At 37.4% G+C, this 144,179-nt stretch overlaps 8 protein-coding genes across 22 annotated transcripts in view; 5 read left to right on the top strand and 3 right to left on the bottom strand.

Annotated features, from left to right (window-relative positions):
- The window catches only part of clcn2a (chloride channel, voltage-sensitive 2a), a 66,135-nt gene extending 29,398 nt beyond the window's left edge, over window positions 1-36,737 (bottom strand). Inside the window, exons 1-2 of one of the 3 annotated variants that reach the window (XM_052549008.1) lie at window positions 36,234-36,737; window positions 3,807-3,960 (exon numbers count right to left, since the gene is read on the bottom strand). In XM_052549008.1, coding sequence (XP_052404968.1) covers window positions 3,807-3,960 — 154 coding nt within the window. In that variant the 5' untranslated portion in view covers window positions 36,234-36,737. Of the gene's footprint in view, window positions 1-3,806; window positions 3,961-29,074; window positions 29,479-36,233 lie in introns of those variants that run through there. The other 2 variants (XM_052549007.1, XM_052549009.1) reach the window with 2 other exon arrangements.
- Window positions 36,738-38,701: 1,964 nt separating this feature from the next.
- On the top strand, window positions 38,702-49,785 carry thpo (thrombopoietin). The gene is made up of 5 exons (XM_052547479.1): window positions 38,702-38,954; window positions 43,828-43,958; window positions 45,079-45,165; window positions 45,276-45,440; window positions 47,517-49,785. The coding sequence occupies exons 1-5, from the start codon at window positions 38,822-38,824 to the stop codon at window positions 47,658-47,660; spliced, it is 660 nt and encodes a 219-aa protein (XP_052403439.1). The 5' UTR covers window positions 38,702-38,821; the 3' UTR covers window positions 47,661-49,785.
- A 3,329-nt stretch (window positions 49,786-53,114) lies between these two features.
- On the top strand, window positions 53,115-76,840 carry LOC127950481 (zinc finger FYVE domain-containing protein 9). Of its 6 annotated transcripts, none has more exons than XR_008152475.1 (20): window positions 53,148-53,517; window positions 59,096-59,195; window positions 60,274-60,375; window positions 61,287-62,737; window positions 63,718-63,817; window positions 64,007-64,183; window positions 65,927-66,090; window positions 66,241-66,370; window positions 66,592-66,714; window positions 67,476-67,631; window positions 69,125-69,349; window positions 69,860-69,942; window positions 70,041-70,145; window positions 70,521-70,734; window positions 70,865-70,945; window positions 71,161-71,323; window positions 71,979-72,084; window positions 72,335-72,511; window positions 73,241-74,109; window positions 76,227-76,840. XR_008152475.1 is itself a non-coding variant. In XM_052547563.1 (19 exons), exons 3-19 carry the CDS (start codon window positions 60,306-60,308, stop codon window positions 73,400-73,402), a joined length of 3,624 nt encoding a protein of 1,207 aa, XP_052403523.1. In that variant the 5' UTR covers window positions 53,115-53,517; window positions 59,096-59,195; window positions 60,274-60,305; the 3' UTR covers window positions 73,403-76,840. The 6 variants fall into 6 exon arrangements, 4 of the variants coding, with proteins under 4 accessions (XP_052403523.1, XP_052403522.1, XP_052403521.1 ...); XR_008152476.1 differs by having other exon boundaries at window positions 53,150-53,517; window positions 70,521-70,671; XM_052547563.1 differs by having other exon boundaries at window positions 53,115-53,517; window positions 70,521-70,671; window positions 73,241-76,840.
- LOC127950482 (coiled-coil and C2 domain-containing protein 1B) lies at window positions 76,780-93,563 on the bottom strand. Of its 6 annotated transcripts, none has more exons than XM_052547566.1 (27): window positions 93,443-93,563; window positions 93,171-93,269; window positions 92,874-92,989; window positions 92,462-92,603; window positions 91,422-91,522; window positions 91,212-91,325; window positions 90,903-91,040; window positions 90,505-90,808; window positions 89,472-89,602; window positions 88,756-88,834; window positions 88,583-88,639; window positions 88,335-88,477; window positions 88,049-88,121; window positions 86,885-87,036; window positions 86,672-86,801; window positions 86,381-86,553; window positions 86,162-86,287; window positions 83,269-83,327; window positions 83,059-83,175; window positions 82,820-82,893; window positions 82,677-82,735; window positions 82,542-82,593; window positions 81,050-81,149; window positions 80,742-80,832; window positions 80,450-80,572; window positions 79,247-79,283; window positions 78,449-79,166 (listed from the first exon to the last, which is right to left on the bottom strand). In XM_052547566.1, exons 3-26 carry the CDS (start codon window positions 92,937-92,939, stop codon window positions 79,272-79,274), a joined length of 2,616 nt encoding a protein of 871 aa, XP_052403526.1. In that variant the 5' UTR covers window positions 92,940-92,989; window positions 93,171-93,269; window positions 93,443-93,563; the 3' UTR covers window positions 78,449-79,166; window positions 79,247-79,271. The 6 variants fall into 6 exon arrangements, with proteins under 6 accessions (XP_052403532.1, XP_052403526.1, XP_052403531.1 ...); XM_052547571.1 differs by having other exon boundaries at window positions 86,897-87,036; XM_052547569.1 differs by having other exon boundaries at window positions 88,335-88,474.
- Window positions 93,564-96,723: 3,160 nt separating this feature from the next.
- LOC127951585 (cell division cycle protein 20 homolog) lies at window positions 96,724-100,215 on the top strand. 2 transcript variants are annotated; one of them, XM_052549565.1, is made up of 11 exons: window positions 96,724-96,900; window positions 97,201-97,415; window positions 97,497-97,642; window positions 97,850-97,946; window positions 98,066-98,191; window positions 98,293-98,489; window positions 98,699-98,793; window positions 98,872-99,097; window positions 99,213-99,338; window positions 99,417-99,534; window positions 99,638-100,215. In XM_052549565.1, exons 2-11 carry the CDS (start codon window positions 97,226-97,228, stop codon window positions 99,796-99,798), a joined length of 1,482 nt encoding a protein of 493 aa, XP_052405525.1. In that variant the 5' UTR covers window positions 96,724-96,900; window positions 97,201-97,225; the 3' UTR covers window positions 99,799-100,215. The 2 variants fall into 2 exon arrangements, with proteins under 2 accessions (XP_052405525.1, XP_052405526.1); XM_052549566.1 differs by having other exon boundaries at window positions 96,735-96,900; window positions 97,497-97,639.
- A 653-nt stretch (window positions 100,216-100,868) lies between these two features.
- Window positions 100,869-110,607, bottom strand: LOC127951586 (elongation of very long chain fatty acids protein 1). Of its 2 annotated transcripts, none has more exons than XM_052549568.1 (8): window positions 110,360-110,607; window positions 104,709-104,800; window positions 104,306-104,496; window positions 103,725-103,805; window positions 103,369-103,425; window positions 103,086-103,191; window positions 102,686-102,825; window positions 100,869-101,529 (listed from the first exon to the last, which is right to left on the bottom strand). In XM_052549568.1, exons 2-8 carry the CDS (start codon window positions 104,767-104,769, stop codon window positions 101,218-101,220), a joined length of 948 nt encoding a protein of 315 aa, XP_052405528.1. In that variant the 5' UTR covers window positions 104,770-104,800; window positions 110,360-110,607; the 3' UTR covers window positions 100,869-101,217. The 2 variants fall into 2 exon arrangements, with proteins under 2 accessions (XP_052405528.1, XP_052405527.1); XM_052549567.1 differs by lacking the exon at window positions 110,360-110,607 and adding an exon at window positions 106,271-106,569.
- A 5,537-nt stretch (window positions 110,608-116,144) lies between these two features.
- On the top strand, window positions 116,145-127,797 carry LOC127951668 (kinocilin-like). Its single transcript, XM_052549681.1, has 5 exons — window positions 116,145-116,881; window positions 121,135-121,203; window positions 121,906-121,983; window positions 126,646-126,745; window positions 127,559-127,797. The coding sequence occupies exons 1-5, from the start codon at window positions 116,734-116,736 to the stop codon at window positions 127,632-127,634; spliced, it is 471 nt and encodes a 156-aa protein (XP_052405641.1). The 5' UTR covers window positions 116,145-116,733; the 3' UTR covers window positions 127,635-127,797.
- Window positions 127,798-132,111: 4,314 nt separating this feature from the next.
- Window positions 132,112-136,646, top strand: LOC127950632 (transmembrane protein 275-like). The gene is made up of 2 exons (XM_052547791.1): window positions 132,112-132,464; window positions 133,575-136,646. The coding sequence occupies exon 2, from the start codon at window positions 133,690-133,692 to the stop codon at window positions 134,347-134,349; it is 660 nt and encodes a 219-aa protein (XP_052403751.1). The 5' UTR covers window positions 132,112-132,464; window positions 133,575-133,689; the 3' UTR covers window positions 134,350-136,646.
- The last annotated feature ends 7,533 nt before the right edge of the window (window positions 136,647-144,179 follow it).

The raw sequence follows: 144,179 nt of genomic DNA, 5'->3' as shown, positions 1-144,179 counted from the left end.
AACCAGGAGGTAAAACGCCACATCTGCAAGTGTCTGACCATATCCTGTCTCACTGAACTGCCTCAAATACAGTTTATGCATAGGCAGAGCGTGAACAACCCTTGTCAGAACAGCAGTCAGTTTTTTTAATTATGCCCTCTGTGGGGTCTGTCTCCCATAATTCAGGTCCGAAAATCCCCTAAACTATGTATAACTTTAACAAATAGAGGAAAAAATCATTTTCATGTAGGGTTTCATCAACCACAAAAGTTCGATTAATCAGAGCACAAACAGAAGTCATGAGATCGGAGGGAGGTTACCATAGCAAAGGCTGCTTGATCGCTGTCTGGGAACATTGACAAAGCATAAGTACTATCATTATTTTTGTCATTTATGTTTTCTTTAAAGTCACCAAAAAAATAAAAGATTGCAAAATACTGGAATTTTGGAGTTTTTTTTAAATAAATAATTTATTGGTACAAGTCATTATATTTTTATTCATGTATCCTTCTAATTTTTAATCAAAATAACTTTCCCGACCTCTGTGTGATGACATCTCTTCTGTGATGATATGTGCAAGGCCTGACAATAATCCTTCATCTCCCTGTGACTTACATGAGAATGCATTAACAACGATCCAATCAAGTCTCATTTAAGTAACTGTTTCACTCAGAAATACGAAAAAACTTCCAGTTCATGCTGATTTTAAAAAGTATGACATTAAGAATTGAATTTAATAATTATCATACTAATATCAGCATCCAAAAAACAAAACATACTGGTGACCAGTGATGCTGGGATGTGCTAGATCAGTGAGGTCTGGGGCCCACTAGTTGGCCTTTGCAAACTTCCAAGGAGTCCCCAATAGTTTTGGCCGATATGCTTAACTGTTATATCCTCCTATCGTCATCCTGTGAGATCGCAGATACACAATATTATCATGCTAATTTAATTAGTTACTTATTTTCATTGCCGGAGATTGAACCAACTCTAGCATAAGGCCAAAAGCAGCCTAATGTTTTAATTTGACTGAATTTGTATTATAACAATAATAATAATAATAATAATAAACATTGTAAGTTACTAATTAGAATGGTTGCACTTTATTTTACAGTACGTGTACTAACATGTACTTATAGTGTACTTACAGTGTATTTATCTAAGAAAATTCTGGTAATACAAGGTAACTACATGGGGTAGGGTTAGGTTTAGGGGTAGGTTCAGGGTTAGTACCTAGTTATTACATAGTTATTGTTATAATTATAATAAGTACATAGTATGTACATGAGGAACAGGACTGTAAAATAAAGTGCTACCATTATAATGCTTAAAGTTTTAAACAGCAGCTACAGAGAACGAGCAAAGAATGGGTTAGGGGTGCGCCCGAAGTGTGAATCAAATAACGTGTTCTACTGAGCCACTAAAATGTTTGCCGCATGCTTACGGTAGCCTGTGGCATTACAGTACATGAAAGTTCACTTACCACATACACAGAGTAAGGAGAAATGTCAGGACGATTGGCGAATGATTTGCAGATCCTGAGCACCAATGACAAACATCTAATCTTGTCAAATGGATGGTTAGTACTGCTGCTCTTTGTGATCGCAAAATCGAATCGGACGCGTCTGACAAAAGACAATGATGAATAAAGTCATAGTTTTTGCTATTTTTGGACCAAAATGTATTTTCGATGCTTCAAAAAATTCTAACTGATCCTCTGATGTCACATGGACTACTTTGATGATGTTTTTCTTACCTTTCTGGACACGGACAGTATACCGTACACAGAGTTTTAATGGAGGGATTGAGAGCTATCGGACTAAATCTAAAATATCTTAAACTGTGTCCCGAAGATAAACGGAGGTCTCACGGGTTTGGAACAACATGTGGGTGAGTTATCAATGACATAATTTTGATAATTGGGTGAACTAACCCTTTAAGCACACTTCCATATTTGAGCTCAGATTATAAAAAGAAAAAACAATGTATTATGTATTACTTGATGTCTTAACCAATTGATGTGTTTCTTACTATACACCTCCTGTAATTTCAAGTCATTCAGATAATTACACACTGAGATATGGCTCTCCATGTCTTCACACTGTCTGGCAGCCTTTTGGAAAGCTGTCTGAAAACTTTCACCAAAAGAGGAGCCTCTTAAATGTGAAATCTTGTCATTTTAATAAATATTACATGAAATTTATCAAAATTATTGCTGCTCCAATTAAGCTCAGTGTGCTCTCTTTAAGCTCTTCCACATTGAACATCTATGTGAATACTTCATAAACAGACTTTGCATTTAAACTGATAGTTGTCACTTTAAGTTAATCTTTATAAAATGGTTAATGCATTTATTTTAAAAATTTTAAGATTAAATAATCTAGACGTAATTATAGTTTATACCCAAAGATGAAATGGCATGTCATACATTCAAGTAAGGAGCATTCAGAAACCTGTCATATCTGTCCAAGAAAAAAGCAACTAAAGGCTGGAATAAACCATATGACTTTTAAAATTTGAACAGATTTTTAAAACACCAGTGCATGATGTGATCCTCAGTCGTTTACTGTATGCTGGCCAGTGTTCCTTTATGACTATTTACAAGCCACAAAGGAAAACTGGGCATCATACACTAGATGACTGAGGACAGCCATGAGCGGAATTCCAGAAAATAAACCGTAGAACTTTGACCAATGAAAGGACAGTTTACTCGAACGGGACTTGTACTACCAATTTTGGTCCGTTTAAAAACTTTGCCATGTGAAAGTGAACTGCACCAAGAATAAAAAGCAACACTGGAATAATTTGAATCCCTGTTTTGGAACAAAGCAATCAATCTACAGGTGTGAAAGCATTTGAATTTAAATCTTTTCATTTGAAAAGTTTTTAATTTGTGGTGCCGTCTAATATTATATTCTTTGCAAACAGCGACAACTTCATTGCAGATAAAACACACCGGCTTTGCATTTACAAAACTAGGTAGGATGAACACATAATTGTGTTTCTATTCTTCTTTGTATTTGTGAGTGTAAAAGTAGGCTAAGTCAAAAATTTATAACAATAAGTTAGGCTCCATTGTGTAACAAGCTAATTAAAATGATACACATTTATTATTCACAACATGGAAACAGGAAATAAAACATAGTTCGTTAAGAGCATGACTCAAAACATTAATGGGCTTATTCAAGTCCTCTTTCATTTTCGAGTTATTTTTACCCCATTTATTACCAAGGCGGTCTGTATTGCAAGTTGGTAAATGAGGATAGCTACTTGTCAGGTTACGTGTCACTACTCTGCTTTATTAATTTATCCAGTTTAAAACCTGGACACCACCACACAAATGTTGCTTTTTTTAAATGACTGTCCTACTACAGGATTAAACACAGAGTAACAGCTTACTACCAGTTACAAAAGACACTGTAACAGTCTTTCATATGCAAATCAAGTTTCATTTTTTTATCAATTAATTTCTTAAAGTATCATTTCATCATATTGTGGCCCGTCATCTAGTAGCACATTTTTTTTGGCCCGATGCCAAACTTATTGCCGACCCATGTTCTACTGCAACTGATTCCATGTGGGCCTGCACAAGACTGTAGATGCATCAGCCTTACTCAGCCCAAGTAAAGCTCAGATCTTGAGTCAAATCCTTCCCACTTATCTCCAGCATCAGTCAGACCTAATCCCCAATCCCAGCATCTTCTCACTTACTCTTTTGCCTCCTGCCCTTTGCGACCCTTTTCCTCTTTCGATCTCTGCTGCCGTTCATCCGCCAGCAGACCAGCCAGCAAACAGTTGGAACACACGTATGTATGCAACACACCCACCTTGACACTTGGCACACGGGTCCTTCTCATACTCCAGCAGTTCTGGAGCCTGGCCGCGTACACTGGTGCTCCTCCGCAGCGCTCCATCCTCACGCAGACGAGCTGCCTCTTCTTTGGCATAGGCCCCCAACTCCTGTGTATAGCGTCCATACATCTGAAAAGTGAGAATGAAGATTTTACCTGGGAAAGAAATGAAGGGAAACCAAGCCGAGAAGTGCTTCACTGAAATAATGTGCAACCTAACAGTCTGTTAAGAAGCCCATCAAATAAATGAAGGTAGACTGATAGAGGTTCCTGTCCCTGAATATGATTCCTGAAACATTAAGCTACCATGCTTCATCGCAGTGGTGCTATTTGTGATATTTATATTTAAAGAAATATTTTTTTCTTCACTGGAGTCATGTGGATTACTGAAATGGTTTTATAAGCTATTTGGACTCTCATTCGGACAGATGAGATCCACTGCAAATGAGCTATTGCTGAAGTGATGTATTAGTAATTTTTGAAAAATCTGTTCCAATGAAGATTTCCAGAGGGTGTTTAATTCTCAGCAAATTTTCAGTTGTGGGTAAGCTATTCCTTTAAGCATCCACATTTGACATAATTGGACCATGGAAATTATTCAGTCACTCATATTCCTTTGGGAAAAGTTGACCTAAGATTTGATTTGAGCTCTTATATACAAGACCACAGAGCTATTGTTTATGTTCTTGTTGTCCCAAGCACATGTTCTTCAGTCTTTTATGCAGGGCTGTAACTTCTATAGTTCCTGTGAGCATTTTCGTGATGTCTTTTACTAAGGCTCTGTCCACCTAGCCTTTGCTCTGTCCAATAAAGTTTAGCTCCAACCCTAATTAAACACACCTGAACAAGCTAATCAAGGTCTTACTAGGCATAGTAGAAACTTCCAGGCACCAGAACTTGAACACCTTGACAAACAATTTGCTGAAAAAAGTTCTGAACAGATTCACAGTTCTTACACATTTTTGCCACATAGTTTACTTTTCTTCTAGGAATGTTCAGTGCTTTGGAAATTTCCTACATACTTGCCCCGAGTGCAATTTTATATGTACCTTGACGCAGTTGGGCTTTGAAAGTGCCTTTGCCCTGTTGACGTAATGTTTCTTTAGAACTGCATAGAGATGCTCCCACACAGACCCAGGTGTGTTTTTTTTTTATTCATGCACCTCATACCTCAGATGCAGATACACAGATTCCAGTTAGATCATGGTGCAATTTCTGTGTGGTCCCATTGCTTAGATCAGTAATAATTTAGCTGTTAAAGCATTGGTTTCAAACTCAGTTCCTGGAGGGCCACAGCTCTGCACAGTTTAGTTCCAACCCTAATCAAACTCATCTGATCCAGATTATCAAGGTCTTCAGGATTACTAGAAACTTCCAAGCATGTGTGATTTGGAGCAATTTGGAGCTAAACTCTGTAAAGCTGTGGCCCTCCAGAAATTGAGTTTGAGACCACTGTGTGGTAAATGTGTCACTAAATAATTGTTCATTAAATTATTTTTATGGCATGGCAACTAATGGCTTGTCTTTTCAGTGGCTACGCTTACATAGACATCAGCATTCTACTATTATGAAAAAGGTGTTTACAGTAGTTGCTTGAAGAATATATGCTTTCATGTTCTCGTTTTACATGTTAGAGTACATAGTTTGATTAATGGCGCACGTCATTATGTCCCCAGACGACGCCATCTGACGTCACGTTCAGATTATCATCTATCAACATACAGTTTGTCTTCGTTATGGGTAATGGGTGTTTCATTTAAATTTGACAAAACATTAAAATGCTATTATATTATTTGCCATGCTATGCAAACAGACAATGGCATTGTTGTGGATCTGTGCTCCTTAATTTGTCGTCAAACGGCTGCCCACTGCCATATGTGTGTCCAGTTGCAAAATGCGGCAAAAAGTCCTACACAATGGTAATAATGTGATTAAAGGATTAGTTCACCCAGTAATGAAAATTAAACCATAAATTACTCACCCTGAAGCCATCCTAGGTCAGACGAATCCAGTCTGAGTTATTTTAAAAATTGTCTTTGACCTTTCAAGCTATTTGATGCCACTTTGTTGGTGTTGCGCATTAGTCTTTGAGAATATTAATAAAAGGCGCATCGACTGAAAAAAAGTGTCTATAGTTTGTGTTTTTGTAAGATGAATATCAATATTCAAAATGTAATAACTACTTTAATCTTGCTTGCTCTCACAGTTGTAAATGAAGCAGTTCTAGGGGAATGACGTCAGGTCAGCTTTGCATATGCGCCGCTCAGGAGGGACGCAGGAAGAAATGCAGCAGAGAGATCAAAACAAAACAATGATGACTAAATAGAAGTACAAAATGAGGATTTATAAAGAATTTTGGAGGATTTCGTTATAAACCAGGAGGAGACTGGTTTTGCTTTGCTAAACTTTACTTCATTTACTCCTGGTAACAAACGTCATTCCATTTTACTGCTTCCATTTTACAACAGTGAGCGCAAGCTGGATTAAAGTGATTATTACGTGATTATTATTATTATCGTGATTTTTACGTGATTATTATTATTATCTTACAAAAATTCATTGATTCGCTACAGAAGGGCTTTGTTCAGCCCCTGGAGCTATGTGAGACACTTTTTTTAATGGATGCGCTTTTTATTCAAATTCTCTTGGACTGATGCAGCACAACATCCACTGAGTGGCATTAAATGGCTTGAAAGATCAAAGACAATTTAAAAATGACTCCGACTCGATTAGTCTGAAAGAAGAAAGACATATACACCTAGGATGACTTTAAGGTGAGTAATTTATGGCCTAAATTTTTGGGTTAACTAACCCAAAAGGGGATGTACATGTACTGCATTTCGATAATGATACTAAAATAGGAATATTCCACATGTCTTAATTTGGTTTATGTTTTCTTCGAGTATGACTTTAGCCAGATTAAGGCATTCAAAAGTCTTTGTTTACATGGTAGATTCGTAATCAGAGTATTGTCTTATATTTTTTATTGTCAGAATATTTTTGTCCATGTAAACGTACTGAGTGACTCGGCTACTAAACTGATTTGTTTACATTTACATTTAGTCGTTTAGCAGGCTTACAAATGAGGATAATGGATGCAATCAAAATCAACGAAAGAGCACTGATATGCAAGTGCTATAACAAGTCTCAGCTTAATGCAGAACATGTAGCTGTCAGACTCTGTCCCGTGTTTTGTGTATGTTCCTTCTCCCTGATTGTTTGATGTGTTCCAGGTGTCTTGTTATTAGTTATCTTCCTCACCTGTCTGCCCCTCATTATCTGCCCTATTTAGTTCTAGCCCGTTCGGTTCTCCCTTGTCTGCTGGTATATGTCAACCTGTGTTTGTCTTCCATAATCTATGGAAATAAAGTTATAGCATTGTCCAGTGTCTCCTCATCCGTCCCTTTCTGCAGGAGAGTAAGCGTGCAAGTTTTTTGTTATTCTATATTTATTATATATAATAAAAACAGACAGAATAGAGAAAGCTAGTGTTTTTTGTAAAGAAAATAACTAGAATAGGGAGTGCTAGAGTTAGAGGGTCAAATAAAGATGTGTGAGATGTAAAGAGATGTGTTTGGAGCCAATTCTTGAAGATGGCTAAGAATGAGTTGGGCAGGAAATTCCACAAGGAGGGAACATTTAATTTAAAGTCTGTGAAAGTGATTTTGTGCATCTTTGGGCACAATAAGGTAGAGGGCAGTGGAGTCTAGAGGGCAAGTTTGTAAAGGGGTGCAGAGCCCAGTAGTGTCATGTCCATTCAGATTTCTGAGCCAGGTGGATTTTAAATACAGCTTCCAAAAGCCAAAAATTGCCAAATTGTATATTTGATAAAATCACACCAGTGTGATTAGAACGTTCAATGTGGCACAGCATCAGCTGCTAAATTCAAATCTGTGTTCACTGGCTGGTGCTGAGCCAGAGACAGATGTGTTTGTACAGCGCTGCATTATAAACAATCACACACGATTTTGAATGCAATGGCCAATCAGAGGCGTTCAGATGAGTCATCGCTGAAACGCAGTGTTTTATTCACTTGCTCGCTGACTGCTGGCAATTTCTCTCATCAAAAACAACAAAGTGCAGATGTGCATACGAATGTAAGATATTCATCTCACAGTGTAAACAGCCTCAGTGATTTTAATGGGAGTTTTTGAGAGTGCCTTAACTCTGTCTAGACTGAATGAAAATGTTCTTTGATAATATACATGTTCTTTGCTCTCTGTAAAATGGAAGTATTATAATTAACTTAAAATATTGTTATTAAATTCACATTAAATACAAAGTCAGTCATATTAAAAGTATTTTATGGGATGACACCCATATCTGGTACTTAAGTAAAAAGTCAGGGTTTTATATGTAGTTAATAAATAACACTATTAGTCTACTTTGCCCATCACCATTTATTGATCAAATAACAATCTATAAAGGTGCAAAACGCATTTACTTATATTTGAGAAACAAGATATTTCCTGATATAGTTAACATGGAAATATCTTGAATAAAATAAATAAATAAAACATAAGCCTATATCAGTTATACAGTGCTATCGTGGTTGCGGTCTGTCACATGACAAGCATGACTCCATCCCTCCCCCACACGTGCACCCTCAAAAATCATGAGTACATGAAGCCCTTGGCAGAGCCAGTGGTGGTTTTGTAGCCAAATATCAATGCCTTAAATTTTAAGCAAGCAGCTATTGGTAGCCAGTGCAAATTCATAAACAGAGGTGTGTGACATGCATTCTTTTTGGCTCATTAAAAATTAATCTTGCTGGACTAATTGTAAAGGTTTGACAGAACTGTCTGGAAGACCTGCCATTGAAGAGAGCATTGCAATAGCCCAGCCTGGAAAGAACAAGAGCTTGAACAAGGAGTTGTGTTGCATGTTCTGAAAGAAAGGGCCTGATCTTCTTAATGTTGAATACAGCAAATCTGCAGGACCGGGCAGTTTTAGCAATGTGGTTCTAAGAAAGTTATCTAATCATCAATCACAACTCCAAGGTTTCTGGCTGTTTTTGAAGGATTTATGGTTGATGCCTAACTGGATGGTGAAATTGTGATGAAATTAAGGGTTTGATGGATCCACAAGGAGTACTGTCTTGGCAAGGTTGAGTTCAAGGTGATGGTCTTTCATCCAGCACTTGGTTGAACACAGCTCGCTCAAGTGTTTTTGCAATGAAAGGAAGAAGATAATTAAATGTTCAAAATAAATTTGTTCAAAGATAACTCATTCAGCAACAAAGCAAGTAATGTGAATGAGTTATTGAATCACTTACTTAACCATTTATTTAAAAAACACAATTTCATTCAGGAATGATGCACCACTACAGTAATTTTGCTTGTGTTATATTCCTAATTATAGGCCTACTAATAGTAGTACTTACAGTTTTATACTATGCTCTGCCTGCTTTGTCATGTGCAGTGCTTCAGGGATGAGTACACATTCTATAATGCAAGAATAGTCTTTTACTTTTTCCTTTTTGATTTTCAACTACCTTGGAAAGTTTCAATCAAACATTATCGTGTTATTCATCCCTGTGCCGGTTGGTTTGGGTCAACTATACAAATACTTCTGTAAAAAAAGGATTCTGGAAAAGAGTATGTGTTCGCTATATCTGTCATTTTAAGGAGAAGAAGACGACAAAGAAAAAGAAAAGATTAATTGTATAGCTTTTTCTAAGCATCTGGATAGGATGTGCACTTCTATTCTCCCAGGGCTCTACACATTAAAGTTAACAGTGTCAGAAACAGTGCTGGTGTTACACAGAGATACACGACCGCAATACACCATCAGAATTTAAACTACTTTCACATTTTACTGCATTGAGCTGATATACACTAGTGTCAAACAGTGAGAATCAAGTAGTTTAAAAGAGCATGGTTTACTCGATGAATGATATTCCATACAAGTTCAGTTCTAAAACTATTTTTTAAACTAAAACATTTTCCAACCACTCTGGTGCCAATGCATATTTCATTATTCAATAAAGTAGTTACAGATTACTGCACACAGACCCATGAGACAATAGCAAACTGAAATCTATATCTCGCCCAACTCAATTTACTTCTCGCTTGCTGCATATAGCCACAGTCATATCACCCTGCAACCCAAGACTGCTTCTCCACTGAAGTTAAGCAGGTTTGAGCCTGGTCAGTACCTGGATGGGAGACCTCCTGGGAAAACTAGGTTGCTGCTGGAAGAGGTGTTAGTGTGGCCAGTAGGGGGGGCTCACCCTGTGGTCTGCGTGGGTCCTAATCCCCCAGTATAGTGACGGGGAAACTGTACTGTCAAAAAGCGGATTAGACATTAAACTGCAGATGAGACATTAAACTGAGGTCCTGACTCTCTGTGGTCATTAAAAATCCCATGGCACTTCTCGTAAAAAGAAGGAGTGTCCTGGCCAAAAACTGCCCTCCCCTGGCATTCGTCAAACATGTTCTCCTGATAATCCCCACCCTATGAATCTCTCTCCTCTCCACCTGTAGCTGGTGTATGGTGAGTGCACTGCCGCTGTTGTCCTGTGGATGCTGCTCACTGTTGAGGAGAGAACCCCCCCCCCCCCCACATGATTGTAAAGCGCTTTCTCTTTGTGAAAATTTCAATGTTACTTGCCGTTTCTTTGTAATTATTTGTGAAATTTGTGAAAATTTTATCAAAGGAAATTCTACACTGATGTGTATTCAGTGGGTTTGGCGACGTTCCATTTTGGATCCTGACTGGTGATCTGATTAATGTTTCAATCAATTTTACAATTTTCTTTTACACAAGAAGTTTGGGAATCAGTTCTTTCAGCAAATCAATTGCGAATTCGCAATAATGCTTTGAACAGATTTTTTACCCCCAGCTGAATTTCTATTACATCATATTCAACTGTATCATCCTGACACGATTTTGTCCTCCGATAATAAAAAAGATCCTCATGTGTGGGTGACGTAAGGGGGTATTTTGAGCCCATCCCACCCATTGTAACCCTGTCCTCTGCCTTTCCCTATTCCTTTCTTCTCCCATCCCTCGTTCTTACAGTCAGCTGCTCCCACACAGGCACATGCCCACGGCTCTAAAGATGGAGAGACAGGGATATTGGCAGGTCCGTTGTGTAGCGCCACAATCCCTCTCTCCCACTCCCTCCTCCTGTTTCTCCCTCTCTCTCTGTTCTATAAACACACGGCGCTCTGATCTGAGGAGCTCAGCAGCCAGCGGCACATTGAGATGAGCATCACGATTCCAGCAGACTCTCTCTTCGCTCGCATGAGCAGGTGCAGCTGGTAGAGAGAAAGCAAAGCAGCCCGGCACAGATTGATCCGCACCCTCCTCTTCCTCCTCTGCTCCGTCTGCCTCGTTTCACACAACCTTTGCACTCCTTTGTCACTCATTCAAAACATCTACCCACCTGAAGCCTTTGTCCAACTAGCGATGCCTAATCGCACCAAGTCATCGTCTTCATCGGCCCAATTAAACTCTCCCATTATTTACTAACAGAGTGACATTTAACCTTAGCAACACAAGCTGTCACATTCAATGACCTGCTGCAACCAATCAGATTGCACGGCCGATATGTGATGCTCCTATTGTAGGTAAGCTCCTGACCTCTCCCAGAAATTCGGAAAAGGGTTAATGTGGCGAGCTGTGAAAAAGAAGGTTTGCCCAACAGACGCTGCCTCATCAAATCAAGCTCAATCCCGCTAACACTTCAGAGCATACTTAATCGATACAATATGCCTCTAAAGTGTTCCCCTTCAGTATCCTAGCGGTCAAACAGACCAAGAAGGGCACTGCACACGCTACACACCTCCGCCCTGTCACTGAGCAGTTATTGGGCAAACGGGGAACGTTTATCTATTCTTCACACAGCTGGTACTAGAAGTCAGATCTGAGAGTGCTGTTTTCACTTGCAACTGATCAATAACTGGAGTAATGGTTATAGACATGACCATATTGCTTTTTTTTGCCGTATCTATTATCTCTTTGACACATACAATCAGCATGTGATTAGAAAGGTCAGTGTTTCTCATTATCACTAGCAAACTATCATGGCAGTGCCCAAGCCCATTATAGATCAACTAACATCAGCTAATGTGTTTACACTACAAAATAGATTAATTTACAAGTATTTGATAATCTCGATACCTGATATGATATAATGTAGTTAACAAGTTTGTGAAAACGTTGCATAAAAAGGAAACATCAAATAAAAACCAGTCATACAGCGCTATTGCTGCTGTGATGTGTCATGTAACAAGCTTAAAATAATAAAGTTAAAAAAATGATAAATAACTGTCAGATTTAAGAACTCATGTCGATAGCTCAGCTTTGAAATGTATGTGTGAAAGGTTTAACTGATTTAAAAATTACATTAATAATTTAGGGATGGGCGATTATATAACGGTAGACCTGATTTTGAAATTTTTCAACTGGTAGAGATTTTCCACTATAGTCTCTATGGCGGTTACTAGCTCACATGATGTTGTTGTGCGTCATGAAAATGTAATGTTTGCACATTTTTTTTTGTTTTAGAAACAAGTGATGTTAAGCCATTGAAAAGCAATCGGCAGCGAGAGACAGTCTGAGAGACAGTCTCTGAGCACTGTCAGAGAGGCATGTTCATGTAAAGACAGTGCTCATATAAAGAGAGGGAGTAGTTATTTTTGACATTTTAAAGGCCTTGAACTGTTAAATACACACACTTGTATGTGTCAAAATGCTCGTCTTTGCAAGTATCCTCATTTAGGTCTTAAGTGAAAGCAAACAACTGAAAAAGAAAATGTGTTAACAAAAAACAAAAGGAGCCACAAAAGCCAGAACCAATGGCGTAAAGGGTATTTCGTAGTGATAATGCATGTTATCGCGCAAATCTTTTACCAGGTGTTTAGAAAGCAGATCAATGTTCGCGACAAAAAAAATATCTGCAAACTGTAATGAAGCAGAGATCAGTCAGCTTCTCACTTTCTGCGCTGAAGTTGAGATCGTTCACCAGATTAAGTGAAAGTTAGCGTTCCTAGCGTGTCTTTACGGGATCTTTACGGGTTGTGTGTGAACACACGCACATATTCCGGGTAATCACTGGCAGTGTAAAAGGGGCAAATTCTAGCGACCTGGGAACAATTGCCAGGACACATTACCCATGTATTTTCCAGAATGGCACTGTGAAAGGGGCTAAAGTTTGGCCAACTGGAGCAGACTCTTTACTTCAGGATAGGTTTCAATACATGGACTGAAGTATATTTGCTTCTCAGCCTGCCTTTTGCTTTCACACGGACATTGATATCTATACCTCCTCTGTACTGGATTACATCAACACCACCACTGACAGTGTTACAACAGAGTGTAACAGAAATGAGTCGAACCAGACAAATTAAAGAGTCTATCAAAGCTGTGTTGAACACGAGCCGAATTCCTCAGGAAGTCATAAAACATTCTGTGCCACAAGTCCCAAGGAAGATAACCAACCAACCAACTTTCAGCTTTCAACATTAACACCACTAGAACAATTATTTACAATTTCAATTCGAAGAAGAGAAATTTGGTGTCAAATATGAGTTAAACACTTCCATTGACTTCCCCCCACCTAGAAGACCAAACTGAAATTCCTAAGGGGGAAGGGGCTTTAAACCTCTGTCTTCACAGAACATCTCTTTGTCATGAGAATGGCAAAGAAACATGTATATGGACCAGAATGAACTCAAAAAGACTTATAAATGAATCAGTCCATCGCTTCACTCCATATTCAGGGTTCTAAATTAAAATTAAAAAGTGTTAATTAAAACTTACTAGCCAGTTTGGCTGGTGATGCATGACATGAGGTTCTGTTCTCGATCATTTATCCCCCTGGCAGCACTTCCTACATTTCCCATGAACACTGTGCTGTAATGCTACGTGATGACGTTTCATATGCTCATTGGCTGCACGCAGTTTGCAGTGAAACCAGCACGAAAAAACATGGAAACGAATAGCGTCCATCAGAAAACACAAGGAAGAAGAATGAATGGAGCCAGAGCAGGGAGCATAGACTGAAAGAGGAAAGAGTTAGCTATTAAAGAAAAAAAATTAAGATTAAACTAAATGTGGCGGTGGCTGGGACAGATTTCTGGGGGCGAAAAGAGGAACGAGGCAGGGGATGAGGATATTACGGAGAGCCCCGCACATCACCTGTAGGAGAAAAAAAATCAATCCGTGACGACGGTTTTGCAATCCGTCCCCTCAGTTTATAAACCGTACTCACAAATTCATAAACTGTTCCCTCGGTTTAACAAATTGTACCCACAAATTCATAATCCGTGCGCACACTTTCACAATCCATTCCCTCGGATTTGTATTTGTAAACTGACACGCATTTGTAGCTCCGCCCCCACCGGCAGATTCATTTCTGTTTATTAAACATTATTTTTCATAGTATCCAATGAGTCCACGATCAGCATTCACAAATAGTCTTCTTTTTAGCGTTTATTTTAATAGTGATTATTATATTAATCACCAATAGGATAAGACACAGCCGCCTGTGTTTTATGACCAAAAAAAAAAACGCTAAAAAGAAAAAGAAAATAAGGGTAAAAAGCAATACAAAACAAATAATATGCCGGTTATGTTTTCATTCCTTTTCTCTCTAACTGAATGCAATGTTATTTTCGGCCTCATTATTTATTAAAAACATTAACAGTGAAACATGCATCTAATTCCGGCAGGTGGGGTGGATGGAGCTTAGTATAATAAAATAAAATAAAAAATAAGTCTTCATGCATGTTAAGAAAGAATTGTAGACAAGCATTTACAAAACTGTCAAAGTTTATTTAAAAATAAAGCAATTCATGAATTATTTTCTTGTAATCATTTATTTAGCCTACAAATTAAAATGATAAAAATAACTTTATTTTTATTTTTATCATTATTATATATTATTATACAGGTTATGCATAAGAATCTTTTATCCAAAACAATTTACAACAGGAACAGGAAAAAACAGGAAAAATTTACTCCAGAGTTAGTCACAATGCCAGGTTTATTGTACAATAAACAATAATCAATAATCAGTTGCTATTATAAGATTATTCCTTTATTATTATGAAACCTATTCCACATAATAATAGTCAATAAAACTGTATGTTAACAGGAGCTTGCTGCATGAATCCGTGAGTACGGTTTACAGATCCGTGGGAACGTATTGCGAAAGTGTGCGCATGGATTATGAATTTGTGGGTACGGATTCAAAAACCGAGGGTACGGTTTACAAAAACTGAGCGCACGGATTGGAAATTCGTGGGCACAATTTGTTAAACCAAGGTAACATTTTATGAATTCGTGAGTACGGTTTACAAACTGATGTTTTTCATGCCAACAATGTTAATAAAATGATCAAATGCATTTAGTGGCACTCATAATTTGTTATTTTTACCGGAAAAAAAAAATGGCTAGTGGAAATTCTGATTGGCTGGTAACTTTAGAAAGTTACCAGCCACATTGGCTGGTGATCAAAAAAGTTAATTTAGAACCCTGTCCATATTCATTTATGTGTAACCCACACATTTGACTATCATGTTATAATCACTTATTGTGTATGGTTTTTTTAATAACTATGGTATAGCTTAATGATTCATAATCGTGTTTGGTATGTGTGTGATCGAAATTTTCTTGCTTGATATTGTCCTGACAATCATTTATTTGTCAAATATATCATAACCTGGTAATAGGAATCATGTCCAAAATTAGACCCTTCAAGGCAGGAAAATTCGGACCACATGCTTGGTAAGATAAACATATGATTTATGATACCCCCTAGCCAAGACAATATCTGATTGGTCAAGACAACATTTGAGGTGTGGCCAACAGGCCAGTTTAAATACCTAGGACACCATAAAATCTTTGCTTTTAGTCTCTAGCTATGCTGCTGCTATTAGCCATGCCAACTTTTAGTTCTAGCCTTGCTTGTGCCATCAGTCATGCCTGCCCTTAGCTTTTAGCTTGTAGCTTTGCTACCTAGCTTTAGCTTCTCTAGCCATGCTGTTTAGTCATCACTGTTCTTTGAGCGCGGTTCCAGCGTGCTTCGGCCTGCAAGCCTGCTGCTACTTAGCCACGATGAGAAGGAACACAACCTTGTCTCGTCAAACTTTACTTCTTTTCTTTTCCGTTTGAGAGTTTAGTGTTCTGAGTTAAGTTTTGTAACGTCGAGTCTCCGACGCCTGACCTCGGATGCCCGATCAACTTCAACCAGCGCACACGACTCTGCACTTTCAGCCAACGCCCAACAACCACGGGCTTCCCAAGACGTCACTTCAGCGACTGAACTTCCAGCCAATCAACGACCTCGGGATAGCCCTTTCACCGACACTCCTTTTTCACAGGAGACGCAAGTAACTTTACCTCCAGACTCTGACCTTTACTGGGGTATCTAATATAATTTTAACCTCACTGAGGAACTCAATGCGAGCGCTAATTAAGTGATTGATGGTTGTTCATGTCTATGCAATTTAATGTATTGCTGTAAACTTGGGATTCCATATTTCCATTCTCTTAAACTCCTCTTTCCCTAACTTTCGATCTTCCTGCAACTTGTATGAATGTGTGAGTTCATGCGTTTATGTGTTAGATTAGTTTATATGTCTTAGATTTATCTAATAAAGCCTTATTCATATTGAAAAGAGAAGTATCTTGTGTTTTGTGCTTACAAGTTAATGTCTTAAACTGCCGATCTTGTTACTGTGCTAATTGATAGTGTTTTCACTATAGTTTGGATATTAGTATCCAGCGCAGATTTGATGTTAAACGGCTAGTTCACTGAATCGCAGGGCGTCTCAGTGACCAGCCGTGAAACAGTGATTCTGTTCAAATTCCCTTTAAAATCTTAAATGATTCCCTTTGAGCTAAATTGACCTGTTTCCGTTACAAGAGAAACAGATCACAACATACCATGATCAGAATCCATGGATGAACAAGGAAGTGCGACTCCTGATGAAAGCCCACAACACTCCCTTCAGGTCAGATAATGCTCAGGCCTACAGCAAATCCAGGACTAACCTCAGGAGGGGCATCAAAAAGGCCAAGTACTGCTACAAGCTAAATGCAAAGGAACACTTTTCAAACTCTGACCCCCGACGCATGTGGCAAGGCATCCAGGTCATCAGTGACTACAAGCCAAGCAACTCCACTCCAACGGTCACAGACGTCTCCTTCCTTAATGACCTAAATAACTTTTATACTCGCATTTACTTCACTTTTTTTTTTTTTTACTTTTTTTTATTTAACACTGTCATTCCCTCCAAGCTAACCACAAACCTTGGAGACCTGGACATTAACACCTCCCTCTGGAACTGGATTATGAACTTTCTGACTAACAGACCTCAGCATAGCATATTTAGGTCAGCCCACACCTGCTCAAACACCATCACACTCAACACTAGCGTACCACAGGGCTGTTCGTTGAACCCATTCCTCTGCTCCCTGTACACCCACGACTGTAAGCCTGTGCATGGATCCAACTCCATCATTAAGTTTGCAGATGACACTGTGGTGATGGCCTCATCATAGACAACGCCTACTGGGAGGATGTACAGCACCTGGCTGCATGGTGCGCTGACAACAACCTGCTCCTTAACACCAGTAAGACAAAGAAGCTCATTGGGGACAACAGGAAGAAGAAAGGAAGCATGCATGACCCCCACCACATCAATGGTTGATGGGATGGTTGTTGAACGTGTCTCCAGCTTCAAGTTCCTGAGAACCACCATCTCTGAGGATCTTTCTTGGACCACAAACACTTCCAGCTTGGTCAAGAAGGCTCACCAGCACCTCTTCTTCCTCAGGACACTGAAGAAGAACCAGTTGTCTTTAGCCATCCTGGTGAACTTCTACTGGTGTGTGATCGAGAACATCTTGACCAGTTGTATGACAGTCTGGTATGGGAACTGCTCATTTGCTGACCGCAAGGCACTGTAGAGGGTGGTGAAAACCACCCAACGCATCACAGGACACCACTTCATGCAATTGAGGACATCCAGAGAAAATGCTGTCAACGTCGAGCTCTCAGTATTCTTAAGGACTCCTGTCACCCTGAACACAGACTGTTTAACCTCCTGCTCTTTGGGAGGCCTCATCTCTACATCTGGTTTACAACAACAACAAAAAACAGTTACACTTGTTATTACTTGCACTACTGTCTGATCATTCATAGAGAATATTGAAAAATCTATTTGCACACTGGAATATTTTTCTATGCACTTTTTTAATGTCCATTGCACTAGTGTAAATAATGTTCATATGTTCATAGATTTTCTGCATATAGTGTAGAGCTGTAATCGGGCCTTAAAAGTCAGGCCTGACAGGACCCGAGCCCGACAGGTTTCGGCCCGAGCCCGACAAGTACATTTTGATTGACAGCTTTTTTAAAGCCCGAACCCGTTTACAGCCCGACATTATTCAAATGTGCGAACGCACACAGCTCTTTTGCCTTTTTTCAACAATGAGTAATTTATTCATGTTTTAACATAATTTACTCATAACTAACGTAGACTAGACCACTTGGAAGTTGGAATAAAGAAATAAAATAGGTCCTCTGTGACATCGTAACATCTCAGCATTCAAGACATAGGCTCATTTAACCTATAAATAGACCAACGCACCAATAAATCGAATCATTTAAAAAAAAATTAATTAAGATAAATTTTAAATTAAGATGGCAATAACGAAATTAAGATAAAGGCTCCACCGGATTTGCTTTATTTAATAAAATAATGCCAACATTAGCGTAAATACTCTGTCAACATTATGCATTTAAGACTCAGTGAATATTTAGTTATTTGAAAAACCTTTACTCACAGAGATTAGGCTCGGTCTACATGTTTTTGTGGAGGAAAATGATTGAATCCACTGTAGATGTCTTCAGCATGTTCCTGCACTCACTGATGGTGCATCATTATTCACTCATTATTCTCATTATAAGCATGGTCAAAACTTTTCCACACCTCAGAGTTTGCTTTAGTTGCTGGTGCAACCAAAACATAATCACCAGAGGCAAGCCTCCGTTACACCTGCTCAGCATTCATTTTCGCATCTTTCTCGCACTAATTGAAACGCATCACATGACCGCTCGTTTACCTCGCAAACCGGAGCGCAAGCCCGAGCCCGGCCCGAGCCCGCGTAAGATGATAGAAATTAAGCCCGAACCCGACCGAACCCGTCGGGTCCCATCGGGTTCGGGGCAAAGATCTTCAGCTCTAATATAGTGTACATACACTTATTACACATTCCATCTGTATAATATTTTCATAGTACACCTATCTGTATATCACGCTGATAGTATCTAAAAATTTGTAAATTAGTGTATGTCTATAGTACTGCCTTATCTGTATATTTATTGTACATTTGTAACATATTGTGGACACTGTATATCCTGTACTTACTGCTTATTGCACTTCTGGTTAGATGCTAACTGCATTTCGTTGCCTTGTACCTTACATGTGCAATGACAATTAAGTTTAATCTAATCTAATCTAATTTTAAGCAAAAGTAACTATATTGTGATATATTGTTACCTTGAAATAAAATGATTCATAAAATGATATAAGATTATGGTTATATTGCCCATCCCTAATGCTGTTCATTTCAGCCTGATCTCACAGTCAAAACGTACATATTTAGACGTAAATTAAAACTGTCCAATACGTATGTGCCTTTACGTATTTACAGTGTCATTTACTTATTATCTGGACGTAATTACAGGTTCGATACGTATCGAAATTTACGTAAAAACAACCTCAAATACGTACAGATAGAACGTGTTCTCTGACCAGTCAGTTATTCATAGAAATTTGCTCATGAAGCTGCTTTTCAATGCATAATTGGTAATTTTTTTAAATATTTATGTATATTTTCCCTTTTTATGATTTTTTTTTTTGATAAATGTAAGATCTCTATACCTCATCCGAACCTAAACCTACCCATTTTATACAGAATGTTAAAAGAATAAAACATAAAACACAATTTTAGTAAAAATATAACATTAAAACTTTTTTTGAGCCACTAACGTTAATCTTACACCTACCCCTAAACCTACCCATAACAATTTCTTAAAACTACATAACGTTACTGTTATAAATAACGTTAAACAAATAACAGACAAACAAACATGACGTTAATCATTTATTGTTTTGCGAAAAAATATCAAAAGTGGTACCAAAAGTAGTTCAAATGATAATGAGTTCCAGTCGCAGTCCTCTCTGGAGGTAATAGTTTTTATAGGGTACAGAGCAGAATTTAATTTATTAATCCGTGAAATTATGAATCTGTCTTCTCTCCGTGAAGGCACACCCAAGCGCAGTACTGATTTAAAATGTCTATCAACTGAAAAACGACATGTCGCAATCTGTGACGAATTATGTGAGAACCAATGAGAGTTCGATATCAGTGCCGTAAACAATGACGTAACGTTCCTGTGACGCACTGGCGATATTTTCAAATTTGAATCATAACGAGCGCGGGCTGTGACGGACGCAAACATTCATTTCAAACATCTGGATTCTAAAGATATGGAGTACAGCAAACAAATAAAATGGATGTGATTTGTAATTTTATGCTGTGCTTTTGTGTATCTATGGTTTGCAGCACGCACAGAAATGTTATTCCTATTAAGTAGATGAGTAAACTGCTTTCAATAAATTCAATAAAAAACATTTATTGATATGACAATTAAATACAACATATTTAAATCATTAAAGCCATGATTTTAATATTAAATACATGGGAATTCATATAAATTTGCACTTTACGTTAGATTACGTTTTTTTAGCTGCTAACACGTAAGTATTTGTACGTTTTACTGCTATAAATACGTCTTAAATTGTACGTTTTTATGTGCATGAAAACGTAAGTAAATGTACGTGTGGTAGAACCACATTTAATGTAAAAATACACACGTATACTCATGAGATCACGTTGTTCATTTTGATAACTGGCGAAAGTAAATAAAATAAATACATAAACATTTGTCTAAATCAAAGTCACGTGGTGGACCTAATAGTGGCCTGCAATCCCAAGGAAGTACCATGGAATGTGTAAATTTTTCCTCATTATCAAGGACACTAACTGACCTGTACATTTAATGGTACACAGCGAGCAAGTATGTTAAACAACAACAACAAAACAACCTACAGATACAAAATCTAAGGAGGGTTTCAGGTGAATATGAGTGGCCTGTGGCAAAGATCTCTCTAAAGGGTTTTGGAGTGTAAATGCACCCTGTTACCACTTCTGCCTCAGAGCCTCTAGCCAGCCACCTGAGAGCATCAAGTGCCCAGTTCTGCGTCGCTAAGGCAGGTGTGGCACTCCACTGTAAGTTAAATGGAACATTATATCCACCACAATGATAGATTTCTGTATACTGCAGGACATTTGCTGTCCTTCATGATTGCTCCTTGTCAGACTGTGCAATATGACCCCATTGAGATCTTGTGCGATGCCCACAGCAGACTGTGTGACATCTTTTATGTCAATTGTGCGATGTGCATCTTAGCTAAGACTGGTTATGATTGACAGCCATGACTGGGCGTTTTACAGTCCCCATCACATTCTGACATCCTCATTGACACGCAAAATTGAAATGGGCTGCTCAAACAAAAGCAAGCTGTTTTTTTATTTTATTCAAAGTGTCTGGAGTCTGTGGCTATGCTAAATAAGATGTCATTCTTCACACCAGACACCAGAGATAATTTTGATGGTATAAAAATAACTCAAGGGGCTACAAGACATTTGTGTTAAGCCTATCATATAAACAAGTATTTTCAACTAAACGTCTCTCTCTCTTTCTCTCTCTGCCTCTTCTGGTCTCTATCCACACACACACACACACAGATAACGTCATCAATTGCTGTGCTCCAATTGGTTCTTCATTTGATGGGTGTCACAAGAGTAGTCACACTGGAGAAATGTGCCCCACATATTTTAACATTACCAGAACCCAGTAAGAGAAGAATCATCACAATTAATTGTTCATCACTGACCATGTCACATTAAGTCTGCAGATTCTGCATTAAAACTTCCTTTTTTTTACTATGTGAACATTTTCTCAGTAAGCAAAAACATGGCAAAAATTCTAGAATGGTGAAATAAAAAGAACGCATACACCCAAAAAAAATAAAAAAAATAAAAATACAAACATTTTCTGAGTAATAGTATTGTTTTTAGTAAAACACATCTAAACATCTAAACGTGTTATTTTGAAAGCAAACTTTTGTAAAATAATAATAATAATATAAAATATTATCTCAGTTATTTATGTGATAAGAAAAATTAATTCGATTTTTTTAACCTTTGTTTGTTTAACATTGGTGCTGTTAGCACTATGCTCTACCTGTCTACCAGCTGGGCTACCAGAACATAGTTCACAAACACTCTGATTAGGATGATCAAAAACAAATGTTGATGCCATGAAAATTATTTAAATGAAAAAAGGGGGTTTTGTCACGTACCGTCACGTAAATGAAAAACACTCATATTAGGCCAATAAAAACAAATGTTTAAAAATCTGGTGTCAATGCAAATGCTTAAATTTTTTTGAAAGAGGTCTGCATTTATTTAATCAAATATACAGTAAAAACAATAATAATGACGGGTACATATTGTTATAGTATATATTGTTGTAATACATATTTTTCATAGGCTATAACATTAAAATTTAATTTATTAATTTATTTAATTTATTTGAATTTTAGGCAGCCATTGCTCAAGTCTTCAGTGTCACATGGTCCTTCAGAAATTATTTTAATATGCTGATTTTGGTTTCAAGAAAGTTGTGCTGCTTAATATTTTTCAGGAATCTGTGATGAACAGAAAGTTTGAAACAGCAATTATTAGTAAAACGATGACTTGACTCTCACTTTTTGCAAACCAAATGGCTCCTCTGTGAATAAAAGTAAACATTTCTTTAAATAATAATAATAATAATCATTTTATTTTGTTGTTATAACAAGGTGGACACTTTTCTCAAGATCTTACCATAAACTATAACCTACCTCAGCTTTTGGCTTAAAAAGAATGTAATCTAATTTTGCACATATTCTTGATAGCTTTTTATCAAGCCTTTCTTGCCCCTATGTCACATCTCTACACGCAAGCTTATTAAGATATTGCACAAGTTTTAGCTCCTCCATGTCACACCTTCTTCAATATATATAAGGTAAAGGTAGAGAAAAGACTATTGAATTGGATTAGCATTTAGCAGAGCCAGAAGATGGATAAAAACAACCTCTGTAAGCAACCACAGATCCTCTTGTATCCTAAAACATATCTTCTAAGAAGAAAAAAAGAATCAAGGCATTGATCCCATTACACTAATGACTCTTCTGCATTCCAGCACACCTGATGTGGACTGATTTGACACTGAGCCAGAATGAAGAATATTAAAGAATTGTGTTATATCTTTACCAGAGGTGTTGTATTAAATTATAGTGGTTGAGGGCCAAATGGTGTTTCAGATGCTTGGACGGAGATCATGCGACTAAAAGCTGATGTGAGATTAAACTGCCTTCTTTAATCCATTTTGCAATCAGGTTGATATGGCTGTCATTAGAGCTGTTGCCTGGCCTGCTTAAGATTATTCATTGCTTCATTTGAGAAAAAAAATAATAAATGGGGAAGTCAAATAAACTTGGTGAGTGATGAATAGCATATCTATTTGGCATATCATTTATCCAAGAGCATATGAACACTGCTGATCAATTTACGTGCATGCATGACCAAACCGCAGACAGTACCACTGGCTGTTAGAGACTTCCCACCACAACCTCGCTCTTGCCCATGTTTTGTGGGTAAAGTGAGGTCATTAGCATCTTCCTGCTTTAGTGAATGCACCATAAAGATCCCTTAGCGGTGCTAAAAGTGTAATCACATGTCTTTGACTCCATGCACCATGCTGGAGATGTGTGGGGAGGCTGATGTCACACCGTAGGACTTGTATCCTCTGCACATCTACAGACTTTGATCTTATCAGTGGCCAAAAATCCTACCCCCCTTGATGGAGGACATTGGAAAGCTGTCTAAACATCTGTTCTTGTATATCCTCAATGCTGAAACACACACTGAAAGGTCAAAACCAAGAGTCATATATCTTGGCTGCTAAAGGCGGGGTTTAAAGGGACAGTTCATAAAAAAATGAAAAGCATAATTTACTCACTTATGGCGCTTTTCCAATGTGTGGTATGACTTGGTGCGGCAAGGCTCGGTTTGTGTTTCCACTGCAGTTTAGTATCGCTTTTAGTGTGGGTGGGACTATTTATATGTTGTTATAGTTGCGCCACCTCTACTGCAGTTTATTTTATTCCGCATCACCCCCATAGACTGTCGCCCCTTCAGGCTAATCAAAAGAATCAATAGCTGGGTTTCCATCCAAAGTTGCAAATTTAACTAATGCGCAAAATTGAAATATTGCATAAAACATTTGTGAATAAGCACCGTTTCCATCTAATGAGTCAAAGAGAACAAAATCCTCACTTCCTGATAGAACTGGCACTATATATTACTAAGAAAACATGGAAAAGCCACTGAATGTAATCATTTTCATATATACTCAGATCGAGCAGACGAAAAACTAAATGAATGAGTCATTACTTTAGGAAGTGGATGCCTGCTGTTTGGGATTGCAGTCATGTAACAGTTCGGGGAGGCAATTAAACAAAAATACTATGATGACATGGATTAATGCGTATTGGAGATGCGAACCGTTTAAAACGATTCAGTTCGATTTGGTGAACTGGTTCAAAAAGATCCGGTTACATCGGATGATTCGTTCGCGAACCGGATATCACAAACTGCTTTGTTTTGAACTCTCTCCCACAACAGACACGGAAGAGAAGACAATGCTGAATAAAGTATTGTAGTTTTTGCTGTTTTTGGACCAAAATGTATTTTCGATGCTTCAAAAAATTCTAACTGACCCTCTGATGTCACATGGACTACTTTGATGATGTTTTTCTTACCTTTCTGGACATGGACAGTAGACCGTACACACAGCTTCAATGGAGGGACTGAGAGCTCTCGGACTTAATCTAAAATATCTTAAACTGTGTTCCGAAGATAAACGGAGGTCTCACGGGTTTGGAACAACATGAGGGTAGTTCATGAGTTATTAATGACATAATTTTGCTATTTGGGTGAACTATCCCTTTCAGTGTCACAACATCCTTCAGAAATCATTCTATAATATACAGTCGTGGCCAAAAGTTTTGAGAATTATATAAATATTGGAAATTGGAAAAGTTGCTGCTTAAGTTTTTATAATAGCAATTTGCATATACTCCAGAATGTTATAAAGAGTGATCAAATGAATTGCATAGTGCTTCTTTGCCATGAAAATTAAATTAATCCCAAAAAAACCTTTCCACTGCATTTCATTGCTGTCATTAAAGGATCTGCTGAGATCATTTCAGTAATCGTCTTGTTAACTCAGGTGAGAATGTTGACGAGCACAAGGCTGGAGATCATTATGTCAGGCTGATTGGGTTAGAATGGCAGAATTGACATGTTAAAATGAGGCTGATGCTTGAAATCATTGTTCTTCCATTGTTAACCATGGTGACCTGCAAAGAAACGTGTGCAGCCATCATTGCGTTGCATAAAAATGGCTTCACAGGCAAGGATATTGTGGCTACTAAGATTGCACCTAAATCAACAATTTATAGGATCATCAAGAACTTCAAGGAAAGAGGTTCAATTCTTGTAAAGAAGGCTTCAGGGCGTCCACGAAAGTCCGGCAAGCGCCAGGATCGTCTCCTAAAGAGGATTCAGCTGCGGCATCGAAGTGCCACCAGTGCAGAGCTTGCTCAGGAATGGAAGCAGGCAGGTGTGAGCGAATCTGCACGCACAGTGAGGCGAAGACTTCTTGAAGCCTGGTGTCAAGAAGGGCAGCAAAGAAGCCTTCTCTCCAAAAAAAAAAACATCAGGGACAGACTGATCTTCTGCAGAAAGTATAGTGAATGGACTGCTGAGGACTGGGGCAAAATTATATTCTCAGATGAAGCCCCTTTCCGATTGTTTGGGGCATCTGGAAAAAGGCTTGTCCGGAGAAGAAAAGGTGAGCGCTACCATCAGTCCTGTGTCATGCCAACAGTAAAGCATCCTGACACCATTCATGTGTGGGGTTGCTTCTCATCCAAGGGAGTGGGCTCACTCACAATTCTGCCCAAAAACACAGCCATGAATAAAGAATGGTACCAAAACACCCTCCAACAGCAACTTCTTCCAACAATCCAACAACATTTTGGTGAAGAACAATGCATTTTCCAGCACGATGGAGCACCGTGCCATAAGTGATAACGAAGTGGCTCGGGGACCAGAATGTTGAAATTTTGGGTCCATGGCCTGGAAACTCCCCAGATCTTAATCCCATTGAGAACTTCTGGTCAATCCTCAAGAGGCAGGTGGACAAACAAAAAAAAACAGCTAATTCTGACAAACTCCAAGAAGTCATTATGAAAGAATGGGTTGCTATCAGTCAGGATTTGGCCCAGAAGTTGATTGAGAGCATGTCCAGTCGAATTGCAGAGGTCCTGAAAAAGAAGGGCCAACACTGCAAATACTGACTCTTTGCATAAATGTCATTTAATTGTCTATAAAAGCCTTTGAAACGTATGAAGTGCTTGTAATTATATTTCAGTACATCACAGAAACAACTGAAACAAAGATCTAAAAGCAGTTTAGCAGCAAACTTTTTGAAAACTAATATTTATGTAATTCTCAAAACTTTTGGCCACGACTTTTGATAGTGCTAAAAAATTGTATTATCACATTTATTTTTATTTTTTTTGTGAAACTGCAATCAATTTTTATAGGATTTTTTGATGAATGGATAGTTCAAAAGAACAACATTTACTTAAAATTGTAATGTCCTGTACCATCACTATCACTTTTGATAAATTTATTTATTTAAAAGAAAAGAAAAGAAAAAAAAAATGTACTGACCCCAAATTTTTCAACGACAGAGTAAAGCTTATTTATGTTCTTTTTTTCCAATTTATCTCTTCGGCAGTCCCCAACCACTTTCTTCGCATTGAAATAAACATCAGACCACTTCACAAAGGAAAAAAGAAATATGGAATGACACGAGGGTGAGTAAATAATGGCAAAATGTATTTGTCATCACTTGTCACTTCTGGGTGAACTATTCCTTTAATTGCCACTGCTCTTGTAGTCCTGACTAATGTCTTCTCTGACTCAACCAATTTCACCAGCACACTCAAACCCTATTTTACTCAATCCATCTTTCGGCAGTACCTTCAATTTATCCATCCTCTCAGACAAGTAAACAGCCACTGATGCGATTTTCCATTGAAATACAGTGCCCCTGCTTTCCGCCACTGTCACCTGTCTGTAATCTCTACTCAACTCTTATCCAGCTCTCATATGTAAACCCCTGCAAGGGCTGCAGCATTTCAGCTAGAGATGGCAGACAGATTTTTGATGGATTGAATGCTGCCAATGACCAGACAGGGTGATAACAGAGACTCTCCACCGGTCCATGCAGTTGGTGCACAGTGACATAGAGGAGTGATGTGAGCTAACACTAGGAGGAAAGTGTCCTCAGGCATGCTATTTTTGCCAAAAGCTTGAGCGAAACATATCTGACCTGGCTCTCGAAGAAGCATAAACGTAAGTTTCATGGTTCTATCCCTTCTTCCAAACAATTCAGAAAAATCTTCCAAAGGTACTGCCAGCAAGTGCAGATGAGAAGCTTGAGAGAAATAGATTCTTTGAAAGGAGCGGGGGGGAAATTGCAAATAGTGCGGGTATGTGCAATTGTGAGCTGCAAGATACAAAAGGCCACTGAAGAGCAGACTCACTGCACTTGTGATGCCCTCAACTGCAAGACAATTTGAAAAGGTCTTTAGAAACGATAATATTGCCAGTACAATCACATGAGTTTCAGTGCAAACACGAATCACTGATCAAGGCCAGATTTCTTAAAACTGACAATATTGAGTATCATATTTGAGCATTTAGACTCGGAAAATGTGAGTCACAAAAGCATAAGCACTGCGATATCCCAGGAGAAATTCAATTAATAGACAACAAAATGCAGAGAGTGAGCTTGTGCGCATACTGAAAGAAAAACAAACACGGCATGGAAAAAACACACATCACAGACTAATCCTCCTTTGGCCAAATTTGTCCAGACAGACTCGTGCCTGGCAGACAGTGCAGAGAAGCACGTTGTGAGGACAGTAAATGATAAAAACACCAATCAGAACGAGCACAACCCCTGGTCAAAGGAAAAGGTGTTGAGAGAGGGAATGAAATCATGAGTCTCCAGCCACCATTTTGTATAGTGCTGTATCGATCCTCTTGCCGATAAGGAAAAGCAGGGCCGGAAAAAAATGTCCCAGTTTCATTCATCACACACATAGATGCCGAGGAACACATCGTCTGGCCCTGCAGGGAGAAAGGGTGCACGGAAATAGCCTGAACTCAAAAAGACAAGATATGAACGCAACACATGGATCCGAGTGCGGCCACTTCACGCCTACCTTCATTATGCAAACACATTTGTCATAACAGTGCATAAAAACTTGCTCAGATAGATGGATGCTAGTGGGAGGGGAGAACCAGGGAGTTGTGGCGCAGAATGAAGAGACTGTTCCCCAAACCGACTGTTTGAACATGTCCTTCTCCAGTTCTCCTTCTCTTCATATCTGCCTGAATATAGAGATATCCCTGTCAAATGCTCCAGGGTACAGCTGTCAATCATCATGTGACAGAAAGGGGTGGGTGGGGGTGACTGGTGTATGAGTCCATTAATATTCAGAGTGGATCTACATTTAGTCCACAAGTGCAGGAGCAGAAGTAGGAGGGGCACTAGAGGGATGAAACAGGGATGAAGGGGGGACTTTGATGATGCCCTTAAACTTGAAATGTGGATGAACTCATGATGCAAATGATGCTATTAGTTATGCCTCAAATGTTATTGTGGACTCTGCAGACTTGAATTACCTCCTATATCAACAAACAAATTACTTAATTAGCTGGAAACGCATAGAAGTTTGTTACAAATGACAAGCAACACACAATAAATGAAATATCAACAGGATTTTTCATAGCAGGCCAACAATAATTTCATTCTCGCTATTCAACTTACGTTTTAGCGTCGAATTAAGCAATTCAAAGGGTGATTTCGTTCAAAATTAAAATAAACCCAGAACTTTACACTCACTCAGTCGCACTTTTACGCATAAAACGAAATAAAAAAAGAATGACGTTCACAGCATTATGCTCACCAGAGTTTGCTGATACTGAAGCACGCGCTGAGGGGCTCGGTCTCGCGCCATAACCGTGTATACAGCGGGAATTAAATATTTAAACGCTATACGGTATTCCCAAAAGCCTCAAGACCACCTCTGCATCACCGTGACGCAATTCAACAAGCAGCATGAACGGAGTAACAGGTCCTTGTCCGCAAAATACAGCCCAGCAGCAGCCTATGCAGCTGTCGAATGAACTCTTCCCTCTTCCCGCGCGCGCACGGCAACATATGCCATAACGCGCTGGAAACCCACTTTGTGTGGGAAGACAGGGGTTACTACACTTCATACCTGTTGACTCGATTGTCAAAAATCAATGGATATATTTTCTACCGCTGTGTGAGTAATCGCTATTTTGCTCTACCGTGAACTCAAGCACTTAACGCGTAGATTACGCATGCCAGGCTGTGTTATGACTAAGTTTTAATGACCCGAGGCAGGAACAGATATGTTTTCAGTTTATCATGCAAAGATTTGTTATTTACAATGAGAAAAAAAAACCCTTAAATGGATACTCAAAGTGCTGAATTATTTTCTGTTGAAATTGGGATGCACCTGTTACCCTTCAAAATGAACTGATATGGAATGACAAAGAACATCTTCACTATGAAAGCCTGTTGAGAGCCAATGGGCAGTTCATAACACCGCTCATTAATATTACAGTAAATACTAAATATAGATGCAAACTTGAAATGCATAGGATGCACAGGCCCACAAGCACCAACAGCTCAAAGGCTTCATGGGATGAAAGACAGAATTCCTTGGAGAGAGAGAAAGAAACCAATAGGTTGTTAAACAGCTTTCCCTACAGAGGCAGAGACTGGTAGGCTGCTTTTGTGCTCAGTAACAGGTCTTCTGCCAGCTCAGGGAACAGCAGGGGTACAGGCTGGGATGAAATATGAATGTATCACTGTGAATTCTGACAGTTTTCTTGCAACACTGCAGTGTTTTTGTGTACAAGTGTATGAGCTCTCTCTCTCCTCCATGCATGCTCATGCATACAGAACTCAAAATCACTGTCCTCATAAATACTGATAGAAACAACTTGTTTTTGTGTTTGCAGCTGTCATCAAAAAGATCATTGCAAAGTCAAATCTCGTAATATTGCTATTGCTAATGTCGCTGGTTAACAGGTTTTCACAGACACTGTTCCTTAAAGTTATAGTCCTCCCAAAAAGGTAACAGTTCTGTCATTATTTATTCACTGTAATGTTGTTCTGCAGATATTTTGAAACAAAACAGAAGAAAACAAAAAGTTTTTGTCCATACCATTAAAACTCAATGTAGTCCAATGTTGTTTAAATCACTACTTCTTCAAAATGTCTTATTGAAGGAAATTAATTTTAAGATTAGTAGTAAATAAACAGACCTAATGTATTTGTGGCTTCATACATCCGACTGCACTGTGCAGCCCCCTTAACTTAACCTATGTTTGTGCACAAAGGCTCCATCATGTGGTATGGACAGGTGAGCATCCCTACCCATTTGCATTTCTTTGAATTGGGTGTTCCAACGCCCTCAGCACTAACACACTGACCCAATTTAATGCATATCTTCAACAAAACTTTCTGAATATTCTTTTAATGAATTGTTGAAGCCCAAAAGAGCTCAAAAGCATGGAAGCACATGGGTAGCAAAATTAATTTTGAAATGTAATTTGCAATGCACAATGACAATGCAATATGTAAAATGGCAATGCATGTCTGTATTTAATTCCTATACACATGTGCAATGTATAGTGTAAAATGAAAATGAAAATTCAATTATAAAATGTATATTTGCCATTTCCTACAATAGCTTTAATATGTAAATTAAAAACATTTTAACCCTTTATAAGTTGCAAAATGAAAGTGAAAATGTATTACCCAAATTGATTAGATGTTTAAAATAGCAGATTGTAGATTAATCATTTTTCCTAAATGCATTTACTTACGGGTAGCAAACTTGGGTTTGCATTTTCATTGTGATACCGCGTTATAATTGTAGCAAAATGCAGTGTGAATTTCAAAATGCATTCTGAGCCAAAGGTGTTGCAAAATGGTAATTTGGTCAACCCAAAATGGTCTTTTATGTTTCTTAAATGCATTGACACTTACACTTAAGAGGTCTGAATTGCATTTTCATTAAACACCCTGTGATTAGTAGACTAGTCAATGGATTTAAAAATGCATTCTTAGCTGATCACACCCCACAACCTGTCAATCATTACATCAAGGCGGGGCTCGGCAACAAGATGCACAATTGGTCAATATTCACTGTTAACCAAACCCTCAACATTTCTCACTGTTTACACTCCAATTGATGCACATAAGCAAACAGACGGTGCAATTCTACACTCAGGCCTATTTACTTGCCACTTTACTGTGGCTACACCATCCAGAAAAGTCTGAAAGACATCGTCAAGATAGTCCATATGCCATTAGTTGTTCAACCGTAATGTTATGAAGTGACAACAATACTTTTTGTATTTCAGCCACGCCACAAGGATACGTTTTCTACGTATATTTACACTGTTTGTTGAATTGTTGAATAAAGTCGTTATTCTTGTTTTATTCGCTGCAAAAAATATTGTCGTCGCTTAATAATGTTATGGTTGAACCACTGATGTATCCCTTTAAGATCTCTCGGTCTGTTTACACTCTGGTTGATGCCTATAACCATACAGAAAACGCAATTCATGCTTGCCCCAGATGACAGTTAACCAGTCCAATCTAGACGCAGCTGTCACAGAACATGCCACAGCCAAAGACAGATAAATGTGATTTATTAATATTTTTTAAATAATCGCGGTGTCCGGTGGCTGCTCTTGAGACAGGTGCATGACATGTAGGTGCCATGGAACACACACTACATTACGGATTAAAAGAGAGCAACATTATATAATGTAAGGTGGTAAATAAGTGTAACGTTAGAATTGCACTATTTACTCACATGCATCACTCGCCATGCAGACAGTGAGATGTGCAACACACCTGCAATGCTTAGGTGCTCGGAGAGACGTGATCCATTATAGGAGAAGAATAGTAGGCTATAGTGGCAAATAGGTAAAAGCGTAGAATTTGCTTATCATCAATTTCATCAGAGTGTAAACAGAAAGAGATGTTTTGGCAGGTAAAAAGCATTTGGTTAATTGTGAATTTTGACCTATTGTGCATCTTGTTGCCAAGCCCTGCCTTGATGTAATGATTGACAGGTTGGGGGCTTGATCAGCTCGGAATGCATTATCAAATCCACATTGACTTTACATTAGAGTGACCATATTTTAGTTTTTCAAAAAGAGGATATGGGGCGGGGCTTCATCTAACCGTATACATAGCAAGATTTTTGGTTTGCTTATTTAGTTTTTTAAATAAATAAAAAGAAAACAAGTAAATAATAATAATAAAAGAATGGGGAATGCTAGTGTTAGAGGGTAATTTTTAAATAAAAATAAAACAGAAGTCAACAGAACAGAAAAAGAATACGTAATGCTAGAGTAAGAAGGTCATTATTTATAATAAATGAAAAGGAAATAAGAAGAAATAAGAATTCTAGTGTTACAGTCTATTCGTTTTTTTTATAAATAAAACAAGTAGTTAGAATAGAAATAAAAAAAGAGTGCAAATGTTAGAGGGTCAAGTTTTTTTAATAATAATAATAATAATAAAAAAAACAAGGAGATAAAATTAGAAGTAGATTAGAACCAGGAGGGAACAGTTTATCTAGAAGTCCATGAAAGTTTTATCATAGGTAGAATGGAAAATGTTAAAATACATGCAAGTCCAGTAAATGTAATTTATGCAATATGTCAAAACTTTAACTCACTTGGGAAAATCAACCCATGGCAACAGTCTGAAAGGAAAACAATTCTGAAAAAGTCGGACTTGGCAACCCTGCATCCAACAAGAACTGCTGGAGTCAGATTTGACTGATCACAGGTCAAGAATAAGGAGAGATGACTGACGAGACTCTGGCTGAGAATTTGCTGCTCAACAGATCCTGAGCTCATTGAAAAATATCTGATATTCTAAGATATGCTCCCTTTACACAGAGTGTGTGTGATTGAGAAATCGAAAGTGAAAGTAAACAGGGTAATTGCTCATTCCAAAATATTTAAATACACTGCATCCTGAGACTGGCTCCCTGACGTGCCACAATTATACACAATATTAGAATGATTAAAGGTCCCGTTTTTTGCACTTTTTTGAAGCTTTGATTGTGTTTACAGTGTTCAATATCACATGTGTTCATGTTTCGCATGTAAAAAAAACACAGTATTTTTCACACAATTCACCTATCTGTATACCGCTGTTTTCACTGTCTCAAAAACAGGCTGATGACTTCCTTGTTCTATAAAGTCCCTCCTTCAGAAATACGTACCGCGTTCTGATTAGGCCAGCGGTTCCTGTGTCGTGATTCAACAGCAGCTGAGCGCAGGCTGACCTCCTGGAAATGCGATTGGACTAGCTTTGAGAAGCAAGTTGGCAGGAGCATGTGCTGGAGATGTACTTATAATCACAGGAGTGTTTTTACTAACGAGATTCGCATGAAAATCGCATTCGTTTTTTTTGCACAGTTCTAACATCTAGTTAACAAAGCTTAACAGCGTTGCCCTTTGTGTAGTAAGTTACAGAAACTGTTAAACGCACCAACTTACAACTTACGCACCAAAATACACTCACCGGTTGTGGTCCCTAAACAACGCCTTCTCCAGACAAGGAGGGAACTGCTCCATCTTTCAAGAATAATCTTTTTGCGAATCCGGCATTAAACTGATTGAGATTGAGGAAGTTGTCCTCAGCAAGCTGTCCTCAGCAAAATGTGCTTCACATAGTTTTACATGTGGATTATAATTTTCGGGAACCGAGTTAAACATCAATTGTAACCATTAATCTCCAAATACAGCGTCCCTGGGAAGCCCAAACAAAGATGATTGGACTCAGAGATGAAAATAACAACGTTTCAATGACATGGCAAACACAAACGCAGCTATTCCTTTTCTCCGTCGGAGCCCAACAAGAACACATCCCCTTTTTGTGAATACATGTGGGAGGAGGTTTGTCAAAACACTGTTTTAGTGATGTCATTACTGCAGGAACTAGAGGGATGTAGTCCAAATGGGTCGTTTGTTGTAGGCGAATTCTGTTAAATAAAATATCTCGCTTGGCATTGAACTTTGAGCTTTAGAATTTTACAGATATTATTTATACTCTAACAACAACATTACACACTAACTAAAGTTTAAAACATGGGATCACAAAGAAGGGGACCTTTAAAGGCGTGGACAAGAATATCGCCGGAGCGAAACACGTTGTGGGAGCAGGCGACAATGGTCAGAGATTCAGTGGGAGCGGGATTAAGAACAAAGCCAAATCCCGCACATTTTGGGCAATTAAGAAATCCCAGACAGACACATTTTTGTAGGTCCAAAACGAGGACATATGGTCTTTGGTCACCCTACATTATCGCGGGGGAAATTTAAAAAAAATGCAATTTAGATGTTTTAAGTGTAGGTGTCAGTGCATTTAAGAAAATGAAAAGACATCACTATTTTGCTACAACTTTGGCTCAGAATGCATTAAAAAAATTCACAATGCATTTTGCTACAATTATCATGCGGTATCACGATGAAAATGCAATCCCATCATTAAAATGACATTTCAATTATAATTTTGCTACAGTTTTTGCTTGGTCATGATAAACATATCTAGTCAACTTGAGTAATACAATTACATTTTCATTTTGCAATCTATAAAGCATTAAAATATAATTTTAATTTATTTATTGGATTGTCATTTTGCATATTACATTTCAAAATGAATTTTGCTATGCTTTCAAAAGAACATCTTGTTCATTGACTATTTAAATATGGGTCTGGGTCGATATTAGATTAAATAGAAGTATTGCTATCCCAGACAGGGAATAAGTCCCAGTGTGCATAAAACTCAATAGCATGTGGCTCTTTTCTGCTCTGCCAAAATGGTTTTAGCTCATCCAAAATTCTAAGAGTTTAAATACATTCAGGTTGGAAATACACTGTATTTGGTGATTTGAAAAGACAAATAATGAACAAATGCTATAAAAGCAAATTATTTTTTTAAACTACACAGTTAACTAATGAACAAGTTATTTGCATATACAATAAAATTATTTAAATAAAAGTAATTCATTATATATAATTTCCCTGTAGAACACAAAAATTTTTTTTTTATATATTTACTGTGTTACATTAGTGTCATGTGAGTTACCCTGATGGTGTTTTGTGTTTGGGCAACACTGTGGTCTGTTATTATTAGTCACTGTTGCTTTTTAAGTCAACTTTAAGTCACCATGTGGCCTTCCAGTGTACCATTTGTATCTCATTAGCACATTACAACAAACAGATTAAACATCAGATAGGTTATTATAACACATATAGCTGAATGGCATACAGTATACACTTAGAAACAGTGAGTTTGGTCACCAAAAGGCCATCCTGTGATGCTTGTAATACAGACATTTTTACCATAAATTTAGTGCGTGCATAGTTTTTTTAATCAATCTTGAATTGATAGCTATTTATCAACTCTACATGATACCAAATCAATCAAGTTGGGAGATAAAGTTTCTCTCCAAGTTCTGAGATTTTTCCCTCTCCTGAATGTGAAGTGTACTCTTCAATTTCCAATTTCAACAGAGTTTGTCTCCCAAGTGAATGCAGAGGTGAGATATCGATTTCTGTTTTAAATTATGTAGATGCGAATATAAATATATCTTGCGCTTCAGGTTACTCCAACTCTAAGAAAGGACCTTGAAGGGACATCGGATATAAACGACTGAATCCACAGGGTGTCTTGAGAGCAATATAGAACATCATCTTACATAGAGTCGGTCTGACCAAATGTTGCCTATTTGTCCTCATTAGAGGATCTAGATGAGAGAATCAGGCGGGTGTTCAACTCCCTGCCCGAATAACACTGTGCCCTTGAGGTCCACAAGACAACCAAGTCGATTAAATGCCCCTCGGAATAAGAATACCATGCAAAAGCTTCAAAAAGGCGAACGGGTTGTTCTGATGGCAGTTGAGTGACTTCTGGCGCGCTTTAAGAGCGCAGTTTATCGGCAGCAATATTGGACATCTTAACAGGTTGCTATTTCGTCTTTGGCGGCTACTTACATTTTTCCGCGCCGGCTTTTAGTCTTGGTAAGAGCTCCTCTTGAACGCAACAGTCCAAACGTCACCTACGCCGCTCCATTTAATGACGCAAAAATGTAAGAAATCCCCACACAATTAAAGAACGAAATCAGTATCGATTAATGACGTCGGTGCTCTTCGGTCCCAATTGTTCGTCTAGACGATCGAGATACTTTCTGTGTAATTGTCCTCGCCGGTGAATTGGCAGTGCCCTGTTGCTGATGCCTCTCGCTCGCCTTTGAATTCGCCTCAGACTGGAAGCTAAACTTCAAAAAAAGCCAAGCGCGTCCATTAAAACATACTTGTCGGTGTTAATGCATCACCTAAAGCTTTGGATTAGTGAGCACTGCACGCGCTGATAGGTAAAAGAGTAATTAAGCCGGCAGAGCCTGGGGCGCGTGCACTGGCCAGGAATTGATTCTGTGATGCAATGCGGGTTCCGTCACTGGTTTAGTTATTGCGGGTTGACTCCACTTCTGTTCCTATTGCCTGTCACTAATGCCGTGTGATGGCGCATTTGTCTTCATCAGTGTATTGTGCCGATGTCATTTTGATAGAATGTTAAGTTTGAAAGTGCTTAAATGCGTTTCAGTTAGTTAAACTAATGATCTATCTATCTATCTATCTATCTATCTATCTATCTATCTATCTATCTATCTATCTATCTATCTATCTATCTTCAAAGGGGAAGATGATCTATCTACCATGGGATGAAGAAACCAGTTACCATCCAGATGTCCAATCATCCATCTATCTATCTATCTATCTATCTATCTATCTATCTATCTATCTATCTATCTATCTATCTATCTATCTATCTATCTATCTATCTGTCTGTCTGTCTGTCTGTCTGTCTGTCTATCTATCTATCTATCTATCTATCTATCTATCTATCATGGGATGTATACATATATGAAACCAGTTACCATCCATCCATCCATCCATCCATCCATCCATCTATCTATCTATCTATCTATCTATCTATCTATCTATCTATCTATCTATCTATCTATCTATCTATCTATCTATCTATCTATCTATCTATCTATCTATCTATCTATAAAAGGGTAGAAAGATGATATGGAACACGTTTCACATTTGTGTGGTGTTGCAATCATTACTGATGGTGTTCCAAGCTTGTCGTGATCGCAGCGACTCCAAGGTTTGCAGACAAGTCTTTTGCTCTATCCTGATTTTTCACAGCTGTGACTTGTGGGCTGCTGCAGGGTGACTGAGTGGAAGATTGTTTCTGCACTGCGAAAGAGAGAGGGTGTTGAGATCCTCTAATTTCAGTGTAAGCTAATGTTCAGAGCAAACATGCTCTCGTATTTAAACATAACTATCACCATTCTGGTTTAGTGTTCACATTTGCAGCAAATAAACAGTGAATGCACTATGATCTCTTCATGTTTACAACAGCTCACCAAATCCAAAGACAACAGGTCTTTTTTAGGAAGATATACCTGTTTTTACCTGTTTTTACCTATACCTGTATATTTCTGCAAACACGTCTGTGCATGCATTTGAATAGTATAGCCATACAGGTGACAGGTCTTGTACTAAGACTGAAAAATGTTAAATGAAAGTACTGCTGAAGCTCATTTTAGTCGTGAGTGTGTGTGTGTGTGTGTGTGTGTGTGTGTGTGTGTGTGTGTTTAATCTGGCAAAATAATTATGTTGGAGCTGAATAAAACAAATATTTCTGATAACTCGCAAAGGGACAGAGACACCAGAAGGCTGGTCATGAAAGTAGGCCGTCTGAGCAAACTCATTCAGCTCTGCTGATTCATACACACACCTGCTTTCTATAAGCCCTTGAACACTTAAAAACACAGAGATCCCGTTAAACATGTTTGTATCATTATGTTACAGTCCAAATAGATATACTGATTACACCTTTTGTTGCCATCAATCTGTCTTATTACACACTGGATCATATACAATTTTATATTATTCTGTGATATTAATAAGTACATTAAATATTTTAAGAGTAATATCGTTACAGGTGGTGACTTTTGCACCACTTTGATTTTACTCACAAACAGGGACAATTTCAGCTTTGTGGGTTGACATTTTCAAATGTAATGCATACTGTAAATGTACATGTGACAGTAAATAGAATACTGTACTTGTGCACAATGACATATTTATACACATAAATTCAAGAAAACAGCAAATATTTACTAGCACACTTAATAAAAAATATTATAAGTAAAATATGAAGTGTGAATATGTGTGGAGGTAAATAAATGAAGGAATCCAAACAAAGCATGTCCTACTGAATGTGGCAATCCACTGAAAGCAGCAGACTGGTCACATTATGAAATATTAACCTGAACAAACTTTTGTTTGTTCGGCCTACCTAAGTCTGTTAAAAAATTGTTTTATTTATTTAGAATTGCATCAGTATCTAGCTACAACCCTAAGGGTTACCCTCACTTTTTATTTTGGCTTCGGTGTGCAGTGACTCACTACAGGGACGTCGGGGCATGTTTGAGACGAGATAACAAACGTCCCAGCCGGGAAAGGAAGATTCATCAGTCAAAAAGTGTGGGGGCGATGCATTGCAAATGGTGAATGTAGTCAATATTGCAGGAGCGCACATCTCGGTGGGCGTTTTCGCGTTACTTCTTCAAAAAAGACATTCTCCAATGGAAAGCAACGCAAAAGAAGAGCTCTCATGTTGTAACGGCATGGATTTAAGTAAGTACGCATGAATGACTGCTTCCTTTTACAGAACTGTTCGTGAAGATTGTTAGCTGCTTTTAAAACACTTTCTCTATAAAAAAAAAGTATTTATAAAGTGCTGATAAATTTGAGTTTTGGGTCTGGTCAAATAAACCTATTGTGTATAAACCTATTTTCTAGTAATGACTAGCTATTTTGCACGGGTGACATGCAGATTATTTTAAAACTTCAGCTAAAATGGTCATTATAATGCAGAATAAATGCATATAATGCATATAATGCGGTACTGATTCATTTATTTTTAACTAGCAAATCTAGATCAAGTGAAACGTGACTCTGTTGTACGTCATCTCATCTTTTTGCTGTATATCATTCACCAGTTCTAATGTTTTCGTTTTGGAATTGTAGACTCCAGGGCACGTATTCACAAAACATTTTAGGCTATCTTTTCAGTGATCACTTACCATTATTTATCACTAAGAGATCTCCTAAATAGCAGTAAACGTTTTTAGCTAGGATTTTACTCTAAAGCTGCTGAGACAAACTTTTACTAGAGAAGTCTTAAAGGGATAGTTCACCCAAAAATAAAAATTTGATGTTAATCTGCTTACCCCCAGGACATCCAAGATGTTGGTGACATTGTTATTTCAGTAGAACACAAACAAAGACTTTTAACTCAGATTGTTGCAGTATGTCAGTCATATTATGTAAGTGGGTGGGAATAACGGCTTTGAGAGTAAAAATGTGATGATACATTGCTGTGTAAAGACACAAAACAATCAGCCGGACATTTTATCCTACCTGTCAGATTGTCCTACCAAGGTTTGTTGCGCATGTGCACATCAATATCACATACTTTACAACAATATTTAATGTATCTGCATTATTGTTAGGGTAGGTTAGGGTTGGGGTTGGCATAGAGTAATAAAACACAATCTCATAGGTAGGGGGAAAAATATTGTTGGTTTCCTGTAGCTTTATCCCTTCTAGCTACAACCTCAAATATAACACATAACTAGGAGTGTCAATGGTCCACTTAAGAGATAGGTGGCGGTAATGCACTTATAGGTCTGCAGTCATAAATAAAGCAAGAAGAAGAAGAAGACTAGGGCTGGCATAAACGATTAATTTTTAAACAATTAATCTAGCAAAAATTTTTTCGATGCATCGATTAATCTAATGATTATTTTTTTCAGACCGCTTCGATTTAGATTATCTCCCCATTAATTGACTACTAACAATTTATACATGTTGATTTACATATCTGAATGAAAAAAACATGAATTCCTTAACATTGCAATATATGTTGATTGCTCTTAAAATTACAAAATAAAAGACTGACTAAGAATGCATTACTTTGCACTTGTATAGAGATAGCATTCAATAAAACCTTGAAGCCTTGAAAACACATAGCTTACTGAAACAAGCTTGCTGAACACATAGGGCCTAGCTTACTGAAAAAAGTTATTCTTTCAATTGAAAATAACAACTACTTGATGTCTAGCATTCAATAAAAAGGTCACCCAAAATACTTGTTTAGAGCAATTAAAAGAATACAGTAACCAATGTAAACTTGAGGGCTTTAAGCTAATACAGAGAGTGCTTTTCAAAAAAAAAATAATAATAATACAATTAACAGTGGGAGCCAGCAGCCTGTCATGGAGAAAAAAAATCTCGGAATGCTCCGCGTGAAACTTTGACGTTCCGCCCTTTTTCAATGGTGTCTAATGATTTTGGTTAATATGCACGAGGGAGAGAGAGAGAGAGAGAGAGAGAGCAAGACAGCGCTCCTCTAGTTTGAAGACTGTGAGTGCGGAAACGCGCGTGAAACTTCGGTGTTTCGCCCTTTTTCTATCGTGTTTAATGATTTTGATTAATAAGCACAAGAGAGAGAAAGAGCAAGAAGCGCTCATGTTGTTTGAAGACTGTGAGTGCGCGCGCAGCCGGGGCTCTCTCTCGTACGCGCCCTGTCAGGCATCACTCACCGATCAAATAAGGCTTTGACAGCCGCCAAAGAAAAAGATCAATGCAGAAAAACCCCTGGATTGGTTATATAACGTTAGACAGAATGTTGATCCCGCCATCGCGTATATTCAGCGCACATAAGGTAAACGTTTTGCAAAGTTTTTTAGAGAAATAAAAACAGGTCGACGAATCGATTCGTATATTTTGCGTCGAGGTATTTTTTTCGTCGACGTCATCGATGACCTCGACGCGTTGTCCCAGCCCTAAAGAAGACGTGTCAGACATCGGCTGTTGAGAACGCGCTCAGGATGTGCTCAGGACAGTTTGGAAAAAAAACTATAGGTCACTTTCTTGCACAGACTGATCGATTTGTGTCTTTACACATCAATGTATTGTCACAAGCCGCAGGATTTAATTTGGTTTTCTTTGTGTATGTTTGTTTGACTCTCAAAGCCTTGATTCCAATCCACTTACATTATATGACTGACTGACAGGAAAGGTTTGAGATAAAAATCTTAATTTTTGTTCTACCGAAGAAATCTATCAGTAAATAAACATCAAATTTAAATTTTTGGGTGAACTATCCCTTTAAGCTAAGAGAAAAGGCAGAGTTGACCTCATAGCTATGGATGATGCTTACTAACTATTCACGTAGTAATTGGCTGAGGGGGAGGGGTCTCTGTCAGAGATTTATGTTCTCATATTCAAATAAAGATTTAAAAATAAAAATTTTAATTGCCACATTCAAATAAATAAATATTTTTAAATGCATGATAAGTGTCACTTATTAAACAAGAATTTGTTCTTCTTATTGTCAGCCTCTTACATGTAGGCTATGCTTCATGTAAAGAATTAGTGGATTTATGCATATAAACAGCCTCTTAATTAACAGAGCAATTAATCATGGCTGATAGTACGACATGACATGCAAAAAAAAAAAACTGATTGCAAAACCAGCTATTACTTCTTGCGCAACTGGTTTATGAAAACAAGGATTTGATCTAATGAAAATCTGGAGTTGGGAAAACCGCCAAAACCAAACTGCCAGCACCAGCCATTTTTACTATAATTTGGGGTTTGGTTTAGTGACTTTGAAGTCCTCTTCACTAATCCAAATGTTTCACAGATTTATGAGCTATATTTAGCACTAAAATTCTTTGTAAAATACTAAATAGAAAAATAGAGAAAAATAAAAATTTAGGAATCCTAAATTTAGGACTGACACAGCCATATTTTTATGTTATGAGCTAATTTTAGCTTTAAGATGTTTTGTGAATATGGGCCCTGAACTTCTACCCACCAGGTACAGGATGTCAATGTAGCATCAGGTTGACGACGGACATGACGGTGGACAGACTTTGCATTTTGGTTGAGAATGAAATTAGTCAGTATTTGCCGTCAGTTTGACGTTGACTTAACGTTGGTTTTTGGGTACACAACCTGAAAACAACAAATACCAGCATCAGCTGAAATCGGTATTGGACACTGACCAAATTAAATTTGACATTACACGTTAAATTGACATAGAATTTTCGTCACCTGACGTTGTGTGCCTTCTGGTTGGCATCTGTTAATTGGTTTATTCTACCTGTCGGTCTATACATACATTAAAATAATTACTTTTTATTAAATTTGTTAACTATTTTGAGTAACTTGCAATGAACTCGAATTAATATTTAAAACACTAAAGTAGGTTACTGTAGCACTGGTGTACTGCCATGGGCAAAGCTACACGCCTAACCTGATTTTACCAAGTGAGACATGTTCCTGGGACAACATCGTTGTTGACCCTGGAACAACATTGTGATTAACCAATCAGATTTGAAGAACCAGTTTATAGATTTTGTGAAGTTTATGCTTAAAATCAGTGTTTGGTGCTTGTACATCAGTGTCATTCATCTATCATCTCCTCTGATTTTAGGGATTACTCATGGTTAAGGTTAGGTTTAGGTGTAGGGATATGGTTAAGAATATATTTTTGGAGTAAAATGTTGTTCCAGGGTCAACATAATATGTTGACCTAGGAACACATCGGACTTGGCAAAATCAGGACGTGCAAGCTACACATAAGCATTATCCAACTTATAGTAGTGGGCGTGGCCTACCTGATATTGCGACTGGTCTTTCTCATCATATGTAGTAAATTTAAAATTGTTTGTAGCAATAGTTTTTACCATTTACTGCACTTTGTTCTTCTTCTAATTGTTTACCTATAGCGGCTAATGAATGAGAAGTCACAGAAAATAGCTTACTTGCAAAATAAGATGCATAGAAGTAAAAATCTCATTCATTTTCTCCATTGGGCAATTGATTTCTAACAGTAGCTTGTAAACCTGGAGGCAACAAGTTTGTTAATCAATGACATATGCTTTTGTTAAAGTTATCAGCTGTATATTCAATCTTTAAATCAATAGTTTTATATTTATCCATTGTTTTAATTTGGTGTCTTCAGTGATTCATGGAATTGTTGTTCTTTCAATCATTAAAGCCCTCATTAAAGTACACATACCACATCTTTTTGTCTGATTTTCAATTACTTTTTTGCTTAAAATCATCGACTACTCACAGCTGATTGGTTTGGTTCGTGGCTTACACCTTTTTAATGAAGACTTTAATGTCTTACTAATGAAAATACTTCCGGAATCAAGGTTTTTGAAAAAGTGGACGTGCTGTTGCACTTTACTATAGAAAAATATTTGACCACTCAGTGCCGCCGCCAATCATAAATCAAATATTAAAGAGAGCCATTTCATGTGACTATTAACTTTTGATTTAATAATTTTATAATGTAATCATGTAAATGTAGTTATCGGAAAGTGTTATTGAGTATTGCACATTTGTGACTTTATTCATCATTGTATTCCCCAGAGTTACATAATGCATTCCAGACTCACATTTTCCCATTGGATTGTTTGTCTTATAGGAGTGCTGGTAGTAGTGTTCAGCATGGTTGCCTCTGAACTGTCTCACGTTCACACTAGACCAATTGACTTTGTGTGTGACAGTGAGGCCAGAAGAATGATGAACAAGGTGAAGGACTTACAAGTGGAAATGGTAAGAAATCTACTTCAGATGTTCTTTTACTTCCAGTCTTTTTTTCTATTTTTTTAAAGACCCATTTATACCAAGAACGATAACTATAATGATAACTATATCAGTGTCCACACCAATGCTATACAATAATGTTGTGTTTATAAGCACAGTCTGCAGTTGTGTCATTTTCCACTTTAAATGCTTGATCTCTTTAAAGCAGGATCGATTCTGATTGGCTGTTCTGATGTTTTTACCATTCATCAGCTAGAAAAAAGAAAAACATTTAGAAAGTGATTCCAGTGATATCATTACTCTATGCTGCTATCGTTATAGATATCCTCTTTGGTGTAAAATGGGTCTTTTCGATGTTTTTCTGTGGCCCAATGTTTAAATTCTTAGCTTAGCTTATACCATAGTAACTCATGAGAGATCATTACAAGGACAGCCGAGCCATTTTATTTGAGCACAAGGTCTGAAAGATATTCATCTGACTTGAACTGGCGTTCCAGGAGACTATATTTTTTGGCAATTGAATAAGGCTATAAAAGTAAGGCTATAAAATAAAATATAATTTTCAAGTCACCACCATATATCTGTGTTTATGTTAGTAAAAAGGGAACCCTAGGGTTGTGGGTTCGAATCTCGGGCCGGCAATAACACGACTTACGTGAACTTGAGCAAGGCATCGAACCCCCAACTGCTCCCCGGGCGCAGCAGCATACATGGCTGCCCACTGCTCCGGGTGTGTGTTCACAGTGTGTGTGTGTGTGTGTTCACTGCTCTGTGTGTGTGCACTTTGGATGGGTTAAATGCAGAGCACGAATTCTGAGTATGGGTCACCAATAAAAAAACTGCAAGAATCAATACCAAGTTACTCTTTTCCCATTAATAGCTAAGCCTCATTAGATGTTTGCATGCTACACTTCACTTCATAGGTATCTTTAAGTCTACCTATTTGCATGTTAACTGTCTGGCTTGATTCTCTACTGTCTTTTCCGTATTGGCACCATCCATTCTCTTTTTGACTTGACTCTGTGTATGTTTGACATTTTGCCTCACTCTGGCTCCTCAGCATCTACATCTCTGCTTGTCTATCCACTGGTGAGACATTTGAAAGGCTGTGTTTTCACTCCCTTTACAGGTAGTCTGCAGTGCTGTTGATGCTCTGCCGTCTGATATTAAATTACCATGCATCAGAATTCACAAAGCAACCTGGGAGAGAAAATCAGTGAGTCGTTCAATGCAACCCACTCCCACACACTCCCTCCATTACAGCATCAACCCACTCATGCTGCTCTCGGGCTCACACTCTTTGAGACACCTGTGTTTGTGTTCCAGGTGCATGAGCAGAGGGCTGAGATCCTGCTGTCTTTGGGGACTCTAGCGCAGGATGTGCGGTCTGCCAGGACACTCAGCCAACCTGGCTGTGGACTCACTCTGCTGGAGCGCTTGGAGCACAGTATCAACAACTACTTGCACGTAGTAAGACTACTCCACATTGAGGTGAGGACAACCAGTTCAACCTTGTGCTGCAGCTCAGATAGATATCGGCACAAAGATTTACAGCATGCAGACAGATTGCGAGCCTCTTGAGGAAATCACTCACTAAGGAGCAGATATTGACTTGCAGAATGAAGAATGAGGGCATAGGATTTACCACAGGACTGACTACAGCATCTGACCTCACAAAAATAAATACATCTTAAAATAGAGTCTACTGTATATGCACTGCATTATGCAAAAATATAAATAGTCAACAATCAATCAATAAATATATAACAATTCAAAAGAAAAATATATAATTATTCAAATAATAATTTAATAATTACAATAAATGCAGTAATGGCAGGCCACATCAAATATATATATATATATATATATATATATATATATATATATATATATATTATAAAAATAATATGTATAATAATAGCTAGCTAAGTACTACATAGGCTGTGTCCAAATTCAGGGTCTGCATCCTCCTTAGGATCCTTCCTACCCGGTTGAAGGAGGATGGGTCCTCCGACGACCGCAAAAACCGGAAGTCGGTGTTTGTGAATTTGGACAGCCTACCCTTCTTTCAGTTCCCTCCCTTAACCGTTGCTCATATCCTGTCGCCTAGCAACCGTGACAGCGCCAAGCAAGACGCCGGTGAAGAGCTCATCGTTCTCTCCCCGGAGCTTTATAAACACTTCTGTCTGCTCTTTCGTCCTTAGAAGCGTTAAAACAGCTTCAATCACTAACAAATAAGCTGTGTGTAAGGGGATATTCACACAGGCAGTAAGGAAGAAGCTAGTTTACAAAAGTAAACGTTTTTTTTTTTACATATACACGTACACATGTAAAAAAAATGCTTAACGCTAAAACAAAATGCCTAACTAGAAAACCACTGAAAATATATCTTTTTGAAAAGCCAGTTTTTAAAAAACATCGAAAATAATACTCCTCCCCCACTCCGCTACCGCTCGCTTCGTCCTGCCGAAAAGAATTATGGGATAGGTAGGACGCGAAAGGATCCATCACACCCATCCTTCGAATTCGGGGAAAAGGAGGACGCATTTGTGGGCCGCATTTGAAGGATCCTACGAATTTGGACAGCCTTCGTCGCGGCGCTGTGACGTAACATCCTTCAAATGCGTCCTCCGAAGGATGTAGACCCTGAATTTGGACACAGCTATAGTTTTGTAATATTGAGCTAGTATTATAAATATTGTTTTTGTTGATTATTATTTTTTTTTATTTAACACATTACATTTCAAAATGTAATATATTAATTAGCAAATGTAACATAGTAATTTAATTACTAATAGGAAATAATGGGAAACAAAAATATTTTTTATGATAAATTATTTATTTATGTATCATATTTAATTATCATATTTATTTAATCTTATGACAATTGTAATTGTTGATTCAAAACTAATAGGCTTATAATGTATTGTAATATAATGTGATCACATTTATGTAATTTTATTTTTATATTATACAACAAGTGAACAGGTGACAGTAAAGGGGGAAAAAATTACTTGGAAATTTTTTTAGCTTAAAGACGTAAATGGAGTTTTCCCCATATGTGGATGTGGCTGTGTACTATTTAGCTATCAATGAAAATATCCTGCCTTCCCGGAATCTTTGTTGATTTGTCACGTCATCTTGGTGACTTTGAGTCCATGTGACCTGTGCCTTCCTTCCCCAGGAAAGAAGGGAAGATAGCGACATATTTTACCAGTGAGAATGATGGGAACACGGTGCTCTCTGAAGTGCATTACAGCATGCCCCGCTGATAAAATATACATACCGCCACTCCACGATTAAAGCACGTACTGTGGGGAGATGCCGGACTGCAGTTTTTTGCTTATTTCTGAATGATGTATTTGCAAAACATAATTAACCTACTTCTTGTGAGAATCAAAGCTGGTGTTTTCAGTGAGCTCAGCGATGACCCAGTAATCTTCCAAAGTAGCTCAGTCATTTTCGTCCGTAAAAATCCTTTCTGTTTTTCCCTGCTTCAACAAGCTATGACTATTTTAAGCTCAACCACCTTTTTCCTTATCTGTCCATCTTTGTCTCATCCAACAGGGGGAGCAGGTAGGGCCCCAGGCAGAGCTATGTCTGGGTCGGCCCTCTAAGGATTTGGGTTTGGTGTTGAAGCACTTTGGGTTTCTGCTAACTGGCAAGCTGGAGTGGCTCATTGCAGAGATGGCAAAGGGGTGCAAGGACTGAAAGACTGACTTCTAATCTTGTATAATGGGACCAGACAGGCCCAATCGATTTTAACAATGGTCCAACTTCAAGACAATGGTGGGCCATGCACTTTGCCAGAGATCAGAGACTTACTGAGGAGAAAGTACATGATCCATAAACGACAACACTGTGCCATCTGCTGGATCATAGCTGAACTGACTCACCTGTTGAGAGGCACCTACTGAACTTTTAAAACAGACCAACTGTTCTGAACTGAATACAGTTTCTGGTGAGTGCTTATATATCACAGATTCTATTTATTTATTTTATAGCCTGCATGAAGGTTGCATTGACTCTACATGGTGTGATAGCACATGGAAGATAACTGTGACAGAATGTGTGACAATGCGGAGGTAGTGCGGTGCACACACAGGAAGGGACACTTTATCTATACACTCCAGGTTATAATTATCACATGTTTGTGTATATAATACATTTTGTGTAAAAATACTATTTACAATATTTTGTAAAAAACAACAACTTGTAATTAATCCAAAGATTAAGACATAACAGAGTCAAAGCATCAGTGACCAAAATATTTAAGAAAATATTTTAATATATTCTCTTTTAAATATGTTTTTTTTTCTCCTCTCTTGTAATGTTATCCACATTTTGTAAAATGTATCTCTTGTAAGAGTTTTTTTTTTTTAATGTACATATCTAAATATTTAAATATATTTTCATTTAATTTGTGTTGTGGATTCTGAACTCAGAATTTAGCTTTGAAATGTACAGTATGTATCTGTAGTGTATGCACTATACATACAGTTTTACTGCAGTGGATTTACTAGTAGAAAACATACAATACTGTTCAGAAATTTGGAGAAATAGTCAGAAATATAAAAAAAAGGACTTTCATTCGGCAAGGTCACATTAAATTGATCGAATGTGAACGCAAAGACGTTTATAATATTACAAAAGATTTCAAATAAATGCTTCTTTTGAACATTATTCGTCAAAGAAAAATGCATCACATTTTACATAAAACTATAAAGCAACAGCATATCAGCATATTAGAATGTATTTTCTGAAGGATTGTATGAAACTGAAGACAGGCTGAAAATTAAGCTTTGACATTAAAGGAAAGATTACATTTTAAAATATATTAAGTGGAACATAGTTATTTTAAATCGTAACAATATGTCACATTATTTACATATTTATTTTACTAATTTTACCTCACCAATTCACAAGAAGCCATGAGTCAGAGAGTCATGGGAAAATCTCATCTTCTGGACTCATCCCATATCTAAAGAGAAGGCAACTATTTTAATTTATGCCTATTTATTATAGGGATTGTGCTATGCTTTTGCTGGTTTAGCTGAATGGGTCCTGGTCGGGTTATGATGGTTCAAGAAATGACAACCAAGAAATGACAACAATCTATAGTTTATTGTTCTAGATTTATCTTTACTTTATATCATTCCATGAGCTCTCAAATGATGAGCAGGAGAAATTTAAAGTGAAGACCCTAATGTGTAAATCATGTAACAGATTCCAGTCTCAGACACAAAATGAGCTGTAGAGAGAACATCAGGGAGAGCTTGTGACTGATTGTGCAATACAATAGCTGACAGATTGGTAGGAACTTTGAATATGAATATAGAATCTGCTAAAAGACTTCTTTGGTGATCAAAAGAGACCCTTTTAAAATCAGATATTTGAATTTGGGGACAAAAGCCCAACTCGGTTAATTAGTCCATGTATGAGATGATTAACTTTGAATGTTAATGGAATACTATGTAAAATGTCTTCATTATATGCAGTCATCATCACTAAGTATTGATTCTAGAAGTCTGCACAAAAACCTTTCAAACCTGGAGGACTTTGGCTGTGTCATCCGAACCCCCTTGACTTAAAATATTTACTAAAGTCCTGAGATTTTAAATGATTATTTCTATTATTTAACAACACATTAATCACATTACAATTTTTTTTATCTTTTCATGTTTTATTTAGCTTATTTTAAAACTTTTTATTGTTTTAATTTGACATTTTAATTATTATCTTTTCAACTCTACAGTTCTTTCATTGCCCTAACCTGATGTAATCTACTGTTTAATGAAATTGATGATGTTGACAACAAAGAATAGAATATATTTTCTTTCTCTTTCTCTCTCTCTTTTTTATCAATTTAGTAAACAACAATCCCATTCAAATCTATGTTAGGTCAAAAGTAGAAATCAAAAAGTAATCAGAATACATTTCCTAATATGTGTAAACCAACAGGTTACATTATTAAATATAAATATTATGAATATTACAAATATTTGAAAGGTTTTATATTCTCTGTCCTCATAGGGCAAGCAAAAATTAGGTCCATGTAACATTATCTTGAAAATCTATGTGCTGAATATGTTATTGTAGTGACGTTTCTGATTAATATCATATAGGCATTTACCTCCAACAGTTTAATTATAGTTCGGAACATTGCTCTTGAAAGCCTGCTTTATGAATGCAAAGTTTGTTTAATATTGTTTAATTTTTTGTTTTGTTTAATATGTTTAATAGAAGTTTAATTTCTGCCATCATTTTGGGTTTTTCCAATGTAGACATTCTGCCATCAAATTCTCTATCAATTTCTTTAATATTTTAATATTGTGTGTCATGTGAATCTCAGTTGATTCACACCTGGCATCTAATTCTTTATTTTTGGATATAATAATACAATCCAGCTCTATGCAATTTTGTATAAGTGTCTTGAAAGAGCCTATGTCACTCACACCTTCCTATTTTACTAATTGCAAAGATTTATGCCTTACAAGTTAAACACGTTTATTTATTTGCTTATTTAGTTGAAGAAAAGTCAGTAAGTTCAGCGGAGTGAAAATGCAATATAATAAGTTATATTGTCAGAGAGTGACTACATTACATGCATACTCCATAAAGAAACACATTAGGATAATTATGTTCTTTCTTTTTTTTTTTTTTTTTTTTTTTAAGTTTAAAAATTATTAAAAGAAGAACATATAGTGTGCATAAATATGCTTGTGTACTTCACGCAGTGAACGCTTGGGGTCGCTCTAGAGAGACCCTGAGTGAAATTAAATTAATGTTAATAGTTCATGAATATTAATCGTTTTATGTTGACGTTGCTTGATTACTTTCCTGGAGCATCCAATCACTTAAGCTCCAATATGGAGGAATTCTGTAATAAAATTTCCGAAAATAACTTGCACAGTGTGATATTTTTCCTCTAGTTGTGTACTTACAATATCTCAAAAGTCTCCAAAGATTTTTTTATTTCAGAGAAATTCCGATTTTAAATAACTGGCCGTCCCAGAAAAGAAATGTCGCCTCTCAGTGACGCAATATCCGCTCTATACTTTTTTTCCGGTGTAGACCAGTGCTGAGTCCAAATTAGCATACTATCCATCCTAAATAGTATGCGAAACTAGAATTAGTATGTCCCAAATCGTAGTATGTTGAAAAGAGTATTCCAAAGATACCCGGATGGTCTACTATTTCTGGTTAGAATTCGAAGTGCAGATCAATGCGCACTCTAAGTGCTAATATTGCCCACAACCCATTGCGTGCGGGAGGGAGGAGCTTTGCGATGGCTTTGCGGTGATGTAAACATGGCAGCAGGATGCAGCAGCGGAGATGCGCCCTCAGCTTTTAAGTGTAAGAATTCAAATGTTTAACCCTAATTAAAGTTATATTTTATTTCGTTACACACATTGCACATGAACGTCAGAACCAGCCGCCTCACAAACGACCTGCGTTTGGTTCTACGATGACGCAGCCCTGCTTCTTCACTCCTCAACTTGGTAGAAGAACACATTGTAAAATGTATTGCGAAAAAAAACGATGAGGAAAAAAAGATGGGAATAGTAAATAAAATTTTATTAGACATAAAGAATGAATGAAACGTTAACAGTTGTGGTGTGCGTAACTAGGCAACCACGTTGTCGTTCACGTTGCATGATGTCATCGAAGTATTTCCCAGAACGTGCATACTCTTTTGCTACACACTCAAAAGTATGTACTTTTTCCTCACAAAAAAAGTACATACTTTTAGGTTGTAGTATAAGTAGGCGAAAGGGACTCAGCGCATGTGATGTTCCACCACACCGGAATATCACATGGTCAAATGCGGAAGTGGTGGTTATGTTATAGCCGCGCGTATGGTTTGGTTGTCGTTGTTATGGATCACGATTACTCTTTGGCGAGTATTGAAGTGCCAGTAAAACGTAAGCGTCCATATTCGGATACACGCAAATATCGGCCAGGCGTTTACAAGATGGAGAGAGTGTATTATGGCAGTACAATTAAATACAATCGGATATGTGTTTTTAAAAATATATTTAGTCATTACTTGCAAATGTTAGTTCAAATTTACTTTTAGAACGATTGGTTTGAGCACGTTAAACAACACGGCATTAACCATAAACACGTAACACTGCACAACATTAACCCAACAAATCATTTAACAAATAGCTGTAAGTTGTAACGGGATAATATAGTATAACATTTCACTTTCCTTGCAGTTCATTAATTATGATGACATAAAATAATACGATCAGATATACAGGTAATACAAAAACGAATAAATTACCTCATCTGTGATCACGATTCGTTTATCCAATTTAGATACATTGCTATTGTGAAAACGCATTAAAAAAGACATCTCCCATCGTCACCTGCTTCATAGCGTCATCAAGCTTCGCCTTTGTTATTGTTGGAAATGCGCCCTCTTGTGGTCAAAAATCGCATACTGGAGCTTTAATCGAATTAATATCCATGAGCCAAGTCTTAAACAGCACGGTAGGTGAAGGCTAGGGGTGTATTTATGTATCACAGAGATGCATTCTTTTTCTCTGGACATTGCAGTTATGTATTTGGATTTATGTATTTAGTTTTCACTCTTGAATAAAGCAAATTATACCATTGACAACAAACCTTGCATTTTCATTCCTTGCATATTCTTTAGGTTTAAGGCATCTTCAAAAGATTTATATTCTGGGTTATGTAAGCATCCATTTTTATCTATGAACTAAATATTTGAGCTTACATGTTGATAAAGTAGAATGCTACTGAATATGCAACTGGTTGGTGCAATATCTCTATTATTTAAAAGCATTGAGGAATTTAAATAACTATCAAACAGCTCTGAAAGTTTAACATGATATAAAGCACAGAGGAAGAAATGAAAACAAATTATCAGTAATAAATGACTACAACATTTGGGAACTTTTTAGAATTTAGAATTTAATTATACCTATAAGACACTTTTACATATTTGCAGCAACCACTTCTTAAATGCTTTAAATGTCTAGTTGCCCAAGATCTGTAACACGATAATCTGTTTATCTCTTATAAGTTTATTGCCAAATGCCAATGTGAATCCGATCTCTGAAAACGATACATTGTTGCATCGTAACGACGTCACGCGGTCTCGGGTGCCGCCCCGCGGTAATGTTTCCTCTGGATTCAGAGCCACGGTTGTGTCACCGCCGTGAAACGCTTTACCACGCCACACAAGGTTACGAAACCGACGCCATTTTGGCTCAACTGTGCGTCGTTAGCGTGCGAATTTCACACTCCCCCAGCATATCATTGAGCCAAAATGTCCCTCCCTTGCGACAGCTCGTAGTAACCTTCTCCATTAAACCTTCGGGGGAGGGATATACAAGAGCTGTCGCACAAACTACTTCTTCCTTCACTTCTGTGGAGCACTGGACAATGGCCTAGCTGTGACTGGAGATATCCTGCAGATGACAAAAACATTGTCGCTTGCTTACATGACACAAAGTATGTTGGATTTTTCCCGCGGAGTTTCATGGCTGAATCGTGCGTGAAGATGATGATGATGATGATGATGGGGATTCCACCGGTGAGTAAACGATTAACCCACAAACTGTTTTTCGCTTATCGCCTCTGTGAGGTGTTTACGTTACTATAGAAGCCTAACGAATGCAGCCTTTCACTAGGCTACTTAATACAGGCGAGCTTATAAAATGATCATTTGCGATCTGTAAACTATGGCTATTTATTTGTGTGTTTTAGCGAAAGATGAATTTAGGCTCACATGTTGTTATGTTTTGTGAAGCGTGTGAAAATAGCTTGTAATCAGGTTAGAAAACACATGCAGTGAAGCACAAAGTTAATGACTGGAGCGGGCTATTTGACAGGCTAATGTTAGTTAGCTAACGGTAACGGACTGCAGAATAAACCCTAGTAAACTGTTAAACTTGACTTTTATAGCTCCTAATACAGTTTGGTCTGATTAATATTATAGTATAGTATTATATAGAAGCTTTCTAGTAATTATTGACGAGGTAACGCTTAACCAACATTAACATATCATTACTATCATATACTGCTTAACACCTCAGGAGTTTGTTTGCAAATAACGCAATATATAAGAATCAAAATTTCTATTGCTTTCTAATATACAGTACCGTTAAAAATGTTGGAAAGTTATTTCTTTTTTAAATTAAGTTGTAACTTTAGGTAGTAATCAACCGAAGGTTTCATAGAAAGCTTTCAGTGTTTTGGAAAGCAATTAGGAATATTGTTTACAAAGACCAACAATCTAGAAAACGTATGGTCATATTAAACTTTGCTTATATAGAGATTAGACTTTTTTCGTAGTAGTTTGGGAGTATGTAGTCATTAAGGGTTTGGTGCTTGTTTTGTCAGAGTGAATCAACATTTGCAATGCAGAAGTTGAAGTTAGCTTTCTAATGTGACTTACACACTTGTTTGAAATGCTTTAAGGAAGAGAGGAAATGATGCTGTGGAAGCTTTTGAAATCCAGTGACAGGTTGACAGATTTTAGCTTCCTTTTGCGCAACAGATCTGAGATCTGACATCTGAGCTACTTCTGATGCTTTCTCTTTTAAATATGACACTGACATGGCAACAAGAACTAGTTCATCAGATGCTATTTTCATTCTCTTTCTTTAAGGGTAGATGAAAGTAAATTCCTGTAATAGATATGTGTGCTTTAATTTGTGATAGCCACTATGGCAGCCACAAGTGAGGTTATTTTGGAGCATTGTTGTATTTTTACTTAATTTCTGCAGCAATATGTTTTGGATGACTTTTTTTGGATTTGGTGAAATGCCACAGCAGGTCTTAAAGTTTATGCTGGCAGTAGCAAGAAAGTGACAGCGAAAGCATTCCTGGAGTGCGGAAGCAATCAAACTGAGCTTCCCATCAACAGTCTTGGCGGCCCAATGTGCTGCAGAAAAATGCTTTGCAAAATGAACAATAGCAGGAAGTCTGTACTTGATTAAAAGTGAAACTACAGTGAAATAACTCAACATTGCATAATCTACAAAAACATATCAAGTTCAAACATATGTAGTCATGTGACTTTAATATTATGTAGGCGGATGCTTGTGAGAATAGTTTTTTTGGAATTCAGGGAGTGCCGTTAATGACCGAAAGAAACCGTCAAAGGAATGTGGTAATATATGTTTAGCCCTATGAAGACTTTAGCGTTATTTGACTTTAGCTTGTTGATAGTTAATACTTTTTTCAACGGAAGGCTTATTTGTACATCTCTTATTTGTAGACTGGGGGGAGGACGTGTCATCATTGTATTGCATTATATGTCTAGCCCCCAAAATGGAAAATCAGATTGTTTTTTCGATTAATTACACAGCCCTATCTTAAAATGCATGAGAAATATTTTTATATTTCGAAGATGAACAAATGTCTTTCAGGTTTGGAACGACATGAGGGTGAGTAATTAATGAGAGTATTAAATTATTTTGGATGAACTATCCCTTTAAGTCGCATGCAATTGTTATGGGCATCTTGTCAGTAAAGCCGGTTCTGTGATTAGTAGTATATCTCCATCACGTGCTTTCAGACGGAGCGGCATTTAATACACAGAGCCATAGTTCAATGACAAGCTATGCAATATCAACATAATATGTTCATAATCGAAGGAGATTCATCTGCCAGTTTAGTGGTAGCACATATTGCTGAAATGTTATTCCACTTCTTGGCAATCGCAAAAAGATTGCAAATGACTTTTAAATGTCTGAATGTAAAACCGTGTTACTCATTCGAAGTTTACAGGTGCAAAAATACAGCACCTTAGTAGACACCAACTGTGCATGTATTATTCAGAGAATCTACCAAGGAATTAAATCTTAATCAGGTATGGTCCCTGATATATGAGTCACAACCAGCTTATGTTTTTGATTGCTTTGAAAAACTGTTTAAACAAACTGAGATGAACCAAAGTTAGACTGTGCACTATACATCCAGTCTGTAGTCCATTATGTGGAGCAACTTGAACTTCAGCAATTAGCTGTGAGTGTAAAAACAAAGCTCTTTGTATTTCATCATGGGTGGAGTGAGTCACAGTGTGGTTTAATGGAAACGTTCTTGTTTTTAAAGGGTTTGTTACCAGTCATCTATAGCAACGGTTGTGGATTGTAATTAAAGGCTTACGTTTATACAAGCGCAGTCCATTCAGTAGGTTGTACACACACTGGGTATTTTACTCCTTTAGTCTTTATATGCAAAGAGTTTTGTTGGCTGGCTATAAATGATTGTATGATATTTTCTTATTCATGAGCTTCTAAATGGCAAAGCAAATTCCAACTCGCTGATTACAGGGACAATACTAGGTTAAATGTTGTCTTTTGTGATCAGAACCTCCTATTGTTCTGCTGTTGTTCTTACTTTTTTGGCCATAATTAAGCATTATTATTTATGAATTTTTGCATTTTATTTCAATAGGACAGATCGTAACAGGAAACGAAGTGGGAAAGAGATGGGGGCGGGATCAGGAAAAGTATTCGAGTCGGGATTCAAATGCGAAAGGCGTTATCACGATATATTGAGATTCTTTGTCATGTTGTTTTTACTGTTTTTGTCAGTAAGCCAAAATAATGTTTCCTATTAGTACAGCCAAACTAATTTCCTTATTATAAAGACAAAGCCTTTCAAGGTAACAAAATGTAAAAAAGAATGGCGAATATTTAGGCCAAAGTGGGTGATAAAAAATGTTGTCATTATTTTATAAAAAAAAAAATAATAATAATAAGAACAAAGATACACATTGCAATTGCAAATACACATTATATACAAATAAAACAAACAGTGCTTTATTTTCAGGTACAATAGGTGTATTTAGCAGCAGCATTCAAGAAATTGAATGAACAAATATAAAAATAAAACACTATATAGATTGATTCCTCTTAAAGCAACTGTATTAAAGTTTTTTAGTCAAGAGCAGTGAGTGATTAAAAAAAAAATTGTCATCTGTCTGTCAATTCTATCAGTGTTTTATTTTTATACCATAATTTACTCTCTCAAAAGTTGTTTTAAAACTGAATGGGTTTCTTTATTCTGATGAACATAAATGACCCCAAAAGTGGGAAGTCGTGGCCTAATGGTTAGGGAGTCGGACTTGCAATTGAAAGGTTGTGAGTTCGAGTCTCGGGCCGGTAGGAATTGTGGGTGGGGGGAGTGCATGTACAGTTCTCCCTCCACCTCCTATACCATGTCTTATGTGCCCTTGAGCAAGGCACCGAACCCCCATCTGCTCCCTGGGCACTGCAGCATAAATGGCTGCCCACTGCTCCGGGTGTGTGTTCACTGTGTGTGTGTTTATGTGTGTGTGTTCACTGCTCTGTGTGTGTGTACACTTCGGATGGATAAAATGCAAGAGCACGAATTCTGTCATGTCACTTTCACTTTCATTTCAATGCTATTTTGAAGGACCTGGGAAACCAAACAGTTGCTGGTCCACAGTGTTTTCCATAGTAATTTTTCCTAAATTCAGTGTGAACCAGCAACTGTTTGCTTACCCACATTCTACAGAATATCTTCTTTTGTGTTCAGCACAAGAAAGAAATTAATCCAGGTTTGGGACAGTGTGTAAGTGAGTAAATAATTACAGAAATGAAATTTTAGGGTGAACTATCCCTTTAATGACAGCAAGTTTAGTACTGTCTCTTTAAGACCTGCACACATCATATATACAGACATGTCAAATTTTCTCTCAACTGTTTACTTTCAATTTAGACATAACTGAGTCTATATAAAAACCTTGTGTGTTCTGATCGTATTTACACAGAAGATAACTTAGTACAGTAATCAGGCGTAGTTTAACAGGCTTTTTAGTGGGTGCTCAGAAAAAGTGTACATCAGAACAGCGCATGAATGAAACTTTTAACCAGAAAGGCTTTAAGGCATATGCAAAAAAAAGATGCACACCCATACCTGTATGTCGGCATGCTGCCCACAAGGGAAAGGCTATATATGTTCAGACCAAACATTTTTATTTGTGTTATATGGAAAGGTGACTTCAATAGCTAATGGAATCTGGTAACATGAAGTAAGTTAAATCAAGCGAAAAACAAATGTTGTAATGTAAATTTAAGGATTTGCTTTAGTTACTAGCCTCTTTAAAGCTGCGGTAGGGAACTTTTGATGCTCTAGCGGTTAATAAACAGAACTGCTTGCGTTTTGCGGAAGAACATTGTAGCCGGAACTACTTCTCTCTGTTTATGTCTATGAAGAATCACAAAGGTACTGGGTTACTCCGCCGCGGTATCCTCGAAGCAATCTAAAATAGTCAGAATATAAACACTTATTATAGGTGCACCCTAGTGATTCAGAACAAGCTAAAAACACGGTTTGGAAAATGGATTCATAGTGTACTCGATTTTTATATATATTTTATAAGCTCTGATTGGTTATTTTTTACCGGGAGCGATGGAGTTTCTGCAAATGGCAATTGGACCACTGGAAGGAGCCAGAAGAGCTCGATTTTTTTTTCCACAGATTATCTGTCTCATATTCTACTGTCAGGACACAATGACAGGTTTAATAAATATGTAAAAAATATTTTTTTTACAAAAGTTCCCTACAGCACCTTTAATACCATTTTCTTTAATGTTTTTTTTGGTCAAAAGCTAAATCATATGTTATCTAATGACAGAGCAGAAAACTAAAATGAGTGAATGCAAATTCAGGAGTCCTATTCCTCCACCTCACTTAAGCAGTTTGCATGACCGTTTCTTATTCCCCTCCTCCCGTGTCTTCTTAGCATTGTGCTGACAGTGTGGCAAAGCGTGCATCTTTAACTAAGTGTAAAATGTGTCTAGTCTGCTACTTTCAGAATCCGTTGCTTGGTGGAATATCTCGTCTCTGGCGTAATCCTCGTTCTTATGTGTGACCGGCCTTCACTGTTATCCACTTTTGTCAGTGACAGTCTGTTGCAGTGTAACAGCCACAACTTTGTGCACCTGATTTTACATGTCTTCAAAGCTCAGCAAAGTACCGGAAATGCTCTGATTTTTAAAATAACTGGTTAGCTGGACGATTTTAGACCTTTAAGGCATGAACACAAGGCATCTATTTAGCATTAAGCTGAATCATTCATGACGGGCAGAATTAAACCCAGTAAAGTGAGGTATTATCATTCTGTTCTGTTTCAGATTTGCCTGTCCAATGTGTGTGAAACTGGATGAGACAAGGGCTCTGTCAGGAGCCTTTGTCTAGATAAACCTGCAGTTACTGAAGAGGACCTCTGGGAAGGTGAGAATAATGTTTCTTTTCAACTTAATTAGCTTAATTACAAATTAGATGGTGCAATTTATCAGGACAAATATACTTTATATTTGGGATGCAGTGATATTGAAATTATTTTTTATATGACAAGCTGATTATTATTTCATGTCATGACTGATACATGGCTTTATACTATAAAATGTACTACCTTAAAAAGTTTGTAAAAAAATAATTGGGAGCACTGGGATTGATGGTTATAAACTATTCCACAACATGTACTCTTCTTAAAGGGTTTCTCCACCCCAAAATGAACATTTTTTAATTAATCGCTTACTCCCCATGTCATTTCAAACCTGTAAAAGCTTTGTTCATCTTTGGAACACAATTAAAGATATTTTAGATGAAAACTTGTGCTTGTGACTGTCCTATTGACTGCCAAGTAAATTGCACTGTCAAGGTTCAGAAAAGTATGAAAGACATCGTCAGAATAGTCCATCTGCCATCAGTGGTTCAACGGTAATGTTTTGAAGTGACGAGAATACTTTTTGTATGTGAAGAAAACAAAAAAATTCAAAACGACAACAATTCGTCACCTCTATGTCTCTCCGTGCCATTTTGGAGAAGATTTGCTGAACACAAGAAGCGTACACTGTTCGGTGTCAGCCGCGACACAAGGGTATGCTTACTACGTGTATTTACGCTTTGATTTGAATGAAAACTGCGCATCCGTGCAGATTGAACCACTGATGGCAGATGGACTATTCTGACGATGTCTTTCCTCCTTTACTGGACCTTAACAGTGCAGTTTACTTGGCAGTCAATGGGACAGTAACAAGCCTCCCGGTTTTCATCCAATATATCTTAAATTGTGTTCCGACGACGAACAAAGCTTTTTCGGGTTTGGAACGATGTGGGGGTAAGTGATTAATGACAAAACTTTCATTTTGGGGTGGAGTATCCCTTTAAAGAGGAAAAGGCACTGTGATAAATCGCATAAGATGAATTGTTAGCTGTAGTTATTTTACCTTGGTAGTGCTCTGTATTACTGATGCATGTGGAAAATATTGTTTTTATGTGCTTATGAAAAAGGCAACTTCCCTTTCAGGTTCACTTGGCAGGGTGGAGTTTTTTTGACCCATGGAGAATTACTTTCAGACTGAGGCCTTTAACTTGGACAAGGTGCTGGATGAGTTTGAACAGAACGAAGGTAGGAGAATGCTTAGAATAAAAAAAGAACAAAGCTCTGACAGTCAGGGGTGTTCTGAGGGCATACGTCTGTAATGTTAGACAGAACAAAAGATACCCTCAGCACATTTACATATCTTCAGATAACCCACATAGTCAGGTGAATTAAAGCATAATGAACTGAACACAGAGTAACACAGGTGCCGACAGAAGTAGAACAGAAGTAGAAGTTGAACTGCACACATAGATAGCACAAGTAGATAGCTGTGCTGGTGGCAGCTGAATTAGCATTTCACCTTAAGACTGCTGCCTCTCCCCGATTTTCCTGAACACTGTTTAATTGGTTTCACGTAGTCAAGCTCATGTAATTTACAAGGTTAAGGTTGCATGTGCATTTGAGTTATAGCAGTATATTGCAATTAGTGTTATTTTGTTCACGGTTCTGGGTTAAGCGGAACAACAGCTCCTGGTGCACAACCATATAAAATTGACTGTTTGAAATGTATTGATTGCTTGTCCTGTATGTCACAAAGAACATTAAAAGCCACACAGACTTGCCTCACACACAGCCACCCTCTTAGTGTTGCCACTGAACGGTGGAACGAATGTATATCCCCTCTCAGACACTAATCTTGACAGATTAATGGGGGTGAAAGGAGACTCTAAACCATTAATCCGCTCCAGAAGAAAGGCGAATAAGCTGGGAGAGCAGTGTGTGTGTATGCTTGGATGTATGTAAGAGAAAGGGAATGCCTGCCCACATTCCAAAGCATTCATGTGTTAGTTTGACAGAAGGATTCCAAAGAGATGACCAGAGTTGCCCACTTCCTTAACATTTTCCAATCTAGCTTGACCTCATATTTCAATTTATGTTGTGTTTGTTTCAATCTTCTTAAAAAAGGAAGCTAATGAGCTCTCTCCTCATCCTTTTAGATGAAACGGACACGCCGACTCTCTCTGATGCCAAGTGGACCCAGATTCTCGCCCCGCCATCACACCTCCTTTCCCTAAATCCAGCACTGACAAACTCCGATCTCAGCCCAAGGGACAGTCCTCTCAGCTTCAAACCGCTTCTAGATGCCCAGACATCAGATGGCCCCTCTTTGGCTGAGGTCACCAGATTAGATGGGAAACAGGGGGTGGGGCATCAGCCAGAGGGCAGGAGTGAAGAACGGCCAGCAGATGTCCACAGTCCTCCTCTGCCTCAGCCCAACATTGGCAAGCTGGTGAGCACTGATGGGCAGTTCTCAGACTTGCCATCGTCCAACAGAGTGGTGCTGGAAAACGGTTATCCATCTAATCCTGATCTTAGGGATCGCACTGACGTTCTTCCAGTCAACGAAGATGAGACATGTCAAACTGTTATGGATGAGCAAAGTGTTAAGGACCCTGGTCCCCGAGAGTTTAAAACTGAACAGAATGGTACTGATGAGGGAAGTGGTGGTGGTCTTCAAGCTTTCACTGTTCTCGAGGAAGAGTGTGGGAATGGGCCACCAGTTTTGAATATTGATGTTAAGATAGAGGGAACCCAGTCTGACAGTGGTTCACCTGTCCGTGAGGTCGGAATGAGCGACTGCAATCTGGTATTTCCAGAAGGAAGTAATCCCCAGAAAGGGGAACTGGATTGTGAGAGGGAGAATTGTGAGGGTGCCTTTCAAAATGGCGGACTGGTTGAGAATGAAATTGCAGGGAAAGACACCTGGGCATCAAATCAGGAAGAGAAAGAGAAAACGATAGAGAGTGACCACGAGGGAATGCACAGAGACTCTGAATCATCAAGGGCGGAGAGGTCCCTTTCCAATGGTCTGATTGTGGATCATGGTGGAGATGCGCAAAGCCAGTCAGTGGTCCCTTCAAAGGAGGACTCTGTGATGGAGGAAAAAGAAATGGAGGAAAGCAAACTAGAGTGTTGTGATTCAGTTCGAGGACTGGAATCTGGCAGAATGGGCAAACTCAACAACAGCCGGCTGCAGCCTGTCAGCGTTCCCTATGGTGGTGCCCGCCCAAAACAGCCTGTCAGTCTGAAGCTGCAGATTCCCCAGCCTTTCTCAAGCCAAGTCCAGAATGAATTTGGCTCCACTGGCAAGAACAAGAACCTGGAGCCACAGAGTAGGACAGGAGGCCTTGAGGCGTCTTGTGGAGCAACTGAGTCTGGGGTTGTTCGAATGAATGGCGAGAATGGAGATAGCTTTTCTGGCTTACTCATCCCTTTTGAGAGTCCAGACAATGACCTTCAGGCAGGACAGCAATTGAAGAAACCCTTCAACTCTTTGGGGGAAGTGGCTCCTGTTTGGGTTCCTGACTCCCAAGCACCCATTTGCATGAAGTGTGAGGTCAAGTTCACCTTTACTAAAAGAAGGCATCACTGTCGGGCTTGTGGCAAGGTAAAAACTATTTTTTAATTGTGCTGTTTTTCAAATCAAGTTTAAACAAATCCCTTATCCAAGTTTTTAGCTAAATGGCAGTCATTTGTTTGTGGCAAGGTACATTATTTCTTGCACAAATTTTTGAGGAGTGATGTGATTGTTACTTTTCCAAGCAATCAGGCTTAAGATAAGATTTGGATCTTTTGACTTGGCCAAGTAACAACCAAAACTACTCTATCAACATGCTTGAAAACCACCAAACTGGCAACAGTCCACAACACTCTTGCCATTTGGCAGTGCATAGGTAAGCACCACTTGTGCTTTCTTTAGGACTTAAAAATCAATTTGAAATTGGCTTCTGGGAATTTGGAAGCTCAAGAGTAATTCAAGTTTGTCCAATCATCCGCAGACCAGTCTGTACTTTGTACTTTCTCAATTTATGTTGTAAATACTTTGCATTACACTTGATTCGTTTTATTCTTAATTCGTAAATGTAAAAGACCCTTGACAGAAGAATGCCAAATTTCAGGAGGAGAAGTCGGATGTGACATCCTTGACCAAAATCAAGCTGCTTTGAATCAGCTAGTGGGACGCTGACTTAGAATAAGAGAGCAAAATTTAAAGGAAGTAAAGGTAATTGTCAGGCAGCTCCAAATCTGTGAAACTGTCAGAATCCTTCAGGGAGAAATGGTTGTCGATGCAGCACTTAAAATAACTGCAAGACTGCTGGAATAATGCCTTAATTTCCCTTGGTGATAAACTGCTGCATTGTTGATAACATTTTCACAGATATGGGCTGGAAAGAAGAGTGAAAATAAAAATGTAGCTGTGGTGCAAAATGGTATAATCAGATAGAAATGTGATTGTTCTAGGCCACTTCTGATGTGATTAGTGTAATTTCTTTCCATTGTTTTGTTATTATGTTCATTTGTTATAATGTCTCATTTTCTGGTGTTTCTATTAAAGCAAACATTTGTTTGTTGTGTGTGTTTGGTCAGGTGTTCTGTGCTGCTTGTTGTAGTCTGAAAAGCAGGCTGATGTACATGGACAGGAAAGAAGCGAGGGTTTGTGTTACCTGCCATCGTGCACTTATGAATGGTGAGTGATATGAAACTCATAGGATATTAGTTTTAAATTTTCCTCTATAGACTGGGAGTTTTTGTACCTCAGAATTTCCCAGATTGAATCACTTCACAGTAATGTTGGTTAAATGTCTTTTTTATACAGAAAGTAACCAGTCAAGACTTGAAATTAGTTGTACTATGAACTCTGCGTCTTTCTTATTAGTGCAAACATGGGAGAACATGGGAGGAGGTTGCAACCAGAGCCCAAATCCCAACAACCCAGCTGAGTACTGCTCCACTATTCCCCCTCTGCAACAAGCCCAGGCATCAGGAGCACTCAGCTCCCCACCCCCAACCGTAATGGTGCCCGTTGGTGTCCTGAAACAGCCAGGATCTGAAGGTAAAGTCTGTAGGATATTGCCAAAAGCGTTAATTTCTGGATTGTGGATTTCGATTCGTTTTAGGGCACTTAACCTTAAAATTTATTATAAGTTTGTTTAGAATGAGCTTCACTTACCCTTGCCTAATCATGCACTAACTTCTAACTGTTATCATTCCCTAAACTCATAATTTGCTCAGAAATGAGTTCAGAAATATCTCAACATCTCTTTTTGTTTGTACATTAATGCATGATGTCAGAGCAGCTAGTTGACCATTTTTTTGGTTTGTTCTTACATTTACATTTAGTCATGTAGCAGATGCTTTTATCCAAAGCGACTTACAAATGATGACAATGGAAGCAATCAAAAAGGAAATTATATGCAAGTGCTATAACAAGTCTCAGTCTCAAACAATCTGTTAGCTTAATGCACTACACGTAGCAAGTTTTTTTTTTTATTCTATAATAAATAAAAAGAAAACAGAGAATACAAAAAGATGAGAGAATCTAGTGTTAAAGAATAGAATTAGAATAGAGAGTGCTAGAGTTAGGGGGCATTCACATATCGCGTCGTTTTGCACGCTCAAGTTCGTTATTTGGAATAGCGCGCTAATTTTTTCCAGGCGCATCCACAATGCATCGAGATAAAAACAATTAAACTTTTTAGAATGCCGCAAGAGCACCGCAGGCCATGTGACAAGAACCAACCAATCAGCTTTCATCCTTTTCCGTAAAAACATTGAAAGATAAGCCAAGATGAAGAAACAGCTGATCATAGCTGTATATGGATAGACATTTTTTTGTTGTTTAGTAGTAGAGCTACTCCAAGTGATTTTCAGTGCTGCAAATCCATTTATCCTTTGCTGAAATTTCTGCATCTTTATCGAGCGCAGGTGATGGTTGCTTAACAATGGCAGCGGCCTCCGGAGCGCAAGCGCCCGAAGGGTTTGGGGAAAAAAGCAGAAAGTGGCGCGCCTAGTGTTTTCCATGCGTTTTAGGCGTGACATGAACAGCACCTTAGAGGGTCAAATAAAGATGGAAGAGATGGGTTTTAAACGATTCTTGAAGATGGCTAAGTACTCAGCTGCTCGGATTGAGTTGGGCAGGTCATTCCACCAGGAGGGAACATTTAATTTAAAAGTCTGTGAAAGTGATTTTGTGCCTCTTTGGGGTGGCACAATAAAGCAACGTTCACTTGCTTCTTGAGGGCACATAAATCTGAAGTAATAAATTTAGGTAAAGGGGTGTAGAGCCAGTGCTGGTTTTGTAGACAAACATTAATGCCTTGAATCTTATGCGAGCAGCTGTTGGTAGCCAGTGCTAATTGATAAACAGAGGTGTGACATGCATTCTTTTTCGGCTCATTCAAATTTTATCTTGCTACTGCATTCTGGATTAATTGTAAAGGTTTGATAGAAGTGTCTGGAAGTCCTTCCAAGAGAGCATTGCAGTAGTCCATTTAATAGACAGAGCCGTAGATGAATCGCCTTCGATAATGAACGCAATATTGCTTAGCTTGTCAGTGATCTACGGCTCTGTCTATTAAATGCCACTCCATTTTAAAGCAGGTAATGGCGATTTACCGCTAATCAGGGAACTGGCTTTACTGACGAAATGCACGTGACCATTGCATGCGATAAACCGCCCATCCCTACACGTCCCTTAACTCTACACTGAATTTGAACACTGCATTTCTTGCTGTTTATCATTTAAAGTCCAGAATTAGCTTTTCATAAGCCTCATTGTGTGTGTGTGTACTTCCAGGCTCTGTTCCTCGAGAGCAAAGAAGGGTTTGGTTTGCTGACGGCATTTTACCCAATGGAGAAGCTACAGACTCTTCTAAAGGGCCGGTGGCAAACCCCAACCCCACACAGCCTGTGGCAGCGTCCCAGTACTCAAACAAATCCTCAGGAGCCAATGCTTCTGAGGTGACAGTTTGCTTTATCACATTCAGTAAACTATTTTTGAATCATCTATAATATGGAGTTTTACAAGCATAAGCTTGTTTCTGAACGTGATTGTTCTGAGACGGTCGTGTTATGTTGCGGTATAAGTTTCTGTCTCCTCCCCTGCCATAGGCGGCCTTTGCCACTGGAGCCGTGACGGTCAGCCCTGTGGGCAGCTCTCTCAGTCTGATCCCAGAGGACGGACTTCCTCCCATCCTCATCTCCACAGGCGTCAAAGGAGGTACGGGAGGCCACATCACAGGTGCTTGCCCATCCTCACCATTCAGCTGCCTCCACTCCTCTAAATATGAGGATCTGTGATTGTTTGTGCATGTCTGTGTACATGTTTCTGCTTATTTCTTCACCACTCATGCTAAGGGAGGACTTTCATTGGGTCGGTTCCTCATCTGGGTTGTATCAGGAAAGATTCATAGATCAATTCGTCGATAGTTACTGTACGGATACTGTGTGTCTTGTCCGCAGACTATGGTGTGGAGGAAAGACCTTCAGAGATTGTGCTGATGCAGCAGCTTGAGGAGGGCGGCCCTGATCCCCTGGTGTTTGTCCTCAACGCCAACCTGCTGGCCATGGTCAAACTGGTCAATTGTGAGTAAGCCACTCCTTGCTAAGATGTTCTCTAGGGTTTAATGTGCTCATGGTCTGGCTTTGTGAAACATTTGTTCATGGGTGGTTCGGTGGGCATGTTTGGCCCTTAAGATAGGGCTTATAAAGTCAAATAAATTATCTTAAACTATTTTAAAATTCTTACTTTTTAATTTAATTTCCTATAACAATCTTCACTTTAAAAAAAATCTTTTTTTTTTTTTTTTTTTTTAGTTTTTGGAATAAAAAAAAGCTACATTTTGCAAAGGTGAATAATCACAGATGTCTATAAATATTTGTCATTCTTTACATAATTTGACAAATTTAAAGCTTGATTACAATAAAATACAAATTAAAATTTACACACACATTTCATCATTTACACAAACAAACATAAAAACTTTACTAGGGCAAAGTATTTTAATATAGTAGAAACAGTGCTACAGATTTGGGACGGAAAAGTCTCAAAAAGACTGCATTTATTTTCGACCAATACAGTATACAGTACAGTAGAAATAGTTATTTTAAATTGCCATATTATTTCACAGTATTATTACAATTTAAACTAACTAATTTTAAAATGAAATGTATAATATTGAATGTAATGCATTTATTGCAACATTAAGTTGAATTAAACTGTTAGCTGTTTGTTTTGGCTATTGTCATTCTTTTGTGATTCTTTTCAAGATTTCCTTCACTATGCCAAGGAATGTCCTACGATTCCCACGAGTCCTAACAGTCTTTTGTGTCATCTATGTGTAAAGATGTAAATAGGAAGTGCTGGTATATGACAACAAAGGGTATGCATGCCGTGGGCCAGGCAGAGGTTGTAGTGCTCCTACAGTGCCTTCCTGATGAGAAAACCATTCCCACGGACGTCTTCAGCCACTTCGTCCAGCTGTACCAGGAGGCTCTCACAGGTAAACTGATACGCTTCCACCAGGAGGCCCGTTCTGGTAAACTGATCCAGACTAAATGAGAGTGAGGCCTACATAGATAAAATTAGACCATTCTGCCAGGAGGCTATTAAAGGTAAAAGGAGTCTGCCGGCCCTGGTAGCATTAAGGATCCACTTCAGCAGAAATTGTTTTCCAGACACAATCCTCTTCTTGTCAGCCAGTCCAAGTTCAGGTCAGTGGGTTCAGCCACAGAACAGTTCCCATGTCCTCTTACTCTGACAGCATTCCCTGTGAGCCTAATGTAGGCTGTGTGGAGGCCAATTCAGATGTGTTCAGTAAAACAATGTTATTAGTCTAGCCAGGTTAAATGGCCATCAGGTACGTAGTGAACAGAAGAACTGAAGAACTTTTTTCTATTCGGATGAAACATGAGCTGTAGTCATTTTTAATACTATAATCCAAAGATCTTTCAACAGTCAACAACCTAAATCAAATTTGACTTGATAAAGCAGTGGTCACATTTAGCTCTGGTTCAGTAGGAATCCACACAAATTGGAACTTCAAGATTTCTAAATGTATTCTTTTCATTGGATGCAGTTTAGTCACTTTTCCACTCAAGAAATTCCCCAGATGTTCTTGAACAGATGTTTACATTCTATATGGGCAGCAACTCTTCACCAAATGCTAGTACTAGACTGGCAAAATAGTCTAGCAAAATGTTGCAAAGCTGACTAAAATATACACTAACAACCATAAAAATGCCAAAGAAATATTGAAATGGCTCATTTGTAATTGACTGCAGCAACTCTACTTGTGAATAAAATATAGACAAAATGAACATGTAAGTCTGTCGAACATCTTGGATGTTTTTTATTGTAGCTTTTAATTGAGATTTTTTTATACTGATACAGATGATTTGTCTTATAAGTGATATACAAAGTACATTTTTAATACAATTTTCTTGCTGCTTTTTTATGCAATAATAACTAAATGCCCATTAGACTACAACAGTTCAGAACATATGCAATTTATTATTAACAACATTATTATCATTTATGGTAGTGCTGTCAAATGATTAATCGCAATTAATCACATCCAAAATAAAAGTTTTAATTTACATAATAGGTTTGTTTATGTGCTGTGTATATTTAGTATGTATATATAGACACATACAGCATGTATTTTGAAAATATTTACATATTTATATTAATATAAATTAAATTTATATATGAAATATATTTATATATGATATAACATTTTTCCTAAATATATACATGCATGTGTGTGTGTGTGTTTATATGTACATAATACTTATACGCACATATATTATGTAAACAAAAGCTTTTATTTTGGATGCGATTAATCGTTTGACAGCACTAATTTATGGCATTTTTATTTAAATATTTATATTATATATTTAAAGTTGTTTAGCCATCTTTTTAAGATTCAATTTTAAGAATGAACTTAAGCACAGTGGTAGAGATTGATCTAATCCCACACTTCCTTCTGTGCAGGAAATGTGTTAAGTCACTTGGGCCACTCCTTCTTCACTCAGAGCTTCCTGGGCAGCAAGGAACACGGCGGCTTCCTCTACATCAGCCCCACCTTCCAGACCCTGCAGGACCTGCCTTTGCCTAACCCACCCTACCTCTTTGGCATCCTTGTGCAGAAGTGGGAGACCCCCTGGGCCAAGGTCTTTCCCATCCGACTCATGCTCCGCCTAGGGGCAGAATACCGATGTGAGTTTGTGGTGTATTGTTGACTTTGAGGCCTTTCTAATGGTTTAGCTGCCAGACATTGAAAGATCTTGATAGCTACATTTAACCTCTTCACATGGTGAGGTGTGCATTTACAGAAAATGGAGAATGCAAGGCCTCTTTTGATGTCTGTGGAAGAGCTGCTTAAGAAACTAGAATGCAGAAAATGTCATTCTTCTTACACCGAGAATTTCTCTGCACTAATTCGTAAGCATGGCCTCCTGTGGAGATGGAATATATTAACAATGTATTTCCCGCTGAGCTTCTCAACTCGTGACTCCTCAGCCATGACATGCGAGTGCGCTCATTTACACAAAGACGTACATTCTAGTCTCCATGTTATTGTGGGTACATTACATTACAGTAATTGCATTATTCTATAATGGGGCCCTTCAGTTAGCTGGTGTGTGAAGGAGCTAATTGTGAGCTGCTGATTTGAATAGCGTGACTTGTTTTGGTGGCTTAGCGTGTTCTTTTGCACTTGTGTTGCAGTCTACCCCTGCCCACTATTTAGCGTTCGCTTCAGAAAACCCCTCTTTGGAGAGACTGGTCATACCATTATGAACTTATTGGCAGTGAGTGTTCTGATTTCACTGCTTCTTCTGCATTTAGTACATGCCTTGACCCATGTCAAGTCATTAATGGGCATCTGACTTTTCTCACATGTCTACAGGATTTCCGGAACTACCAGTACACCTTGCCGGTGGTGAAGGGGCTGGTGGTGAACATGGAAGAGAGGAAGACGTGCATCAAGATACCGAGCAACCGTTACAATGAGGTGAATGAAACTAGCACATGCCACAGAGAAGCTAGTGGAAGTTCTGTAGCATTAGTGGCAACACATTTAAACTGGAATGCAGGCGAAGTGGATTTGAGATTTATATGGAGCAGCGAGCATGGCAGATTGATGCCAAAGGTCCCATGGAACAAGTGACGCATTGACAACAGCTTGTTGAAGACTTTTCATATTTAGCTTGTTTAAAAAGCATTTGACAGCAGAGCTTGTAGTGGCAGACATTGGACATAGAAGGGATTATTTAAAGCCTTGTGTCTTTAGAAGCTGTCATTCACTCATCGTCGACTTATAAACCCTTAAAAACATAATTAAGAGTTGGGATTATGCATAACTTTGGAAAGCTTTCTCCTTTCTCAGCTCACGAAGGCTATGAATAAGTCAAACGAGCATGTGCTGGCAATGGGAGCGTGCTTCAACGAACGGGCGGATTCCCATCTTGTATGTGTTCAGAACGACGATGGAAACTACCAGACGCAGGCCATCAGTATTCATCACCAGCCTCGCAAAGGTGCACCACGGACACTTGAATTTGCAAATGAAACCTTAAAGCCGTACCCACAGATTTCACGCAGTGTGTACACTATTGATCAGACATTTTAAACATTTATAAGAAACGTTTCTTGAGCAGCAGATCAGCATATTGGAATGATTTCTAAAGGATGCGTGTGCGCGCATATTATTTCCTTTTATCCCTCTTTTAGTGACTGGGGCCTCCTTCTTTGTGTTCAGCGGAGCTTTAAAGTCTTCATCGGGCTACTTGGCTAAGACCAGCATTGTGGAAGGTACAGCAGAAGACATTTGCAGCCTCTTTCTCTATATGTAGGAGATCTGGTCCCTCTGGAACAATGACTCAACCGAACACGATCTCCCCGTTAATGTTTTTGACCAAAGCCACAGTCGGGCAGAATTGTACTTTTTGTACAAAGTTCTTATTTCCTCTTACAAGTGTAAAATATTATGCAGATTTGTGTAGTTACGCTGAATGCTTATGCCTCAGATGGCGTGATGGTGCAGATTACAGCTGAAACGATGGAGGCCTTACGGCAAGCCCTGAGAGAGATGAAAGATTTCAGGATTGCCTGCGGGAAAGCTGATCAGGAGGAGAACCAGGAGCACGTCCAAATCCAGTGGGTTGATGATGACCACAATGTCAACAAGGGGTACGTAGACAGCTAAAACTGACTTTTGCAGGACACCAATACCTAAAATGTCATTTAAGAGCATTCGCATTAAATAATGATCCAGGCTGGATTAATAGAGTATGCTGCTTAATGATATTATTCTGTATACAAACTAAAATATTTTTTTTTAATTACCAAAATGTAATTGTATACCTTACTGTTATTTAAAGTTTTGAATGCTGTAAATCTTTGGCTCGGTCATGATTCTCTGTTATGACTAATGAACCATTTGTTGGTTAATAAGACGTTATCCTAACACTGACATGGATAGGCTACAATGCTTACAATTTCATGTTTTCCTTTGTCTTTGGAGTGTTACAAGCTGTGTACGCGAAAAGAAGCATAACTTTTATTCTCGCTGTAGTATTGTTGTCGCCATGGAAACTGATATTCCAAATATGGTAAGGGGCCTTATATTTCCATCTCGCACCAATAACAGAGCACTGGAAAGCTGGCCAATCAAAGCACACCGCACTTTTTAGAATGATGAGTATTGTACAGAAAGGCGGGAGTATTGTACCGTATGTGGAAAATTATTATGTCTTTTTTTTTAACCTTGTGCAGACTTCTAGCTGGTGATCTGTCATAACAAGCATCACTCTTTTTATAATTAATGCACTTTTCTTATTTTCAGTGTGATCAGCCCCATTGATGGAAAATCCATGGAGTCAGTCACAAGTGTTAAGATCTTCCATGGCTCGGAGCATAAAGCCAATGGGAAAGTCATCCGTTGGACAGAGGTATTTAACATTGGTTCATTATTCATCTTCATTTAACGTTGCAAACTCTACTGAAATGGCATTTAAATCTGCGTGACTTTCTTTCTTCTGTGGAACACAAAAGAAGATATTTAGAAAAATGGCTTGGTGCTTTTGTTTTGGTCCATACAATGAAATTCAGTGGAACCCAGTGTTGTTTTGGACTAATACAATATGAACAAAAGCACATTTTTTTGTCTCAAATGATATTAAATGTTGTGTTGTTTCTTAGGTGTTCTTCCTGCGGAGTGAGGACCAGACCAATGGTCTGAGCGATCCTGCGGACCACAGCCGACTCACTGAGAATGTGGCCAGGGCTTTCTGCATGGCCCTGTGCCCTCACCTCAAACTTCTCAAAGAGGACGGCATGGCCAAACTGGGCCTGCGGGTCACGTTGGGCTCAGATCAGGTGACAATGATGAGCCCCATTTAAATGTTGCTTTTAGCTGGAGTAGTCATCTTTCCTTGGTTCACCCAAAAATGTAAATGGGCTGAAAATGAACTCCTCGTCAAGTCACCTTTGTTTTAAATAGTGCTTTTAATGATATAGATTATAACAAAGCAACTGAACAGCATTAAATAGTCAGGCCATCAAAGATGTAGATGAGTTTTTTTTTCCTTCTCCAGAACAGATTTTGAGAAATTGAACATTGTCACCTGCTCACCAATGGATCCTTTGTGGTGAATGGGTGCCGTCAGAATGAGAGCCCTAACAGCTGATAAAAACATCACAATAATCCTGTGAATTGTGAAATGGAAAGCTACGTGTTTGTAATAAGTTTATTATGTAGACATTTGTAACTTCGAACAATTATTTCTGGCTAAATTCCTCTATCCTTAATACTTGTCTGAATCAGTACAAATAATAAGCACTGCTTACTAATGAAAGCCCTCTACAAATGTACTAAAGAAATATGTCGGTGGATTTTGATGCGAGAGGACAATTTTTAGCAAATTTTCATTATTGGGTGAATCCGAATCCTACTGACTGTAAAGAGCTTGAGCATTTAAAGCGACTGCATCCAAACATGCTTATAATAAACAATGTTATCTGGCTTTGATGTGGATGCTGATGCAGTAGTTATCATTCTAAATATGAATGGAGCTAAAATGTCTAAAACTCTGAAATGTGTTCCAGGTGGGCTACCTAGCAGGCAGTAACGGTCAGCCGCTGCTCCCCCAGTATCTGAGTGATCTAGACAGCGCCCTCATCCCAGTGATCCACAGCGGGGCCTGCCAGCTAAGTGAAGGGCCTGTGGTGATGGAGCTCATCTTCTACATCCTGGAGATCATCTCCTAAAACGAGGGAATCCGTCCAGTCTCAGACTCATGCCTCCCTCTTCGCTCTCTTTCTCTCATTTGCTATTCAAAGAGCCTGAAAGCTGTGCAGGAACAAGTCCTCCATACCACCTATGCACCATCTCCACTGGGACGCCCTCTGCCCAGCCTCGCTGAACGTGGTGCTCTCTTTCGTTTCTTCTCACCTCTCAACTCCACTGTGGAAACCATAGGCCCTGTTGAGTCAAAAGGGGTGGCGACCCTGAATTCGATCTCTACAGAACCGTTGTAGCAACACTAAGCTCCTCAAACACAAGAGGGCGCTCTACACGCTCAGTCCTAATGGAGACGACCGACAGAAGGGAAGGTGTGCACCATGAAATGGTTTCGGGTCACAGTGCATGGGCCTCAATAAGAAACGAAGAATGAGTTTCAGTCTCGCCTCTAAGCTTTATGAATCACCAGATGCTTTATTTCATGAATATGGACCTTATTTTGTTTAAAACCGCTCCAAAGCTAAAATGATGTAGCTTCCTCATTGAAGGGCTGCTTTGCATGGTAGCGGAAAGATTGTGGAACAGTATTAGGAATGTTGACGATTGAGTTACTGTCAAGTAATGTCAAGAACGGACCTCTGTTATAGACTTTATTATTACAAAACAATAAGAACCAATGATAATTTCAAGCGGCCTTCAGGAATTCAACTAGAACTTCAAGATCCACATAATGGTAGGTTTTGACATCACCGAAGGTCTCAGTCCAAGAAAGCTTTTACAGTGGATTGGTTTGGAACAGGATAGAGGAAGAAATGTTACTGTTTCTCTGGGCCACTGCATTTAGCATCCCATCCCCGTCCCATATCCCTTCTCAACTTTTTAGTGGTCCATGTTTGTATAATGTTCTGCCAGTGTTTTAAACATGTTATCATATAAAGGATTGTGTAAGGATTAGCAATGAAGTGCACGGGATATTAAGCCATCAGTAGGAAATAAAGAAGAATGGATTTACTAAAATGTTAATTTAAAGATGAATGTTATATTCACAGATGAGAAAAGGTTGGACTTTGGTATGTGGTTCCAAAAGCCCTTAATTCAGCTATCAGTGTAGGGTTCTTAATGCCATGAGTTTCTCATAGTGTTAAAGGGATAGTTCACACAAAAATGAATATACTGTCATTAATCATTCACCCTCATGTTGTTCCAAACCTGTAAGACCTTCGTTCATCTTCAGAACACAAGTGAAAATATTTTTGATGAATTCCGAGAGCTCTTTACACGATCAAGGCTCAGAAGCGTAGCAGGGATTTTGTTAAAATAATCCATGTGACATCAGTTGATCAACCGTAATTAACAACACTACACGAATACTTTCTGTGCAACTTTAGCGAATAATGATTTTATTCAACAATTCTTCTCCGAGTCACCCTATAGCGCCAGTTTGGAGAGTATCACGTACGTAAACAACGTATGCAACATATCCAAGAAACTTACTTTTCAAAATGGCACTATAGGATGACTTGTCGGAGACTAATTGAATGATGTCATTTATTAGTTTTTTCTTTGCGCTCGAAAGGTATTCTCGTAGCTTCGTAAAATTACGGTTGAACCACTGATGGATTTTTTTACCGATGTCCTTGCTACATTTCTGAGCCTTGATCATGTAAGGATCCTTGCTGTCTATGGGAGGGTCAGAGAACTCTCGGAATTCATTCAAAATATCTTAATTTGTGTTCCGAAGATGAACTGAGGTCTTAAGTGTTAGGAACAACACAAGGGTAAGTATTAATGACAGAATATTCATTTTTGAGTGCACTATCCCTTTAAGGTGCATTACATTAGCTAAGTTAATATTCGGTTGTCATTAGTATTTAATGTGTGAAGCATAGCTCACATAGAAAGCACTTTGAAAGCAAGCAACTTTATGTTGGTCAACACAGGTTCTGCTGTGAAATATGCCGTCGCACAAAATTCATGATTGCGTGGATTCCTAATGAAATTACTGGATTTTGCCTGTGAACATTTGCTAAAGAACTCTAAATGCGACTATACCTTTACATGCTTTATGTCCTTTTATAGGAATAATATGCTTAAGCAGGGCTTCAGACTGCTTCTGGAATAGTTGCAAATGTGACAAAATTATTGATAATATTATCAGGAAAGTGATTTTGGGTGGTTTTATATAAAGCCCTTTAATGTACATGGAGAAGGGGACAAATTAGAAAGATTAGATTTAATCAGATTTAGCCATTGACTCATTCAGAGCTGTTACACAATTTTGCAAACATTTATTGAGCTGCCATGACTTTTTCATGTTTATGGGTTCAGTAATTTGAAAACACATTTCAATTTAGCTAGTCTTGTTTAGTCTTGAGCCCTGCTTTAGTTTCCCTAATTCCGGTTGATGTATCTTTTACTGATGTGATATCAGGATCCTTGAGATCACTAACTTCATAAGCAGGATATTATTTTAATCATATTTTTGTATAGATTTTTCACTCACACGGAGAAAGTTGATTACTACTACAGTTAGCCAACTCATTGTGGAACTCTCCCAAAACTGTAAACTACCAATATAAAGAGCTCTTCTCATTCAGGATGTCACTGTGGATACCATTTGAAGAGAAAAGGGCATTTGCCTTAAATTCAGAAGCTGATGTTTATCATCAAGACATATTTCAAAGGTCTGGATTGTCAATCTGGGTGTTATTAAAATGACTTCATCTGAAGTATCTTGACTATGACAATCAAATTCTAGTTAATCTTTAGTCAGATGACAAAGTAAAGGTGGGATGGTAACATATTGTCCTGTTTTGCATAATAACTGATATGGTTGGTTGTTTGGTTCAGATGGCCTCCGTTTGATGAACGAGGACAGCAGCTGATATGAAGATCCACAGCAAGTGAACCTCACAGCCCTTTATTAACAGTTCAACAGTTGAGGCATAAATCATGTGTTTCTGGCTTTTGGTGAAGAGCACCAACAGCCTTGGAAGCAGACGGTTCATGAAAAATAAATGGCATTTCATGAAAGCTGCATTGTTTTCCACTAACCCAGCTCAAAACAGCCTTTTGTTACTCCCTGTATTCACCTTTGTCATTGTTTTTCTACCTGTGCAGTATTGTATATCTTGACATTTATATATTTTGTTAACCATGGCCTTTTCCCGTGTAATTTCTTTTTGTTGTGTTTTTTTTTGGACCAGCCCAAAGCGTGATACAGCATGCATGCTGAAACCAATGAGAACATGTAGTTCTCGGAAAATCTTTGCATTTTGACAGCATTTCAGAGGACAATCTGCTTGAAAGAACAGTTTTACATTCTGTTGATTTGATCTGTTATGAAAGACTGTCTAAACCTGACATGGGTGGAATGGGAATACATTTGCAATGTACGAAAAGGAAAAAATACAACTTTTCTTTATTGTACACTACATATGTCAATAAAAGCAGTCTTTATCAAACCTGTTGAATATACAAAATGTTTTTTTTATATTAGTAGTCGCCATTAAAAGTCAAATAAAATAAATTTCAGTTAAATCAAGAAAAGTCAGGAACTGCAGATCTTTGTTTTTCTCATTTATTAACAAAACGGTTTAAATAAACTTGGTGTAAAATGAAAATAAATGACATGGCTGACTCTTGAGGGGAAAAAAAAAAAATAGTAGAAAGAAAAAACTGACACATGCTATATGTAACAAGGTTTTTCAACATAAGCCTTGTGGTGGATTTAAAGCTTGATCCGAGACTGGAAAATGTGCCAAATCACAGAATTCACATGAGATGGGAACCACTGTAACTGAAATGAATGGACACTAAGAACTAGGCTGAAGGATCTAGATTGTACATTGTCCATGCTTAAAAGCCAACTGTCAGTCAATTCTGAAAGAATTGCTGAAAATGTACTTCTCTCTTATACCATCCAAGATGTGGATTAGTTGGTTTCCTCGTTGGAACAGATTTGGAGAAATTCAGCATTACATCACTTGCTTACCAATGGATTCTCAGTGAATGGGTGCCATTAGAATGTCCAAACAGCTGATAAAAACACATTACAATAATCTATAAGTAGTTCACATGACTCCAGTCATTCCAATAAAATCTTGAGAAAAAACAAACTTAAATGGCCATCAAGACATTTTTAAACTTCAAACCATTTCTTCAGCTAAAATCTGACTCCTCTCTCCGTAATTTACTGCTTCACCCAGTGAAAAAGTTCCCTTGTCTGAATCAGGAGAGGAATATGAATGGAACAAGCACCACCATTTACAAGTGAAAAATAGTCCAAAACAGACTGGATTTTGAGGAGTCGGGACATTTTCACTGGAAGAAGGATTGTTATGGGTTATGGAGTCAAAGTTAAAATGATTTATTACAACCATGCAGTTTTACAAGACTTTAATTAATGGACAGGAGTGGTGTGGATTACCATGATGTTTTTATCAGCTGTTTGAACACTCATTCTGACGGCACCCATTCACTGCAGAGGACCCATTGGTAGTAAGTGATATATTGCAGAATCTGTTCTGATAAAGCAGCAAACTCATCTACATCTTGGATGGCCTGAAGAGGAGTACATTTTCAGCAAATTTGAATTTTTGGGTGAGCTAATCCTTAAAGCTATTTCTGAGGTGTCATCTTATGTGTCTGCACACTAGACCTCAATGTAAACATTGGCTTTATGTGGCTAAAGTGACTACTAGGAGTAACCCTAATGCAGAACAACTGTCAAGTGCAAGAAGAGTGATAAAAGACTTCTCTCATATATTACGTTTAATATATATATATGTATAAACAAAACAAAGCAGAATATCTCAAAAGTCTGCTTTAGCTAACGTATAAGGTCAACTAAACTGGCACTTCTGAATATGCCTAATGCAGCACCAGTTCTAGTCCTGATCGTCAGCAAAATGCTAAGAAAGATTACTAAAGCCTAAATTTACTGGGAATATTATACTTTTTTTTATCATTCCCAAACATGGCGCGCTCGCTCATTTACCTCCAGAAGCAAACGTAAAAAAAAAAGGACTATTCATAATGTTTAATGAATAATTCACATTTGGATCAATTAGTAAAAGCTGGTTTATGGCTTTAATAATATTTATAAGGAATATAATATTTAACAGCAGTACTTTGACACGGCCTAGCCGTAATAAATCAAACAGTAAATTCACATAGGATGTAAACAAGCTTTGAAATGTCTGACAAAATGTTTGGGATTCAAACGCAAACCGTTTTGCATAGCTAATCGTGTGGAACTCATTTGCATAGCAGTCATACATTAGTATTTGAGATATGGCAGGAACAGGTTCCTAGATTGAGGGAGAACAGATTAAGTCATTCATCTTACTGCAGCAGCAGTGATTACTTTGGCATTAGTGCGTAAGTGCATCCCAGAGCAGTAAAAAAAAAAAAAACTCTCATTGGCTTCTGCTCCAATGCATTAATGTAACAGTTGGGGTGAGCGTTATTATTAAATCAAGAGATAATCTATCTCAAAAGGGCCGTTTAAAAAGCTATATCAATCATATGCAATCGGGGCACATTTTCCTGCTCCTTCTATTAATATCTCCTGTATTTTTAATAACCTCCCCCCAACTCTTACATCCCGGTCCAATCTCTTTTACCCTGATAAGACAAAGCTAACTTTCTCTGTCAGTGACTGTCTCTCTGTTGAGCAAGTTCCTCACAATCTCCTTCATGTGGTTCGTACCCAAGGCTAGCAGCACCGTTGAGCTTCCATCGTCCATACCTTCATCCACTTCGATAAAACCGCTGAGACCTCAAGACCTGAAAGAAAAATCTACTGTAAGGTGCAGTGTAACATGAATATGATCATATATCTGTCAGCAGAAATGGGTCAAACTTACGCTGTGAAGATGAAATCAGTGTCCGTTACAGCAGTACCTAATACAGACAGCAGATGACAGTCAAAACCATATGGCATAAAAAAAAAAATTGCATTCCCTACTTTCACTAAGAAATAGGACTAATCAAAAAATAAAGTACTGTCAGACATTTATTGTCATATAGGTTCATCACAGTGTAAGATTAATGCATACATTTTACTATTATTTCAGGTACAATGTGAATAAATGCCTGTTCTGTATGATTTTCTTTAAGGTATTATGAACAAATATTGTACAGGTGTAGAATGACATTGCTACTACCACTACTACTAATATCAATTATTATTGTTTATTTGCCTGTGTGTTTACTTTTTTTATTATTATGTTGGTCATTTTATATTCCGCTGTAGAGGAATATTATAAAATATTAATATCATTATTATCATTAATAATAATTCTTATTTTGAAAAATAATACAATATTATTATTGTTGTTGTTGTTGTGTTTTTAGTCATTTTCACTGTGAGTTTCGAAACCTAGACAAGAGGAATATTATATAATAGCAATATATTATTGTTAATATTAACAACAACAACAACCACAATAATAAATCAACTTTTATTATTGTTGTTGTTTTTAGTCCACTTTTTTATGTGCATTGTTAGATTTTAAATCCAGAAAACAGGACTTTTCAATAATACTCCTTTATAATATTTGATTTGTATGATTACGGTTAATAATGTTAATATTTAACAGCAATATATTTCGGTCCTAAATCTTTCACGCATCATTGTAAAATGGTCCGAATAAATACACAGGCCTTTGTTTTTACATGAAGAAATACCTTAATAATTCTTTGTGTCATCTGACAATACAGTTTTTGTAACACTTTACTGTAAGGTGTCCTTGTAACATGTATATACAATTAAAATAACAATAAATTAAGCATAATTACATTCAAGTAACCCCTAAGCCAAACCATAATATGTAAATGTAGGTAATTAATCATATTTATAATCTTATTAATATTTCAATCTAAATACATCAAGCAGGTCATCTCTTAATCTGTGTCAATAAATGAAATGGTATAATTCACCCTTAATCAACCTAAATATTTACCATCATCTTAATGTTCAAAATTTTCACTTATTAATATCAATAGACCAGGTACAAACATGAGCATTCAGCCGTGCCTCCATTAGACACAGCCACAGTCGCACTGACCTGTGGCTCCTCCAGCACTAGCCATCGCTCTGTGACAGTCTGGTGGTCCTGCCCACCCAGGGGCTCTCGGAGACGAACCCTCACCTCCAGACGACCACCTGTGGCCTTCCGCCCATCCATGAGCTGCATTCAGAAATGAAGCCACACAAATGTAAACATGGTGATGTCTGGCTAATGGGTGTGAATGTGCCATTTTAGCTCCAGTTCACATGTTAAACACACACAGCTGATGTTTGCCCTCTCGTCTCTGGCTCTTGTGCACATACTGTTAAAAATAAATAGCCCCGCTCACCTCCACTATCTCTCTCACTTCGCTTTCAGTTTCCAGTTTCTCCAGTTTGAGCTGGGCTGTTCCTACAGGCTTGTCACTTCTCAGGAAGCCGCTGTCCCAAAACAAAGAAGTCAGTGTGAAGCTCAGACCCACCTACTCACACTGACCCAGCATGCACCACAACTACCACAGAGTTCAATCAGGGCATTGACCTGTCTGTGTGTCTGCCCAAGATAAATGGATCTTAAACAAACTGTGTCCTGTTTAGGAGACAATCAAAGTCCCAAAATGAGGATTATTTGGTGCTTCTGTCCGACAGTAACACCCACCCTTTGTGCAGCACTTCCAGCTTCAGGCCTTTAGACTGTATAACTCTCCTGAAGCCACGGTGGTTCCGGTTGATGTTCAGTTTGAAGTTCTGGTTATACTCTGTCAAAACACCAAATAAAGTCCATACCTTCAGCAGCAAATATTACTTTTAATAACACTGCTCTCTAAAATACTTGTTATTTATGGTGTCCTGCAGTCCGATTTTTTTCACTAAACTGTATATTTGTCCAAGCTAACTTATTTTCTTATATACATCTCTCAGTAAGTTTTTTTTTTTTTTGATTAATACTTTTTTTTTCCTTGTAAGGAGGCATTAAATTGATCAAAGGTGACCGTAAATACAATTGTAATGTTAAAAAATAGTTCTACAGTATTCCCCATTTTAATCAATAAAAGATAGGTCAGTAAGGTTTTTTTTTCCTAGTAAGGAGGCATTAAATCACAGGCATCAAAAGTGACTGTAAATACAACTGTAATGTTAAAAAAATTATTCTACAGTGGCATGTGAAAGTTTAGGAACCCATTGCAGAATCTGTGAAAATGTGAATAATTTTCAAAAAATAAAAGAGATCATACTAAATGCATGTTATTTTTTTATCTAGTACTGTCCTGAGTAAGATATTCAAAAGTTCAAAAGTTTAGGAACCCTTAGTTCCTAAACAGTCAGTGCTGGAAAGGGTTCAAATATGCAAAGATGCTGGAAAACTGAAGAATCTGCAGGACCTTAAAGATTTTTCTGAAGAACGCTGCTCAGTTTAACTGTTCAGAACAAACAAGGGACTCATGCACAACCACCACAAAACAGAAAGACAGCCGTGGATCATCAGGTAACAGAACACAGTACTTAGAACTAAAGGTTCCTAAACTTTTGAATGGGGTTATTTTAATAATTTCAGCATTTTTTTTTGGTCTTGTGGACTATATGCAAACATCTTTTATGCAAAATATCAAATAGATGCTGTTCTTTTAAAAGTTTTCTTCATCAAAGAATCCTGAGAAAATGTATCATGATATCCACCAAAATATTAAGCAGCACAGCATTTTTCAGAATTGATAATAATAATAATAACAATAATAATGTTTCTTAAGCATTTGAGAATGCTTTATGTAACTTCATGTGACATTGAATAAATTAGATATTTTAAACTATATTTAAATAGAAAAAATAACATCTTAAATTGAAATCATTTCTGCTCTCCTGTAGTAATTACTGCAAGGTCATGGGTGCGATTCACAGGAAATATATGAACTGATAACATTCCTACCTTTAATGCAATATAAGTTGCTTTGGATAAAAGCGTCTGCTAAATTCATAAATGTAAATGTAATAATATTTCACAATATTACTGTTTTTACGATAGTTTTAATAAAATAAAGCTAGCCCTGGTGAACATTACGGTCTTCTTTCAAAAACTAAAATCTTACTGCCCCAAAACTTTGAATGGGTTAGTGTATTTGATAATATAGAAATGAATAGCTGGACATTTTTACCTGGGTTGTTGGTGTTTTTGATGACTGATGTTTTATGTTTCTGAGGTTGATCCTAACATAAACAGAGAAAGTAATTTATTATAAATGCGTGACTGGGTAAAATGAAGCTTATGTGACTGAAGAGCTCGCACTCACTGTACTGGGGTACGGGAAATCGAACTTGACATAGGCATCCAAGTCATTGGTTGCGACGCCTTTCAAAAGAAGCACAGAGGGGGAATGTTTAAAAGCAAGATACTTCCTAACAGTGTTTGTTTCAAGAACAGTTTAAAGCTTACCAGGAGGAGCAGGAAGGTTCATCCCTCTAACAATGACCACAACCATATCTGTGCTACTGAGCTCCGGGAAAATCCTACAAGAGCACAAGTCAGGAAAAATAAATCATGTTATTCAATGAAACATCCCATATTTCCCTTGATGGTGATGTTGAACAGTAGTGAAGTAGGTGCTTCCTGTAGAAAACACAGTTTTGGGCTTCTCCTTGATGTAAGATCTGCAGTGAGAGAGAGTGTCAGACCTGACAGTGCGATATGTTCTCTCTTCAAAGTGATGTTTAGGGGGCTGGAGCCCCCTGTTCCGCGCCAGTTTAAGAATCTCCAGGCTCTTCTTACATTGTTCTGCCATGTTCTCAAATCTACAAGAGGGAAAAGGGGAATAAATGAAATGCCCAATGAAAATCACTCGAATTTCATTTATTGAAGAGGTGTACTGGTGATGCGATACATACTTGGTTGTTTCTGCGATATTCCCCATGTGTGTGAACTGCTTGGAGTACGTCACACATTTCTGAAGAAGAAAGGAAACATGTCCTACTTACATATTCCACATCCTCTTAGAAGTTCTGTCTCAAAGCCTAGTGATCTGTCTACTTAGACAGCATTTTAAACATGTGGGTGTTTTCATAAGCAAGATGAGCTGTCTGCTTGCCCTAGCGTAAAACTGTGTTGTTGCTGCCAAGGTCTTGATTATTGAAAATCACGTTATATTTGATGCAAAGCTAACTCAATTAAATCAAATGAAAAACAAAACAAAAAACTTTGTAACTGCAAATGGAGTCGAGAAATCGATTTCAGTGGCTCAGATGGATTCCAAAAACCTGCCATAGTATTTCTTATTTATAGTCTCTGATTTTGATCAGTGTCTTTGAGTGCATCTTAAGCTAATGCACAGTACTGTTTAACTACTGGGTTTTGGGAAAACGTCTTGGGTATACTTACACACACACACACACACACATATATATATAAGGTTAAAGAAGTCACCACTCACCACTGATATATACTCATCTACTTTAAATAAATAAAAAAAAATACTAATTTCAATAGAGCTTGGCAGAGTATCACACTGTTAGCTTAGCAACATGCTAACACCAAATTCTTATACTGAATAGCAGTGATTCTTATGAGCATGATCTGTGAAATAGTGACTATAAATACACTTATAGTGAATATAAATGTATTTAATTTGCCCAAGGTTTATTTTACTCATTAATAAAGGGATAGTTCACCCAAAAACTAAAATTCTGTCATTAATTACTCAATCTCATGTCATTCCAAACCAAACATCTTCAGAACATATTGAAATATCTTAAAGGGGGGGTGAAATGCTTGTTTTCACTCAATATCCTGTTAATCTTGAGTACCTATAGAGTAGTACTGCATTCTTCATAATTTCAAAAAGTCTTTAGTTTTATTATATTCATAAGAGAAAGATAGTCTGTACTGATTTTTCCCGGAAAAACACTACCGGCTGGAGGCGTGACGTGTGGGCGGAGCTAAAGAATCCCGAGCGCCAGTAGGCTTTTGCGTTGAGAGCATTTGGAAGCTGTGACATTACCGTGAGGACAAAACCAACCAAAACAAACCATGGCTAACAGTCAGATTCAGCGTATATTTATGATCCAGAATCAGATCCAGAGGCTGAAATTTAACAAGAGCAGCATCAGCAACAACGTCTCTATGTGGTATGTACTGAAACTGTATATATTTGCTTAGCGGTTTTGGAAAATGACTAAGTTCCACTTTGTCGTCTTTCTTTTTTTTTTTTTAAGCTGTACATGTGGAAAGTGCAGTTTGATGACAACATCGCATGTTGTTTACTTGATGTGCTTACGCGCCGATAGCTAAGTTAACAACACAGAGATATTTGAAGCAGTTTTACTCACCGCCTGCGGTTCCAACACACGATCGTGACCCTTTTTCGTTGGGACTGCATTATCCTTAAGAAATAAACGATGTGCAAAACCGTCGTCAAACTGGGCTTTGTTTGTAAAACAAGCATCTTCGAAATGCAGGGAACAAACACAAACACTTGCACAACTCCGTTGATGCTCTGTTAAAATAAACTCCATCCACTGGTCCCTTAATGCGGTTTCTCTGTTGGTAATCTGTGCAGGGTTGTCTTGCCCTGGCAACCAAAAACACACTTCTTTTGTGACATTTCGCGACGCTCTCGCTCTGATCAGTGAATGTCTGTGCTCTCAGTGCTCTGCTATACGGGAGCGCGCGCTCTTCCGGCAGAAGTGCCCTCAGGACCCATATAAGGAAATTCCGCTCCATCTAACGTCACACAGAGCCATACTCGAAAAAAACTTTCCGAAACTTGTGACAAACCGGAAGGAGTAATTTTGGAACAGAAATACTCCTTCAAACGTACAACTTAATTTTTGAAACTTTGTCCATGTTTAGCATGGGAATCCAACTCTTTAACAGTGTAAAAAAAACTCAGTATACATGAAATAGCATTTCACCCCCCCCTTTAAGGCCTTCTGAAATAAAGCATATACACCTAGGATGGCTTGAGGATGAATAAATCATGGGGTAAATTTTCATTTTGGGGTAAAATATCCCTTTAATCCAATTCCAAAATGTAACATGCTCTTCTTGTGAGCAATATATGTGACATAATGACCATAAATAGTTTTGAGTATAAAATGCCAACATAATGTGTATTTTATGCTTTATGTTAGAGTATCACACAGTTAGCTAAGCAACATGCTAATATCAAACTATTGCAATCAAAAATGTAGTATGTTATTTGTGTAGTGTCAAAGACTATAGAATACCCAAGAAGTGTCACTCGTATAGCTTTGAATGGGGAAAAATGCAACACTCACATGGCCACTAAATTGCAGGAAGCTCCACCTCCTTAATAAAAAGGAACCAATCACTAATCTGTAAAGTCAGTGCATCACTGCAGAAATCCTGGTTGCTATAGAAACAGTCAGCGCTATGAGACATGCACTCAGGACTGCGCATGCACATTGGCTGATCTAGCCATAAAAATACACTTTTTATAATGCTATTTGACCAAAAGTAACAACATTTATGACACAGTTGATGTCAGATTTCTTTGGTGATTTCAAATATGAAATTTAATCCTAAAATAGGTGGATAGTTTTGGAGAATTTGATGTCTCCCCATTCAAAGAGATAGGAGCTGCACTTTCATGCCGAGAGGTGTTTCAAAGATGGCCGCCGAGTGACATGACTTGTCTTAAAAGATACAGATTTCCAATTCATTGGCGATTTTATTTCAGATCCATTTCGATGTAGACTGTAACTAGTTTTGGCACTGATCCAATTTCTGTGTTACTCCATTAATTCACCAACTTCTTGTTACCTCGTATTGCTCTTTGAGTAGTTTGGTGAGTTGAGTGTAGACCTCCTCAGCCTTCTCTGAGATCTGAACATCACTGTGCTGGACTAGGATAAAGTCTTCGTCCTCATCTCCAGGCGGTGAAGGCACCTTAAAATAAGGGGGGGGGGGGGGGGGGGTTATTACTCATTTTATTATGGATTTGTTAAAGAATTTATTTTAAAAAACAAATCACAGCGTTACCTTGCTTATGTCCATCATCTTGCCGCTGCGGACCGCTTCTATCATGGGGTCCAAACCCTTTGCTGCTCGCAGGTGGGTCTTGGCCTGCTCTAGGTCATTCTTCTGCTTTGCCTGCAGCGCTGCTTTCATGTACTGCTTTTTGCGGCCTTCCAGAAACTCCAGCTGCTGCTGAGCTGAGATGACAATAACCAGATTTAAACCAGTTTGAGAGAGTTTTGTGTGCTTTTTATGTAACTCAGTAACAAAATATAAAAAACATCCCAATTAAAAGGCCATCTTAAAACTCTGTACCTGTGTCAGGCAGACTTCCTCTTTTAGACGTTCTGTCAGGGGAAGGTGAAGGGGTCCTCTGGGGCTTCTGTACCGTTGGCTGTACTGCAAGAGTGGGCTTCTTTTGGTCGCCTACTTTCGGAGCTTTAACCTAGAAAGCAAACGTGAAAAAAAAATAGTGCTGTCTTTCACATATAGAGGCAACTTTAAAAATATTTCAGAAATGCTACAAACTTTAGAATTTACTTTCTCCTCTCCCTCTTCGTCGTCCTCTTCACCATCGCCAGCTTCAGCTTCATCAGATGTTAGTTTATTGGCTGTTTCCAACACTGCAGCCAATCCCTGCTCTGGAGAAGTAGCCTTCTGGCCTGGGATTGGAGGAAAGCCTATAGAGAACATTTCAGTTGAATAGAACTCCTCATTTTCTTAGCAGGAATTCAAGCCAATAATTAAAGGAATTCAAACGTTGTGAGGAAATGAATACTTTTATTTACCAAGGATGCATTAAATTGATCGAAAGTGGCAGTAAAAACATTTATAACTGTTATGGTCTTGCCTATCCAGAAATCCTTTGTTTGCGCCTTCCTGTCACCAGATTGCATTTGTTTGTTTTGGATTCTTTCTTTTTTCTTGTGTGTTTGTAGGGTGGAGTCAAGCGGCAGGTGCGGTGGGTTACCGGTGATGAGTTGACAGGTAAAAAAAAATAAGGCCTTTGTACCTTTTCCCAGTGTGTCTGACCCCCATTTGCGCTTGATGCCTCTCCAGAACCAGCTTATGAGCATACTTTAATTTTCTTTTAAGTTTTCTATTTCCTTTTGTGTTGATATTATATAATTCACTTATAGATTACTTTAATAAACATATATTTTGGGGTTAATTTCATTTGTATGTGACCTCCCTTATTTATGTTACGCTGCCTTGAGCCTACTGACTATTTCAAATAATTATGATACTTTTTAAAGTTCTATTAATAAAAAAAAAAAAAATCACTTGTTTCCACAAAAATATTAAGCAAAACAACTATTTTTAATGATAGCGGAATTAAAAAGCACCAAATTAGCATATTCAAATGATTTCATTTTCAAATTTCAATGTGATACTAGAGATGGTGTAATGGCTGCTAAAATTGTACTTTGCCTTTGTAGGAATAAATTACATTACAAAATATATTAAAACAGAAAACTGTTACAAAATATATTTAAACAGAAAACTGTAATTTATATTTTAATATCTAACAATATTGCAACCTTATCGTTGTTGTTTTTTGTTTTTGTTTTTTTTAATCAAGCAAGTGCAGCCTTGGAAAAGAACATCTAAAATCTATCTATTGGTAGTGGACATGTACACAAAAATATATGTACAGTATTATATATTCTTTTTGAGTAGAGAACAACCAACCTGGAGGAGCTGGAAGTTCGTCAAAGTTGACAGGTCGGCCTGCTTTATGGGCACGGATGGCAGCCTGGTATTGCTGTGGGTTACACAAAAGAACATCATCTGAAATCAAGTCGGTGGAAACACCTTTGTGTGTTTAAAATGTAATACTGTAGTAGGTTAACATGAACTTAAAAACAAGTCCTTCTTCAACAATCAGACACAATCTAAAAAGGAAACGCTGCATGAGAAACCAAAGGTTTGTGGACACACTCAGTGGTTTAGGTGTCATTTTGATAGGTTTACTAACTTTAGCAATGCGGTCATGCATGCGGGCTTTGCGCTCATCTCCGCTGGCCTTAGCTTGTGTGAAGGCCTCTTTGTACTTGGCCATCCTCTGTTCCAGAGCGTCAAGAACCGTCTGGGGCTGAGCTGGGCCAGAAACACTGTCTGCTGGTAGAACAAAAACAATAATTTAGGTAAGACCATATTTAGACTACTAAAAGAGACACATGCTCAGCCTATGAAAATATCTGATGTGTGAGCTGGTGTACTAACCAGGAGCTGAAGGGGAGGAAACAGCTTTTTGAGGTGCAGGCTGAGTAACTGTAGAGGCTGTGGAAAAGAATCAAAGCTACAAGCCTTAAACATACTGAATGTAACAAATATGCAACACATCATAGCTACTACAGTACCTTTCTAACCATAAATTATAATAATTTAGGTCTAACCTTGAGACAGAGGGGGCGGAAGGGAGCTCATATCCACCGGCTGGCCTTTCTCCAAAGCCTCAATGGCTGCATCGAATCCCTGAGCCAAACAAGCAAACAGCATAGTGCTATTCTTTGTCTACTTCCTACAAGTCCTGAATACCTCAAATAACTTAGCACATTTTAGTTATTAGAAATCCTTATTTACAAGAACAAGACACTTCGTTAAGAGGAATATCCAAACTCGCACTCGTGGTAGATGCCTTGAATTAAATGCCAGACCAACTGAAACGCTCTGTAGAAACAGTAAAGGCTTTGAGATACAAAGTCTTTGGCAAGTTTGAGTCAAATGTTCCATATTAGAGCAGAAGGCAAACGGAAAAAGACACATTAACAGGGTGTGATACGTTTACAAAGCCTTGCCTGTTAAGTGAGCACAGACAGCACAGTTACAGAAGTTTGCTTTTTGGTTTTAATGGAAGCTACTAAAAGAGTTTATAAGACAAAACAAAGAAAACATCTACAATAATTTAGAAAAACTGTATATAATTTATCAGAAAGAAGGAATCCAAACTTTGTTCGATTCTAAATTTGCTAACTGATGAAACATTCATTTTGAAATTTTGAAGTCATGAAGTCCTTAAAGGAAAGGCCATAAATATGCCACGGTTTGAAAATTAACAGTACAGAGACAGCAATACATAGCTATTTATGTTTGATTAGAAACCACATCGTACCTTGCTGGTCTTTATATGCATTTTGGCTTGGTCAATATCTCCTGCTTGTTTGGCCTTGAGAGCTGCCATCCTGTATTCCTTCTGTCGCTCTAACAGAACGTCTTTACCGGGCTGTCCGGACAGCGAGTCTGCTTTAGGAGCAGAGGAAACCACAATGTAGCATTTACAAAAACAGCTCTGGAGAATGCCATACTTGTAGTTAAATTAGCAAGTCACAAACAACTTAAAGGAGAAGGGCCTCATTTTCAAAATAGTTTGCTTTTCTATATCCAGCATTGATGATCCATTGAAAATATATATATATATATATATATATATATATATATATATATATATATATATTGTAAATTTTGAATTATGACTACAAATATTATGGAAACTGAAAAAAAAAAGATTCCTATTAAATATTATCAGTTTATATTTTAGGGATGTTGGTTACTCATTAACCAAGACAAACTGCAGTCAAATATTATTTAGAGAATAGGGATCAAGTCTGTTAAAAATGTAAATTAAAAATGCTTCTATTTTGCATTATTTTCTAATCGAACATACACAAATTTCATTACAAATTCTAAGCATAATTTAAGTGAAAAATACAAATGCACATTCTGCATGAATTGCATAAGATTTAACAATTAGATATGTTTTTTTTTTTTTTTTTAAGCATTGTAGGTTCATCAATACTGGATTTATTTTTGGTAATATTGTGAAATATTATTCCAATTTAAAATAACCTTACAATCTTGTGTGAATGTTCAAATGAGCTTCAACAGAAGCAAGGAAATCTGATTTGTACAAAGAAGCTCCATGTCACAAATTTGCTTACATTTGATTCCTGACCTAGAAACAGTCATGGATTAAATTCTTCATCGTTCTTATATGACTTTCTTGTATTTTGAATATTTTCCTAAAACATTTTTATTTCACGGTTTAAATGAAAATAAATCCTATCAATTCACACTCTAGCTACGCATTTCATCTTCAGTTTCAACCATTAACTTGTGGTATGTTGTCACAAAAGCACTTGACAGACCTAAGTGCAATTCAGTGCCACTTGCTGCGTGTTTGCCTTCTGGGGATGACAGGGAAGCTGGAGATGTTACACTGGAGGTCTCGTCTTTAGTGTCTGATGCTGGATCCATGACGACAGGGGCGGCCTCTGCCGAGACAGGAGAGATCTCAACAGCGCTGTCACACTCCCCGTTCTGATCAGGCGAAGCTGCAGGGGCAGGGGGCCGACTGGAACCACCAGATGCTCCGCATGCAACGGGAGGGGGAATCTCTGTTTCGTCAATCTTCCCTCCTTTCCGTACTGATGCCAGCATAGTCTGTAGTGTCTAAACAAAAATATGCAACTGTCAATTGTCATAAATTAGCATAAAAAATGATGTATCCAAAGATTGTGTGGGCAATGACACTACATCTGCGTACCTTGAGGCCTCTCTCGTATCGCCGAGCTTTAGAGGTTTCCCCTGCAGCTTTGGCATTGTTAACAGCCATCCTATACAGGTTTAATCTCTCCTCTAACGTGTGCTCAATGCTACCAGGCACTGAAGAAACCTTAGTGTCCTGTGAGAGAAAGAGAAAAAAGACTTTTCACAAAAGCCTTTTACCATTTAACAACAAAGTGGATGTTAATGGAGATGTGCAAATTAATAATAAGAACTTTGATATTACAATTAACACAGTTGTACAAAGACAATATGTTTATGCCTTTCCAAATAAACTGTTAGATCATACCTTGCTGGCTGGCGTCAGTTCTGCTGAAGGGGTTTCCGCACTAACAGGGGAGGCAGGAGTTGTGGTACCAGAGTCTTCCGTTTCCTCCTCTTCCACCACTTCCTGCAGCTCAGCCTAACGAGAATCACAACAAGCACTATAAACTCACCATACCGCATTCAAAATGTGACGACAGTCGAAAGAAACACAATAATCACAGGTTTGATTTACCAACAGGTCTTCGTCATCCTCCAGGCTTTCATCTTCATCATCATCGATGTCTTTCATGCAGGCCTCTGCCATTTTTGCAATATCCTCCATCGGTAATGGAGCTTGAACGGAAAAAAATTTAATAACATTTATTTAGATGTTCACAAAATATTTGTAACTAATCAGAGTACCGAGAAGACAGATGATAGGAGTGCTACCCTGTGGGTCAATGTTTGGCTGGTTACGCAATTACAACATCATCCTCTACTGATGGTATTCAAGAGGTACCATGTGCTATGATATTTTTTTCCCCCAATTCACAAAGTTTTGATTGCATTTTAGCATAGTACAATACATGTTTATTACATCATATAAACATTTCCCCCTTGGTTCCACAGACAAAGCTTAAGGCTACCCCCAGACTAAAATATATGTTTGAGCTGTCCCAACTGAAAATATCTTGCTCTGACATATCTTAAAATATGACAGTGTCATTGTTCTATCTCTAGATGCACAAGACATTTTTTAAAAAGCTGCTTAAATATCTCAATTTAACTAAGGCCTAGCCCTGGCTTAAGCTATGCCCCGTCTTTGAAACTGGGCCATAATGTTATAATACTGACTGATTTTGGATTCCTATTTTGGTATATTTTAATAAAATAAAAATATTTAAAAACTATTTATTCAAGTGATGGCGAGGCTGAATTCTCAGCAGCCAATGTCAGTGTCATGATCCCTCAGAAATTATTCTCATAATATGCTCCAAGAAAATGCACAAGATAAAGATGTTAAGTTTTTAAATCATGTACTTCTAAAGTGTTCCTCATCAACCGAGCAACTGCCCTGAAATGAATGGGAATGCTAAGAAAGACAGTCCTCTTCAGGTAATACAGATCTTGGCACTACCACAGCATGCATTAAGACTACATTACAGAAAGCATTAGGAGATAGTATTTCAGATCCTGCCTCTTAAAACTGGGCTGCAACAGACACAGTCTGCATTTATTATATGAATTTCAAAAAATTTTAAAAATAAGAATAACGATGATCACAATGCCCACCTTTACTAGGCTTTTTCCCCCTTGGAGCCACATTGGGTTTTTTCCCAACAATGGCAGCAAATTCTGCTTCTAAAGCTGGATCATCCAGATCTTGATCCATGTCCATCATATCATCTGGCTTGAAATCCAGAAACAATCCCATCTACCAAGAAACAAGAGCTTACATGTAAAGATCCAATAGCCCCCTTATCTCAGTCATGAGATGGACATTTCATCAGTGGATTCTAACCCAGAGCCCTTGTCCAATACAAACAAACAGACATAATCCTTAAAGGGACAGTTCACATTAAATGAAAACAGTGTTTACTTTAGTAACTTACGATGACAGAATTTTAATTTGAATCCCTTTTTGAAATGTTTAGCTAACAAAATTGACAGATGACAGTCACAGGCAGAAGATTTCGAAACTGACCTGTTTGGCAGCTGCTGCTCCTTGGCCTTTCGGCGCCGCTGCTCGCTTGTTTTTCCGGGCAAACATCCCGTCCAGCTCCCGCTCCTCCACACTTTAGTTTCAGGACAGATCAACTCCTGAATGAACGTGACGTGTTAATAAAGAATACTCTTTTCGTCTTAAACCGATTTGTAATGTTTAAGTGAAGCAGCGGCGTGGAAGTTTCTGCTCGCGGTCGGAATGACAGTTTAGCTTTAGAGGAAGTTTATTAAGGTAAACGTCACATGTGCTGTTAGCACGTGGGCTCTGCTGACTCACCCGCTGACCCAGGAGCAGTGCACTTTCTTTTCCTCGCCTACAGTAAACCCACTCCACTTCCTCCTTCCTTCCTACCGTACGAAGGGCTTCACAAACACCCTGTGAGGATTCCAAACAACATTATAACAGCACACACTCATTAAAAACAGAAAACTGTAACGTTACACACTTGTCAACAGAAACACTCGTAGTAGAGTTCCATTCGTTAGCTAAGACCTATGGCATATTAAATGATAACCATCTGACGTTAAACAAAACTTTAATTTATTTACCTCAGTGAATTTCTAATGAAAACGCAGCTGCGAACCGAGCTGCTTGTAACATTGGTTTTGTTTTGCTACTGAAACCAATGCAACAAAAACATCAAAAACAAGCCACGCCCAGCAGTGGAAACCGGGCTTTAGGATTTTCAAAATAAAAGTTGTAATCTCTTCTTCTTCTTCTTCTTCTTCTTCTTCTTCTTCTTCTTCTTCTTCTTCTTCTTCTTCTTCTTCTTCTTGTAGTGTTTATTGGCGATGGGCAAGCCTGCTTTTGGTGCACTACACCCACCAATTTAACTGTGGAGCGTGGAGTGTCAATGAGAAGCTTTATATATATATAACCCTTACTTCAATACAATTAATCCTTATACTCTTATAAAGATTCCTGTGTCTATAAAATAACTTATTATCATTCTTCTGAACTGTCTATTACTTTATATTAGTTCTAATGTCATGTTATTTGCACCTTCTGATTGTAACTTTGTTTCCAGCATCTGTCTCTCTTTACTATATGCTCTAGACCATAATAAAATATGCTCCACTGTTTCAATTTCATCACAAAATCTACATAATCCAGAAGGATGTTTACTGATTTTATGTAAAATTCCATTTAACAATGAATGTCCTAATCTCAATCTTGCTATTATTTCTTCTTTTTAAGTCACTTTCAGTCTTATTTTTTGGAAATCCTACACTGTAAAAAATTATTTTTTGAACTTGTAAATAAAGATAGCATCAGTTAAGTAAATTTTACAAACAAATACTATTTTGTCTTTTTACTTCAAAATATCATGTTTAATTCAATAAGCTACTTGAGGTTTCATTTTTATTTATTTTACTTAAATACACAAGTAAATTCAAATGGAACTGACTAGGTAGAAATGAAAGTTAAAACTCAAGTATATTTTACTAGGAACCGTTTGTTATGTTTACAAGGATTCTTTAAGTAAATATCAAAGTTATGATGCCATATTTCCCATCAAGCAATGGGGCATGAATAATTAAAAATGTACACTGTTTTATGGTTGCTTCTGTTGTTAGTTGTTTATTTTAGTTGTTAGTTGTTGTTTGTTTTAGTAACATACTGTTTTGTGACACCTGGAGTTTATTTTCTATTCAAAATGACCCATTGATACTCAAACAGTATTCACTGATTGTTACCGTCATTGTGTGTGGTGTACCAAGTATTGAGGTCTCTGTGTTCAGGTGGCTATTAATTTTATTGAGTGGGCATATCATCTTAAAATGATAACAGCCTGTCTACATGCTTACTTGCATGTTTGCAAGTGAACCAAATGCTTTAATAGCACGATGATTTACCAGTGTTACCTTGTTAAAGTAAATTGCATAAACTCACAGATTTTATTAAATTCAATGTTTAAGTTGTACTTAAAATATATGAGTGCAAAATTTGCAAAAGAAAAATACAGTTGTACGCTTTTTTTCAGTAATAAGCATTAGGCTACACAATGTAAAATTCAGAAACAAAGAGTCACCAAAATTTACTGGGAATTTCCAAGTAAACATAACTTAAAAATGTCTAATTAAACCTACTAATAATTATGTTTAGGCTTTTACTTAGCAAATGTTTGTAAATTTACTACAATTTTCTGAGTGAAAAAACTTAGCAAGCTTTTTTCAAGTAAATCCTACTCCTCATTTTTTACAGTGTACTTTCTTTTGGATTTTATACAGATGTCTACCCGTCTTCTCCGTATCCCATTTATGTTGCCAAGATTTATTACAGCTTGCTTAATAATTGTCTTTGCTTCTGCTTTGCTGATTTTTTCATCAATTTCTACAATATTTCTATTAACTGATCTCTTAGCATGTTTATCTGCCATTTCATTTCCATCTATTACAACATGTGCTGGAATCCATAAAAATGAAACAACCTTGTCATGAGCATGAAGTCTATATAGCAGTTGCATGATTTCTATTATAATATCTTGTCTGCAATTTGATTGTCCTGACTGAATACTTCTTAGAGCCACCAGTGAATTGGATACAACTGTTTTCTTATTCTGTGCATCTTCTAACCAATGTAAAGCTAAAACAATAGCAATCATCTCTGTAGTATATACAGATAAGTAGTCTGGTGTTCTTTTTGCAATAATTACTTCTTGTTGTGGTATGACCATTGCTACTCCTGTCTTATTTGATTCTGGATCTTTTGATCCATCTGTATAAATTTGTTGTCATAGTATAACCATTTAATATACTGGTTTATTTCATTGACTGCATCACTTTTAGATTTTTCCACTTCTAGAATTTACAGGTCTACTGCAGGCATATTAAATAACCACGGTGGGAGTGCAGCTATAGGCACTGCATCACTAAATTTCCTATTTACTAAATCCATTGTTTTTGCCATTTCTCCTTCTATCCAACCAATACTTTTTATATTTGTTCTCTCACGTTCCCATCATTCTTCAAAAATCACCTTAGTTGGATGTTTACTACTGTGGCCTTTAAAAGATAGTTTTAATCTCTAAATGACAGACCGGTTTTTAAACTAAAAGCATCTCTCACTGAAAAGGACATCGTTTTAAAACCACATGGATTAAAATGGTAATACCAGCATCGGTCAAGAAACTGACAAAAACAATTCCTTGTATTGACTAAAAAAAAATTAAAAAAAAATGAAATGCAATAAACAATGCAATGAAAGCGAATGGTTGTATTGTTTGATATCTTTAATATTTTCAGGCCAGACCTTGTACAACACATAACTACTTATATTTTCCATGTTAAAACACACTTATTTTACAAATATATGTGTGCAATATTAAGTTAATTGAGTTTAAATTGTATTTACCTTATTTTTTATTTTATTTTTTTTACTTCTTTGCACTTTCCTTTGTATGGCAACTCTGTGTACATTTACATTTGTATTCCTATGTTCTTATATTGTGTAATATGTTATTCACCTGTAATTCAGTGTGTCTAGTTAATGTATTTATTGTATTTCTGTGAGCACATTAATTCTTTGTATACATGTTTCCAGTAAACAACTAAACTAGAATACATCATTCAGAAACATTATCCTGTCATATCTACATTTTAACCTGAAATATATAAAAGATATTAACAACAGACCAATGATTAACAAATCAGATTAACAACATGTCATGCACACAATCGAGCCTTACAAATGACTCTTAATATGTAATACTTTCAGGAAGTGCTCTGTTATGCGATACACCAATCAGCGCACAGAATTCTGCCCTGCCCCTGCTGCCGTGGCAACAGCGAAAACTTTTGTTTTTTGAATTGACCAATCACGACAGGCGTTTCAGACATTTAAACTCTGGCGTTCATCCATTGACTATCCTCACCTGCTCAGACCATAGTATCGACTCTGCTTGTGGAAAGACAAAAGACGCACTAAACTTGTGTGTAAATAAGAGGTTTTTATATTTAGGTGGCAACTGTATTTTGCTTCGAGGAACGGATTTTTCGGATCTGTGGTAAGATTGAATATAAAGTATGGTTTATTTGGACCCCCTCCCCCCCGAGTTGGTTGAGTTATTCACAAAACTGCAGTAATCCACATTGTATTGGTTCACAAATATTTTTAACATACATTTTTATGTTAAAGGTTATGGAGAGTATACATAACGGTTATCAAGTTAGTTTGACATATTTTACATCAAACGGCACTTCACCATCATGCTTCACGTGCTCCATGTCGCCAAACTCTGTAACTTATCTGTTCTCTCTCTCTCTCTCTCTCTCTCTCTCTCTCTCTCTCTCTCTCTCTCTCATAGAGTAATCGCAGCTGCTGTAATAATAATGTCCCATTTTGAGTTTGAGAATGACATCCACAGCGTCCTCCGTCTGGACATGCCCATCACCAACGCCCCGATTGCGAGATGGCAAAGGAAAGCCAGCACATCCAGCTCGACCAACACAAACTCCCTCTCACCGAACAAGAGTGTCAACCGTTCAGTGAGCCTTTCCAAAACCCCCAGCAAAACACCAGGTGAGAGCCACATGGGTCCAGCTCCTGCTTACTGTAGAGCTGGAGTGTCTCCAGTGTTGCATAACCTATGTCTCCAAACAGGAAAGAACGGCAAGACCCAAAACACCCCCTCTAAGGCAGGAGGAGATCGATTCATCCCAACAAGGAATAACAAACAATTAGATGTAGCAAGTTTTCTTATTTCCAAAGAAAACGAGCCAATGGAAGAAATCGCATCCACTACAGCAGTAACAAACATTTTTTACATATTTTTTTAAAATAAGAATACCTTTTCACAAACTTTTATTTATAAAAAAAAGAAGTAATAACTTGGATATAATGGTAATTATTTTTTATAATAATTAATTCATAGTGCAATGATACATCTTTATTATTATCAATTCACATTTCAGCTTTCTTGATGTTTTCTGACTTTTAAATTAATGTTCTGCCAGCCAAAACAAAAAGCTTGGTCTGTGACACTAAATGGATATGACATTGAGGAAGCAAAGATCTTGCATTTAGGAGGAAAACCACTGAATGCCCCTGAAGGTATGTTTTATTTATTTTAATTAAATATAATTGCTTGTATTTGGCTTATTGATTAACACAAGTTAAATTTTTCCTGGTGAAGTCCTTCCACAAATGGGTCTCTTAACTATCTTTCACAGGTTATCAGAATAATTTAAAGGTTCTCTACAGCCAGGTGCCCACACCGGCCTCTATTAAGAAGAGCCGGTACATTTCATCGGTTCCAGAGCGGATTCTAGATGCCCCTGATATCAAAAATGACTTCTGTGAGTTGATAATTTTTCAGGAAAGCCACATGGTCTGATTTTGAAGACCTTTTTTTTTTTTTTTTTTTTTTTTTGAGACTAACATGTCAGTTTCTGTTCAGATCTAAACCTGATGGATTGGGGAAGGCAGAACTTGTTGGCAGTTGGCCTTGCCAACCATGTTTATCTGTGGGATGCTGGGGCCGGGGACATTGTTTTATTGAAGAAAATGGAGGATGATGGAGAGCACATCTGCTCCGTCTCTTGGAGCAAAGATGGCAATTTCTTGGCCATTGGGACAAGTGATTGTAAAGTTGAGGTAATTGGTTACTTTTTCTCAGGCTGTGGTTCAATATTCTACATTGGTTCTCACTCTGACAACAAGGCGTCCCATTGTCTAAGTTCATATACAAAACCGTAACCAACTACTTCTGGGACTACTGTAATTCCAGATAAAAGCAAGATATCTTGGAGTTTCAAGGTCTCTAAATTGCCATATTGCTTGCTGAACTTGCCATTTTCTTGCAGCTATGGGATGTTCAGTACCAAAAGCGTCTCCGCAGCATGGATGGCCATTTGGCAAGGGTTAGTTGCTTGTGTTGGAACGACCATGTTTTGTCCAGGTAAGTCAAACACCTCCTTGTGCTCTGCAGATTATATGCATTTTAGTGTTTTAACATCTACTTGTTTGTTATCCTTAGTGGCTCCAGGTCTGGTTTGATTCATCAGCATGATGTCCGGGTAGCAGACCACCACCTCTTTACCTTTGGGGGACACACTCAGGAAGTCTGTGGCCTTACATGGTCCCCAGATGGGAAATATTTAGCTAGTGGTGGTAATGACAACATGGTGTACATTTGGCCAATGACAACTGGTTCAGAGTATCAAGCCATACATTCTCTAAATGAACACCAGGGAGCAGTCAAGGTGATGTGAATTTTTTTGCGATTATGTCTTTTATTCTACCTGTGGTCTTCCATTTGAGGGTGTAGTTCAAATTATTTTTTTTTTATTTATTTATTAATTTTTTGCACCTTTTAAGGCTTTGGCATGGTGCCCTTGGCAGCCTAACATCCTTGCATCGGGAGGTGGCACCAGTGACCGTCACATTCGCATCTGGAATGCAAATAGTGGTTCTTGTATCAGTGCCTTAGATACTTGTTCACAGGTAGGCTCACTCACTGTCTGCTTGCATGTCGTAGTATACATAACATGAGTGATTTAACAAATGATGGTTTCTTTACAGGTATCATCTCTTGTTTTTGCACCAAATTACAAAGAGTTGGTGTCTGGTCATGGTTTTGCTCATGATAAGGTTATCATCTGGAAATACCCCTCGCTCAGTAAAGTTGCAGAGCTTGAAGGCAAGTTTGAGTAATTTGTACGGCCACCCTTCCTTCAGTTGAACTACAACTACAGTAACTTGATGATATTAATTCTTCCTATTTTTCCAATCATCTGTCTCAGGACATGAAGACCGAGTCCTCAACTTGGCGCTCAGTCCAGATGCTTCGACTGTGGCTTCGGTTGCTGCTGATGAAACCATTCGACTTTGGAAGAGTTTTGAAAAGGATGCTGTCAAGAAACCCAAGTTTACTAGCAGCATCATTCAGCAACATATTCGATAATTATGTAATGGTCTTTTTAAAGCACCCAGCAAACCGGGAATTGTATCAAATTTGAAGATCTAAAACATTCATTAGAACTTCCCATTGGATTTTATTGTTTGCTTTTCAAAGGGCTGGGGAATTCCATTCCTAAACACTGATGGCTGTTACGTGCTATCAGTCTGCCATAATCTCTACACTAAGTTCTGTTAGGCACTCGCTTATACTTGTTTTCAGATGCACAATGGGTTTTTTAAAAAATGTCATATTTTGAGTATGGCTGGTATGTGGGATTTCTAGAAGACCACCTCCTCTGGAAGCTAAACCCTCAAACTTTTTTTTTTTTTGCATTTAACCACAAAAGTGATCATTAAATTATGTACAGAAATGTAAATTTTCAAATAAAGTTTTATAAGGAAGCATTTGCTTCCCTTTTGACATGTTTTTTGTACTTACCTTATAGATGCTCTAATGTTGTGTTCAATTAGTTTAATCTTGTTATATTTATAACGTGGTTTTTAAAGTTTGTAAGTGGAATTGTGTATCGCCATGTTGGCAAACTAAAACCACCAATGTCAAGTATGGAAGAGATGAGCTTTGAGACATAATTGCTTTGCCTGAACATGCACTTGAGCTCTATGAAAGATTTGGTGATTTCCGTTTTAGAATGGTGTTTTTTTTTTTTTTTTTTTTTCAAATGGACAACAGAAAGCTCTTGACGTGGTTTTATTGTGAATACATTGATACTAGAGATCAGTGAATTAATAAAAGGTAAACATCCAAGCATTACGGACATAGCATATGCAAAAGAAATGAGATTCACACTTTAGTGGACCATGTTTCATATGAATTTCTGGATTGTCTCATATTGAAAGGGAAGTATTCAAAGTTCTTTCCAGATGTACTAGATATTATGTTTAACAGTATATGAAGAAGTGCCAATAATGTAATGCAAACAACGTTTCATTTTCAAATAAAAATCCACCTCACAAACAGAGCATAAAACAAAAAATACAATTTATTATAAAAAGCATTTATCAACTGATAAGTTAGAAACAAGCTCTTAAAAAAAAACTCATACATTTCCAATAAACTGTGAGAAAATATTTATTTACAGTCAAGTGTGGGTTAGGTTTGTGAAAACTGTACAGTGTGCAAACAACTGGGAGACTCATATGCCAGGAAATAAAAAGCTAAGGTCAAGTGGATTTAACCACAGACACATGATGTCAGGTTTCAGAGTGACGTCAACGATTTAGGTGGACGAATTCTCTTCATGCATAGTGCCCCCCGCCCCACCTCCAACATCTATAAATAACAGGAAAGGGGGACCCACCGCCAGATCCAATGTGCCTTTTCATCTCCCATGCAATCCTAAAAAATGTTAATTTGACAAAAATTATCTAACAACAATGTCTCTAATGTTTCTGATTGGCCCATTTAGACCTCCTTCACTTTCCCATTGTGGGCAAATCCATTAGTGTATTGCACAGTGCCATTTTCCAAGTGTTTGCCATTGGCCACTACCACTGGCTCAATTACAGTGGTAATGCCGTTCGGTTTGGGTTTGTCCTCAGTGGAAGCAGGTAGTCGCTTTCCCTTTATGTAGGCCTGGATCCAGAAATTGGAGAAGAGGACGAAGAAAAAGATGCCATAGATCAAGATGAGATGAATGAAGATGGGAACTTGGTATTCACACTTTTCCATAAAGTAATACTGAGAGATATGGACAGTCAACAGCACAAACTGAATCTGGAAAATACAACAGAAAAGAAATTATTGAAATGACAATTGCATTAAATTGGAAGACAAAGTATAAATTATAAGTTTACTTAATTTATATGTACCATTCTGATGAATCACTGAAGCAAATACAGTTTACATTAAAACAAAAGTTTACCCAAAAAATTTATTTACCCAGAACATTTTGGAGAAATTACATCACTTGTTCACTAATGGATTCTCTTATGGGTGCTTTCAGAGTAAGTTCTGATAACAGCTGATAAAATCATCACAATAATTCACACGTAATCCACGACTCATGTTTTGTGAAGCAATAAGCTTCAGGTGACTTTGTTTCTTCAGTAGAACACAAACAGATTTTTAAAACAAATTGTTGCAGTCTGTCAGTCATATAATGTAAGTGGATGGGAATCACGGCTAAAACATACAATTGAACATACATTCAGTTTCTTCACAGAACGATTGTTTTGTGTCTTTACACATCAGTGTATCGCCCCGAGCCGCAGGGTTTAATTTGGTTTTGTTTGTGTATGTTTTATGACTCTCAAAGCCGTGATTCCCACTTAATTGCATTATATGACTATCAGACTGCAACGTTTTGTTTTGAAAATCTGTTCTACTAAAGAGACAGTCACCTACATTTTGGATGCCCTGGGGGTAAGCAGATAAACATCAAATTTTCATTTTTGGGTGAACTATCCCTTTAAAAACATTTTACTGTTGTTTCTCGCTATAATTCATAATCACGAATCATCCACCCATTTTGACCTCTCATATCAAAATCCATTGACACATTTGTTTAGAAATGTTTTTGCTTTCAATGGTGCTTGATCTGTGCATTGATTCATGACTTTTTCACTAGAGAAGAGAATATTATGGATAAAAGGAGTCATATTTCAGGCAAAAACAAATAGTTTAAAGTTAATGATGGATTCTTTTATTACAAACACACAGCTTTTTGCTTCACATGATGTTAATTGATGGACTGGAGTCATGTGGATTACTGTGATGGTTTAATCAGCTGTTTGAACTCCCATTCTGACGGCACCCATTCATTCCAGAAATGTAATTCAAATTTCCTCCAAATGAGTCCGTTTTTCAGCAACTTTTGTGGAATATTCCTTTAATTACACAAGTTTTAGAACTGAAATGAGTTAACACTAACCAGTTGGATTGCAGTCATGTACTTTTTCCACCACAGATACTTCTGGAAGCGTGGCCCTGCAGCAGCCAGACCATAGTAGGTGTACATGATGACATGGACACATGCGTTCACCATAGCATGAAAAGAACCCATGCCACCCGCTGTCATTTTAACATGAAAAGACATAAAAGGAGCAAATGAAACTGGACATCTTTGCATATACATTAACAAATTAATGTCACCTAATTTCACAGGCTTCTAAAATGACAGTTTTTTGTGTGTTTGGTTTTATGAGACACACACAGTTTAAGTTTAAATAGTTTAGGTCACCAGTTTACATGGCCAATATACAATCAAGAGTCTTGAAGCAAAACCATTTAATAATTACTGAAAGCAGTGACAGCAGCACTGATAGACTCACCAGGAGTAAGAGTGATGCCCCACCACCAGGTCCAGGGTAAGACCGAATGATGAAAGATATGCAGGAACGTGACCTGACTGTGCTTCTTTCTCAACACAAAAAACACCTGGATCACAGACACAGTTCTTGTTAACTCATGTAACAAATCATCCTGAAGCCACTGTACTGTATATTGTGCCTATGCACTTGAATAGTGTACATTATCCTATTCCTATACAGCAACGCATCATACAAATAATTTAGAGCACTGATAATCACAGCAAGATAGGAATAAGATCCTTACCGTATCTAGAAGTTCAATATATTTGGAAAAATAGAACAACCAGGCTGCCCGAACCATCTGAGGATACAACGAGAAACACGATTCGTCACAATATACACAATTGTTTAAAAGTTTAGGGGTGGTAAGATTTTTAATGTTTTTGCTTTATATCTTTCTTATGCTCACTAAAGCTGCATTTGCCAATAATACTCCAAAATATGGTCATCATTTTAATATATTTTAAAATAATTATTCAGAAAACAGTCTAATATGCCAATTTGGTGCTCAGTAAGCATTTCTTATTATTATCAATGTTGAAAACAGATTTGCTGCTTAATATTTTCTGAGATTCACAGTGGGACATGAAATAAACATACTCTGAGAGCTTCAGGACTGCTGGAGGGGTCACAGAGGTCACATCTCCAGGTGTACGTAGTTCCCCAGCCAGACATCAGGAACTGCATCAGAGAGATAAAAAATTATACACAAGCACAACAATATGGTCTTTTAAAATTGCCATTATTTAGTCACCCTCATGTCATTCCAAACTGAGACTTTCTTCTATGTAATGCAAAAGACGTTTAGCAGAATGTTCACACTGATCATCCTCATATAATGAAAGTGAACAGTGACCAAAGGCTGCCCAGCTTCAAAAATTACAAAAAGTAAACGTATTATAAAAATGGTAACACTGTCATTCTGGTAGTCTGGTTGTGGCATAAGTCTACTTTTACAGTGACTATTTATCAGAAGTGACCATTCACTTTTATTATATGGACGAAACCAGCGTAGAGATTCTGCTTAACATCTCCTTCTGTGATCTACAGAATCAGATGACTGTTATAAGGTTCTCTAATGAATGAGGGTTAGTAAAAAAACTCGGTTTGAATGCTATGAGATGCAATACCTTGAATTACTCTCCCACACATGCATTTAAATGAATGAAAGAGTGTCCTACCTCATAAACAATGTAGGCGTTGAAGGCCACCATTGAGAAATTATAGACAATCATAGCTGCGTTGAGGTGGAAAGGTTTCCGATTGGCCATGTATCGTGGTCCCACATATAAAACGAGGAGCACGTATCCCAGCAAGATGAACGTCATTTCAATGGGATTCTGCATCAGGGGATAATCTCGCACCCTGGCATCTGCGCAAATTACACAGCAACATCAAACAAGCATTTATTACAGCAGATTTCACATTACCAGTGGCCGAACTCTAGCGCTTTTTACAACAAACGAGTAAAGCTACAACAAATTGTAAAGCTTTAGTAGTTTTGTATGTGCATAACGCATTAAATACGCCAGTGTTATCGATGGTTTATGTTCATCTAAAAGGCATAATGCCATAAACTCTTACCAGTTCTTTTCAGAATATAGTCGTAGATCTTCAAGATGTTTGAAAGCACCTCTTGAAACATCTTGTCTTTATTTCTTCAGACAGCCAATAAACTGGAGGACATTAAGAAATGTGTTAAAACCAGCTGATCAGACAACATCAATCCAGCTAGTAAAGACTGAAAGACAGTAGAGGCAGAGTCAACAATGAAATCCCAGCAAAAGCAAACAGGAAACAGCTGGCCAAGCGAACCTGAGTGGTACATGAGGCTACCAAAGCTGAACTATTACCATTACACTCTTTGGGAATAAAGCTGTCACTGGGGTAATAGACTCAAAAAGTACAAAATTCTACCTTTTGAAAGGATGCTGCCACTTTTTTTTTTTTTTTTCTGAGTGTACTACTATAGTGTCGTTTGATCGGAAAATTATGGTTGTTTTTAATCATAAATGGTAACCTAAAAACTTGATATAGATGTATAATTGAGAACTGGTGACAATTTACTAGCTCATTGAGTATTTAACAGTAAATGCCTGTGGAAAAATATTGGAAAACTATATAAAACAAGACACTGTTGTGCTGTTACAGTTAAAGCTGCTGAAAACCAGACCGTTCATTACCACCGTTCTTGCTCTGTAAGTCAATGTTGAGTAGCACAGAGAAGATTTGACTGCCTCTATACACTATAAACTTAAAAAGGGGGGTTTCGCAACAACGCTCATTTTGGGAGATGCAAAGAACATTTCTAGAAACTAGTTTTGCAATGGAAAGTTTCAATGGATGTTAAAGGCTGGTCATTGAACCGGAGATGCTAGTAAAGAACCAGCCAAACAGAACAAGACTATGTGGGTTGATGTTCGGCAGGAAAACAATGGACTAAGCATACTTAACAGACCCATCACATCTAATGCATCACCACCGGTTTCATCAGAACATAACAGAACCACCATGAAGGCAGCAGAAGTTACAAAATATGAGACAACTCTTACTGTTCTCTGAAAGCTCATGCTCATAGGATCATAAAAAGTTTCTTAAAGGGTTTTTAAACCCTTCACTATGGTATGAGCTCTGAATTCATACCAAATTATGCCTAAAAACTCTGTAAACTCATTCACATGGTAGTGAAGCTTGATGTCATCTGTATAGTACAACCCGGTCTACAACGAACGACTAGTGCAACAGTGCAGAGCCAGTCAAACTGGTGAGGTGGAGAAACAGATATTTATTCTGTCATAGAATCAGATTAACTCGCTAGAGGGGAACTGCTAATCAAAACATAACAATAAATCAGAGTCAATCCTATACACACACAGAGAGAGAGAGAGAGAGAGAGAGAGAGAGAGAGAGAGAGAGAGAGAGAGAGAGAGAGAGAGAGAGAGGGAGAGAGAGAGAGAGAGAAAGAATCAGAAACGGTTGGGATCACAAGAAAGATTTGGCCTAAATTGAACTGATCTAGCTAGTGTCTCATCACATTTCCCAGTCAGTCACCTACCCCACAGTCAAACTACAACAACAAATAATTTGTGAGGGATTCCAATTCTTAATACATTTGATTAAAAAAAAAAAATAGATTTTGAACTTACCTGTTGTCTTTCTGTTGATTCAGTTGAACCCCAGCCAAAAATAAATAAATAAATAAATAAATAAAAAACTAACTAAAATAATACTGCCCCACAGGAGCAAATAAATGGATAATAGTCGAAATGAACTTTGGTTCTTCCCCGTGTCCTTTATCTCTCCTTTCAGCAGTTTTCACCAGAGAACGAATGAATGGAGGAATGTATTCCAGTGGGAGTTTTACCAAGGCAGTGACAGGCCGTGCTCCCTGCCCAATATAAGCCTGAGCAGCAGCTCATTCTAAAGAGACAACACCCTCCTGGTTTCATCGGAGAGGAACCGCCCTCTAAACTCTATAATTGGCTCTTGAGAGTGAGGCTGGTCTGTGATTGGCTCTGATACTGGTCAGGTTTTTATTATGCATTGGAAGTAGGCGAGAATGGAGCAGGGACTGTTCAACAGTGAAAAAGTCTTTTGTTTCCCTTGGCTTAAAAATATGGGCCTATCCAGCAAGAGTAAAACCAATACACAAATACACAAAAAAATGGGAGAAAATTATTGCTATAATGATAAAAAAAATAACAGAATATACACATTTAACAATTAGCTGGATAAAAAGCAAATAAATAAAATAAATCATAATGTGTAACGTAGGTATTAAGCAGATTGGGGTTGTTTTAGTATTATTTATGTAGTATAGTTCTTTTATGGTTTGAGTTAGCGGTTTTTATTGAAAGTTTATTTAACATTTTAGCCTTTTTACGTTTTGCAATTTTTATTATTTTCATATGTTTTTCATCTGTTTGGCTTAATTTTTTTAGTCATTTTTGTATTTTAAACATATACAAGTGAAATATTCAGCTTTTTGAACGTTTGTAAAGTTTTCCCAATGAAATTTCTTAAAATGTACATTTTAAATCTTAACAGAGCCCTCTAACTGTAAGACTCCATGTGGCATACGTTCTACACAGGGACATTAGCAGACAGTTTCACTGGGTTCCTGTAGCACTGGTCGGACCCGTTCCTCAGACGTTGAGGACAGGGTGTGGGATCCGTCAAACTGACGCACTCTTGCAGCAGTCCGGGAGGAGGTGAAGAATGACAAAAATCCTGACATGAGTGGGGAGTCTCTGTGCTCAATTCATTTTCTCACAAAAAGCAGATTGATAACTGACACACTGAGTGCTGTGACAAAACACACTAAAAAAATTAAAATAAAATTAGATTCAATCAATCACACTTCAAGTCTACAAAAATACACATTCATACCCAGGTAATCTCATCATTTATCATTTGTGACTAAAATACCCTGTTATACAGAAAAAGCAGGTTATTTCCAATACGACAAATTCCACATAACCAACAAGTCCTGAAATGGTTATGAAGAGTTTCGTGAACTTCCTGTGGTTGGGGACAGACACTGAGCTTTTCAGATCAAGAGATGAGAAAAGATAGTTACAGATAAACATCCATTGACATAGCTTCATACTTCTCTGGCCATGTAGAGAGACCTTTCCTGAACTCTGTAAACCCTTTTAAATCAAAGCAATTTATTTATATTAATAATTATCCTGACAATCATATATATGCTTATTATAAAAACATAAAAAGATAAGCATGTATATTTATTTTACTTAGCAACAATCATTGAGCTCAATGACTCACTGTGTCTACAGGATACTGGAGGTACAAAAGGTTAGTTTTAGCATTAAAAAAAGCAAAAAACTAAATAAAGCAAACAGACAGATGAACGACGATATCTGAACCATCAAGGCTCAATCCATAGAAAAAGCATTTTATAATGAACTTACAACTACTGTAGCTATTAAGTAATGTGCCAATAAATAAATGAGTTTGCAGCCAGTTTGATTCAGTGATTAATAATTATCCACAGCAGCTGAAGGGGCAAACCTTTGTCAGGGGCAGCATCCTAGCTTCCGATGCTATTAGCATCCCTAATCATTTTATATAATCAAATAATGATATTACTATACATTAAGACAATATATGCATGCAGCTTTACTTTATTTAAAACGGTAAGGGGTCGGTAAGATTTGGATTGAATTTATTTCTGAGGCTCTTATTCTCAACAAACCTGTGTTTATTTGATAAATCTATATATATATATATACACATTATACTGATCTTCTAGCAGTTGTTCATAAAAGCTGCATATGTGTACAGTGATCAGAACAATTGTGGAGTTCTAGGCCTGGGATTTTTATTAGTCACACTCCCATGTGTTACATTCCAAACTGTTATCATCACCTTATTCTTCACACCTGAGGGTCATAAGCAATCTTTTTCTTCACTTCAACCAAACACTTCACTGACAGATAAACTACAACCTTTTGCTATCATCTGCTGACCTTTGACCTTAATTTCCTTCTCCATCACTTCCCTTCAATTCCCAGTACTAAAGTGCAATAACCTAACCTCTTCAGATCACATTACAGCAGAGGACCATTTTTAGACGTTCTCTAACTTTTAGTCTAACTTTTATCATGTTTTAGAAGAACAGTCCTCAACACAACTAAACCAAGACTCTAAAGGACATTACAGCCATTTTTAAACTGTAGGTCAAACCGAACAGCTAGTGTCTCAGTTTAATGAATCAGCTGTCTCTCATTACTCTACTGAATAAACCTTTGCTTCTTGTTTCAGCCCTTGTGACCAAAAACCAAATTAAAGTAATTTTGAATTACGCTTAAATGGACGCATTTTTGGGACTCGGACTGATGACTAGACCGAATGGATGCTGTCCATAATAACTGCTATGAATTGCTGGTGAGACTTTCAGAAACAGAAAGGTGCTGAGGGTCTGGCATTCATATGCTAATACAGACACATCAGCAGTTTCTGAAAATAAATTATGCTAGACTCCATTTAGTATCAGTTTGGGCAGATACTGATGTTTTGGTTAAGAATGACACTTGACTGTAGTGCCGGCATCTATCAACGAAAGCACAACCAAAATCAAAGATAGCACCAATTGAAACTTCAGTGATGGATCACCAGGAATGAATAATGAATTTAGTCTGACGACTACAGCAATAGAAAGCAGACAGATCTCGAGCCACACCTACAGGAACTCATTTATGCAACGTCACACTGTGGGTCCCAAAGTAATAATTAAATGTCACCTACTCAATCACGGATGCTATGCGATTATGACACAGGGAATGTCTTCTGCTTTCTAGAAAAAACAATTAAAAACAACTAATTGAGGTTTTATTAAGATTTTGTACCATTATCAAACTAAAAGGTAGGCCTTGTCCAGATATTGTCCAAACAAATCACTTAATATTAGAGAAGGCTGAAAGTTTGGACACAGTGAAAATACAATGTGTTATCCAGTTTAAAAAACTGTGAATACCCATGTACTGACAGACAGCTATAATAAAAACTTGTAGACCATCTTGGAGCAGCAACAAACCAGCATTTATAAGTGGTCAGGTCTGTTTGAGGAACATGGGTTGTTGCTTAGACCAGCTAGAAACCAGACGGCATGTTCCAGAACACAGACACCAGCCCAAACTGGACTTTCCAGTAGGGACATTAATAAAATGTCAATATGAACATCAAATTTCTTTATAGTAACATTTGCTGAATATGAGAGACACTGCTGAAACTGAATGCAGCTCTTCAAGTCTGTAACAAAGCATAATTTAACACCTCTGTCAACTCTTTAGTCACTTAAACCCAATTCAAATCCATTAGCAATGCCATAATGCCCAAGGTTATACAGTAAACCACACGAGACAATAATAGTCCACCAAAAGTCACATGGTAATGTCAATTAGACTGTTACTTTTTTGCAAAAAAACAATTCTGAACTCAGAAAGGGATAACATGACCATGAAAATTTTTTTTAAATTAATTAACAGACAAATTAATTAATGAAAGAAAGAAAGAAAGATTTTCTGTGTAAAGTGCAACGTGGGTTAATACAGATGGTCACAGATGGTTAACTAACCACAATGCGCCATCTTCCATGGCAAACGATTCAACCCATTAAAACATACTGCATTGCAGAAACAGTATTGTAAAGCCACAAATATCATCTTACAGACTAAACCACTAGTAAGTTTAAAAAAAGACAAACTAAATCCCACCTGATCAAACGTGCGTCATGACGCAGGAAACGCTCTGGACGTCCGGAAGGTCTGGATTTTTGTATATATATTATGTTTTGAGACGTTTCTTTTCATTTATTTTGTCACTTAGTTTGTATCAAGGTGTCTATAAAAGGAAGTTTCTGCTGAGAGCCACACAACATGATTTATACGCTCTCAAGATGCGTTATTGAGAACGACGTACATCTCATATGACGCTGATGAGCTTAATGGGATCCGTGTGCTGCTTCTCCTGCAGTAGTGACTGACCACCAGAAGGCGCCGCTGTTCTACAGTCAAAACAAGTACATTTCCAATAAATAGTGAAACATATATTTTCTATTGGAATAATATTTCATAAATAAACTAGTGAGCATAAGAGATCATTGAAAAAATAAAATTTCTGTTCAGCTGTTTGATACTTACCCTAGACAGGTTTTTAATACAATACATACACGTTTGTTTATATCTCATATGTTAAGTTATATTTTTCATTATAAATATATTTTTTTACCTCATGTATATACAATTTAGTATGACCTCATGGGATGACTCATTTTTATTTCACCATTTTTTTTCTACTTATTTTGTCTTATGTCATCTTCTTAATGTTTTTTTTATTTATTTTTTATAAACATAATTTCCAAAATTGTCAATGTGTCAGACTTGGGTCAGACCTTAAGTCTGACGTCAGTGTGTCAGACCTTATTTTTGTAAATGACACTGAATATTCAAACCTGTTCTAACTTTAAAACACATTGTTGCTAGGCTTCACACAATCTCGTTGTCTCCCAGAGAAACAGCCTTGCAGACCTGTGATATGGATATAGATCAGGCAGCTCACCTCTCTGGTAATTGAGTTCACAGCTGGTAGCTTTACCTCAGCAGACTTCTCACCCGGGAGGGAACAAAGGCCATCCTCTTCCCCGGCGGGTCAGAGTGGCTCATCAATAGCACAGACTTAAATAGATGTCGCAATTACGTGCCTCAGGTCCAATGGGCTAATGATTGTCGGGGGCTGTAAGCTCTTTAGTGATGGCAGCCCACACTGTTCATTTATCCCACTGCATCCTCCTCAGATAGCAGAGCTTCTAAAGCTTCTAAACTTTTGTTTGATGCAGAGTATCATGTCCTACACATTCTCATTGAGAGCTTTCAATGCATGACTTTAATATTGTTTGCAGATGTGGGGTGTTATTGATTTTCCCTGATGTGAACTATTTTCTTGCTATATTTTATGTCGCTGACCATTTATTTAGATAAATTCATATGCAAAAATATACACTGCTCAAATACATTGAGAGAACACTTAATCATTACAGTGTAACACCAAGTCAATGCAGCTTAGGGGATATCAGTATAACCAGCACAAGTGATTGTTGTAAATCAGTTTGACTTGCTTTGGTAATGCTGGTAATCAAATTGTCCCGATTGACATCCATGGTATTTCTTTCCCTACTATGGAAGTCAGTGGGGAATAACTAATGTTTGGTTCTTTAAAATTTCATCAAAATGTTTTCTTTTCTGTTCAACATAAGAAAGAAAATTATACAGGTTTGGAACAACATAATAGTGAGTAAATTATGAGAACATTGGCATTTTTGGGTGAACTATTCCTTTAATGTTTTTGTGGAAACAGTGGTATATGTTTTTAGGATTCTTTGATGAGTAGGAAGTTTTTTTGTAAAAACTGTATTTATTTGTAACAATGTATAAATACATACAGAGAGACATGATCATATAAAATCATCTTGGCATGGCCATTTAAAAAAATTACGCTTTTAGTGTTTACAGAAATAGCAAACAAGCAATGCAAGAAATTTGTCATTAATATGACAAGCAAGCAGTAGGTAGGTCTCTTCAGAACAGATTACTTCCTTGGCATGATTCAGGAGGAGGAACATGTTTCTGTGGAGGAGTCTTACTATTTGTGCAAAAAAAGGTCCAGATAGTTCATTCGGTGATAGCAGGCTCCTTCATGCATGTCTGACTGACAAGAAAAATGATTTGACGGGATTGCTGGAGAGGGTGAAGATGTCTGTGGTCGAGCAGGAGGGCACATCTCCACATCTGAACAGAATAAAAACAAGCCAGTTCAGATACAGGTTCAGGAAGCTAGAAGAAAACCCTGTAGAAATAGCAAGACCTCATTTTGCATTTTGAAGGAATTGTTCATTAATCTCATCACACTAATTCAGTTTGGCTACAGTGTCAAAATGTCATATTTACAAATGTACACTTGTGTTTGGCTAAAACTGTGCATTGGTATTTTGCTTTGCATTGCACATTACTGACATGCTGTGTGAAATAATAGACTCGTAATGTGTGACGGATCAAATTACTGCTCTGAATTATTTAACAATTATTATCTCTGTTCGCCGCAATTCTCCAAACAAAAGGCCGCAACTTAGCAACACACAAAAATTATGATCACATGAACAAAACAAATCAGCCAAAATGAAACGCTACTATTTAATTACTAGCTTTAGATTTAGATCTCACAAGTAATAGAAACATTTCCATCTTTTTTTTTAAATCAACATTATCATGGGTATTTATTCAAAATATAATTCAGCTTTACCATCACAGGAACAGATGACATTTTAACATAGATTAAAAATGGAAAAGTTATTTTAAAGTGTATTAACAATTTACAGTATTACCGTTTTTATGTTTTTTTGCTCAAATAAATGCAGCCTTGGTGAGACTACTTTATACTTTCTGCTGTCAATTTTATACATTGATCCTGATGTTGTTTTAATATATTTTATGGATATAGATAGATAGATAGATAGATAGATAGATAGATATAAAGCAGATATTTTGTTGAGTTACGTATGTTTTGTCTATGGCTCTGACTTAATTTTGCTCTCAGTGGTGAGAAAGAATTGACTTATTGTATATGTGCGCCTGCTTTTGATGTTTATGTCTCGCAGATGAATTACCGGCTGTTGAATTCACAAAAATACGAGCACTATAGATGTAATTCATTTGAGTTACCATAACATAATTGAATTTTTGTTACATAAGCTCCTCTGTATTATTTTTTTCCAGGAAACATACATTTTCAAATTGAATTTTATGCTTAAAGGCACTGTACAGTATTTGAAGGGCTCAGAGCACAAACAGGAAATGTGTCACTTCTTCTTCTTCACCCGTTAACGTCATTTGTTACCCAACTCTGTGGTGTTAATCCCGCTCACCCCCGGCTCCTTCTGTTGCCATGGATATGTCATCCCTATGGCAACTCTTTGTGGATGGTCTTGGGTCCTGAGGGCGGAGGACTCATTACACATTCCCTTCCAGCTCCAAGTCAAAACGGACAAGCTCATGTTCCTGTCATAGTACAGGAACCTTTGTGAAAATGTGCCACAGCATGGCTTCAGAAACACATTAGTGGATCTGATCATCAGTCTTGAACGGACCCACATTAAAGAGACCAAATGAAGAAGATGACCTTTCATTTCTAATATGGAAGAGATTACAAACACTGTACTGAAGCAGACCCCTTTTGAATTCGCTTTATGACACTATTGTTTACAAAGAGGAACAGCATACGTCTGTGTTCAGATGTTATTGTACCTTCGCTAAGTAGTGACAAGTTTAAAAGAAAATTTATGTTTAGTAATACCGATTTAATTGCATTGACAAGAATATTTTCGATTTTTTGAGCTGAACAATGACAAACTTTGTGTTCACTGAACTGAAACGACAGCTGAATCAAAACTGACTTGAGCTGAATAACAATTATGTTACCTTCTGTTACCTTGTTTTGTAATTGATGAGCTTTGCAACATTGACAGTTACTGCACTGAATTCAAACAACACTGAATTAAAATCCCAGCAAACAGAACTTCCTCAGACGTTCTCAGAACTTTAGCACTCTCTTTGGTATTCTGGCCAAGTTATGAACTAACAGTCTGCCGGGTTACATTAATAGAATGTTTGTTCACAGGTTTCTGGTCTTTAATAACATTTTCAAAACATTAACACAGAAACATTCACATTTTGTTATGTTAAACTGCTTTAAATTACCTTTTTTGTTTGTTTCTCACACCAATCTACACTCAATACGTCATACTGACAAAGGACTAACTAAATATTTAGTTCAAGCACCTTAACAGTCTCAAAGCTTTTATTGTATGATGTGACAAGGTTTGCACATCAGTATTTGGCATTTATCTGCCGTTCTTCTCCTCATCTCTTCACCTCTCAAGCTCTGTCAGGTTGGATGGGGCAGATATAGATTTTCAGGTTTCTCCAGAAATATCCGATTAGGTTCAAGCTCAGGCTGTGGCTGGGCCACTCAAGGACATTCACAGAGTTGTCTGTAAGCCACTCTTGCTGTGTGCTTAGGGTCACTGTCCTGTTGGAAGGTCAACCTTCTGCCCAGTCTGAGCTTCTGAATGCTCTGGACTGTGTTTTCATCAAGGCTATCTCTATATTTTGCTGCAGTGTTCCTTCTACTCTGACGAGTCCCTCATTCCCTGCCACTGAAAAACATTCCCTCAGCAAGAGCAGGCTACCTACACTCTTTACTTTTGGGATGGTACTCTGTCTCTTTAGGTGATGAGCAGAGCGGGATCCCTTCATACATGATGCGAATTGAGGTTCATTAGACCAGACAATCTTGTTTCTCAGAGTCTGAGGGTCCTTTTTTTGCAAATTCCAAGTGTGTTTTCATGTGTCTTAACTGAAGATTGAGTATTGAGTATTGCCACACCACCATGAAGACTGGATCGGCGGAGTATTGCAGTGATGTTTATCCTTCTGTAGATTTCTCCCATCTGCATAAACCATATGATCAAGGAGCTCAACTAGAGTTACCATCAGCTTCTTGGTCACCACACTAACCAAAGCCCTTCTCCATCACTTGCTGGCCTGCTCTAAGAATAGACCTGGTTGTTTCAAACGTCTTCCATTAAGGATAATGTATAGGCTACATGCTTCTGTGAACCTTCAATGAAGCAGATTTCTTTTTCTGAACTCTTCCTCAGATGTGTTGCTTGACACAAACCTGTTTCTGAGCTCTACAGGCATTTTTTTTAAACCTCTGGGCTTGGTTTTTGCTCTGATATGAATTATCAGCTTATAGACCTTTTATTAAGATGTGTTTGCCTTTCCAAATCATGCTCATTCAAATGAATTTGCCACAGTTTAACTTCACCCGAAGTATAGTAACATCTATAAACAATATGAATGCTCCTAAGTTAACTGTCCCGAAGAATACTTATGCAATGGAATCATTTAGGCTAAGGTTTTTATTTTTAATACATTTGCAAAGATGTTAAATTTTTTTTTTTTTTTTGCAGATTAATGTGGAAAAAGTAATTTAAAGCAGTTTAACATAAGGCAGCAACATACCAATTGTTTGTGTGTGTATATATATATATATATATATATATATATATATATATATATATATATATGAAATCTGCAGGTGTAATTGCGAAGTGTGAAGCTGCTTTGAAACAGTCTGTATTATACAAAATGTGAATTTATTTGACTTGACAAGTGATAGTAACTGGTTTCATTGCACTCTTCATACTACTATACCTTGCTACAAGGTAGATCTACGCTATATGGAAAAAACCTAGCTTCATTCATAAAGCAAATCGATAAACAGTGTCTGTCGATGATCTCAACCCATGTTATGCAATGTGTTTTTATTTTTATTATTTTCTTTTGACTGTTGCGTAGGCAGCACTTGAAAAAAATCCTCTGCAGGAGATTGGGAACATCAGGTAATTTAGTCCTTTATGCAGATGAGTATTTTAAAATAAGTGCACAATTTCTGACACAGTGGATTAGAAAAAAAGTGAGGAAAAACATGTATTTCAGATTAACTAAATGGATGAATAAAAAGTTCTTGCCTACAGTTTACTTTGTGCATGTTTATTAGGTTAGAATTAGCAGTGGAGATGAGATGTTCTGGGTCATGTTGTTGCTAATACACCTCACTATTATGCATGGATGCAACAATGGATTGTAGGGATCAAACACACACTTTTATTCAACAGAGTTAATTTGCCTACAAATGCATGACCTTTGCCATTCAGCATTAAATCTCAAGTACCATGGGTCTGTTAGGCCTGGCCTAGACTTCCTACTCAAATGATTAGTCGCCTTCAATTAGACCCAAATTAATTTTGAAGGGAACAAGCATGAATCCGACAAGGTAACCAGAGCCAAGTGTTTAAAGATGCACGAAGAGCCTTGAGGAGAAAGTAGAGTCTCTGTTAACCCGTCTCACTAACAGTGAAACTCTCATACAGTAATCTGCCTTTGTGAATGCTTGGTGGATTTGAATGCAGGTTTTGAAGGGGCGCATGTGGATCAGCCAGACGGGGCAGGTGGGGAGTTCCACCTGCTGAATGAACGCAGTCAGTATTGGGGAGTACCATGGGCTGCGGGTGGGCTCAGCCCTGCTCAGCATTGTAGCAGGTTGTATCATCATTGGTGTGTCAAAGGACTGTGATGCAGATGCTGTGGGGGGCATCTTCCTCGGGGCAGGGGGGCTTGGTAAGTAGCATTTCTCTCCATCTGACAGGCCAAAACTACCATAGATAACATAATGAGAAAAATCTGCAGTATATTTAGAATAGAAATGGTGGATTCCATCATTAAATACTGTAAATTTTTACCTTTTATGTAGTACAATAGCCTTTAATACACAGTGCATTCAATCAGTAAAATACAAACCATAAATATGTTCATTAAAGGGATAGTTCTAAAATTTCTAAAAACATTTATTCACCCTGATGCCATTCCACACCTTTACAGCTTACAGTACCTTCTTCTGTGGAACATAAAAGAAGATGTTTAGCATAATGTCCAAGCTGCTCTTTTCCATAAAATAGGAATGAATGGTGTAGATTAAGACGTCAGTTTTAACAAAGCTGCTGTAAGACTCAAAATATAAGACTGGAGTTGTCTTGAGCTCCAAAAAGGACAAAAAGCACATTAAAAGCACTTTGTAGAGCTTGACAACTCCTAGTCCCCATTCACTTGTTTTGTATAGCAAGGAGCAGCTTGGACATTTTGTAAACTATTTATTGAATTTGCTGTATGAATCGGCAGGGTTCTCCAGGTTTTGCTCTGCTGCTTCACTGACTATTCCACAGTGCAGTCTCTTTTGCATGTCATGCATTTTTAACGCTACATCTAATCTCTGCTCCATATCAGCACCCCTCCATTTCACATTATAATCCTTTGCCTTTTTCATCAATGATCCCATATGAAGAGGGATTTTGGAAATGTTTACATGTTTTCTACACAATATAGAGGTATACTGAAGTATCCCCCGCATTCATTCACTCTTGAGATTCACATCCATCATTTGATCCGGGTCTGTAATCCAAACCACCTTCTTACGATGGTGGGTATGTAATCTACACATGACCCTGGCACAATAGAGCTGCACAAGACACAAGTAGCCTTTGATCTATTGTTTACTGCTGGAGAAAAGTCAACAGTACCTGTTTAGGCCCTTGCAGAAAGTGCGTTATATTTGACCATCATGTCAGATGACCAGGAAACTGACAACTCAGAGTAGATGCCATATTTAGTTGGATGCAAATTAAATGGAGGCTTTGAGGTAATTTTTTAATTAACAATATATATTTTTTTCTATTAACAAACCATTAACTATGACTTTTGCCTCAATAAACATCTAATTGGCTGCTTAATGATACTTAGTAAGGTAGTTGTTCAGTATTGGGTATGATTAAGGATGTAGAATATGGTCATTAAGAATATGTGCTTTAATCAGACAATATGTTAATGCCAATAAGCAACTTGTTAATAGTGAGAATTGGTCCCTATAATAAAATGTTACCTTTTTAAAAATTATTTTTTTTTACATCATTTATATTTATAGCTGCAATTATTTATACACTGTTATAGTATTTATTAATATAAAATATTATTTAAAACATTTTATTCTCAGTTTTCAAAAAACATTTCCCCCACAAATGTTTGTAAATGTAGGCTGCATGGCTATGTGCTTGGTTTTGAACACTTGTGGCAATTTGTCTGATTTAATTTAGGTTTAATGATTAAGAGGTGTGTCTCAATAGTTTTGTCCATATAGTGTATATTTAGTATTCAGCTACTAACTATTAAATTCTTGTTCACTGAAATGATGTGTAAAATCAATATCACACTTGCAATCATACTGTTGGTTTGACTATTCAAACATGGCAACAGCCTTTGTACCAGTACACAGCTTCACCTTCATTTGCGTCCAATTAAATATCCTCTCTACCCAGACTAAAGTCCACTTCTTGACATTGTCTCATCGAGATATCGCTGTCATGGGTGTTTACTGGTGCATGAACAAGTCTCCAGCCAAACAGGGCAGATCGATTGTAGCTCCACACTCTAAAGCATCAACCACCACGATGGATTTATAAGTCAGAGGTGAGCTAGGAAAGAAAGAATGAAGGAGATTAGAGGACAAAAATGACAAAAAGGAGCTAGAAAGGGAAAAATGGATGGTGGGGGTGGGGGTAAGCAAGACACGTGGAGAAGGAGACCTCAGCATGCTGCAATCATTCTTGCCAGTGGCCTCTCATAACAGAAATTGGCCAAAACACAAAGCCAGCAGTGCCTCGTCCTTTTCCAACAGGAATTGATTCACAGCTTGAATAGTAGGTGCATAATCAAAATCCAGCACAGCCCCTGCAGTCTACGGCTGTCTCGCCAGCAGCCTCAGAGGTCTGGAAACACAAGGAGACAGACAGGAGAGAAAGAGCTCAGCTGCACACCTTCATTAGCCACAAGGATATAAAATATGTTTTGGGAAGGCATGTCAAATTAGAGTGGATGGCTTAAAGGGATAGTTCACCTTAAAATGAAAATACTGTCATTCTAAACCTAAGACTTTGGACAATCCAAAAAAGAAATAAACAAATCTATATGAACTGATTGAATAAGTCTTACGTACACCGTATAAATACTAAAGAAATCGGTTTCCCAAATGAAATGCCATGCTGGCAACCACAGCTGCCAGTATTTTACCGTTATTTTACAGCACGATTTTTTACAGTGAGAGACTTTGTCACTTTATATGATAATCAGATTTAATTTAGGTTTTTAATTACATATAAACACATAGATAAAGTGCATCATATTTGGAAAACATGGAATCTTGTGTGTTTCACATTTGTGTGGCACATGATCTCATTGGTTCTTGTGCATCACAAACAAACGTTTGAGCTTTCGTGTTTTGTGATGTGCCCTTTGTGTTGATCGTATGTCTAAATCGATCTATCTGTTCAAAATATAAAGCAATCGTTTCTCTTCAGAAAACTTTGAAGGCGCAGTTCATATATGATTACCTGGACTTTCAGTAGAGGAACAAACAACTCTTAGATTTCGTTAAAAAATATATCTTAAAAGGAAAGTACACCCAAAAATGAAAATTCTGTCATTAATTATTCACCCTCATGTCGTTCTAAATGAATTAGACCTTCTTTAATTTTCAAAACACAAATTAAGATATCTTTGATGAAATCGTTGCCTAGTGGTTAGAGAGTTTGACTCCTAACCCTAGGGTTGTGGGTTCGAATCTCGGGCTGGCAATACAATTACTTCAATATCATGTTATGACTTCAGAACAATATTAATGTGTTGGGAGATTTGAAAACTGATGCTTTTGAATGCTAGCATCGCACATATCCAGCTTCATATCTGTTGGTTTTTATAGACAGTAAGTTTGTTAAGTTAGCTCACGGAGTACGGAGCTGTACTTGAGAGGCAAGGAGCCCCAGTTTGAATCCTGTGTAAACACAGTTCGACAAAGCAGTTCAAATCTGCATATAAGGAAGTTCAAATGGTCATTTATATCAGTTTTGCATTTGTTAACACTATCGGGTAGGTTAAGGGTTGGGATCTGGTGTAGGGAATATTTCCAACATGATAGAGCATTAACTTTTAGCGACAGTCCCCGGATATTTGAATTCTGAACCACTGCAATACAGTACGTGCAAGAAGCAACATAATAAAAACAGAGCGATATTTACCCATTTCAACGTAATAAAAATGTGCCAGGGTTCACGTATTGAACCAGTGTTTTAGCACCCCTCAGTGGACGTTTCTCTTTGAAACTGTGGTGAAACATGCAGTTAGGTACAATTGGACTATTTTAACTATAACCTTAAAAGGTATCAGTTGCGTTGCTGACTATGCAGGGTCAGAGAGCTCTCAGGTTTCACCCAAAATATCTAAATTTGGTTTAAATGTCTGGAATGACATGAGGTTGAGGAATTACTGACAGAAGTTTCATTTTGTGTGAACTATCCCTTTAACTAAAGTCTTAAGGGTAAATGGTGACACAATTGTTTGTTTCTTAGTGAATTATCGCTTTAAGCCTGTGTAAACTTTGCATGAAACATTAGCAGAACAAAAAGCATGCCTTTATGTGTCAATTCACTGCTCACAAGTGATCAGTTTCTTTCTGCTTTCTTAATAATGCTTAAATTGCTGGTCATCAATTTGCTGTGTAATGCAATATGCATGGGGCCTGTCTTTAGTGTGCGGCTCTAGTTCAGGGAGCCATTTAGCAGAAAGAAATGCAGTACTACTCGAGCTGAGTATTTCCCTACTCTACAAAGAACAGCTGGAAGGTTTCATGCAAGTTAGTGCTGGTTTGCATGTCCACGCTGTCTGATCTGGTTAAGACTGATGGGAACATGGAGGCATTTTCAGCAGGACATGAAGGACGATGACAACACAGAGTGAGTGATTCAGTCCACATCTGTTGTGCTCTGCAGGTCTCCTTATTTCAATCTACCCATTCATAAGAGCATGGCTCAACTTCCATCACATACTGCCCAATATAGGTGAGACCATATATTATATTTTATAGCCTCCATAACATTTCAAAGTGCATGTCAGTGTTAAAAATTCCAAATTTAGGAATTTAATTTAGTTTAGAACATAAAGTAAATGTATATATATGTATATATATATATATATATATATATATATATATATATATATATATAGATAGATAGATAGATAGATAGATAGATAGATTTGATCAAGTGTACAGTAAAGCAGTAATACTGAGAAATATTATTACAATTTAAATGTACTGTTTTCTATTTTAATATATTTCTGTATCAAATGGTCCTTCAGAAGTTTCAGAGTAAACTATGATTCTTTTACATTTACATTTAGTCATTTAGCAGATGCTTTTATCCAAAGCGACTTACAAATGAGGACAATGGAAGCAATTAAAAACAACAAAAGAGCAATAATATGTAAGTGCTATAACAAGTCTCAGTTAGCTTAAACGCAGTACACGTAGCAAGGGATTTTAATTAAATAATATAATAAATAAAAAAAACCTGATAGAATAGAAAAAGAATAGAGCAAGCTGTTAGAGGTCTTTTTAAAAAAAAAATATATTTAAAAACTGTATAACATTTCACTAAAGAGGCAATCTCGATTATGTTGTGTAACATGATATTTGTTTGCTTTTGTGATGAGAGACCATGTTGCACCACTCAGGCTATTATGACAACATCTAATTTTCTCAGGCAACTTCAGAGTGCACCCGATGGCTACAAATTCAAATCCAGCCGCCGAACAGCCTACAGCTACACTCACACGAGAGGGTAAGTGCCTGTTTCACATGGATATGCACACACAAACCAGTTCACACACACATGCACCCCTTTTGCTTCCAGTCTGACTGTTAAAGATGTCACAATTCCTATGATATCATTTCAGATTGATTATATTCTTCAAGTCAATTTAGAGCCATCCGCTGCTTCTCATTTACACTTTCTCTGCCTGCAAGATCTGAGGCAGGAGGCTGTGACAAGTCCCAAGCTCTGGTCCCAGCTAAAATAGAGCCTATTAGGTAATTTCATAAGAAATTAATAAGTAATTAATGACAAAACTTCTATTTTGGGTGGGAGTATCCCTTTAATATTCCTTATTATGTTTACTTTCACTTTATTAATTTACAGAAACTAGGAGTACCCATGGGTTAGAAGTGTTAAAGGGTCATATGATGTTGCTAAAAGAACATTATGTTGTGTATTTGTTGTAATGAAATGTGTTTCTGCAGTTTAAAGTTCAGAAAACACATTACGGTATTTTCCACATAATGTACATTATTGTTGCTCCTCCTTGCCCCGTCTTATTGAAATGCGTTGATTTTTACGAAGCTCGTCGTTCTGAAAATCATGGTGTGCTCTGCTTAGGCAGCTATCCAGTGCATTGTGATTGGCCGAATACCTCAAGCATGTGACGGAAATGTTAAGCCCCTTATTGTATTTGGAATATCAGCTTCCATGGTGGGACCTGCAAAAATACCACTACTTTAATATTCACATAGATAATGCAGGAAACAAAAAAGAAATGATAATGGTTCTAAACACTTTTGACCTGATTCAGCATGTGCATGGACCCACACACAAAGGTGGACACACTCTGGATCTAATCATCAGTAGGGGTCTAAACATTTCATCCATTGTTACTAAGGACATAGCACTATCTGATCACTTCTGTATTCTCTTTGATATATTGATCTCTGCTACCACTGAATCTAGATCTGTCTCTGTCAGAAGGAGATGCATAAACGAGAACACAAGTGTACTATTTATGGAGACTATATCTTTAACACCAAGCATTTCTGCAGACTCTGTCGATATTCTCCTTGATTCCTTCAACTCAAAAGTTAAGAATGTTATTGATGATATTGCACCAATAATAGTCAGTAAGAAAACAGACAGAAATCAGTTTGGAGAAGATCAACAGCAGTTCAGACTATGAAAAGACAATGCAGAAAAGCCGAGCGGATGTGGAGGAAGACGAAACTTGAAATTCACTATAGCATCTATAAAGACAGCCTTCATGCTTTTAATTCGAAACTAGCCACAGCTAGACATAATTTCTTCCTTATAAACAGTAACTTAAATAACACTCGTACTCTTTTTGCCACTGTTGAGAGACTGACAAACCCCCCCAGGTCAGATATCGGTGCTGGTATTGCTAGATCTCAGTGCTGCGTTTGACACTGTCGATCATAACATACTACTAGAGAGACTGGAAAACTGGGTTTCGGCTTTCTGGGATGGTACTCAAATGGTTCAGATCATACTTAGAAGGGAGAGGCTATTATGTGAGTATAGGAGAGCATAAGTCTAAGTGGACGTCCATGACATGCGGAGTCCCACAAGGCTCAATCCTTGCACCGCTATTGTTTAGCCTGTATATGCTTCCACTAATTCAAATAATGAGAAAGAACCAAATTGCATTTACCTAGCCTTTTCTCCAAATGACTACAGCCCCATTGACTCCCTCTGCCAATGCATTGATGAAATTAATAGTTTGATGTGCCAGAATCTTCAGTTAAATAAGGAAAAAACTGAAGTCATTGCATTTGGAAACAAAGATGAAGTGTTCAAGGTGAATGCATACCTTGACTATAGGGGTCAGACAACTAAAAATCAAGTCAGGAATCTTGGTGTGATTCTGGAGACAGACCTTAGTTTCAGTAGTCATGTCAAAGCAGTAAATACTAAATCAGCATACTATCATTTAAAAAACATTGCACGAATTAGATGTTTTGTTTCCAGTCAAGACTTGGAGAAACTTGTTCATGTCTTTATCACCAGCAGGGTGGACTATTGTAATGGGCTCCTCACCGGCCTGCCCAAAAAGACCATTAGACAGCTGCAGCTCATCCAGAACGCTGCTGCCAGGATTCTGACTAGAACCAGAAAATCTGAGCATATCACACCAGTCCTCAGGTCCTTACACTGGCTCCCAGTTACATTTAGGATTGATTTTAAAGTTCTTTTACTTGTATATAAGTCACTAAATGACCTAGGACCGAAATTTACTGCAGATATGTTCACTGAATATAAACCTAACAGAGCACTCAGATCACTAGGATCAAGTCAGTTAGAAATACCGAAGGTTCACACAAAACAAGGGGAGTCCGCCTTTAGTTACTATGCTGCCCGCCGTTGGAATCAGCTTCCAGAAGAGATCAGATGTGCTAAAACACTACTCACATTTAAATCTAGAATCAAAACTCATCTGTTTAGCTGTGCATTTATTGAATGAGCACTGTGCAATGTCCGAACTGATTGTACTATATTTTCACTGTTTTATTTTATTTTATTTTTTAACTGTTTTTAAATGTTTTAATCATTTTAAAAGTTTTAAAATTGCTTGTTTTATTTCTGTTATTATTTTTCTTCATGATTATTTTACTTTCTTTTATGTACAGCATGAAATGTGCTATATAAATAAACTTGCCTTGCCTTGCCTTACAGCGAAAATCAAAGTTGCACCATGTTTCTTGTTTTTTATGTGCAGCGTTATTCAAATCTTCCCACACAGTGACGCAGTGACGATTTGTGGGGGCATGTTTAAATGAGGTGTTTAAGGATGGCATGGTTAAGTCTTAATTTTTTATAAAGAATATCTCTTTGGATTTGAGACTTTAATCTTTGTGACTTTACGGATCTTATATATGTAAGAAACAGCTTGTAACACTCCAAAGACAAAGGAAACCATGATATCGCATCATATGACCCCTTTAAACTAGTGTTAGTGGGGACAATGGTTTTAATCCATCTCTGAGACTACTCACTTTAATAAACGAATCACTTTAATAAACAAATTTATAATAAAATTAAATGTATAATACATTTAAACAATTTATTAGTATTCTGTACCCCAACATTAATATTAGCTGTGGGCTATTATCAATAATCTGCAGACAGTGCTGGTGATTTCTGGGTAGAAGGAATTACTTTTATGAGCTATATGATTTAACTGTGCTTTGGAACATGGTTTTAGTCTGATACCTGACAAGGACACTTTTAGTTCATGAGATGGGGTATCAGGAAACCATATTTAGTTAATCAGAAAGCTCACTCTCTGCCCTGTAGTGGAAATTACATTGACACGTGTCAATCACTGCTGATCCAGCCCAGTGTCCATCATGCAGCTAATGTTTGTCCTTGCTGCCTCCTCCCTGGCCATTTCCTGCTTCAGTCCGCACATCTGTTTCTGCTTCCAGATCTGTGTTCAGATGAGTAGATTGATAATCTAAGGAAAAAGCTCTAATTTGAAAGGATGCCACATTTCCTGCAATTGATATCTTGTTTTTTTTCCCCCAGAGAAAATACATTTATGTTCGGTTTTATGTGAATTCAAGGTATTCTTTGAAACTGCATGCATGTGGCTTTGCAGAGAAAGGCCATAAAAAGCATGATTATGTACTAAATTTTCACTGCCTGTATTGTGCCCTCAGAGCACACAGCAGTCATGCACTGAATCATGTAAACGGACAACAGGGACACGTCGAGCAATTGAACAGCAGTCTCATAATTTGGTCTCTGTCTGTGTCTATGGCCTTTTCTCAGGCATGTGATGAGCCAAGGACAAAAGAAGAAGAAAAAACTGTATAACTATGCAATAATAATGATGATGCTAATAATAATAATAATATATCCATACATTAAATTAAAACAATTAAACAAATCAATAAGTAATGATATTGCCATTGTTCCTTCAAATAAAAAAGGTATTTGATATTATTATAATTATATTAAATAAAATATAATTGATTTTTTTACATTCAATTATTAAAATTAAAAAATCAATAAGAATATATATTACATTGCAATAATTTATTATACTGTTTTATTGTATTGTTTTTTTTTAATTAGTAAACTGATTCAATTAAGAAATATTGCAATATTAAAAAATATATAATTCATTACTATTACAATATGTATTTTACTATTATATTGTAAAATAAAATAGTATTTAATAATAATAATTTTCCCAAATAATATTGTGTTGTATTATTTTTTAATTAGTAAAATAATTAAATAAAAAAATAGAAATATGTATTTTTCTACTGTACTATAAAAAAATAACATTTAAAAATAGTAATAATAATAATAATAATAATTGTATTTTACAGAATAACAGTACAATACTTATTAATACTAATTAGATATAAATTAGTAAAATTATACAATTCAGAAATATTGCAATATTTTATTTTACTACTCTATTGTAAAATTAAATGACTATTTAATAAAAATAATAATAATTTTATTTTACAGAATAACAGTATAATTACAATACTTCTTAATACTAATATTTATGGCTGAATTAATTTATTTGAATTAAGACAACAGGGACGGATTTACGAAAGTTAGACTGATTATTCAGATCGGAGATACAGAAATTTGTAAAAATACAGAAAAATTGCATTCCTGCTTTCATTGTCTCATTCTTAGGAACTCAATGCCAGCTAAATGTAGAGCGGTCGAAAAGCCGAATGGGGGCATTTGTGGAGACCGCAGTTCCTACAGCAGCCGAGGGCTCACAGGATGATGGGTGAGACATGCGTTCAAAGTCTGAATATATATATAAAAACAACAACAAAAAACATCTCTACAAATACAAAATTTATCTCTACAGCCTTTGTTCTGCGTAAATCATTTTGTCATTCACATATTTATAACTTTACATTAACAGTGAGGTATACCAGACACAAATTACATACTCCCCTCATTACATTTGCGACACAATGAATTCCCTTTCTCAATATGGCAGTCTTTCTCTCTAGGGCCCGAGAGTAATTTGATTCTTCTAGCAGGCAGCAGTGCCAAACAGCCCACGTCTTTGTGGCTCACTAGAGGAACGGAGTGATTGGGATTTCCACTTGCTTTTCGAGAGGCCTTTTGCTCCCCTATTGGGCTAACATTATAGTCTATGCCAGGAGCCAGTCACTTCCAGGACATTATTTTGATTGACCATCTCTGTGGCATTTTACACTCATATAATAACCACTACAGTGTAGTGAGAGTGAGAACATTTTCTGCCATCTTTCACCTGCATGAGTTGGCGTCAGATTTTAATGTACATCTTAAAATCTGGGTATAGATCTGAGAAGCCTTTTCTGATAGAATACGGCTCTTTTAAAACATGGAAAAAGAAAGGTGTCGACCGCTCCCCATTATGAGCTTATTGGTCTCCAACCAACAAAGAAGTTGCTGTGGAAGTGGTTGTCATGGTGACTTACACCACTGTCTTCACTCATAATGTCATTTATGTTGCATGAGAACCTGACTTGGCTCTGCCTATTCAATTGAGAGAAATAAGCATACACACTTATGCGTGTATAAATGAGTGTATTTTTCCTTCTAGCCCTTCTGCAGATGTTCCAGATATCTTGGGCAGGCGGAAGTTTAAGTCACCATCTTCTGATCAAGACACTTCATAATTGTTGGATCCAATGGAGTCTCATTAAAGAACAAACAGTATTCATTTCACAATAAGCAAGGCTGATCTCTGTATGGTATCGTATCTGATTTCACTCATTTAAACCAAACAAGTTGTCTGCTCTAATACTGAAATAATGTTTAATGAAAGCAGAGCAAGAAGAAAATCACACTGAAGAACAATGAAATCAGAAGCAACCATGTGCTTAAAAGAAGTGTTCATCTAAGAAATTAAAACTGTGTCATAATGTACTCACTCTAATGTCATTCCAAACCTGCAAAACTTTCTGCTTTCCGTGACAAATAAAAGAAGTTCTGTCATGACAACTCATATATGAACTGATCCACTTTATAGAAACAGCCTTTGTGCACAGATGCATTGCAGGCTGGTTCAGGAAACCTCCTCGTCCTCCATAAAATGTGCTGCACACATCTGAATATTTGGGTTGGATTGTTCTGGAACAGTGTTGAAATACATCTTAACCACTGATTTCAAGTCTTGTCCTCTTTTGGGAGACCAAACATGTAGTTTCGCTTTCACAACAAAAACACACAGCGACTCCACGACATTGCAGCGGTGGCAACAGAGAGAATAAAAGTTACGCTTTCTTTCTTTGCATGAACATTTGGTCGGTGTTATGCAAATCTTCCCACATAGTGATGTAGAGATGTCAAAAACAAAAGCTCTAATTGGCCTATTTTTCACATAAATGTTTTTTATTTTGTGAATCTGTTAAGTCTTCAAGAGTAATAGATTGTGTAGCTGTATTTATTTTATTGCTGGACATAAATAGCATACATGAATCACCCCGTAGCAGATTTATACAGGTGGAGCTGGGGAAGGTGGAGGGTTTCTGAAGTGTGCTGCAACAGCAACACTACCCAAGTATTTGAATGTTGAGCAGGAAGCTCATTGGCTGCTGATGCAAAAAGAACCAATCAACTAATCCATGTGATAATGATGTGATTATGTCAGATTGAGTTAGACCTATTGTACTGCACCATCTAGAGTTTCATGACACAACTTTGGATATATTGGAAATATTTTTTAAGCTTTCCAAACAATGAAAGCCAATGGATTCCAAAATAATACGGGGGTCCAAACATCATCAATCAGAACAATCATTTACCCTCACATTGCTCCTGAATGTATTTATTCTGTAGAACCGAAATAATCTAAAGAGAGTCGGAAATCAAACAAGACTGGAGCCTATTGATTCACACTTTTAAAAATAAAGGTTCTCAAAGAAAGTTTTTCCTCAGATGCTATTGGGTTCTTTTCTTTTTTTTGTGTGTAGGCACTACTTGAAGCCTTTATGTATTATGCATTTTAAAGGTATTCATAATGAATGTTGTAATGCATTATATATTTTCATGAATAATTTTAACCAAAGTTAAAATGCATTATAATGTTTGAAGATTCCTAGTTAATTTCCAAATCTGAAATTGGTTGCCTGTCATGTGTTTTAATCCATTATATTTTCTCGAGATGTAACAATGAATATGTAAGTATAATGATGTATTACTTGTTACCATTATTAATGAGTTTATACAATGAATTATAAGGAGAATTCCAAGGCCTAATTAATGTATTAAAACACTGAATAAGCTAAATAAATTTTGTGAATGGGAAAGGCTCCATAAATATTATAGTTTCTTCATTGAAACATTCCAATAAAGACCCTTTATTTTTTTAGAGTGAATTTATGGAAAAAAATAGATTTTTTCTATGGAAGAAAATTTTCAAATTATCTCCTTTTGAGTTCTACCAGGAATTTTTTTTTAGAGCAACATGAAAGAATTTTCATTTTTTTGGATGAACTGCAAGCACTGTAAGAGTTTTCACACCATGTGCTCATGATGGTTTGCATTTGTGGTTATCTGTTAGTTTTGAATTGATTTCTGAATTATTAACATTCTTATTACTCTTTTTTTTTTTTAGATGATTTAGGAGATTCTTTTAAGCATTTGCACATCTGTAATATGTCTCTAAAAGTTTTCCTGTCACGTATTCCTGTCAATACTCATTTAGAAAACTTCAGTCTTTGTCTTTAAGATTTTAATAAGTTAAGATGCATGTAAAACTTAAGATTCATTAGCAGATGAACAGTTGAGGAATACAATAAGTGATTCATCTTAAGGAGGCAATAACACGAGAAGTGCTAGCAATTCAAAGTTGCGAACATCATCTAGAATAGAACAAGCTGGAACATGGAGAGATTTAAGAAATGGCAAAAGCCCAGGAGAAGAGAGTTTTTTTTTTTTTTTTTGCACAAAGAGTCATCAGGATACAGTTAAGTGCTCATTTAAGTGAACACAACAGATGCTTTCCAGATGAATGCTCTTTAACAGGCATCTTGGAGATGTACATGTGTGTTATCTGGGATTGCTCAACTATAATCCTTTCCTACTGTGAACCCAGTGAATAAAACCTAGGAAACTGAAATTATTACATAAACAGTCTTATTTCCAACAGCTTTAGTGTCATGTCATGCCACACACAAATAAAGACATGTTTTCCTGATTAGCCTATACCCTACTCTCTGACAAGCTTAGGGATTTACTGTAGTCCTTTTGCAGCACTATTAATGATTCATGTATGAACATGTAACGTGCACGGCACAGAATCATTGTGCATCCTACGCAGACCATCAGTGACACACTACGGCTGAATATGCAGTGTCCTTGCATGGCGACAATGAAGAGAGACACTGCCCGCTGTTGCCAAGAGCTCTGACGTACACTAATGACTGAATTATACACCATTGTACTGGGCGTCTCGCACAACAGCACTAGAGAGAAGTTTCAAACAACCAGGAAAAATAACTTCATGATGAATGCGATTCACCCCAAAAATGTATAATGATTCATATAAACTACGCGCTTATACAGAGGCGATACTGTGATATAGTGAACTGCTGATGGCCTGTACTGTTGTAAGTACACTATATACAGTACGTATATATTTCAATAAAAAACAGTAGTATCTCTAGTAGTGTCTATATATTTATTTTTTTCTATTAAACTTGTCATTAAAATAGATCTGTTATATGATTGCTTGTTTGAGGCTCTTTTTGCGAAGTACAGTCCCTGACCTTCACATAATATTTACCATGGAAACCATAGTCACTGCATATTGTTTCTAACAATATATATAAATACATAGACAGAGCTGGGTAGAAAAATATAAATATAATAAATATACAGATATCATTTCAGGTTTTAAGTGTTTCAACATCGCATCAACTACGAACACAATTTTTATTTGAATTATTAAATTTGTTTGAGGTTATTTCAAAATTATTTTAATTTTACATTTTTATGATTTACTTAATTATTAGCTTCATATTAAATTCATGAACCCCAGAAGTAATATAATGTTCAGTGCACTTTATGTTGTTAATTAAAACAAATGGAATAAACGTTCATACTATATTAACACGGTTATTCTTTTTAAATCAGTGTGATAAATCAGTTAGGTCAAAAGTAAAAGTATTGTATTACCTAAATTCAGTGGATTACGTTACTAACAGCAATGTTTTGTCATGTAATTTGGAATCAGTATTGGACTACAATTAGTAGGTAATACCCAGCTCTGTACATGGATGCCTTATTAGCAGCTTTTTGCTATATGTATGCCATCCGCCATATTGAAAAAAAATGGTCCGTGAACACTCGAGAGGAAGTTGACTGTGCATTTGCATAGTTATTCATATGTGAATATCTACTGTATATCTGGATTAGACTTCGGCGTATGATTTCACTAAACTAACAAATTACAAGTTGAAAGTGACCGCCTCAAAAAGTTTCCATAGCCTAGTTAAAAATCCTGTAATATTGAATTATTACATATATATATATATATATATAAAATCACAAAATGTTAATATTTTCACTTGTAGGTTACTTCCCATTTCTTCAGGAATTTAAATCTATGCTGCACAATGTTTTGGTGTCTCAGAAAAGTCATTGATGTTTGCTGTGAGTGCATGTTTCTGGAGGAGATGAATGTGTCAATCATAGGCCTACGGCAGATAGCCTACTGTTGGTTTCTGAAATAAAACAACGGCATATTACTAGTCAACAACATAAAATAACAATTAATGAATTTGACAGAAATTATTGTTATAATGGTACTTTTGTAAGGGGAGATACAATGTTTAAATGTTCATTTGCAAATATTTACATATAATAATTGTAGCATAATATTTACAGGATAATAATTTACAGTACTGCATAACTATTTACACAGTTTACAGGAAAATAATTTCTTGCAAAACACATAGTGCTTAATTATTGTATTTTGGCAGTTATATATGTAAAGGTTTAACTGTTTGTGCTGTTTTGTTTTTTTGGAGTGGAGTATTTTAGCCTGCTATCGTAAAGATGCGCTGGGAGCTGTGCATAATGCACAGAGCTGAAGATGAGAGAGAGGGTCCCTCCTCTCTACACACCCAATGAACACAAGCCCACCCGCTCATTCACACCACCGATCAACACACGGGCTTCTGTGCAACCTGTTACTGCCAACACGAACGGAAAAGATTACACCACTTAATGCTTAGTATCATTTGGTTTTGTTAAAGAAAAATAGTCGTTTGTTCATAGAAACCCTGTCACTCAGAATCTGAGTCTCGAATCCAGCGCGTGGAGCGCGACTGACGTGTATTGAGTGACAGCCGTGTTGATCCGAGCAGCGAAACCCGCGTGAAAGACATCGTATTTTTTAGGACGTATTTATTTTTTTTCGACTTAAACAACAGGGTTCGCACACGTACCCGGAGACCTCCGTCAAGCAAGCCTGTGTAATTCCTCTGGACGTCGACTAAGCGGTAAGCCCTTTTCTTGTTCATAAAGAGACGCTGACAATATTTCTAAATCACTGCATGTGTTAATATGGCTCAAAGCACCATATTTATATTTATCTGTATAAGCTGTCGTCTTTGACCACATTTAAGTGTCTCATCTCATGGGCTATTACATCCGGTAGGGGTGAAACCTGCATTGATGCTCACTGCTCCCATTAGTACCTACGCATTTTACTAACTCATTTTACACTGCTGATGACACAATATGATTGAAACTGGTATTGTGTGAAATGATTAGCTTCTTAAGTTTGCTTCAGAAAGTAGGCTAAAATGTGACCTTGGTGTTGTGAATTAGGCTACAGTTGCATATAAGGGCAAATGGTGACTATAAATTAAAAACATTTCCGAGTGTCATGACTTTTGACTAATTTACTGTCATTACTTGCCTGGCAGTTAGGCTACCTTAGTTATTTTGTTACAAGATACTGTAACAAATGTAAAAATTAATTAGGGAAAAATTGATTGTTATATTTTTATTAAAGATTGCACTACCATTAGTGTATAAAATAGAAAACAACAGTACCATTGATAAGTATTATACTTAAAAATGACTGTTTTCTATTTAAATATATTTTAAAATGTAATTTCTGTCTGTGACTGATGATGAAAAAAACAGAATTTACAGCAACTATTGCTAATATTATTATTATTATTATCTATATTAAATTATTATTATCTATCTATTCACACATACACAATATTATTCTGTAATATTTTTCTAAGTAAAAAGTATGGGGCATTCCCAGAATTCCCAGTGGAAGCAATCACATTTGTTTAGATTTCATGTAATAGATTTGTTTTCTCTTATCCTATTATCAGTGGAGAATTGATATTGCAATTGATGTGATTAAGTTAATGTTTATTAAAATCATTTATTGTTAAATGTGTTACCCTGATGGTGTTTTGGCTTCATGTGCTCTGTTATTATTGACCCCAGTTGCTGGAGAGGACAACTTTAATAATAACTCAACTGAATGGCATCTTGTAATGCTTTTTATGGTGTTATGGTAAATTTCTATAATACCTGCAGTTTACTATAAAGTATGACACTTACTCTTTGTTTCTGTACTACAGGTAACATCCACAGTGAGTGAAGCAAGCACTAATGAAGAAGCAATGGTCATTTTCTACAATTTGCTGATGAGGACACAACAGGTGTGAGTGGGGTTGTGGCAGCAACTCTTTAACCATGACCCTCACCAATATGGTTTGCAGTGAACAGAATGCTAGCACATCAGTGCCTAAAAAGGAAACGCAGACCCGCAAGAAGCGGAAATCCCGTCCTCAGGGTCTGCCTTCTCCAGCCCTCTGCTGTGCATGTGGATTGTGCATTATGTTGGCAGGCATCAACATCACCTTAGTAGGCGCCTTCGCCTTCAGCACGCTTGTGCCCTCTAGCAATCCCCCAATCATCATCGGACCTATACTCCTGCTTGTGGCGTTCTCCTTCTTCGGGGCTTGCTGCATCTGCAGTCGCTTGCCTCCGCCTCAGAGCTCTCGACGGTCTAAAGGTGGCGGCGGTTTGGGATTCATGGGTCGGGGCGGAGGGGGGTTGAGTGGAGGGGCGGCGTTTGAGATTGAGACCAGCGAACACACTATGCAGGACACCACAGCCGTTCAGCTCAGTCCCACCAACTCGCCCTGCTCCTCTCACGCCTCCAGCCCCGAAAGAGAGGCTCCTGCCACTGCCGCCAACGCCACCGTTCCCGCCCCAGACTACGTCCCTCCACGAGCCTGCAAGCTCTTCACTATGGAGGCCAATGGACCTAGCTCAGCAGCCTTTTCTGCTTCTACAGGGGGTGGAGGGGCGGTCCGGCTCACTTTGCCCTCAGACTGCGCCGCCACTTAAGGCTGCCAGTTTAGGTTGCACTCTGGAGAAGGGCTGCTATTACGTTATGTAAATAGTTTTTCAGAGAGGAAGACAAGCGCTTCGTGTGAAGAATTCATTTGATCATCACAGCTGGCTTGCGCCACGAGGTGCAATAACAATTGAAATGTTCCCATAAATTCAGCGGGTTGATTTTTGGAGTCTGCGAGACCCATGTGCTCCTAATAGAAATGAAAGAGGTATGTCAGAAGCACATGAAGAGCATTCGCGTTCTAAAGAGAGAGAGCCTTGAAAGGTGAATCACTGTGGTGTGCTTCACATATTCATACTGTGCCACTGTTACTCAGAGCCTTCACAGTTACTGCGCTCAAAAGAGACAGAATCAGCTGTCGTGTGAAGATGGCTTTGGAGACGAGCCTGAGAAACAGAACGGAGAAAGACATAACACTGCTGTTGTCATATGTCAGTGTACAGACCAAAAAACAGAGTTGGTGTCTATTTTCTCGTAGTCATTTTAAATGTTAAAATATATTTGAACGGTCAATTTTAGACCGAAGACTCTCCATGGCCAACCTTTTTTGGATTTTGTCTTTATCGGATGATAAAATAAGCCGCGTCACTGTGCAAGAGAGAGAGCACTGCCGTTTTTTCACGCGATTTAGAAAATGAGGTTGCCAAGCAGATGCATTGTTTGTGTTCAAGTCAGACAAATAATTAATGCGCAATGAAAGGCGGAATTAAAACTTTTTCCAATTATAGTGCAATTCTCCGAACTCAGTGTGGGGTGGACATGCACATTTGATGACTGAGCAGTACTTTTACCATTGTTGACTTCTGTTTGTCATTGAATGTTGTGACTTATTCAATGAACCAACATTGTTCTATAAGAAGAAGAAGAAGAAAAAAAAAAACAGCCGCAAGCCTTCTGTCTTTATTTTACACTGTGGTTTATAATGCTGCCAAGTAAGACAATATTTATTTCCTTTATGGTTGCCAAAAGCTGATTTCTCCTTCAAGCATTCCTGTCCTGTTGTTCTCTGTTGTCAATACTTGTCTTATGTCAACAGTATGGTAACATTCGAATATAATACCTACCAATTTTTTTTTTCTTATCTTACTCTCTCTATGCCACCTGTTTTTTTTTTTTTTGCCTTTCGAATGCAAGAGCCAGAATTGTTCTCAAACATGCCCTCCATCACTGACCCACACTGATGGTTCAAGCCAAACAGTGAAACAATTTCCTCATGTTGATTCTACCAGAGAGGTAGGGTTGCCAGGTTTTCGCAACAAAACCCGCCCAACTGCTACTCAAAACTGGCCCAAAATGTTTTCGGCGGGGTTCCTTTTTAAGAAGGAAAATTGATAATGCTTTTAGAAGTAGTTAGGGTTTTTAGATTGCCCCTTTGTTATCATATTCATCAGTTCCAACCAGCAGAAAGGGCTGATTTCATAATGAAACAATTATGTTCTTAGTGTTTTCTTTCATTTTCTGAGTGCCAGTGCATCTGTTAATATATACGTTTAGCTGTGTAATATAGTGCAGTATGTTTATATTAGAAGTATATAGGTCAGTATGTGATGAATAATGAAGAAAGTACAACATTAACTGCATGCTTGCAAACAGTGTTGCCACGGGAACAAAACAAAATCCTTGATCATTTAAAGAGAAACGGTCTGCTTGTTCGTCGTGTGATGTATATGGAAAGTTTCAGTGTAAAGAAGAGGAGCTGAATGGTCTTTAGACTATGACCTCCTCTTTTTGTAAGCTGCTATCTGCTGTAGTCTGGAGGAAATGAATGCTGCCTTAATGACAGTGATCTCAGGATCAAACCAGCGAGGGCTACTCAAATGTCCAATCATGAGAACATTTGGTCATGTGGTATTAACGTACTAATGGTAATGTTTTGTATAAATGTATTGTTAATTATTTTCTACCATGTATGTCTTTTACAAGGAGTTTAAATGGAGGGAAATGCAATGTCGCGCGGGTTGAAAAGATTTGATAATGCTGTTAAACTGTTATTATTTTGGCGATTGGCTATGTTGTGTAAAATGATGTTTGAATGGTGACTTGTTTTGAGTATTGTTGGCTCTGAAAATTTAAATTGTGTCTTTCGTAAGTTGCTCACATCATAATTATACACCATTTAACTCCCACTCGCATAATTCAATTACAATTGTGTCCACATCTGTTTTTTTTTTTTTCTGAACTCTTCTCTTTGTTCTTTTGAGTATATATGTGGGAAATATTACATTAGATTCTGAAAAAAACTACAACTCTTGGCATGTCAGAATATACATTAAAAACATCCTTCTTATCTGCTGTCTGACATTTCATCATTTCCCACTAAAAGAAATCATCAAGTGATTTGATGTAATGTTTGGCTACAAGGGCTGCAACGTTATATCTGAAATGAGAGAAGAGTCAGATCCTATTTACACACTGGACTGACATAAACATACTATATAGACAGTGTTTTCACAAATTCTTACCTATTAGCCCGTAAGCTATGTGCTATGGTATTGATTTTCTATTCATAAAACATTTTTATGAGCTGTTAAATTTTATATCTTTCATATCACACCTCAAATAACCAAATTCAGCCCTTGTGATTGAAAAAATCATGAGGATAATGATTTTATGAGGTGGTGATTTTGTATTAATTTGTATAATATGATTCGTACAAACAAACAAAAAAAATTAATAATAATAATAAATAAAAAAATGCATGATGGTCCAATGAACTGAGTGACGCCAATTCTCTAAAATGTAAAATAGTTATGAATTGCCATGAGAGTGTGTTGGCTTCACAAAGGGTTAGTTATTTTTCATCTTTAAAGACGAGCCTGCTGCTGAATATCCCAGACTGGGGCTAGTAGTCACACTGGGAAGTCTTAAGTCTCAAATATCAGACAAATATATGTTTTTGTTTATGGGTCAAAGACGAAAAAGTGTTTAACCATAAAAAAAGTGTAATACTGCTTTAAACTGTTGTAGTCCCCCCCCCCCCCCAAAAAAATGCAAAAAGTTTTCTGTTTAATTTAATTGCAATTTTGTTTTTGTTTATCTTTTCAAAAAATAACACACCACACACCATATTCATATTATACATATTCACACCACATACTAATAAGTTGTAATTTTACACTTTTAACATTTGCCACTATCATTTGTCAGTAAGAATGTTTTACTAGTTTAAAACACAATAAAATTTAGTATGCTCCATTATTCATTTAGATATTTTAATATGTACATGTCAGAATAAGCATGTTGTTTGAATTTTTGCATAAATATTGTGTTACACTGAATGACAATGTAACATTATTTCAACCAAATTTTGACATTTTATTCTCCAAAAACTTATTTAAAACCTTAAAAGTAGACATTTTACTTACATTTAATGTGCTTTCTATAGACACAAAATCACTTTTGTACATTTTTCTTGACGCGGACATCTTAACGTCTTTGACCCTTATACCTAATTTACACCATTAGTACTGGCTAAATCTTGTGGATTTTATGGCAATTTTGTACTTTTGTAAAATGTAATTTTTATTACAATAAAACTACACAGGCACAGCTATATAATATTTATAATAGATTTATAAACAATAATTTGAGGTATTGTATTTTTTGCTGCTTCATTGCACTGATTTTATCATCATTAGCCGTTTTATGGATTCAATTTTATGTGACAATTATGTGAAAACACAAGCCCACGCCAAACAAGGTCAACTTATGTTCAGTCCTTGTATTTTTAATGCTTAATAAGCTATATAGAGAATTTAATGATACACCTACCTTGAGAAATATTCACTATTATACTGGTAGCCTAAGGTTATAGACTATATGGAGAAATCTCACTGCTCACATGGTCGCTCTGAGGCTGTCGGTACTGGGAAAACTGCCTTCAGCTCATGAGTGTAATGTTTCAATATGTACACTCCCAAAAATTAAAGTAAAATGATAAACTGTGTGCTGAACCACTTCATCAGACGCGACTGAGCTCTCCAGTCGACAGCGCCCTCAGTCGGTCTTTGATAAAATTACAGTTCAGAAGCTTCCTCAAATCATAAATCTGGCTCATGACTGTCTGGTTGTTGAATATATTTGCTCATCTACTTTATCTTTTCTTATTAACTACCTTTAGTTTGCATAGCTTACTGAAAAATAAGATTAGTTTACCAACACACTTACCACAGACTCTTTCTAGGCGCCTCATTTTGACTGCTTTAGTTCAAAAATACTTAGTTGGTTGTCGCTGTTTGGCCACCAGAGGGTGCTAGACCCAAATTTATACTAACATTAGGTTCCTCATGTTGGATTACAGAGTGTTTGGTCTGACAGGTTACTTTGAGTATTTCCCCAATAGTAAAATATTATATTTTCTATTAGAACAGAACAAAGGAAGGCTATTTCCTAATCTATGCATTGTCTGAGGTTCTAACAAATACTGAATACACACATTCACAGCAGTCTCAATTATATTTAACAGTAAATCCCACAAATAGTTGGCTTCATAACCATATTAAACCATGTTAAGCTTTTCTCTCCTCAGTTTCACTTGGGACAAATGCAAATTTCATGTGCATTACACCTACATTTTCCAATTCCATAAATTAATCTGAATAATCTGCCATTTAAACTGGAAAATAAATCTGCCCATCTGCTGCTAATAATAACAAACCTTGATCTGTACACTAAGAGTTTTTTTTAACCATCAGTTTCTAATAATATTTGTCCCAGGACAATAGCAGAGAAAACACCAAGAGGACACTCCTTTATCTTTGCCACTATTACACAGGTAGATTTGAGTCTCTTGAGAAAACTTGCATATCTTTTTCCAGAGATATCAGAACGGTATTGTATACTAGAGATGTCACTCAGATTAATTTAGTGTTTACTCTCACATCGCTATCTCTGTTTAACTCACCCATTGTATTACCTTGTGATGTAATAAACTACTCACATTCATCACCCACAACTGTTTCTAATGGCAGCTGATCTGATCAAAGAGCAAACAGTGGTTTCTCTTGGAGTTCAACTGCAACTACTTCTGTGGAAGAGTTTATCTGTCCATGCTCTAGTTTCTGAATGGATTCAATTCAGGTGTTTATCAGACCGTCTCTTATTTCAGTTGTCCTCCCTGAAACCAGTCTTAGTTAATCAAGGTCAGTTAAATACACTAGGACTGATTGCATCTCTGAAACACAGTCTGTTTTTGTGGTTTGTCTTCATATTCTTTCAGCCAACAACTGCCCAGCATGAACTCTCCTGAGAATGTGTTCATGTGATGATCAAAGTAATGTTTTATGCCAAAACAGATTATAAGTGTATTTATGATTAGTCACATGTAGATAATGTTGACTGTCTGAGGACTGCAGGTTTGATGGCAAACCATGTTGGTGAAGTGCTATGTAAGGTAGTTAAGCTTTGGAATGCAAAAACTGAAAAAAAAAAAAAAAAAAAAAAAAAAAAAAAATTTTTTTTTCCTTTTCATTTCACCAGTGATAAAATTAAAAACTGAAAACATATTTAAGACAGTATTTTGTGGAATAACTGTTAAAATAGTTCTCATCAACTGAAAAAAATAAATAAAAATAAATAAATTAATAAATAGTTAAATATGTTTTGTGTTTAGTTTGTTTACTATTTTATTGATGATATTTCTTTTATTGGTTTATATTTTTTATTTGTAGAAAAAATTTATATATATATATATATATATATATATATATAAAATTCACGCAGGCTTATAAATATTAATACATATTACAGTATATTAATATGTGAATATATCAATATAATAAATATTAGCGAGTTTTGATAAGATTATCTTATCAAAATTTCTATACTTATTTAATATTTTTTCCAAACATTCAATTCAAATTTAGTATTCATTAATTCATATTTTCATGACAATTCTCATATTTTAAGATTGAAAGTCAGACTCCGTGGGAATGTACACCATGTTTACATAAATAGCATTTGAAACTCACAAAAAAAGATAAATTATGAAGCCATGAGTCATTTTAATGTGACCTAAATATAGCAAAAGGAAAACAAGCACAAAAAAAAAAAAGTGTTTCTTATATGTTATTTGACTGCTTTAGCAATATATAATCTCTATGGATAGAATCTCATAAGAACTGGCAAATTTTAGTGTTGTATTTGGGATGCAGCAGGTGCAGAATGCTAATGTGCAGAGGAATGAATGAGTCCAAATATGTTTGGACAGCATGTCACTTATTACCACTGCATAGTAAATAGTACATTAGCATTTGTTTGCAGAAGCACGTTTTTATACACCATTCCCAAATATAATACCAACTGGAACCCGGTCTTGGACAGTCCTTTCATGCAATCATCTCCAAATGACTGTGTGCAATGGTAACTGACAGAATGTGTCATTACAGCAATGTTATTGCTTAGTCACAATTCCCGTGAAGAGATATTTGATTCAAAAACTGTGTTTAACCCAGATTTGATTGAAATGCATGAACCTGGTAAATGATGTAGAATAGGTGCAGCTGCATAGTGTTTGTGTGACAGTACGGCGTGATTCTCTCGTCTCAAATCCCCTTCATTCCCCTGAGGGACAGACGGGGTTTCTCAGCCTTCCCCATCGGAAGCATGTGTGTGTATGTGTGTGCATAAGAAACCTTGTCTGTGTCCCCAGCTTGAATGCGTCAGGGAGGAGTTTAGAAAGAGAGAGAGAAAAGGAATAATCAAGCAGAAGAGATTAGGGAAAGACGAGCTGCAAGAGTTCAATGCAAGTAGACAGCAGTTATGTAACTGTGGCCAAATTGACCCAGCTTTATAATGCAGAGCATATACTGGGAAATACCAGTGAAGACTGGAGAACAGATCGTTCATTGGCGTTGGAAATTATCAGTGCTGTTTCATGTCAAATATCAGTTTACCATTATATGATGAAAAGTGTATCCTGGTTTGTCAGTCTCGAATCTTATAACCATTTAAATTGGTTATGATAACATTTTCTGTGCATAAAAATCACCTTTGTAACCCTACCTGTCTGAATCAAGGTGTGTCTGCCCTGTGTGAACCCTACAGTTTTTCTCGATTGCCAATTCACCATTTTCTCACAACTATACATAGAATCTCAAAACTACACACCAACTTGTGCATACTTCAAACCTCCAGGTCAAAATCAAATACTTTAGTCAAAAACATGTTTTCTTTTGTCAGACTCAAACTTTGGCCTCAGATGATACACAAACCTGTCAAATACACAGACTATTTTCCTGCCTAGAGAAACCTAATGAGATCAATTTAAAACACTGTTACAAAAACCTCCTTTTGGGAGTCAATGCTAGTCAATGAATGCTACAGTATACGGCATAAATAGATGTGTCCGGAGTGCTGATCCAGTACAATTCAGCAAAAAACTTTAAGAAACACTTACTGTCATTACACTACTGTAAAGAGAGCATACAGTACAGTTTTTCTCGATTGCTTAAAAACATTTCTGGAAATTGTGACTCCTTTCTCGAAAACTCTGAATACATATCCATAACTTCTGACCCCATACGTCCTGTTTTCAGGTCAAAATTAAGCTCTCCACTCAAAACTATTCAATCTCAAATAACAAATAATTGCATAACAGAGAGTCATCTCTTTGTTCTGCAAAAATACAGTACATGTAAGTATTTGACTTCAGTCAGTTCAGCGGTTATAAGATTGAGGATATACAACTTATGCTTCAGTATTTACTGTACATATATATAAAAAGTAAAAGTTCTTTCGTCTGAAGTACTGCTACTGTTCCGTCATTATATTTTATATGTAAATAGTATTGAAAGCCTGTAGATGAGCTGTCCTCATGCACAAGAACATTTTCAACTACAGCTGTACAGCGCTGTGGATTTCATCAGGAATAAATGTACTTTGACCCCGTTCCCTTCATTTTTCTTTTCCCCTTCTCTTCATCTTTGTCTCCCAACAGTAGGATTCATCTTCTGAATCACATACTGACCTGTGCTCCTTTTTACATCATCCTGTGTGTCATCAGTTTTGCTACTTACAGTTTTTCTCAATTGCTAAAACACTAAAACCCATTGGCTGAACAAAGTTCTCAGTTGTCTGAACTCACTTAGCTGATTGTGCAGTCTGTTGTCGGTACCTTAAACCATTTCACATGCTAAAACACAATTACCAGATCTCACTTGGACTTTTCAGAAAAACTCTAGTACAGGGGTGTCAAACTCAATTCCTGGATGGCCGGAGCCCCGCAGAGATTAGTTCCAGCCCTGACTTGTTTAGCTGAATCAGGTGTGTTCAATTAGGGTTGAAGCTTTTTCCTCTCTGTGAACTGTCACCTTATCGTGGCGGAGAGGCTTGAGTACTCTAATGATCCTGGGAGCTATGTTGTCTGGGGCTAAATGCTCCTGGTAGGGTCTCCCAAGGCAAACAGGTCCTTGGTGACGGGCCAGACTAAGAGTTTACAGCCGAGTGTGAAGCGGCTGGGATGAGAATCAGCACCTCCAAGTCCAAGGCCATGGTTCTCAGTTGGAAAAGGGTGGATTGCCCACTTCAGGTTGGTGGAGAGTTCCTGCCTCAAGTGGAGGAGTTCAGGTTTCTTGGGGTTTGTTCACGAGTGAGGGAAGGATGGAGCTTCTGCAGTAATGTGGTCGCTGTACCAGTCTGTTGTGGTGAAGGAGGAGCTGAGCTGTAAGGCAAAGCTCTCGATTTACCGGTCAATCTACGTTCCTACTCTCACCTATGGTCATGAGCTGTGGGTCATGACTGAAAGGACAAGATCCCGGATACAGGCGGCCGAAATTAGCTTTCTCCGTCGGGTGGCTGGGCGCTCCCTTAGAGATAGGGTGAAAAGCTCGGTCACTCGGGAGGAGCTCAGAGTAGAGCCGTTGCTCCTTCACATCGAGAGGAGCCAGCTGAGGTGGCTCAGGCATCTATTTTGGATGCCTCCTGGACGCCTTCCCAGGGAAGTGTTCCAGGCACGTCTCACCGGCAGGAGGCTCCGGGGAAGACCTAGGACACACTGGAGGGACTATGTCTCCCGGCTGGCCTGGGAACGCCTCGGGGTCCCCCCGGAAGAGCTGGAAGAAGTGGCTAGGGAGAGGGAAGTCTGGATAAGCGGAAGATGATGGATGGATGGCTAAACTCCGCAGGGCTGTGGCCATCCAGGAATTGGGTTTGACACCCTTGCTCTAAACCAGGGATCCAAGTGTACATTCAGAAACATTTACTGTAATCGAGATTGTCTACGGTACTAACACATACTATGTGAATGACATTATGTTTTGTACATGCAGTCTGCCTAATTGTACTCTACAGTAAAGCACTGTACGACTTAAAAAAATTCTAAATACAGTATATTGTATTCCTACACATGCAATATTTGACTAGGAATCCTTGGACAGACCCCATGACTTCATCTTTGGAGAAGCAGAGGCCGAAACATGATTGGACAGTGGAACATTGTTGAAGTCCTGGTCAATGAGGTGGCAATGTCACAATCTGTGCTGCTATCAGCAACTGTGGTGTTTTACATCACCATGTTACACTTGGGCCATAGAACACCCAGCACCTTCTAAGATTTATTGCCAATCTAAGAGAGATTTTATTTTAGCAGCAGGTTCAATAGCAGCAGGGTCAAGAGCTAAATGAGAATCCCATTCCCACACATGTGATAGTTTGGGAAAATGTCAGTTTCCACCGAGCTGCTCAGGTAAGGGAATGGTTTAACATCAGTGGGCCGTTTAAGAACGTGTACCTCCCTCCATAAAGGACTTGCCTTTCCTGAATCCGATTGAGGAGTTTTTCTCCTCTTGGAGATTAAAAGTACTGTATATGATAACCCTATGCC

Source organism: Carassius gibelio, chromosome B2 (genome assembly GCF_023724105.1).
Source record: "Carassius gibelio isolate Cgi1373 ecotype wild population from Czech Republic chromosome B2, carGib1.2-hapl.c, whole genome shotgun sequence".
Taxonomy (NCBI): Eukaryota; Metazoa; Chordata; class Actinopteri; order Cypriniformes; family Cyprinidae; genus Carassius; species Carassius gibelio.
This window is presented reverse-complemented; position numbering and strand designations above follow the sequence as displayed.

Excerpts from the sequence above, each read along its gene's own strand:
- thpo (XM_052547479.1), top strand. The coding sequence starts at position 38,822 with ATGGTGAATGTAGTCAATATTGCAGGAGCGCACATCTCGGTGGGCGTT. Across the intron at positions 38,955-43,827 it reads TTGTAACGGCATGGATTTAA|GAGTGCTGGTAGTAGTGTTC; the intron begins GTAAGTACGCAT and ends TTTGTCTTATAG. Across the intron at positions 43,959-45,078 it reads AGGACTTACAAGTGGAAATG|GTAGTCTGCAGTGCTGTTGA; the intron begins GTAAGAAATCTA and ends CTCCCTTTACAG.
- LOC127950482 (XM_052547566.1), bottom strand. The coding sequence starts at position 92,939 with ATGTTTGCCCGGAAAAACAAGCGAGCAGCGGCGCCGAAAGGCCAAGGA. Across the intron at positions 90,809-90,902 it reads GATACGAGAGAGGCCTCAAG|ACACTACAGACTATGCTGGC; the intron begins GTACGCAGATGT and ends ATTTTTGTTTAG. Across the intron at positions 87,037-88,048 it reads CGAACTTCCAGCTCCTCCAG|GCTTTCCTCCAATCCCAGGC; the intron begins GTTGGTTGTTCT and ends TGTTCTCTATAG.
- LOC127950481 (XM_052547561.1), top strand. The coding sequence starts at position 60,306 with ATGGAGAATTACTTTCAGACTGAGGCCTTTAACTTGGACAAGGTGCTG. Across the intron at positions 60,376-61,286 it reads TGAGTTTGAACAGAACGAAG|ATGAAACGGACACGCCGACT; the intron begins GTAGGAGAATGC and ends TCATCCTTTTAG. Across the intron at positions 69,350-69,859 it reads CCTAGGGGCAGAATACCGAT|TCTACCCCTGCCCACTATTT; the intron begins GTGAGTTTGTGG and ends CTTGTGTTGCAG.
- LOC127950632 (XM_052547791.1), top strand. The coding sequence starts at position 133,690 with ATGACCCTCACCAATATGGTTTGCAGTGAACAGAATGCTAGCACATCA.
- LOC127951586 (XM_052549568.1), bottom strand. The coding sequence starts at position 104,769 with ATGTTTCAAGAGGTGCTTTCAAACATCTTGAAGATCTACGACTATATT. Across the intron at positions 104,497-104,708 it reads CTATATTCTGAAAAGAACTG|ATGCCAGGGTGCGAGATTAT; the intron begins GTAAGAGTTTAT and ends TAATTTGCGCAG. Across the intron at positions 103,426-103,724 it reads GCAGTCCTGAAGCTCTCAGA|ATGGTTCGGGCAGCCTGGTT; the intron begins GTATGTTTATTT and ends TTGTATCCTCAG.
- LOC127951585 (XM_052549565.1), top strand. The coding sequence starts at position 97,226 with ATGTCCCATTTTGAGTTTGAGAATGACATCCACAGCGTCCTCCGTCTG. Across the intron at positions 97,643-97,849 it reads AAATCGCATCCACTACAGCA|CCAAAACAAAAAGCTTGGTC; the intron begins GTAACAAACATT and ends ATGTTCTGCCAG. Across the intron at positions 98,490-98,698 it reads CAAGTGATTGTAAAGTTGAG|CTATGGGATGTTCAGTACCA; the intron begins GTAATTGGTTAC and ends ATTTTCTTGCAG.
- LOC127951668 (XM_052549681.1), top strand. The coding sequence starts at position 116,734 with ATGAACGCAGTCAGTATTGGGGAGTACCATGGGCTGCGGGTGGGCTCA. Across the intron at positions 116,882-121,134 it reads CCTCGGGGCAGGGGGGCTTG|GTCTCCTTATTTCAATCTAC; the intron begins GTAAGTAGCATT and ends TGTGCTCTGCAG. Across the intron at positions 121,984-126,645 it reads AGCTACACTCACACGAGAGG|GAACTCAATGCCAGCTAAAT; the intron begins GTAAGTGCCTGT and ends TCTCATTCTTAG.